This window comes from Phyllobates terribilis, unplaced genomic scaffold (assembly GCF_046119375.1).
Source record: "Phyllobates terribilis strain yellow unplaced genomic scaffold, ASM4611937v1 Scaffold_9__5_contigs__length_417890890, whole genome shotgun sequence".
Classification (NCBI taxonomy): domain Eukaryota; kingdom Metazoa; phylum Chordata; class Amphibia; order Anura; family Dendrobatidae; genus Phyllobates; species Phyllobates terribilis.
Genome location: NW_027362769.1, coordinates 112,496,321 through 112,640,499, shown reverse-complemented (window position 1 = coordinate 112,640,499; position 144,179 = coordinate 112,496,321). Strand labels below are relative to the sequence as shown.

Below are 144,179 nucleotides of genomic sequence, written 5' to 3'. Positions count from 1 at the left end.
CACCTCTAGAAGCAGGGGGTTTGTCATAGCTAAGAACAAGAGGAACAGCCCTGAAATCCAACAGCCAGATCCTTCTTTCTCCTGACAACTTAAAATTGGAAGGTTCAGCCAACAATATTCTATTGGGTATATCAGGTTTACACTTATTCTAGGCTGTAAGAACTACTGGGAATAATTGATATGAGGAAATATAACATCAGATATCCCTTGTTAAAGGGGTTTTCCAGGCAAAACTTGAATTTCTGCAGTCGATCTATCTGACTGTACAAAAGAGAAGTAAAGGAAAAGCCTCACCGTGTGTCAATTGATATGGCAGCTCCTTAGTTGGCTCCCTTGGAACCCAGTCCGTTGACCACCAGAGAAAAAACATAGAAAGAACAGGGGATCCATGTGGCATATATAAAAAATTAAATATTCCATCTTAGTAAAAAAAAAAATATAGGATATCCATGATTAAAAAAAAAATGTCCATTCTTCTGATGCGTTTCTGGCTAAAAAGCCCTTAGTCATAGAATATGTCTAAGGCTTTTTAGCCATAAAAGCGTCAGAAGAATGGACATGCTTTTTTTAATCATGGATATCCTATATTTTTTTACTAAGATGGAATAAAGATTTAGCTTTTTATATATGCCACATGGATCCCTCTGTTCTTTCAATATGACTGTAGATTGCCAAAACCTAACAGGGTGCCATATGTAGACTGTCAGGATTCCCCCTTATTACCTGCTGGGTCGGTTGTCACATGAGAACAAGAATGCAATTTCCATACTTTTCGACTAACAATTTTTCTTCCTTTTCTCAATGTTCTGAAACTGATGGGAAGGTAGTCGGCATCTAACTGTCAGTAGGCAAATCACATACTTAGGATCAAGTAATGACTGCTCCAGTAGCAATACAGGGGTTCATCAAAATATTCATGTGGCACACAGTAAGGATTCTGCAATAAACAGTCACGCTGACTGCAAAATATAAGTTTAGTGATAAAACCCCTTTAAACAGAAAATTAGAGCTGTCACAAAGATATGGCCTTAGGTACCACTAACTTTACCACCAGCCTAGCAATCTGGCTCATTCAAGTAGCTAAGCTGCTAATACTACTTACATTTTAGGAATTGAAACCCCATCAATACAACAATGGCAGGAGCCTGTTCAGCAGCTTTGTCGCTATAATTGCATATACTGTTGGGAAACCAACACTGAGCAGAAATCCCTTAACGCATGGGATAATTACAGTACATAAAATATGCTCCATTTTGAGATATCATTTGAGCGCACTTTGGCCCCCAGGCTTGTTCTGCAATCCCAGACCCTCCTCCATTACCCATTACTCCTCTCATTAGGCAATTTCTATCACAATTATTTTGGCATAGTCATAGTATGTTACTGTCTCACTGGGTACTTGCATGGTATCTCACCACGTCACTCTGTGCTATGTTCGTTGAGTGCAAGAATTAACAAAAACAGATTTAAAGTACTGTTTAAGTTTTATATTAGACCTAGTCTTTTTAATGATTGTTGATAAAGTTGTTTTTTTAAATTTTTTTAAAGATTTCAAGAGTGCTACCCCCATAGTCATACAAAGAGAATAAAAAATATACTCTGGAAAAAAAGGTTAAAAAATATATAAAAAGTGTATACTCTGATGAAAATACATTCAGTATACAGTATTATATTATAAAGGGAAATACAGATAGCATGTGCATGTAACCAGAGGGGAGGAAGGAGGAATAGATTTTAGTACCAGGGCCTTTCACAGGGCACTCGGTAGTCTGTGGCCCCAGTTCTGTTTTAATGAAGGTGGAGTTTTCCCTCTGTCGGGTTCAAATTGTTGGAGATCAGCACTGGATGTTGGGAGTATTAGGCCGGGGTCACACGTCAGTATTTTACCTCAGTATTTTACCTCAGTATTTTGCCTCAGTATTTGTAAGCCGAAACCAGGAGTGGGTGATAAATCCAGAAGTAGTGACGTGTTTCTATTATACTTTTCCTCTGATTGTTCCACTCCTGGTTTGGTCTTACAAATACTGATGTAAAATACTGACCAAATACTGAACGTGTGGCCAAGAGTACCTAGTTGGAGATCAGCACTGGATGTTGGGAGTATTAGGCCGGGGTCACACATCAGTATTTTACCTCAGTATTTGTAACATAAAACCAGGAGTGGGTGGAAAATGCAGAAGTGGTGACGTGTTTCTATTATACTTTTCCTCTGATTGTTCCACTCCTGGTTTTGGCTTACAAATACTGAGGAAAAATACTGACCGAATATGCAATATGTGCGTGAGCAGCCAGGGTCGTATTTCTATCAGGCCGCTTCACCGACGCCTCTACCCTGTGCCAGTCATTGCACTGGTTACCCATTCACCACAGAATACAATACAAACTCCTCTCTCTCACCCAGCAAGCTCTCCACAGTTCTGCACCGCCCTATATCTCATCCCTCATTTCTGTCTATTGCATCTGCAACTGATCTAAAACTAACATCCTCCTTAATCCGAACCTCGCACCTCCGTCTCCAAGACTTCTCTCGTGCCGCACCAGTTTTCTGGAATGCACTACCCTAAACAATCCGACTAATATTTAGTCCCCATGTCTTCAAATGTGCTTTAAAAACACATCTGTTTGGACAAGCCTATCACCTCAACTCACCAACCTAACTCTCCCCTGTCCCCTCCTAAATATTAATCTTAATCTGCCCCTGCGTATTAATCTGTCTCCACATGCTCCATGCACCCATTAGCACACGGTAACTGCCCTTAGACGGATACTGGCTGATGACCATGTTCTACCTATTGTGTCCCCATATCCATATAGATTGTAAGCTTGCGAGCAGGAACCTCACTCCTCCTATAACTGTTGAAATGTGATACATTGTATTATTTATATTGTTGGTATATGTCCCTACTTAATTGTAAAGTGCTGCAGAATATGTTGTCGCTATATAAATAAAAAATATTATTATTATGTGCCCTTAGTGTAATTAATGATTTGCTGATATTAATAATGCGGTTCATGCAGTGATAATTGTGCAAACCCTGTTTGCATTGGTCTGATGAATGAGCATCTGTATGTCTTGGACTTTTTTGACATGTGCCTATGTGGTGTGTAAGATGTCTGCAATGCACTTGTCTTATGCGTGCGCAGCAATTTCCTGATGTCTGTACAATATATTTTTGTTGTATGATGTGTTACATACAGGAGTAAAAGTTATGCAAGAATTGTGGATTTATTAACAATCAAGGACAGTCCGTAATAAACAGCTTAGACTGACGTTTTGGCCAATCATAGACCTTCATCAGAATGTTGCTGCAATCCTGGGAAGCAGTGTTGGACTGAGGTGCCAAGTGCCCACCAGTAACCAACTCCAGGGCCCCACTTTTCAGCTACATGCAAATGTGACATTATCTTCAATCACAAATTTATATAACAATGAACTGGGTAGATTGTTAAATGAATAAGATGCTGCCTTTGTCTGTACATAGTGATTCAATTATATTGTGCCAAGAGCTGCTCATATCAGAGGGTGGTGGCCCACCTGAGGATTCTCCTGTTCTCCTGTGGGCCAGTCCGAACCTGCTGGGATGTGTAGTGAATGTATACCATTCATGAATGTAAAGCAGACTGTGTTAGCTGGGTGGTTGTAAGCTGTCAGTACTGCAGTGTGGTGACATGGTCACTGTCAGAAAATGCACTCATGCTGCAGCAATGAAAAATGGAAAAAAAGTTTCGCTCCTTTAAGGTGTAGTGCCCACGAAGCAGAAATGCTGCTGATTTTTTCTGCATCTACCTGGCAGGAAAAATGCATACGGACTTTACATGCGTTTTTCCTGCCAGGTAGAAGAAGCGTTTGTCAAGCGTTCTTCACATGCATTTTCGCATGCGGGTTTTCAAGCGCTTTTCCAAGCGATTTTAGCATCACTTGGAAAAGTGCTTGACAACTTGGTCACGCTATATAAATCCATGCAACCGGCATGGATTTGTAAAGTGTGACCAAGTTAATAGTTAAAAAAAGAATAAAAATAAAAACAAAAAATATTATACTTACCTTCCGATGGCCCGCGGTCTTCTCAGCGATACGTCCTGGCTCCCCGGCGGTTCACGATGGTGTAAAATGACCTTCCATGACGTCATTTAGTCATGTGACAGGTCACGCGACCGCCGACGTCAGCCGTTGCGTGACCTATCACATGACTAAATGACATCATGGAAGGTCCTTTTACACCATCGCGAACCGCCGGGGAGCCAGGATGCATCGCTGAGGAGACCGGGGGCCATCAGAAGGTAAGTGTAACATTTTTTTTATTTCATTCTTTTTTAACTACAGGTACTATGGTACTCGGGGCTGGAGGAGAGTCTCCTCTTCTCCAGACCCAGGTACCATCAGCACATTGAATCTTTTAATATTCACATGTGTACATTACGTTGTGTGCGATTACGCCGCATATCCGCAAAAATAATGGACATGCTGCGGATTTTTCCGCAATGGTAATCCGCAATGGAAATTTCCGCAGCATGTGCACAGCACATGCTGATTATCATTGGGACCATGGGGCACGTATTACCAAGCGTTTTTTAAGCGTTTTCGCTGCAGAAATTCTGCGCCAAAAACGCTTGAAAAATGCATAGTGGGCACGCAGCCTAATAGTTTACTACTTGGGTAAATCATGACTTGATGATAATTTCGATGTTATATCTACGGCCATGTTCATACTACGTTTCTGCAGTGCATCTGGGGGTAACGTCTGAATCCCTTTAAAAATGGTATTTGGATGAATTGCTGATGGAGCCATAGAATACAATAAAACAAATGAAGTTCTAATGTCTCCATTTGGTTTTCTTTTCTTTGAACATGTCCAATGTGTCCATTTGTTCAGACTGGCACAGAAACGTTGCAGACCATGTTTCTATCCTCACCTGAACAAACGGACATAATCAGAGAAAAAACACAAAAGGAGAGAATTCCATTCTTATCATTATATTCTATGGCCCCATCTTCAGTTCCACCTAAAAACAGAATTAAGATGGAATTCCAGGAGGCACTGCAGAAACACGGTGTAAAAAGGGCCTAAGGAACATAGAAAGAGTAACACGTATAAGTACAAGTCCCTCATTCTAATTCATGTGTATAGAACGTTCTGTAATTTATTTACTAAGGTAAGATTAATTAGATGAAATGTGAGGGTCAGTGGTGCATGTAAGTCATTCATTCGCTTGCGTTTAATATATAAAATAGTTTGGAAGCTGATGTGGAACAGTAACAAAACTGTAAAATGTCCTTAAACAAACAGTCATGACCTTTGAAATATACAGTTAGGTCCCTATATATTTGGACAGAGACAACATTTTTCTAATTTTGGTTCTAGACATTACCACAATGAATTTTAAGCAAAACAATTCAGATGCAGTTGAAGTTCAGACTTTCAGCTTTCATTTGAGGGTATCCACATTAAAATTGGATGAAGGGTTTAGTGGTTTCAGCTCCTTAACATGTGCCACCCTGTTTTTAAAGGGACCAAAAGTAATTGGACAATTGACTCCAAGGCTATTTCATGGACAGGTGTGGGCAATCCCTTCGTTATGTCATTCTCAATTAAGCAGATAAAAGACCCGGAGTTGATTTGAGGTGTGGTGCTTGCATTTGGAAGGTTTTGCTGTGAAGTAAACATGCGGTCAAAGGAGCTCTTCATGCAGGTGAAACAAGCCATCCTTATCTGCAAAAACAGAAAAAACCCATCCGAGAAATTGCTACAATATTAGGAGTGGCAAAATCTACAGTTTGGTACATTCTGAGAAAGAAAGCACTGGTGAACTCATCAATGCAAAAAGACCTGGGAGCCCACGGAACACAACAGTGGTGGATGATCGCAGAATCATCTCCATGGTGAAGAGAAACCCCTTCACAACAGCCAACCAAGTGAACAACACTCTCCAGGAGGTAGGCGTATCAATATCCAAATCTACCATAAAGAGAAGACTGCCTGAAAGTAAATACAGAGGGTTCACTGCACGGTGCAAGCCACTCATAAGCATCAAGAATAAAAAGGCTAGACTGGACTTTGCTAAAAAACATCTAAAAAAGCCATCACAGTACTGGAAGAACATTCTTTGGACAGATGAAACCAAAATCAACCTCTATCAGAATGATGGAAAGAGAAAAGTATGGCGAAGGCGTGGTACAGCTCATGATCCAAAGCATACCACATCATCTGTAAAACACGGCGGAGGCAGTGTGATGGCTTGGGCATGCATGGCTGCCAGTGGCACTGGGTCACTAGTGTTTATTGATGATGTGACACAGGACAGAAGCAGCCGAGTGAATTCTGATGTATTCAGAGCCATACTGTGTGCTCAGATCCAGCCAAATGAAGCCAAACTGATTGGTCGTAATTTCATACTACAGATGGACAATGACCCAAAACATAAAGCCAAAGCAACCCAGGAGTTTATTAAAGCAAAGAAGTGGAATATTCTTGAATGGCCAAGTCAGTCACCTGATCTCAACCCAATTGAGCATGCATTTCACTTGTTAGAGACTAAACTTCAGACAGAAAGGCCCACAAACAAACAGCAACTGAAAACCACCACAGTGAAGGCCTGGCAGAGCATCAAAAAGGAGGAAACACAGCGTCTGGCGATGTCCATGAGTTCAAGACTTCAGGCAGTCATTGCCAACAAAGGGTTTTCAACCAAGTACTAGAAATGAACATTTTATTTACAATTATATAATCTGTCCAATTACTTTTGGTCCCTTTAAAACAGAGTGGCACATGTTAAGGAGCTGAAACTCCTAAACTCTTCATCCAATTTTAATGTGGATACCCTCAAATGAAAGCTGAAAGTCTGAACTTCAACAGCATCTGAATTGTTTTGTTTAAAATTCATTGTGGTAATATCTAGAACCAAATTAGAAAAATGTTGTCTCTGTCCAAATATATATGGCCCTAACTGTATACAGTACCGGTCAAAAATTTGTACACACCTGTTCATGTAATGGTTTTCCTTGATCTTATTGGAATGTGCACATTGTAAATTCAGACTGAAGGCAGCAAAAACCATGACATAACACATATGAAAATCAGGAGTAAAGAAGCACATGTGAAACGAACCAGACATGTTAAAACATTGATTCCTCAAAGTACTGACCCATCACCCCCTTTAACTCTGATGAGAGCTTTACATATCCTTGGCATTCTCTCAAGAAACTTCATCATTAAATTAGCTGGGATGGCTTCAAATGAACAGCTACCCCTCACCAAGATTTCATTTGTGGAATCAATGGTCTTCAGAAAATGTCTGCGACCAACAGGTGTGTTTTGCAGAGGCAGTGCTACAAAGCCCCATACAGTGCCGAGCCCTATTCCACACTGTTCAACCGTTCTGTTACATACAGCGGGCTCACGCGGTGAGGTGGTTCCTCTAATACCAAGGTCTGGGTGGGCACACGGGCAGCCACAGGCATTTGTGCAGCAGCCAGATGAAGCACACGGAACACGGACACATAGAATGTGTGGGTTAAAATCCCACCAAGGACAACATCTGAAAGGAGTTTGTACAGTGGAGTAAAGAAGTGTTAGCCCCCTTCTTGATTTCTTATTCTTTTGCATGTTTGTCAAACTTAAATGTTTAAGATCAAAAAACAAATTTAAATATGAGACAAAGATAACACAAGTAAACACAAAATGTAGTTTTTAAGTGAAGGTCTTTATTATTAAGGGAAAAAGAAATCCAAACCTACAGGGCCCTGTGTGAAAAAGTGATCCCCCCTCCATAAAACATAAATTAACTGTGGTTTATCACATCTTTGGGAAGCTGAGTTCAATTTCCCTAGCCATACACAGGCCTGATTACTGCCACACCTGTTCTCAATCAAGAAATCGCTTAAATAGGACCTGACTAACAAAGTGAAGTAGACCAAAAGATCCTCAAAAGCTAGACATCCTGCTGCAATCCAAAGAAATTCAGGAACAAATGAGAAACAAAGTAATTGAGATCTATCAGTCTGGAAAAGGTTATAAAGCCATTTCTAAAGCTTTGGTACTCTAGCAAACCCCAGTGAGAGCCATTATCCACAAATGGTGAAAACATGCAACAGTGGTGAACCTTCCCAGGAGTGTCTGGCCAACCAAAATCACCCCAAGAGTGCGGCGACGACACATCCACAAAAGACCCCACAACAACATCCAAAGTACTGCAGGCCTCACTCGCCTCAGTTAAGGTCCATGTTCATGATTCCACCATAAGAAAGAGACTGGGCAAAAATGGCATGCATGGCAGAGATCCAAGATGAAAACCACTGCTGAGTAAAAGGAACATAAAGGCTCGTCTCAGGACCATGGGGGTTTGTATTTCTTTTTCTCTTAATAATAAAGACCTTCATTTAAAAACCACATTTTGTGTTTACTTGTGTTATCTTTGTCTAATGTTTAAATTTGTTTCGTGATCTGAAACATTTAAGTGTGACAAACATGCAAAAGAATAAGAAAGTATGAAGAGGGCAAACACTTTTTCACACCACTGTATGTTCTCCACATGTTTGCGTGGGTTTCCTCCAGGTTCTCCAGTTTCCTCACACACTCCAATGACATATTGATAGGGAATCTAGATTGTGGGCCCCAATGAGAACAGAGATGATGATGTCTGTAAAGCGCTGTGGAATTAATGGCGCTATATAAGTGAGTAAAATAAAATAAATAAAAGGGTAATCAAATGGTTTCTACATATGTGGTGCCCACTGTGAAGTATGAAGGGGGAGTAGAAATGGTGTGGGAGTGCTTTGCTGGTCACACTGTTAGTGATTTCTTCCAAATTCAAAGCACAATTACCCAACATGGCTTCCACAGCATTCTACAATCACGTGACATTCCATTTGATTTGCACTTAATGGGACCATCATTTGTTTTGCAACAGGGCAATGACCCAAAACACCTCCAGGCTACGTAAGGGTTATGTGACCATGAATGATAGCAATGGAGTGCTGCATCAGATGACCTGGCCTCCACAATCACCCAACCTCAACCCAATTGAGATGTTTTGGGAGAGTTGGACGTAGAGTGAAGTAAAAGCAGACAACAAGTGCTCAGTACCTCTGGAAACAAGTTCAAGACTTTTGGAAGCCATTCCAGGTGACCACCTGATGAAGCTGCTGAGTGAATGCCAAGGAGGTATAAAACTGTCATCAGAGTTATGGGGGGGTATTTTAAGGAATCTGAGGTGTAACACTTATTCTGGTTTGTTTCAGACTTGTTTGTTTGCTACTTGTTTCCATATGTTTGCTTCTTTGTTTTGCTGCCTTCAGTCTCAATCTATAATATGCACATTCCTATAAGACCAAGGAAAACCATTGCGTGTACAGATATGTCCAAACTTTTGACCAGTACTGTATATGTATCTACCCTCTTGGATAATGACCAGTATTTAGCTGCTTGTTAAGCCTGAGATGTGAAAAAACATACATGAAAAAATGAACCAATTTTCATAAGTGTTTTGGATCAAGTTTTTATCAGCCAGTGTGTTATTTTTGCCAGTGTTTCATCAGTGATTTTCATGGACACGTGGACTTCTTTGAGTGATTTTGATTCATGACTCAGAACAAAATGGATACGTCTCCATGATATTTTTGCAGAAAATAAGCGGACATGTGAATAGCACCACAGACTATAACTGGTTAGTGTTCTATCCATGAAAAATATATCATGGATGTCTGAAAGAAGTCTTAGAATCGCTCTATTAGTGTTACAGTTAATGACCATTACCTATTGGAGTTAAAAAAACACCTTCCATCTTATTTTGATGAAGAAAGAGGCTCAGGCTACAGCTACTACTCAGTCTGTGTCCTCTATGCTTTATTCTGTAGCTCAGCTTGTTTAATTTTTTGATATGCCATACCTATGTAAATCAGAAGTGAGGAAATGTAGTCGGTTTCTTGACTGTAATTCAGGAATTGTGATGTAACTTTTCAGTATTATTGTACACACAGATAAAGGATTTCATGAAAACATTTACAAATTTGTTTACAACCATTATAATTAATGGTTCCAATTTATAGGTTACAGCGTTGGGATTGTTATCATTGTAGGCAAGGAATATATTAATAAAAATCAAATGGATTATTATTAAAAAAAAAATAGACTCTCAGGCAAGTGATTGGCCCAAAAAATAAGATAAGTGTAGCGTCGGCGTCCCTGCCCTCTGCTAGGCAGGGACGCTGTTCCCCTCACCTCTCCGCTCCGAGCCCGGCGTCCTCCTCCCGCTCTGCTGCGCTCCTTCCCGGCCACGGTGCTTAGGGCGCGCGCGCGCGCCCCCCCCTCTTAAAGGGGCCGCGCACGCCGTCCTAAGGAGTCCCCGGCCAATGGCCGGAGGACTTCACCATATATAAGGCACCTCCTCCAAAATGGAGGTGCCCGAGCAATGTTGTTGCACTGTTCACTACTCTGCTTCAGCCCTCAGGTCCTGTTTCCAGTTACCTGCCAGTTTCCTGCCAGTTTGCTGTCTGATTCCTGCCTGTTATCCGCTTACCTGCTTGCTAGCCTGAGGTCCGACGGTCTGCCTTCCGACACCTGTCAGTCTGTCTATGGACCAGCTTGCCCGCTCACCTGCTACCTGTCTGCTAGCCTACCTGGAGGCCCCGCCGTCACGTGCTGTGACCACCTGCCAGTCCAGAGACTCTTGCCCACTCACCTGGGAGCGCTCATCTGCTACCTGCCTGTTAGCCTACCTGGAGGCTCCGCCGTCACGTGCTGTGACCACCTGCCAGTCCAGAGACTCTTGCCCGCTCACCTGGGAGCGCTCATCTGCTACCTGCCTGTTAGCCTACCTGAAGGCTCTGCCGTCACATGCTGTGACCACCTGCTTATCCAGAGACTCTCGCCTGCTCACCTGGGAGCACACATCTGCCATCTGCCTGCTAGCCTACCTGGAAGCTCAGCCGTCACAGGTCGTACCTACCCTTTACCCAGAGACTGTCCCGGTCACTTGCCGTGACCTCCTGCCCGTTCACCCAGAGACTGCCCCGGTCACTTGCTGTGACCTCCTGCCCGTTTACCCAGAGACTGTCCCGGTCACTTGCCGTGACCTCCTGCCCGTTTACCCAGAGACTGTCCCGGTCACCTGCTGTGACTACCTGCCTGTCTTCCCTGGTCGCCACCCGCTTCCTTACAAGGACCGCCCCCTTGTATAAGTTGCTCAGAGGTTCCGCCTCCCAGACCCGTTACAATAAGCTACAAATGGGGTTATCTTGTGGGGATCCCATTACTTTGTCTAAGGGGTTGTCCAGGCTTTCTGTATAATTTGTGTGTGTACCTATGCTGCTTTGTGTGTGTACCTAGGCTCCAGAATGCTGACAGTTTGTAATATACTCCCTGTCAGCATTCTGCATGGGGTCCTAGATAATCACTTTTTCACGCAGGGTTCTGTAGGTTTGGATTTCTTTTTCCCTTAATAATAAAGACCATCATTTAAAATCTGCATTTTGTGTTTACCTGTGTTATCTTTGTCAAATATTTAAATTTGTTTTGAGATCTAAAACATTTAAGTGTGACAAACATGCAAGAGAATGAGAAATCAGGAAGGGGGCAAACACTTTTCACACTACTGTATGTATATACAGTGGGCAGGGTCGGACTGGGGTGCCTAGGGCCCACCAGGGGAACTGACTCTAGGGGCCCACACTACAGCCCACCATAAACGGTTTTATTACTTGTTATGCTTGTCTATAATGCACTATAGTTACATGATTGGCCATGCTGTGGAGCACTGAGCGACAGGACTTTGTTCGAACAGTCATTCCGTACTGCCAGAGTCCCTTTAATGGTAACTTGTCACCTTGAAAAACGCTATTTATCTGCAGATATAGGGGTAATCTGCAGGTAAATAGGGTTTAAAGCCTGGTTAGACGGCTTAATGGAAAAGCGTTGGCTACACGGAGAAAATTACGTTTTATTCTCCCTGCCGCCACTCGCTTCCTGTCATAGGATCGGTGCAAGGAGGGAGACATTACAGTCACTGCGAACTACAAAGTGAGGGTGCTGCAATAACGTCCGGCACCTGGATTGTGACACTTCCATGGAGCCCAACCTCAGGCTGAGCTTCATTGAACGACTAACATGGCAGCAGCACCTGGTAACTAGTGCTGAGCGAGAATGGTCAGATAAGGTGTGATTCCAGCATGCTCAGGTGTTATCCAGGTATCTTGTAGTGCTCTGCTAATATGTTCGAGTCCCCAGGGTATCATGTTTTGCGGCGGTAGGCTGACGCAACACATGCAGGAATTGCCTGTTTGTTAGGTAATCCCTGCATATGTTGCTTCTGTCTACCACCGCAAAACATGTTACCGCAGGGACTCGAGCATATTAGCAGAGCACTACAAGATACCTGGATAACACCCGAGCATGCTGAGATAACACCTTGTCCGACCACGCTCACTCAGCACTACTGGCAACCCATCAGCAACCTGCAACTGCGTCACAGGGGGCAGAAGGGAGCAGGTGACTGCATGCACCGGCCATCGTGCTAGCTAAATGCTGCTGTCAGTGATTGACAAGGGCACTTAAATACTCAAAACAGCAGCAATCAAGGCGAGCTCTGATCACTGCTGTTACAGGCAGACGCCGGCTATGTAACACAGCCGACATCTGCCTGGTATGGAGCAGGCTCAGCTCCTGAACCCGCTCCATACAAGTACAACCCTATGGTTATGACAAGGTTAGCAAATTTCACTTGTCTGTTCCTAAATGTGGAAAGACAAATGGAATTCCCTAACACATGTGAGTGAGTCCTAATAGATTTAGTAAAGGTGCCTCAAGCATATGAATGTTATTACACACCACAATGGACTCTTACATACACACATCTTACAAAATACATATTATTCCAGATACGTAGACGCGCACAAACACGCAGAAGCGCACACACACGCAGACGCGCACAAACTCATCAGTACATGAATACATCATCTGAACCACCATCATTTGTAATGTCAGGTCAGCCCCATATATCTTTGTATCACATAAACCTACAACTCCCAGTATGTAACTAACAATAGAGATACTGGGAGTTGTTATCAGTCATCATCAGACTGCGGACCATACAGGAATCACAGTACTGATGAGACGCAGGCAGGATCACAAATGAACATTTACATCCAGGTATCTTACCTGAGACGTCTTCTCTGATTAGAGTCGTTCTCTCTCTTTTCGTCTCCCTCTTGTCCAGTCTCCATGATGACTTTTCTCATCCACAGCTCGTCTCTGCAGACTTCCATCTTCTCCAGTCTTCTGCAGCACATCCCCACACGATGCCCTTAAAGATAGCAGAGTCATTATAATGCTCCTGAATAAAAATATCTACACTGAGCCCCTGAATAAACCTAACTCTTACAATGCTCCCTGCACAAAACATGACATACACTGTATCCCTCTTATGGTACCTGCTCTCCACACTGTCCTCTCCTTACCATACTGGGCCCCCTATTCACATTGTCCTCTCACACGGTGTCCCCCCTATACTGCCCAGTCTCTATACTGTGCCCCTTCATCACACTCCCCCTCCTCAGCATACTGTTCCCTCCTTGCTGTGCCCTCACACTGTTCCCACCATACTGCCGCATCTCTATACCTTCCCCCACACTACCTAGTCTCTGTGCTGTGTCACCTCACACTTTTCTCCCGCCATACTGTCTCCTCACACTATTCCCCTACTCTCCATACTGTTTCCTCATACATCCCCATTCTGTTCTCGCACCCATTCCCACCCCTCCCCTAGTTCACCATACTGTTTCTTCACACATCTCCCCATTCTGTCTCCTGAAATTTCTCTCCCATCTCTCTCCAAATATAATAAATCTTCGGAAGAGCACACAGACATGCAGAAGCGCGCTTACACACATGAAAACAAGCGCACACAGATACATACTAAGGGCTCTTTCACACGTCAGTACATGCGGTGACCGTTTCCACACGTACCAGAGACACTGACACACGTAGACCCATTCACATGAATGCGTATGTGCACATGTCAGTGTGTTTCCACTTTCTACAGACCATGTGGTGTCCGTGGCCAAAACACGCTGGCATGTCTGTTTTTTACCTGCTGTCCAGACCGCAAAAAGTCCCGCATACTGATGACAGTTAGCACCCGGTACTTGGGAAGAGCGCTGAGCGCTGCCCTCATCATAGATCCCTGCAGGCGCTGCGATCAGTACCAGCAGGGTCAATGATGAGAGTAATAGTCTATACAAGCTGTGTCCAACTGTAAAAAGAATAAAATAAAAAAAAACTTATACTAACCTCTACTAAGTGTCACCCACTGTAATCCGTGCGAGCGCTCACGCCGAGGAGAATGTCTCCTGCAGCGAGTGGGCTCCGGAGCTGCGCTCAACAAGCGGTGCCCTGTCATTCACTAAGCGCAGCTCTGGAGCAAGCTCGCTGCAGGAGTCATTCTCCTCGGTGTGAGCGCTCGCACGGATTACAGCGGGTGACACTTAGGAGAGGTGAGTATAAGGATTTTTTTATTTTATTCTTATTTTTACAGTTGGACACGGACACGGACACGGTGGGAGTAGACTACTACTCTCATCATTGACCCCGCTGCTGCTGATCACAGCGCCTGCAGGGATCTATGATGAGGGCAGCGCTCAGCACCCGGCTCTTGGGAACAGCGCTAACTGTACACTGATTCCCAAGCGCCAGTATGAGTCACTTGGATGACACACAGGTGGACACGGATATCTCCAGTCCCGTAAATATCAGGACATGTGAAAGAGCCCTAATATACACACGCAGATACACATACTCACAGAAATGGGGACAAGTACACACACAGGCAAGCACACACAGAAATGCACAGACACACTCAGACAATCACACACACAAAAATGCAGACACGCAGGGAAGCACACACACACGTATGTGTGAAGACACATAAACACACAGGCATACACAATGGACACACACAGGCATATACACACACACACATACAGGCATATATACACACACACACACACACAGGCATATACACACACAGGCATATAAACACACACACACACACAGAAATATAAACACACACACAGGAATATAAACACACACACAGGCATATAAACACACTGTACACACACACAGGTATATACACACACACACACAGGCATATACACACACTGTACACACACAGGCATATACACACACAGGCATATAAACACACACACACACAGAAATATAAACACACACACAGGAATATAAACACACACACAGGCATATATACACACTGTACACACACACAGGCATATACACACACTGTACACACACAGGCATATACACACACTGTACACACACAGGCATATACACACTGTACACACACAGGCATATACACACACTGTACACACACACACACAGGTATATACACACTGTACACACACACACAGGCATATACACACACTGTACACACACACACAGGCATATACACACACTGTACACACACACAGGCATATACACACACACTGTACACACACAGGCATATACACACACACTGTACACACACACACAGGCATATACACACACACAGGCATATACACACACTGTACACACACACAGGCATATACACACACACTGTACACACACAAGCATATACACACACACACATATACACACACACACAGGCATATACACACACGCATATACACACACACTGTACACACACACACAGGTATATACACACACACTGTACACACACAGGCATATACACACACTGTACACACACACACACAGGCATATATACACACTGTACGCACAGGCATATACACACACTGTACACACACAGGCATATACACACTGTACACACACAGGCATATACACACTGTACACACACAGGCATATACATACACTGTACACACAGGCATATACACACACTGTACACACACACACAGGCATATACACACACTGTACACACACACACAGGTATATACACACTGTACACACACACAGGCATATACACACACACTGTACACACACATGCATATACACACACTGTACACACACACATGCAGGCAGCATATACATAAAAATCCATACAAACACACAAATATTACAGTACCTTGGCTTGTCTCCAGCCCATACAGTGTACAGACACGCTCCTAATGTGGGAGACTGCAGTGCAGGGCGCGCTGTGACGTCACTTTTAGCAGACGTGCTTCCCTGTCTGCTGAGTGTGACGCTGCAGTGCAGCCCCTGCTCTCCTGCTCCCAGGCCCCTCCCGCTACTGTCCTGGGCATCGCGTCGGTGAAAGTGCGTGCGCGCGCCCTTAAAGGGCCCACGACCACTTTTTTTTTTTTTTAATTCTTCAGTTCCCTCTGCATGGGGCCCGGGGCCCACCGGGAAATTTCCCGGCGCCCCGCCAGGCCAGACCGAGCCTGACAGTGGGTACGGAAAGTTTTTAGACCCCTTTAAATGGTTCACTTTTTGCTTCATTGCAGCCATTTGATAAATTCTAAAATGTTCATTTTTTTCTCATTAAAGTACACTCTGCACCCCATCTTGACTGAAAAAAACAGAAATGTAGAGTTTTTTGCAAATTTATTAAAAAAGAAAAACTGAAATATCACATGGTCATAAGTATTCAGACCCTTTGCTCAGTATTGAGTAGAAGCACCCATTTGAGCTAGTACAGCCATGAGTCTTCTTGGGAATGATGCAAAAAGTTTTTCACACCTGGATTTGGGATCCTCTGCCATTCTTCCTTGCAGATCCTCTCCAGTTCCGGCAGGTTTGATGGTGAACGTTGGTGGACAGCCATTTTCAGGTCTCTCCAGAGATTCTCAATTGGGTTTAGGTCAGGGCTCTGGCTGGGCTAGTCAAGAATGGTCACAGAGTTGTTCTGAAGCCACTCCTTTGTTATTTTAGCTGTGTGCTTAGGGTCATTGTCTTGTTGGAAGGTGAACCTTCGGCCAAGTGTGAGGTCCAGAGCACTCTGGAAGAGGTTTTCATCCAGGATATCTCTGTACTTGGCCGCTTTCATGTTTCCTTCAATTGCAACCAGTCGTCCTGTCCCTGCAGCTGAAAAACACGCCCATAGCATGATGCTGCCACCACCATGTTTCACTGCTGGGATTGTATTGGGCAGGTGATGAGCAGTGCCTGGTTTTCTCCACACATACCGCTTAGAATTATCACCAAAAAGTTCTATCTTCGTCTCATCAGACTAGAGAATCTTATTTCTCATTGTCTGGGAGTCCTTCATGTGCTTTTGAAAAACTCTATGCAGGCTTTCATATGTCTTGCACTGAGGAGAGGCTTCCGTCGAGCCACTCTGCCATAAAAGCCTGACTGGTGGAGGGCTGCAGTGATAGTTGATTTTGTGGAACTTTCTCCCATCTCCCGACTGCATCTCTGGAGCCCAGTCACAGTGATCTTGGGGTTCTTCTTTACCTCTCTCACCAAGGCTCTTCTCCCACAATTGCTCAGTTTGGCTGGGCGGCCAGATCTAGGAAGACTTCTGGTGGTCCCAAACTTCTTCCATTTAAGGATTATGGAGGCCACTGAGCTCTTAGGAACCTTGAGTAATGCAGAAAGTCTTTTGTAACCTTGGCCAGATCTGTGCCTTGACAAAATTCTGTCTCTGAGCTTCTTGGGCAGTTCCTTTGAGCTCATGATTCTCATTTGGTCTGACATGCACTGTGAGCTGTAAGTATAGACAGGTGTGAGCCTTTACAAATCAAGTTCTATCAGTTTAATTAAACACAGCTGGACTAAAATGAAGGAGTAGAACCATCTCAAGGAGGATCACAAGGAAATGGACAGCATGTGACTTAAATATGAGTGTCTGAGCAAAGGGTCTGAATACTTATGACCATGTGATATTTCAGTTTTTCTTTTTAATAAATTTGCAAAAATTTCTACATTTCTTGTTTTTTCAGTCAAGATGGGGTGCAGAGTGTACTTTAATGGGGAAAAAATGAACTTTTTAGAATTTACCAAATGGCTGCAATGAAACAAAGAATGAAAATTTTTAAAGGGGTCTGAATACTTTCTGTACCCACTGTATGTGGAGTGCAGTGATTGTGCTGCTTTCCACAGATGAACACACTGCTCTGTTATTTCCAATACTGGAGTGAATGTGCAGTGGGCGGGAAGAGTGCTGTGCTGGACACTGAGGCCGGGTGGTGCCAGCTCTGGCTGTGAGGTTAGATAATAAAACACAGGGGGAGCTGTCAAGTTTGGTAGAGCCACCGGTAAACAAAGTGGGTGCAGGAAATGAAGTGAAATTCAGGAGGAATGAAAGGCATATACAAAAAACAAAATTTATAGGGGTGTTGTATATTACAATACAGCACAGATTAGCTTAAAAAATGTGGATTTCATGATCAGACAATTTCTTTTAAAGCTTGGACTTATTGGATTATCCTCTAGTACTCTGATGGCCTAGTCTAACCACAGTTACTTGGATATTTTGAAATGGCCAAAAAAGTTTGCATCTTTCAACACTATCTCACAAGTGCCACCTACAGAAGTTAGCGCCTTATAAGTACTGGGAAGCTACCGTTAAAATAGCTAGCACTTTAGAAATACCTTCTTTCCTCTGGTGAAAGCAAATAGGCCTATTTTTAATTCCAAGTGGAGCATTGAAAAAAAGACTTTATACTTAGCTGGTCTCTTTCAGGAGAGTCACCTCCACCAAATACTATTGTTCACTAATTGCAATGTGTATGGCGATTATGTGTCATTTGGTGAGCTGGATCCTTGAAGCGCTTGATCTGGATGAGCAGCTGTTATGCAGCCCGAACAGATGACGTTGGTGCAGCAGTTAGGTCCAGATGGAACATCAGAAGCTGTACAGGCAGAACAGGAGTAGAAGAAAACAAAAAAAAATGGTCTTGCATTCTATCATAGAGTCTGATACAGAATTGGCAGCAGAACAGCAATAGCAGAGCTCAGTTTGTTAATGAGCCCAAATGCAAAACCGTTAGCAGCATGGCAGTCTGTGATAGCAGTGCTGAGTTTGTCTCAGAGTCTGATGCAGTGCTGGCTTGACTTGACTCAGCGACACAGCTGAGTTTGTCTTTGAGTGTGATGCAAAACTGGCAGCAGTACGTCAAAGTTGACTCAGGGTTATCAGTGCTATGTTTGTTACAGAGACCAATGCAGAACTCACAGTTTGTCTATGAGGCTAAATTTGGGAAGCAGTTCACAGTAGCAATAAAGATTATCTATCTGAATTCTTAGGTGGTGTCTTGCTGCTTGAATAGGGCTGATTGGTCCAGGAGATAGATGTCACAGGAGGACCAAGATCTTTACTAAGCGTCTAACATCCATAAACATGGTTGTTTCACACCGTTCTGACAAATTAGCAAATAAATCTTCATGTTTATGACGCGCCCCTGGGCCTGCTGTGTCGCGCAGCGTCTCGCGCACGGGGGCTTACCCGGAACCGGATCAGATGAGGGTTGTAGTCTCCGAGTGGAGGGGACCCGGTCCGTGCCCAGGGAGTCAAACTCAGTGTGTGGCAGTCTTGATAGGTGTTATTTGAGTGTCGACTACGCCACCCGTTGATTTGCAGCTATGGAGCTGCCGCTGCAGGGCAGACCGCTGAGGCCGGTGTAGAATTGTGCAGCGTGATAGTATAACCCCCAACGGGAGGGGTATGGCCTCAGGGCAGCCGACGTGGAAGGTGGGGGTAGCAGGAACCACTCAGAGACGGTGCGGTGTAATTCAGGGTCTTTACTGGTAACAACGATAGACCCTCCCGGAGTACTTGCTAGCGAACGGGGCCTGGTCAGTCCTTGAGCAGATGGGATCTCCCCTGGCCAGGCGGAGTTGTAGGCCTCCCAAACTGACTGTACTCTTCTGGCTACCTTGCTAGAAGCGGATATAAGTAGCCCACGTCCCTGAGTGTGCCGTGTGGTGCTCACCCGTATGGCCGGTGACTCGGGGCCTTCTAATGGCTTCCGCTCCACGATGGCGGTGCTGGTCCCACGCGTGTGACCTTGCCTTCAGGTTTCTGGGCCTGAGGACCTGAAATCCCCTGCCGGTCGGCTTCTGCTGCTGGGTAAGAGTTAGTCCCCACAGCCTCGGACGCCGGGTCCGGTAAGAAAGCTTCTCAGTCAGGGCGAGCTCTGCAGCTGCCAGCCCCTGACTCGTAGTAGTATTGCTCCCACTGAGCTTCTGCTGTTTCTTCCTATGACTGTTTCTCGTCTCTACTCTCCTTGACTCCTAACCCTGCCTCAGCCCCGGGTTTATATAGGGGAAGTTCTTCCCCTCCCAAGACTGGGCAGGAGGTGTGGCATGCACAGGATCCCTGACCAAAGGACCTCCCACCTGCTCTCAGACATAACATTACATTACTGTGGAAACCAGACCCCTGGGGTGCCACATTCCCCCCTAGTGAAATTTAGTACTCCAGGACTAAACATATTTTAGAAAAACATAACAAGATATAACAACAATAATAGTACAATAAGAAGAAACACATAAAGGTGGTCACGGCATGTCCGTAACCGGGTGCAGTCTTTGAAGAAAAGCAAGGTGTCCATTTCACCAAAACAGGGAGACGTAACCAGGTAGGGGTTTGTCCTGCCCCGAGTCCTTAACAGTCTTTAGTCCGTCCTGGGTTACGCTCCAACTATGTACAAAGGATTCCCGGTAAATCCACCAAGGACTCCTACAAATAACTAGAAACACAAAATTATACACAAGCAACAATACACAGGTAAACATAAATAAAACAATTTATACACTTCAAATCCTCCAACGTGCGGGTAACTGGCCTCTAGTGGCCCTAGTGGACCTACGGAGCTGACTGTCTAGCCCTGAAGTACAGGGTGTAGGAGCTGTCAAGGGTAAACTGGGCAGCTGTCTACCGGCTCTTTGGCTCACTAGGGATATGGCAGGCTCACTGCAAGCAGAGGGTTGATCCTCCTGGTCTGCGGGTGTGGGGTCTTCTGCCTCCTGGACCGGCTGTTCTTCCAGCTCTACCTGTTGCTCCGTAGGTGCTTGGGATGCTGGTTGGAGGAAGGTGAGTACGGGTACCACAACTGCACCATTGACTTGAGTCCAAGACCGAGGGAAGTCCCCGAGCACAGTACTAACCATATCTTCCCTTTCCTCTACGGGTCGATGGTCTTCTTGTTCCTCTTCAGGGTTCCTCAGTTGTTCGGGACACTTCTTCAGGTGGTCCCGGGATACAATGGCTGTGGTTTCCCCTCCGTCTTTACTGATGGTACAAACCTTCGGGTTCTCGTGGCTTGAGGGCAGTACGGTGTACGGGTCCTTCTCCCACTGGTCGTCCAACTTGTGGAGCCGTCTCTTCCTCTTCAAGACCTGCTCTCCGGGTACCAGGGGAACAGCGGGAGCATACTGGTTGTAAGTTTTCTCTTGTCTTTCCCTAGCCTGACAGAGACTTCGCTCCACGCTCTCCTGTACTCTGCGGTACTGCTGCTGCCTCTCTGTGTCCCAGTCTGCTTCTGGTGAAGTGTCCTCGGGTGTCAGGACTCCCATTTCCAGGTCAACAGGTAACTTACCAGGTCTTGCCCTCATTAGGTAAGCCGGGGTACAGTTGGTGGAACCTACCGGGATGTGGTTGTATAGGTCCACCAGATCGGGCAACTTCTCAGGCCACAGACTGCGTTCTTCCAGGGGCAACGTTTTTAGAAGATCCATTACCACCTGGTTCATTTTCTCACAAAGCCCATTAGTTTGCGGATGGTAGGGTGTCGTCCTTATCTTCCGGCAGCCATACAGATTGCAGAATTCCTGGAAGACCTCCGCTTCGAAGGCAGGTCCCTGGTCCGTCAGCACTTGGTCCGGGTACCCGTGTGGACGGCAGAAGTGCTGCTGGAAGGTTCTAGCTGCTGTTTGAGCCGTTAAGTCCTTGACGGGGACGACAACCAAGAACCGGGAGTAATGATCCACGATGGTTAACGCGTAGACGTAGCCACGTCTGCTTGGGGTCAGTTTTACATGATCCAAGGCTACCAGTTCCAACGGTTGCCGGGTGACGATGGACTGCAGGGGAGTCTTCTGGCTGGCACGGTCCTTCCTTCTCAGGTTGCACGGGCCACAGTCTCTGCACCACTTCTCAATGGTTCCCCTCATGCCTACCCAGTGGAATCGCTCGCGCAGCAGGAACTCCAGCTTCTTCCACCCGAAGTGTCCAGCTCCGTCGTGGTATGCCTCCATCACCATGGCTGCGTCTCTTCGTGGCACCACTACTTGCCAGAGTAGTTCATGCGTCCGGGAGTTAACCATTCTGCGGCACAACTTCCCCTTGTAAAGGAACAGTCGACTCTTCTCTGCCCATAGTTGTTTGGCTTCCTCCGGAGCGTCTGGTTCAAGGCAAGCCTCCGGGCGAGTCAGCATCTCCTTCACCAGTCGGACGGCAGGGTCGCTGTCTTGCGTTTCCGCCCAGTTGTAGTGAGGTAAGGGGTTCAACATAGCAGCCTGCTTACTCCTTACCCGGTGGGAATACTGGATAGTCCCATGACGGTGGAACGCAGGGAGTTCAACTTCTTCCAGTCCCTCCGGATCTTCTCCTTCGTCCGGCAGGTTGGGCATCCTGGACAGGGCGTCCGCGTTGGTATTGGAGCGTCCAGCCCGGTATTTGATTGTGAACTCGTAGTTGGACAGACGGGCCATCCACCTCTGTTCCAGGGCACCGAGTCTTGCCGTGTCCAGGTGTGTCAACGGGTTGTTATCCGTGTACACGGTGAACCGGGAAGAAGCGAGGTAATGCTTAAAGCGCTCGGTGACTGCCCATACTACGGCCAGGAACTCTAGCTTAAATGAGCTGTAATTCTCGGGGTTCCTTTCGGTGGGTCGCAGCTTTCGGCTGGCGTAGGCGATTACTCGTTCCTTCCCCTGCTGGATCTGGGACAGTACGGCTCCTAGCCCGATGTTACTGGCGTCGGTGTAGAGGATAAAGGGCTGGCTATAATCCGGGTACGCCAGGATTTCGTCCCCCGTGAGGGCCATCTTCAGCTGGCGGAAGGACTCTTCTTCCAGCTCCTCCCATTTGAAGGGCGGCTTCTGGTTCTTGGCCTTCCGGGACTGGCCTATCAGGAGGTCCTGCATAGGTGCTGCCTTTTTGGTGAAACCGGGAATAAACCTTCGGTAGTAGCCTACCAACCCGAGGAACTGCCGCACTTCTTTTACGCTGGAGGGGCTTGGCCATTCCTTAATTGCGGTGATCTTATCAGGGTCGGGAGCCACTCCGTCAGCGCTCACCACGTGTCCCAGGTACTGCACCTTTGGTTTCAGGAGGTGACACTTGGAGGGTTTCACCTTTAGGCCGTAACTCGCCAGAGCTTCGAACACTTCCGCCAGGTGTTTCAGGTGGTCCTCATACGTCTTGGAATATACGATGACATCGTCCAGGTACAACAGGACCGTCTCGAAGTTTCTGTGGCCCAGACAACACTCCATTAGTCGTTGGAAGGTTCCTGGTGCGTTGCAGAGTCCGAACGGCATGCAGGTGAACTTGCTAAGTCCCATCGGGGTGGTGAATGCGGTCTTCTCCCGGTCCGCCTCTGCTACAGGAACCTGCCAGTACCCGCTAGTGAGATCCAAGGTAGAGAAGAAGTTAGCAGATCTTAAAGCAGCCAATGACTCCTCTATCCTTGGTAAGGGGTACGCATCCTTGTGTGTGATACGGTTGATTTTCCGGTAATCTACACACATCCTCATGGTGTTGTCTTTTTTTCTGACTAAGACTAGTGGAGCTGCCCAGGGGCTACAGCTATCCCTGATCACCCCAGCCTCCTTCATGTCTCTAAGCATCCCCTTGGCGTGTTGGTAGTGTGCAGGGGGTACGGGTCGATACCTCTCTTTTATGGGAGGATGGTGTCCCGTAGGGATGTGGTGTTCTACCCCCTTGACTCGCCCGAAGTCTAACGGGTGTTTACTAAACACTCTCTCGTACTCTTGAACCACCCGATAGACTCCCTGTTTCTGATGTGAGGGAGTGGAGTCAGTACCCAAATGTAGTTGCTGACACCAGTCCTCCATTGTTTTCTTAGAGCCGTTACCTTCCTCCGGGTGAGATGGAGGCAAGGGTTCCACAGATTGTATAGCATTTTGGTTAATGGTATATAATTTGGCTAGCGTGGCATACCGGGGCAGGTACACTTCCCTCTTCCCGATATTGATTATGCGAACGGGCACCCTCCCATGGCGTACATTAACCACCCCCCGTGCTGTCAAGATGGTGGGCCTACTGTCTGAGTAAACTGGTTCTACCATTGCCTGGTAATCTCTACCTCTCAGACCAATAGCTGCCCGGCACCAAATCATCATTTCACTTTTTGGGGGCATGGCAATAGGAAAAGGGTCACACATTCTCATGCTACCAATCTCACCGCCGGCGAGTTCCACCTGTTGCCGTCGCATCAGTGCCCGGATCTCTTATTGGAGCACTCGCTGCTCGCCGGAGCTGGCGTTCTTGGCAACCTGCTGTAAAAGGAAAATCACCTCTGCAAGACAATTTTCAATTACATTAGTTCCTAGAGTTATTTTTGGGTGACTCTCGTGTTTGTCAATGTCTACAATGATCAGTCCCTGTGCTACCAGTTCAACTCTACCAATTTTAATGGTCACCTCTTTAAATCCGATCTGTGGCACGGGCTGACCATTGCTGGCGATGATACTCAAGTCGTCGTCAGGGTAGCGGGTAATATCCGAGTCATTCCAGTACTGCTTGAAGAGCACGTACGGGATGGTGGTGACCTGTGACCCGGTGTCCAGTAGGGCACTCATAGGAATGCCATCCAGTACCACAGGCAAGACTGGACGTCCTCCCACATATTTGTCGCGCCAGTTCGATGGGCCTGATGATCTTTTTCCTAGGGGTTGGCCCTCTACCCTAGGTTGTGCCAGTTTAAAGGACAGTACCTTGCCATATGTCCGGGTTGATTACAGCGGCGGCAGATGGGTCGTCCGTCCTCGTTGTATCGGTCGCTGGGTCTTCCTCTGGCCGGTGGGGTCCTCCTTGGTCGACGCCACGGGATGTCCTCCGGTCTGGATGCCAGCTGGATCTTCCTTGGAGTGGAAACCTGTAAAGACTGCACAGTTCGGGTTAGCGCAGCAACGCTTTTAGCTAGCTCTTGGACCTGATGGTGCAGGTCTGGAGCCGAGTCATTATTCAAAGCCTGCGCATCAGCTCCCACAGGCCCTGCCGACAAGGGCGCTGCCTCCTGGTGGTAGGTGGTAGTGGGGCGTCTGTGGGTCACAACGCCACCTGGTGCCGGTTCTCGGAGCACCCGGATGGCTCTGTCCTTGAACTGTGCAAATCCCAGATGAGGGTCCTGTAAGGCCATTGCCCGCAACTGGGTTCGGTGGGCATTGCAATATAAACCCTCTATAAATTGTTCAGTTAACAGCCTGTCCTCGTCTCCCACGCCGTCAGGGTCGGTCTGCTTAATGGCTCTCAGGGCCTCTTGTAGGTTCAGGGCATAGTCCCTTATACTCTCATGTGCCCGCTGTTTGCACCCGTAGAATCTAAGCTTGATCTCGGCTGAGGTGCGGGTATCAAAGGTGTCCCTCAGCCGGGTTAGTATCCCTGCGACAGTCCTCCCCCCAGGTGGCCAGGACTTTACCTCCCTTTGGGCTGCCCCGGTTAATTGGGCCACCAGGATGCTTACTTTTTGCTCTTCTGTGAGGGGGTACACCTGGAAGAGGCTATCCAGTTTTTCTCTAAAGTCCTGCAGGGTATGTGACTCCCCTGAGTACTGGGGTAGCCAGGCTGCCCCCGGGATATAGGGCATGGTGAAAGGCATGACCGCAACAGCGGTGGCGCTGGCGGGGGTTGGAGCGGTGAAGCTCTCCTCCGTATCCGACATCCTTCTCCCCCCTAGTGGACTGTGGCCTACCTTGCGATGATCCTCTTCCGTAGGCCGCGGCTCCGCAGTGGATCGTCAGGGTTGAGGACCTTCCGTCGCGCTCCTGTGACGTCGGCGTCTGCTGGGCTCCTTCCAGGACCTTACGCAACGTCCGGACGTGAGGCGGGGCTTCAGTTCTCGCGCGTTTTCGGATTTCACGCCCCTCTTCTTCCCGCGCGGCGTCCCCAAGATGGCGTCCAACGGCGGGAAAACTCCACGGATGGCGGGAAGAAGGCTGAAGATGGCGCCGGATGGCGGGAAAACTTCACGGATGGCGGGAAGAAGGCTGAAGATGGCGCCGGATGGCGGGAAACCTCACCACTGGTAAGTTTGAACAGTCTTTGCTTTTCAGGCACGTAGTACCCGGTGGTTGCGGGCACGAAATCCTGCCGACTACGCCAAAGTTGACGCGCCCCTGGGCCTGCTGTGTCGCGCAGCGTCTCGCGCACGGGGGCTTACCCGGAACCGGATCAGATGAGGGTTGTAGTCTCCGAGTGGCGGGGACCCGGTCCATGCCCAGGGAGTCAAACTCAGTGTGTGGCAGTCTTGATAGGTGTTATTTGAGTGTCGACTACGCCACCCGTTGATTTGCAGCTATGGAGCTGCCGCTGCAGGGCAGACCGCTGAGGCCGGTGTAGAATTGTGCAGCGTGATAGTATAACCCCCAACGGGAGGGGTATGGCCTCAGGGCAGCCGACGTGGAAGGTGGGGGTAGCAGGAACCACTCAGAGACGGTGCGGTGTAATTCAGGGTCTTTACTGGTAACAACGATAGACCCTCCCGGAGTACTTGCTAGCGAACGGGGCCTGGTCAGTCCTTGAGCAGATGGGATCTCCCCTGGCCAGGCGGAGTTGTAGGCCTCCCAAACTGACTGTACTCTTCTGGCTACCTTGCTAGAAGCGGATATAAGTAGCCCACGTCCCTGAGTGTGCCGTGTGGTGCTCACCCGTATGGCCGGTGACTCGGGGCCTTCTAATGGCTTCCGCTCCACGATGGCGGTGCTAGTCCCACGCGTGTGACCTTGCCTTCGGGTTTCTGGGCCTGAGGACCTGAAATCCCCTGCCGGTCGGCTTCTGCTGCTGGGTAAGAGTTAGTCCCCACAGCCTCGGACGCCGGGTCCGGTAAGAAAGCTTCTCAGTCAGGGCGAGCTCTGCAGCTGCCAGCCCCTGACTCGTAGTAGTATTGCTCCCACTGAGCTTCTGCTGTTTCTTCCTATGACTGTTTCTCGTCTCTACTCTCCTTGACTCCTAACCCTGCCTCAGCCCCGGGTTTATATAGGGGAAGTTCTTCCCCTCCCAAGACTGGGCAGGAGGTGTGGCATGCACAGGATCCCTGACCAAAGGACCTCCCACCTGCTCTCAGACATAACATTACATTACTGTGGAAACCAGACCCCTGGGGTGCCACATTTATCTATAAGAAAAACTACATTTCGTGTTGGCAAGTTTAGGGTTTCAAGCACTTGGAAAAGAAACCTAGAAGCTAAATGAAAAACTGTCGGCCAAACAGTTCACTTCCCATGTCGTATCACATGAATGTGTTATTCACAGCTCACATTCATGCAACTAACATTTACAAAATAAGTCTTCATCAAAGGTAAACTTTGTTTTAGGCAGGAGCGCTAAGCTTCCTTTAACATTACACAAGTATCAGTGTTGAAAGCAGCGTATATATATATCCACCTCTTAATATAATTGCTCTATTCTTAATACATGGTTGACCTCATAGGAGCAATGTCATTCCTGAATAATTAGCAGCATTCAGAGGCTGGCTGTCGTCTTTATGACTTAACAGTTAAATTAATGTTTTCTCTTTTGCTCGTATGTTATTGAGGGGTCATCCAAATGGAAAGAGGCAAATTAACAAGAAATGCATCTTAAAGCTTTAAAGGAGAACTGTCGGGCATAGCAAAATAATGGAGCTAATAGGGCACAGGTAGAGATGAGTAAACAGATTTGCAGGACCTTGGTCCGACATCCACATCGGTGCTCCATGGTAGCTGTGTAAGGAGGTGGACTACTGCAGTAGCATTCCTTTCCCTGAAGACACCAATCGAGTAACTGTGATGTAATGTAAATTCTGATGTACGTTGGTAATGTTGGTAATATGTGCAGTTTGTCTGTAGGAACAGTCAGAGTTAATAGTTGGGACTAACCCACAGTGGGAGGGGCTAGATGGGAAGTTAGATAGGGCCTGGAGTGAATAATGAGTGGACCACAAGGTTTAAGGTGTACAGTGCTGAATTCGAGGGTGACCCTAAATGAGTGGAAACCGAAAAGAGGGGATAGCAAGATTCTGAGTATAAGTGACAGAGAGACAGAGTGGCCTTCCGGAGATGGGTCATGGGAGAGGACGCCTAGCCACGAGACCCCGAGCTTACCACACTGAAGTCAATGGGCCTAAACAGGATTGAGTACGTGGGACTATTGAAAGGTCCCAAGTGGAAGTTCCAGGGCACCAGTAGTGAAAAGAGGATGTGGAACCGCAGAACAAGTAAAGGACGCTTGTTGATCAGGACTGTAGTATTAGAGTTGGGTTGTGGCGAAGTAGGGAGAAACAGTGGACATAGAAAACCCTGTAGCATACTACTAAGGAAGGAGACTTCGTGGAAAATGCTTCAAGTTGCAAAGGAAACGTGCAAAAGACTTTGTATCTGCTATCCCTTGTATATATCCCTTATCAAATTTCCGTTCAGTAAAAAGATTATTTTTGAATGGTGATCTCCCTCATTGAACTGTGAAACATCTGGTCCTGACAAACCCGCAACAACGGTTACATGCGGCCTGCACGGCCATAATGCCCTCACAGGACAAGTCCGCACACCCAGCTATGATCTCCACTTTTATGTAATGTGCCGGGGCACCACAGACGAGTGCCTTGCCCACAGCTACCGCCTCGTACCACGTTACAGCTGGACTAGGGCAGTGCAAACTTCCTTGGCTGGCAGTTGAATACCAGCATCCTGAGTAACTTTTTTGTTTACTAGACACCCATGACATTGCGGAGGTCTAGTATTCACAAAAAGTTCTGAGGATGCTGGAAGTTGAGTGCCGGCCAATGAAGTTCACACTGCCCTAGCCCAGCTACCATGGAGCACCAATGTTGATGTCGTACCAAGGTCCTGCGAATCCGTTTACTCTATGCCTCATTTCACATCGGTAAGTTATTTGTAAGTAGATGTACGCCAGATGAGCACATGAGCTGATATGACAGGCTCCGGAGCTGAACCCGCTCCATGCAAGTTGAGTACCAAACAGCTGCCTTTGCTAAAATGTCAATACACTGCAGTCAATTCCACTTGCTTTTAACTCATCTCATGTTCAAGTCCCGTAGTGAGGCTTATATAAAAATCTAAATCACCCCTTTTTTATATTCCTCAGGAAAATGTAAACCATATAAAAAACATCGGGGAACCAGGCTCTCCAGTCTGGAATGGAGATGCAGTGCACAAACTCAGCTCTATTTATTATCTACGGGACTGCCGGAGAAAACAGAGTACAATGCTCCACTAGTCCCAGAACTCCATTCTTGGGGTTCCACAACCCTATCCTTGGGATAGCTGGAAGTCCTAATGGTCAGACCCCCAGTGATCAGCAATTTATTCCTTAATCCCATGGACAGAAAATAACAATATTTGGGAATAACCATTTAAAGAACTAAATAAAGCATTATATATTGTTATTTTTTTATTATTTTTTAATTGTTATAAGTGTAAAAACACAACCTAAAGAAAAATGGAAAAAATGTCATCCAATACACAAGCAAAGGCAAGCCCGGTCTAGACAAGTGTTTTTTAGGTTCAGCTGGTGACAAATCAACAATAGAGCAATAGAACCCACCAGCACTATACTGCTCTTCACTGGGTATCAAGTGTGTATGAACTGCACATCATATTATATACATATACTGTATATATATATATATATATATATATATATATATATACTGTATGTACAGTGGGTACGGAAAGTATTCAGACACCTTTAAATTTTTCACTCTTTGTTTCATTGCAGCCATTTGGTAAATTCTAAAAAGTTATTTTTTTTCTCATTAAAGTACACTCTGCACCCCATCTTGACTGAAAAAACGCAGAAATGTAGAAATTTTTGCAAATTTATTAAAAAAGAAAAACTGAAATATCACATGGTCATAAGTATTCAGACCCTTTGCTCAGTATTGAGTAGAAGCACCCTTTTGAGTTAGTACAGCCATGAGTCTTCTTGGGAATGATGCAACAAGTTTTTCACACCTGGGTTTGGGGATCCTCTGCCATTCTTCCTTGCAGATCCTCTCCAGTTCCGTCAGGTTTGATGGTGAACATTGGTGGACAGCCATTTTCAGATCTCTCCAGAGATTTTCAATTGGGTTTAGGTCAGGGCTCTGGCTGGGCCAGTCAAGAATGGTTGTTCTGAAGCCACTCCTTTGTTATTTTAGCTGTGTGCTTAGGGTCATTATCTTGTTGGAAGGTGAGCCTTCGGTCAAGTCTGAGGTCCAGAGAACTCTGGAAGAGGTTTTCACCCAGGATATCTCTGTACTTGGCCACATTCATGTTTCCTTCAATTGCAACCAGTCGTCCTGTCCCTGCAGCTGAAAAACACCCCCATAGCATGATGCTGCCACCACGTTTCACTGTTGGAATTGTATTGGACAGGTGATGAGCAGTGCCTGGTTTTCTCCACACATACCACTTAGAATTATCACCAAAAAGTTCTATCTTCATCTCATCAGACCAGAGAATATTATTTCTCATAGTCTGGGAGTCCTTCATGTGTTTTTGAGCAAACTCTATGCGGGCTTTCATGTGTCTTGCACTGAGGAGAGGCTTCCGTCGGGCCATGCCGCCATAAAGGCCCAACTGGTGGAGGGCTGCAGTGATAGTTGACTTTGTGGAGCTTTCTCCCATCTCCCTACAGCGACAGTAATCATGGGGTTCTTCTTTACCTCTCTCACCAAGGCTCTTCTTCCACGATTGCTCAGTTTGGCTGGATGGCCAGGTCTAGGAAGACTTCTGGTGGTCCCAAACTTCTCCATTTAAGGATTATGGAGGCCACTGTGCTCTTAGGAACCTTGAGTAATGCAGAAATTCTTTTGGAACCTTGGCCAGATCTGTGCCTTGTCACAATTCTGTCTCTGAGCTCCTTGGGCAGTTCCTTTGAGCTCATGATTCTCATTTGGTCTGACATGCACTGTGAGCTGTGAGGTCTTATATAGACAGGTGTGTGCCTTTCCAAATCAAGTGCTATCAGTTTAATTAAACACAGCTGGACTCCAATGAAGGAGTAGAACCATCTCAAGGAGGATCAAAAGGAAATGGACAGCATGTGACTTAAATATGATTGATTGAGCAAAGGGTCTGAATACTTATGACCATGTGATATTTCAGTTTTTCTTTTTTAATAAATTTGGAAAAATTTCTACATTTCTGTTTTTTTTCAGTCAAGATGGGGTGCAGAGTGTACTTTAACGGGAAAAAAAAATTTACTTTTTAGAATTTACCAAATGACTGCAATGAAACAAAGCGTGAAAAATTTAAAGGGGTCTGAATACTTTCCGTACCCACTGTATATATACACGGTATATATCTATATATATATACAGGATGGTCCAAAAGTAGGTGGCCAGAAAATAATAACATTTATTTTGATTTATATATAAAATTATATTTACTAACACAAGCATAACATTGACAATTAAATTTTATTCTGAACAATAATACAAAACCCCTTAAATTTTATCAACGCAGGTGCTCAAACTGTTTTCCATTACAATTTCCACAGCTTTGAAGTCGGCCTCTTACGCTTCGACAAACTTTTTTGCACAAGTCTCTTTGGGTATTAATTTCTTGAAATGCATCTCTTGTAATTTTTCATATCACTGACACTTTTTAGTTTTCGACTATAAACTTTGTCCTTGAGTACTACCCAAAAGAAAAAATCCATTGGGGTCAAGTCTGGTGAACGTGCCGGCCAATCAAGTGGGCTTCTTCGACAAATCCATTTATTAGGAAATTTTTCATCAAGATACTCGGGGACTACTCTTGAATAATGTGGAGGGGCCCCATCTTGTTGGAAATAAAGGTTATTTGAATTAGGCTGTTGCTGTAACTGGGGAACAACTTGATTCATTAGAATTTAGAGATACTTATCTCCTGTGACTGTTCCATAACCTTCATAACCTTATTACACTTTCTGTCCACCTACTTTTGGACCACCCGGTATATATATATATAAAGACTAATAAAGATACATATAAAAAGACTAACAACAGGTTCACTCCAATAACATAGACACATTCTTATAAGTTTCTGGAAGAAGAACATGCAGAAGGTAGAGATGTTGGAGCCTTTACAGCAGCATATAGAAGCCATACGTCTCATTCTAAGGAGCTGTATGGCCTCTATCCACCACCATAAAGACTTGGTGCACACACTGAGTACAAGTGCAACTCATTCAGTCATGGCCAAAAATATTGGCACCCTTGAAATTTTGGTTATTAAGTGCTCAGACAGTATTCTTCTCCTCTTTCTGTTCTCCATGCTTAGAGTGGCACACACAGACACACAATGTGAAGATTGAGTCAACTTCTCTTTTTATCTGGTTTCAGGTGTGATTTTTCTATTGCCCACACCTGTTACTTGCCACAGATAAGTTTGAACGAACATTACATGCTTCAAACAAAGTTGTTTACCCACAATTTTTGGAAAGTGGCAACAATTTTGTCTGGACCATTTTTGGGGTTTGTGTGAAATGATGTCCAATTAGTCTTTTTTTTGTGTTGTTCCAATACACACAAAGAAAATAAACATGTGTATAACAAAAATGTGTAATTGCAATTATTTTCTAGGAGAAATACTTCATTTTCTGGAACAATTTCAAAGGTGCCAACACTTTCAGCCATGACTGTATGTTAGCTTTTCCACTCCTGCTTTTAGTTTGTATTTTCTGAAATGATCTTGTCTAAGGCTGAGCTATCTGATTTACAGTATGTTACTATACGGATTGTATACAGCGAGACAGGATCAGATTTGTATAAACCTGACTGCAGTACGGCATGTTTACTGACTCTGATATCTCCTTATTATGTATGTGCACGAAGTATAAAAGCCTCTAAAAATGGGTATTTGTGGTCAGATACGTGGCTACCCTCCAGCAGGCGTACACTGTCCCTTTCACAGCTGTAGGTCATGAGTACAGCAATCGAGTCTCTGTGTGAAAGGGCCCGGTCTGGAGCAGACCTGCTATCTGAAGGATCGCACCACACAGTAAGTTTTCTTCTGCACGCAGACTCCTAACATCTTATACACAGCAATGTCGTCCTTGTCTTTGAGGCAAATAATAAAAATGCATTGATTAGTCACTGTGTTACAGCCATCAGCTCCTGTGGAATACATGTAATAGGTATCTCTCCAGTGTAGCATGAATATGGCTCACCTGACCCAGCAATAAAAGGCATGGGGGGCTTTAGGAAGTGGTAAACTGGGCAGCTGCTGTTTTCTCCAGGTGCCACACAACAAGTAAAATAATCTATACTTTCCTCCTCGGACTGGTGCCGCTACTTTGCTCTGGACCCCGTGTACCCTGCTGGTCACCGGTCAAATGACTACTACAGTCAGTCAGTGGCTTCTGATCAGCTGCAGCCTTCCCCATTCTGTCAAAGTGGAAGAATCAACAAAGCAAAACATTAATTTGGCAGGAAGTGAAAGATAATCTAGAAGATAAAATAAAAATATACAATAAGCCATATGAAAGGGCATAAAATCCGAGGAACAAAACCCTGTAATTAAAGAACAAGACTCTGAGTGTATAACAAAGGTCTACGGAGTCATACATGTGCAAAAGATGGCAATCCCAGGATAGACACAGACTATGTAAGCAAGACAAAACACACAAAGAAAAACACAAAAAGGATTGTGGGAGGTAAGTGCCGACTAAAAGGAGACAAGCAAGATCTGTTATACCACGCAAAGTTTGTGTAGACATATCATCTGGATCTAGACAATGCATATATACAACATACATGTACAGTGTATACACATACAGTCCTCAACAATGAAACTGCAATGCCAAGAAGAAAAAGTTCTAGAATTTTGGAAATCACAGGTTCGATAGATATGTTACTGATGTGCAAATGATGAAAATTAAAAAATGGAAACAAAATTTTCAAAACAACTTCATTTATTCAGTATCGAATATGACACACAGAAAACCCCGCACTTACAGCCTTGGCTATCGGGGAGATTATCAATGGTTATCTGAGGAATATTCTGCCACACTGAGCGCTCTTGAGCTGGTCTTCAAGAAGATAACAAAAAGAGTGGCATTCACCATCCCATAAAATCAATCCTTTATTTTGGACACATTAAAAACTGGTTGCAGAACGGTGCGGGTAACATTGTGGACATATCTGCTGCTGGCAGCTCCCTTTGCAATTGTCAACCAATGATGTCCCAGATGTGGTTGGTGGGAGACAAGTCCGGAAATGCTGCAGGACATGGTAAGAGCACATTTAGATCATGTAGGCTGCTAACAGTAGCACCAGCAACATGCGGCCGAGAGTTGTCGTGTTGAAAAATGTCTCCACTGGCTCCACTAACAAATCAATATGTCGCTGCTAGGACACCTGGAATGAGGAATAGAGGGGTCCAGCTACAATACACTATGCCATCCAACACCATTCGCTCATGAAGGCCTCTTCATAGCATTGACGACATAGTCTCCAGATGGAGAACAGAGGCTGGATTTGGGTAATGAGGGCATAAATTGAGGTCTATCCTCTTCAGTGAGTCACGCTTTTGTCCTTGTCGCAATGATAGTCGGAGATTGGTCTGGAAACAAAGTGGACAATGCCATGAAAAGGCCTTCATAAGGGAACATCACATTGGTCCTACTCCCGGGATTATAAGGTGTAGTGGCATAATGTACAGTAGCCAGATCTCTCTAGTCTTCAGTCCAGGCACACGAACAGCTCGTCGTAACGTTAATTCGTTGGTGGCCATTTCTCCAAAGTGTCTCAGGAGCTATTTTTCAACATGATAATACCAGTTTTATTAAATATTCATGTCTATACATAATAAAAGTATGAAAACTATTGAAAATGTCAAGTGAGAGGGCAAATACTATTGTTTAATGTATGGTGTCCACTATGGAGCTCCTTAATGATGAAGTCATTATGAAGACCGTGTTAACATGTCACCTCATTTTTCTACCTATTCTGAAAACACAGTTCATACCCCATCTCATATTCCGTATTTTGCCCTTTCTGCTTGGAAGCATCTTAGCTTCACTGCTGCCGTCTGTGGGTCCCAAGTCCACCTGTGTATGAATCTAATATACAGAAAAATCACAGCACGCTCTAGCATTTACTATAGAGTGTAAATATTTTCTCCTTATAACATTGTATCTAGGGTCAGTGTAAATATTTATGGAATACAATGTTATTTGAAGACATCTTATGGCGGCAGGTGTTCATGAGGTCTTAAGGATGGAGGAATAGCTTTGTACTATGCCATTAAATGCAAAACACAATTATTTTCTGTTTATATTAAATCCAAGATAAACAAAAAAAAGCCCTGTAAGGAGACGAGCAATAATGGAGGAAAGGCATATTGTATGTTATAAACTCGATGTAAACTTTTCCTTAGAAATGCTTCTTATAAACACAAGGGGAAATCCTTTGCCTGGTGAATAAAAGAGACTTGATATACTCTATATTCAGATGAAAGTGAAATATGTAACTATATAATGTGAATAGTCATGGAAGTGTGTAATACTTACGAGATTATTGTTATACAGGATGTGACTAATGCCGAGTGATTATCAGAAGGGTTGTTCCTGCAGCAGGAGCGTACAGATATATCCTGGAGGTGACTAGAAGCCTGACATCAAAATTAGGACAAATACAACATGGAGAAAGTTTAAGGTCATCACTTGAAGGATTTTCTCTGCTATGATGGAGATTTCTTCAATGTTTCATTTTCTTTCCTTTTTTTATCACTGTACATCATACCTTTTTTTTATCATAAGGAATCAGAACCCTTTATGTATACCACTGAGGAGAAGTATATATAGTTTTTACTTATGTACAGTATATACATGTATTTTGGGCTAAAAATAATTTTTGCTATAGAGTTTCATTAAAAAAATTGCACTATTTGCATACTAGAGCCTCGGTGTTGCACTCTCTATCGCTGCCTGCAAAATGGCATAGCTGAGAATCTGTCAGTGAGCTCGTTATGCAGAGTTAATAACCTTTATCTCCCTACTTCTAAGCTCTTCTTACATCATTTATGGCAACACGAACTATCGACTCAACTTTGTGGTTTAAAATCATCTGAGAGGAGTACAGAGGACGAAAGATAAGAGTTATAAACTCTGCCATCAAAGAGTTCCTTGCACTGTCTATCGCAGGCTGCAGAATGAGTTAACTGAGAGTCCATCAGTGAGCTTGTTCAAGAGAGTCTGTAACTCTGATCTTCCTTCTTCTAAGCTCCTCTCATATAATTTATGACTACAAAGTTCAGCTTAACTTTTATGTGGTTGTAAACTCTCAGAATGAGATCACTGAGGGATTCTCAGTTAATTCATTCTGGAGACAGCAATAAATAGTACAACAAAGAGACTATGAATGGTAAAAGGTGAAGCATTTTTAATGAAACACAATTACAAAAATACATGCATTTAAGTAAAAAAACAATGTCCCAAAGGTGTCTATATTCTGTAAAAGACAGTTTTGAAGGACAGATGCCAGCACAAGTATCAGTAATCTGTGAATAAGAAAATAATGGTTCTCAACTAATACACTTTTTTGCCTTTTTTTCCAAGGTATATTAACATACTTCTGATGGAGATATCAGATCCTAATAATCCTTTTATTTTAATGGATCTTCATTCTGACACCTTCATATGATGGTTCCAGGTTAATTAATACTGACCAGGAAATGGAAATCTTAGCTATCGACGCTTGTATGAATTCCTTTTAGATGCAATTGGATGCAGAGGTCTGATGGTGTAAATGGTGTTAGTGAATTGGTACATTATACTTCTCTGAGATGCATCAGTAGTTCCTTAGCACTAGATCGGTACTTCTGTTAACCCCTGACATGAAGCTTTTAACAAATTATATTGCAGCTAATCATACAGCAGAATAAATCAACACATAATTGAGCAGCCAAGTCGCTATATTAATTTGTCATGGGCTTTCAGATGCTCCTAACCTTGGAATATCACAGAAAAGTGAGAAGGACACTGAATGTTGATATGTCTCGCACTAGGTAAATTCACTATACAGACAAAACCACTGGGACATTTGCAGATTACACCTACTGTACATGAGCTTCCATCGCCTCTCGTTCTGAATCCGAGTTAGTTCCCCCTGTGCAGCTATAACAGGTTTCACTTTCTGGGAAGGCTTTTGACAACATTTTGGAGATTTTTGCCCATTCATCCACAAAATCATTTGTGAGGTCAGATGCAGATGTTGGAGGAGATGCCGGGCTCACAATCTCTCTTCTAGTTCATTACAAAGGTGGGGTTGAGGTCTGGGCTCTGTGCAGCCCGTCACGTTCACCACACCAAACCCCCCAACCTTGCTTTGCGCACTGTCTTCTTTGTGCTACTCCATCTGACAATTAGCATTGTGCTTGGTGATGTAAGGCTTGCACACAGCTGCATGGCCACTTCATGACTAAGTGACTGTGGCTCCTATACGTTTCCTCTTTTCAATAACGCCACTCGCAGGGAATGGTCAAACTTTTTGAAGGTAAGAAATTTCATGAACTGACTTGCTACACTATTGGCTCCTATTAAAGGACCAGTTAGCTCTGCAGCTCTTTCACAAATGTTAGTAAAGGCAGACAGCAGATGAGGGGCTGTATATTATAGACCTGTTGCAATGGGACTGAGTGAAACACTTGAATTGAATTATTAAGAGGTGTACCCCAATACTTTTGTCCATATAATATACACTGCTCAAAAAAATAAAGGGAACACTTAAACAATAGAATATAACTCCAAGTACATCAAACTTCTGTGAAATCAAACTGTCCACTTAGGAAGCAACACTGATTGACAATCAATTTCACATGCTGTTGTGCAAATGGAATAGACAATAGATGGAAATTATTGGCAATTATCAAGACACCCTCAATAAAGGAGTGGTTCTGCAGGTGGGGACCACAGACCACATCTCAGTACCAATGCTTTCTGGCTGATGTTTTGGTCACTTTTGAATGTTGGTTGTGCTTTCACACTTGTGGTAGCATGAGAAGGACTCTACAACCCACAGAAGTTGCTCAGGTAGTGCAGCTCATCCAGGATGGCACATCAATGCGAGCTGTGGCAAGAAGGTTTGCTGTGTCTGTTAGCGTAGTGTCCAGAGGCTGGAGGCACTACCAGGAGACAGGCCAGTGCACCAGGAGACGTGGAGGGGGCGGCAGGAGGGCAACAACCAAGCAGCAGGACCGCTATCTCCTCCTTTGTGCAAGGAGGAACAGGAGGAGCATTGCCAGAGCCCTGCAAAATGACCTCCAGCAGGCCACAAATGGGTATAAACTGACTCCATGAGGATGGTATGAGGGCCCGACGTCCACAGATGGGGGTTGTGCTCACAGCCCAACACCGTGCAGGACGCTTGGCATTTGCCACAGAACACCAGGATCGGCAAAGTCGCCACTGGCGCCCTGTGCTCTTCACAGATGAAAGCAGGTTCACACTGAGCACATGTGACAGACGTGACAGAGTCTGGAGACGCCGTGGAGAGCGATCTGCTGCCTGCAACGTCCTTCAGCATGACCGGTTTGGCAGTGGGTCAGTAACGGTGTGGGGTGGCATTTATTTGGAGGGCCACACAGCCCTCCATGTGCTCGCCAGAGGTAGCCTGACTGCCATTAGGTACCGAGATGAGATCCTCAGACCCCTTGTGAGACCATATGCTGGTGCGGTTGGTCCTGGGTTCCTCCTAATGGAGGACAATGCCAGACCTCATGTGGCTGGAGTGTGTCAGTAGTTCCTGCAAGATGAAGGCATTGAAGCTATGGACTGGCCCGCCCATTCCCCAGACCTGAATCCGATTGAGCACATCTGGGACATCATGTCTCTCTCCATCCACCAACGTCACGTTACACTACAGACTGTCCAGGAGTTGGCGGATGCTTTAGTCCAAGTCTGGGAGGAGATCCCACAGGAGACCATCCGCAAGCTCATCAGGAGCATGCCCAGGCGTTGTAGGGAGGTCATACAGGCACGTGGAGGCCACACACAATACTGAGTCTCATTTTGACTTGTTTTAAGGACATTACATCAAAGTTGGATCAGCCTGTAGTGTGTTTTTCCAATTTAATTTTGTGGGTGACTCCAAATCCAGGCCTCCATTGGTTAATAAATTTGATTTCCATTGATGATTTTTGTGTGATTTTGTTGTCAGCACATTCAACTTTGTACAGAACAAAATATTCAATGAGAATATTTCATTCATTCAGATCTAGGATGTGTTATTTGAGTGTTCCCTTTATTTTTTTGAGCAGTGTATATCTTGAAGAGGGAGAACTTGAAGCTCCTGGTTCCTAGTGCAAAATCTGTAATAGAGAACTCTGTATATTATGTGCCATTTATAATATTGGTCCCTTATCTAGCAGGGAAGCCTTTGGGTTTCCTTAGTCATCTGGGACTGAGTGTGACCACTTTTTTCACACCCCCTATAGCAGGTGTCCTCGAACTTTTTAAACAGGGGGCCAGTTCACGGTCCCTCAGACCATTGGAGGGCCGGAATATAGTTTTTAAAAAAAACTATGAACAAATTCCTATGCACACTGCACATATCTTATTTTGTAGTAAAAAAACAATACAGGAACAAATACAATATTTAAAATGAAGAACAAGTAAAGTTAAATCAACCGGTATTTCAATAGGTAGGTAACTGTACCCAAAGGCAGCATAGGTCCTCATTAGGCAGGTAAATGTCCCCAATAGGCAGCATAGGTCTTCAATAGGCAGATAAATATCCCCAATAGGCAGGTAAATGTCCCCAATAGGCAGGTAAATATCCCCAATAGGCAGGTAAATATCCCCAATAGGCAGCATAGGTCCCCAATAGGCAGCATAGGTCCTCAATGGGCAGGTAAATGTTCCCAATAGGCAGCATAGGTCCCCAATAGGCAGCATAGGTCCTCAATGGGCAGGTAAATGTTCCCAATAGGCAGGCTGCTTCCCCCTTATAATGCCATATGTAGGCTGTTCCACCCCTTATAATGCCCCATGCAGGCTGTTCCCCCCTTATAATGCCCCATGCTGGATGTCACCCCCCATATAATGCCCCATGCAGGATGTCACCCCCCATATAATGCCCCATGCAGGATGTCACCCCCCATATAATGCCCAATGCAGGATGTCACCCCCCCATATAATGCCCCATGCAGGATATCACTCCCCTGTCTTTATAATGCCCCATGCAGCATGTCACCCCCCCATATTATGCCCCATGCAGCATGTCACCCCCCCATATAATGCCCCATGCAGGAGGTCACCCCCCCATATAATGCCCCATGCAGCATGTCACCCCCCCCATATAATGCCCCATGCAGCATGTCACCCCCCCCATATAATGCCACATGCAGCATGTCACCCCCCCATATAATGCCACATGCAGCATGTCACCCCCCCCATATAATGCCCCATGCAGGATGTCACCCCCCATATCATGCCCCATGCAGGATGTCACCCCCCCATATAATGACCTATGCCTCCATACATTAAAAAAAAAAAAATCCAATACTCACCTCACTTTTCACTTGCTGCCGCTGCTCTACTCTGGTCTGGACTCCAGCGTCGCAGCGTCGTCGTCCCGCTCTGCGCTGCCTGTGACAGCACTCGGGAGGGCGCGGTGTAAAGACGTCACCGCACCCTCTGACCTGAGATGTCACAGGAAGTGCAGAGCAGGAAGACAGCGGATCTGCGGAGGCACGAGGAGAGGTAAGTATCCGCCTGCCGGGGCCCTGAGCAAGCGGGGGGAAGGGCGGGCTATGGCACCACTCTCCTCTCCTCCGCCCATAGCCCGGCGGGCCAGATGAAAGTCCTCCGCGGGCCGCATGTGGCCCGCGGGACGTAGCTTGAGGACTCCTGCCCTATAGCTTTAACCCTAAAATCCTGGGTTCAAATCCCACCAAGGACAACATCTGCAAGGAGTTTGTGTGGGTTTCCTCCGGGTTCTCTGGTTTCCTCCCACACTCCAAAGACATACTGATAGGGAATGTAGATTGTAACCCCCAATGGAGACAGTCATGATAATGTCTGTAAAACGCTGCAGAATATGTTGGCGCTATATAAAAATAAAGATTAATATTATTATTAATCTGGTAATAGCAATTGTAAAACACCAGAGTGAGCAAAGACTAATGAATGAGAGTGCAGTGTATAGATCTAGTACTTGCCCTCAAATAGAGCTGGATCTTTCATTTACTCCTAAATCTCTTGGCCAAATACCAGCTTTTTCAATACCCCCCCTCGCTGTCTCTCCTTAGATTGGTCACAATACCTCTATGGTTGCATCCTCTGCCCCCTGATGTTTTCATAAGTGTAAACTAGGAGCAGTCACATTATTTGTTCCTGTAGGTTTTTTCTTCTAATTTGCATCTTCTCAAAAGAAGGTTTTGTTCACTTTTATTTTGTTGTCTGCATTGATGAATTTTCTATTAACCTGTTGGAAAAGATTAATGGTGACCTAAGTGATTCAGCATTCCTACGGTGGCTGGTGGACATTATCTTTCTGAACTATCCCAATGACAGGCATTATACGAGTTAACTGTCAAATCAGATATTTATTGCCCCTTTTTGTGAAACTCTAAAGTGAAGACATAATGACTCCAAAACCAACTCACTTTTTCTTCACAGTCCTATATTTCTACACAAGTTTAACTTGTCACCCACCTTAAAGACTTATTTCCAAAATATGAAGTTACACCATATCCACAGGATAAGGGATACATAACTTACTGATCACTGGGAGTTCAATCAAAGTGGGCATAGTTGAAGAGGGTGCAGTCTGCAGCAAAATTCTAGCAAAGAAAATAAGATTGGTGCAAAGATTTATTCAGAGATTTTCACGAACGAGTGCTACTTATGTTTTTCACGGATAGCACTCGTGAATGTGATAGCTTTGAGGCCATTCACATGTCTGTGAAAGTCCACGAAAAATTGTGGAGACATGTCCGATTTTGATCAAGTCTATGCGTCAGTCAAAAAATTGTATCACACTTGGATGACATCTGAGTGCAGTCCGATTTTTACAGACTGTCAGAATTGAGAAGGTGGAGAAACTTTATTTTTTAATTTCTTCAAGTACGAAAAAAACTGATGACACTAGAAGAAAAACTCAGATCAAAGTCTGATCAGAAAAATAATTCCTTTTTCCCATATATGGATAAATTAGATGTGTGAATGAGGCCTAAAAAGGAGCCAACCTAGAAGTGCTGTGAAATTAGATAACAGTTTCTCTAGAAGAGCCAAATGTATCATTCACCAGGAGCCACTGGCAAAAATTGGCATTTTAATAAGCTGTCTATTCTAAGGGGGATATTTATCAAAAGTGGATTTTTTAAGTCAGTTTTCCTTGAGGCTTTGTTGCCTTTATTTGCGCCAAGTTTGTCAATGTGCCACCTAATGTTTGCTAAAATTGGTGCCTCTTTAGATACAACACTTCCGCCTAAAGATGTTTTTCCACTTTTTAAGATGAGACAAATGTATCAACATCTTGATAAAACCCTCAGGAGCTGAGACTGCTCCATACAGGGCAGAAGCTAGCTGTGTTATACAGCCGGCATCTGCTTCTAACATAAGCGACAAGAGCCAGCTCTGATCGCTGGGGTGAGTCACTGACAGAGACATTTATGTTGCACAATTCTGATCAGACCCATTGGCCCCGCTGCAACATGACTGCCAGGTGCCGCCGGGCTAATATGGCAGTCGGTGGCCGGCTGAAGACCCCCATTACTGCCATCTTGGTGCTACTGTGAAGCCCTGCCACAGTCAGGGCTTCATAGGAAACCGTGATTTGTCCAAAAATATGCAATACCGAAGTACAATACCACTCAAAAGTTTGGACACACCTGTTCATGCAGTGGTTTGTTTTTTCTTTTTGGAATGTGCACATTGTAGATTCAGACAGAAGGCAGCAAAACCACTAAGAAACACATGGAAACAAGGAGTTAAGAAACAAATATGAAACAAATCAGAATGTGTGTTACACCTTAGGTCCCTCAAAGTACCCCCTTTTTACTCCCCCTTGGCATTTTACAACCTCTTGGCATTTTACAGCTTTACAACCTCCTGGCACTTTCTCAAGCATCTTCATCAGAAAACAAGTCCTATACAGCTCCATTGAGAGGGGAAATCAAAAAGTTATAGGACACAAAACACATTATTCTTTTTACAAAGTTCAGAATTTTTTAATCCAATAGCATAGTACAAAAAACACCTATAAAAGTTTGGTACCGTTATTATATTGACCTATATAATCCTCCTACCAGGTCATTTTTACTGCATAATGAACACCCTAAAAACAAACAAAAAAAAAATAACAATGGCAGAATTGTGGGTTTTTTTCACCCTTTCCCCACGTTGAAATGTTTTCCTGTTTTTCAGTACATGATATGATAAAATGAATTTTGTCATTCAAATCTACGACTTGTCCCACAAAAAAAAACAAGCCCTTGTATGGCTATCTTGGTGAAGAAATAAAAAAGTGAGACTTCTTGGAATAAGAGGAGGAAAAAAGAAAAGGTAAAAATGAAAACTGTCTGCGCCCTTAAAGGGGTTGTCTCTTTTTCAGAAAACTATTCCTTATACATTTAGTATGTTATAAAAAACAAACTCTGCTTACTCTCCCTCCCCGGGTCCAGCTTTGAGTCTCCACTGCTGCTCATGTCAACGTCGCTGCAGCCAATCACTGAGCACAGTGGCCCTGAGCAGTTTGTGCTCTTTACACTGGCAGAGCCGCAGCGTTCAGTGATTGGTTGCAGTGATGTCAGCGCTGCAGACGATAACAGACACTAGGAGACTCACCGCTGTACAAAGCAGGGGAAGTAAAACACAGTTTGGTTTTTAGCAACAAACTGTACATATCAGGAAAAGTTTTATTGAAGTTGTAAATCTCTTTAAAGGGGTTGTTACTTCTCAACAAATTGATAACCAAACCATGAGATAGGTCATCATTGTTAGATCAGTGGAGGTCCGTAGCATCCCCACCGATTATCTTGTCATTTGCACCAGCAGCCACTGGATGTAAACAAATGGGACGGAGCTGCAAAGTGCAGCAACTTTAAAGAGGTTGTCCACTACCTCAACACTGATGGCAGATCCTTAGCATAGGTCATCAATGTCTGATCGGTGGGAGTGCGACACCCAGCACCCCCGCTGATCAGCTGTTCTCTGTGTCGGCGGTGGCCGGAACTTACCAGTTATGGAGATGCACAGCTCCATTTACAGAATAATGGCTGTAGTCTGGCACTGCAATCAAATCAATAGGGGGCAGAAGGGCAGTACCCGGCCACAGTCACTATACAGCTGACGGAGCTGTGCTGTGCAGCTCCGCAACTGAGCATGCGCGGCGGCCACCGATACCGATAACAGCTGATTGGCGGGGGTGCCGGACCACGGCCGATCAGACATTGATGACCTATCCTAAGGATATGCTATCAATGTTAAACTAGTGGACAATGTCTTTAAGGCCAGGGTCACATGGCTGTAGATTCTCTCATGTGAGAGAATTGGACCAATTATGCTAATGTCACTGGGATCAAACTCTGTCAGAATTTGAGCTGAGTCTCACCTTACTGTGATCTGAATCGCAGCACAGGCGCGGAGAAGACGGAGAACTTAATTTCTCCATCTTCTCCACTGTCTCTGTGAGCGTACATTGGACTGCACTCAGAGAACGTCCGATTGCAGTCCGATGTTTCACACGCACCCATAAACTTGTATGTGTGCACATTATCTGATTATCGGATGCACTCAATTGTTTTCTAATACTGAATCGGCATGAGAAAATAACTGCAGATCTGCACTGTCCCATAATATAACACTAGGCCGAGTGCTATTCGATAAATGTGTAGCTGCACAACAGTTTCTATTCTTTAGCTAGACCCGGTAGCTATACATTGAACGGAGCGGCAAAGGATATTAAAAGTGTTGACATCTTGGAGCTGCCAGAGCAAATAACAGCTGATCAGCTCGGGTGCCAGACTCCCACCGATCTGGTATTGTTGTCTAGTGCAGAGTGCCCATAGATGAGAGAATGCCTAGTGCAGAGTGCCCATAGATGAGAGAATGCCTAGTGCAGAGTGCCCATAGATAAGTGAATGCCTAGTGCAGAGTGCCCATAGATGAATGAATGACTAGTGCAGAGTGTTTATAGATGAGTGAATGCCTAGTGCAGAGTGCCCATAGATGAGAGAATGCCTAGTGCAGAGTGCCCATAGATGAGTGAATGCCTAGTGCAGAGTGCCCATAGATGAGAGAATGCCTAGTGCAGAGTGCCCATAGATGAGAGAATGCCTAGTGCAGAGTGCCCATAGATAAGTGACTGCCCATAGATACGTGAATGCCCATAGGGCAGATGGTCCATAGTGCAGAGTGCCCACCTGAGCACATGGGCATGCCTAGAGTTGCTGGCTGCCTGCCACATCTGGCTGTGCCGGTGCATTGTGTCTGCCCCTCCCTAGCACTGTACACACTATCAGGCAGAGCTCCCAGTGAAAGCACCTGCTGTAAAGCCCGGAAACTGGGGCGAGTCTGCGAGAAGTGGGCAGGGCAGGGGAGCCCTGGAGAAGAAGAGACCTTACCCCCGGGCTGCAGACAGGACGGGCGGGGTCTGCACTCATATAAGAGCCCATCTCTCCGGAGAACAACGACAGCATTGAGCCGCAGAGTGGGACGGGGAAAGGGCGCAGGGAGGGGGGCAGGAATAAAAAGTCGCAGGGTGAGACATACCACAGGACACTGGGCACACATGGCGGCACCGAGGAGGATGGCATGGCTGTACCTGCTCTGCTCTGGGCTTCTGCTTCCCACTGTGATCAAAGCTTTCAACCTGGATACTGACAATGCCATGGTGAAGCAAGGAGAGCAAGGGAGTTTATTCGGCTTCTCATTGGCCATGCACCGGCAGCTGCAACCTGAGGACAAGAGGCTGTAAGTGCAACATTGTATCAGATCGCATCGGGCGACAGAATCTGGCAAACTTTTTTTTTCTACTTTCTTTGTAATACCAGGAATGGATGATATTATAGAGACATGATCACTGGTTCTGCTGCAATAGTCACAAGAATCAGTTTTACTTGCATTTGGTTGCTGTTGAATGCAGTCTATTATTTTCTGTTGTCAGCCATACGAGACACTGATTGTAGGGATATTTTATAGGATTGCTGAATTGAAGCCCCCCCATGATCACAGACTTCTGAGAACATGTCTGATATCATTGGTGCATTTAGCCCCTGTTCACACCTGTTGGATTTGTCACAGATTTCAGTGTGGATTTTGCCCCCAAATCAGTGTTAATCCGCACCTCATACATGTGAATGGGGTTTCCACCAAATCATTTACAAGCTACAGAAAACTTTAGAAAAGATTTTTCTCCTCCTCATGGAGATAATTACTTATTCCCTTTGGATTTTGCAAACTGAGAATTAGTGAAGTGACAAAGGGGCTAATCCTCATTCACATCTGCTGCAGAAATGTGAGCGTCTGCTGTAGATCTCTGACGAAGGAATACACGTCAGATGTAATCAATGAGCGATCTTATAATATGTGGTTGTCCACCAAACCTAGAGTCACTCTCTGTTTTGGCTACTAAACAGGGTCCTAATTGAGCATATGGAAGCCTAGAGTGAACAACCCCTTTAAGAGTTCTCCTTAGCTTCCGGAATGAATGTAATGTATTCAGAGCTGAATCTTGGTTGCATCTTGTATGATCAGAGGTTCAGTCCAGTTTATACAGCGACCCCCAGCAGATACGAGTACCTGCATTGTGTTTAGTGCATGGGGCAGAGACACCGATCACTGATTTATTGTACTTTTTGCTCAGTGTATTGGTGTTTGAAAGGTTATTAGTCAATTGTCGCCTTCGTCTTTGAACATCTGCCCAGGTTAGTGGACTTTGTAACTGCAGAGTAAATGATTAAACCGGTGAATAATATATGTAACATTGCCCTTTATAACTTTTTCACTTCCCTCTTCATGTTCTTTCAGAAGACTGGAAAAATGTGGTAGAAGCAAACTGTACAGAGCTAAATGACTCCACAGTATGCGATGAATGGGGGCTGTCAGGCAGGACCGTTGGTGTTAAATTGTGCCACTAGATGGTATTTCTGAGGACTACAAGCCTCATCATCTTGTTACAGCTCACAGTTGCATGATAACAAATATTATTTTTCTTAAACTGTAGCTCCCTAAGTTGTCCACTTCTGCTATGTTGTTAAAAAAAAAGATTATGTTTTTGGTTCTATTTCTTTGTGGGTGGCTGGTGAGAACCATTGTGGCCACCTTTTCAGCTCCCACAGGAATTGTCACCCAGCTTCCTCCCACTTCCATACAGTAAACCTTCCTAGTTATGTGGTAATGCAGGAATGTATCACTGAATAAGTAGATATTCATCAGTCACCCAGTGAGAACTGTAATAGCAATTATATTGATTATCAACCAGTTCCCCAAGAAGTTGTTTAACTGTGATACAAATGTGATATTACATTTCGTGGGGGAAAGGTGGGGTTTAAACACTTTTAAAATTTTTAGGAAATAGAGAAAAAATACTTGTCTGAAACTTCTGAATTCAGCCGACTACTGGGTAAGAGGACTTTTCAATTCCCCAATGGTAAATTTTGGGGGACAGAAGGTTCAAACATATTGAATTTCAACATGCCCGATCATTTGTTTCTGTAAGGCATAAGCTACTGAGGTTTCTGGCAGCATCTTATTCCCACTCTCCCCATTGAAATAAACATGCATGCTAGACCAAATCAAGCAGGGAATTCGGGAGAAATAACTAGGCAGTAACTATTCAACCAAGAGTCATTTCATTTGTATGATGGCTTTCTTAAGCCGCTGTGTTTTTTTTAATACTCAATAATAGATATCTACTATTAATGAATGTAATGCTTTTTTTTCGGCTGTTTTTTTGTTGTTGCATTGAAGACAGTGCACTAAAGTATTCTATATTTTCATAACTTGATGTTGCATTTTTCATATATGGATGGAAGATTCACCCCCACAAAAAAAGCCCAAAACACCTAGTGTGAGTCAGTTGCAATGGTGATTTTGTTTTTAGCTTAAAAAAGGGAACAGCTTTGTAAGAAAGGGTGACAGTGACAAGGTGAGTCACTGAAAATACCATCGAATCCTGATCTTGCACCAGCTTGTTGCCTGAGCCTGAAATCTGACTTATAATTACAATTTTTAATATTAGTTGGACAAGTAGATTCTCTTCCCGATCAGTAATTATAATGTCATATGAAGGGTTAATTGCTCCCGATAAACCCTACCCCCACTTTGTACTTTGTCCCCGTGGGAATTCTTAAGAGTCTCTCTCCCCCATCCACTAATGTTTGCATTGTCCAATGTGCTTGCATTGGCTTTTCACACCTCAATGCCTCCTCTCTGTGTGCGGACTGTCAGCTCTCTAATAAAACATCACTGGAAGACTAGAATGGAAATCTGAGGATGGACCAGAAACCACAGAACATTACTTTCAATGAATGTCTGCTGTGGCTTCAATATACATTGTATCGGCTTTATTTTATTAGTAGTATTTTGGTAAATATTTATTTTCAACAATAATATGTTTAACATTGGGCACAATAAGCCATCAATGTGTCATCAGTGAGGATCTGACTCACACTGTCTTCAGTGATGTGAGGCTGTGGTGCTTGCTGGTACTCTGTGGACCCTTCATCTCTCGGTAGGTGTCTGGTGTTTAAATGTCCACTGATCACATATTCATGGCCTCTACAATGTTATAAAATATAGCACAGTGGAATACCCTTACTGCTGTATTATTTCCACCCAAATACTGCATCAGATTTGTACCATGTAAACTTAGTAGTGATGATAACTCCTTATATAGACACCGACCATGGGCCTCTTGGCTGCTCCTCTAATTAGTTATCTCCTTGCTTGCTAGGTGGACGGCCATGTCTTGGTAGGTTTCCAGTTGTGCCATACTCCTTCCATTTTTGGATGATGGATTGAACAGTGTTCCGTGAGATGTTCAGAGCTTGGGCTATTTTTTTTTATAACTTAACCCTGCTTTACTCTTTTCCACAACTTTATCCCTGACCTGTCTGGTGGGCTCCTTGGTTTTCATGATGCTGTTTGATCCCTAATGTTCTCGAACAAACCTCTGAGGTCTTCACAGAACTGTAGTTATACTGAGAATAAATGACACACAGGTGGACTCAGTTTACTATGTGACTGTTATGTGACTTCTGGAGGCAATTGGTTCCTCAGCATTTTATTTAGTTATTTGTTTATTGAAAGATTTGAACCCAGGACATCTCTCCTGCGAGAGCTCTGTTCACGTAATGTTTAGCCCTCTGTTTGCTGTATATGCCATGACATGTCCCAGTGTATATGCTAAAAATATTCATAGGGCTCCATTCACCTGATGGAGGCGAAAACACTGTAATTTTTGGCATCCATTGGATGTTTTTTATGGTATAGCTTTTTTTGTGGTAGTAGACTAAGCTATTCTAAGCTATAAAAAGGTGTACAGTAAAAACATATACTTTTTTTAATAATGGGACCCTATTGGCGATGAATCCCACTATACATGTATACACTAGGATCCATTACAGCCTTCTTCTGGAAGTGTATGTCAGATTATCCTATTGATAAAGCTCAAAGTTAACATTTTACTTGATTATTGTTTATAAAGGGAACAGTTTTACCGTAACTGCAGCCCCAAGCACAATGACACTTCTGTACATGTAATCGTACCTGGTGCTGCAGCTCTTTGTTCTTAATACTGCAGATAAGTGGGAGCTCCAGGGGTTGGAACGTCACCGATCAGACATTAATGGCTTAAAAACATCCAGAGGATAGGCCATCAATAAATACATTTCTGGGAAAACTACTTTAAAAACTAGTCACGGGATGACAGTGTTTATTTACTTACTCATCTGTATTAAAGGGGTTGTTGTAAGTATAGAAGTTATCGTCTATCAGTAAGTTAGGGGTAAACGTAATGATTACTGGGGGCCCAATTGATGGAACGCCAATCAATCCCGAGAATGGGTCTTTGTAGGGCCCTGTATGAATGGAGCGAAGTCCATTCATTGTCCATGGGACTGCCAGAGATAGATCAGCTCTGTATTTGGCTATCTCTGGAAATTCCATAAACAATGAATTGGGCAGAGGTACAGATGCTCTACCTCCTCGCCATTCAGGCCTCTGCAGGGCTCCAGTTTTGGAATCAGTGGAGTTCCCAATGGTCGGATTCCCAGTGATCAATAAATTATCCCCTAATTATCTCCTTCAGTATGTTTTTGTAACTTCCATTCTTGCTTGACTTTCCTCTCCTCATTATGGTAATTTATAGGAGGGGGTGGGCTTCAATCCTCTATTCTTTCAGTTTTTTGGTGCCCCAGCAGTTGGGTATTTGCAGGTCCATCGGATTTGCCAGGCAGTATAGCACAGCGTGCAGGACTATCCCTTCAGCTAAAGCACCACTCTAGTCTATTTTTTGGAGTGGTGCCACTACCGTAAAGTGCCTGAGCCAAGGATTATACTCACCAGCCGCCGTCTTCAGCTCTTCCCGGTGCCGCTCCGGTCCCGACTTGTGACCGCAACTTCTGACTGATTGGAAGTCAGAGGTAACGGTCACAAGCTCTCAGTGTAAATCCATGAGGACCCAGTTCTGGCTCTAATAGACTTACATTGAGTAATGAACTCCGGCTCGCCCAGCAAACACTGGAGCGATTCCGGAAGGTCACAAACTGCGGAAGATGACCGGAGTGGGGCCAAGAACATAAAAAGACGGTGGCTGGTAAATATGAGACCAGGGGCAGGGACCTTAGATTTGTGGCACCAATCCGGCGCTGAAATATAAAAACTCAGCTGGAGTGGTGCTTTAAAGAGATAAACCCATTGTGGTAAATCGACTTGCTCGGCTTTCCCAGAGGCAGACACAGGACACACGTCTCGGATTAACTTCCTGCTGGTTTATTTAGACGGCATAAGCTCCTACAGGGTTCCACAAAAATAAACAGGCCCTCTCCGGGGTAACGGAAAGACAAAAGATAAAGTATAACAGAGTCCATTAGCGAGTGGGGCTTCGCCCGCTCCAGGTAGCACAATGAAACACCAAACACCAGTCCTTCGGTGTTGCTCTCTGGCTTCACCAAACACAGCCTGGAGACTTCCTTCTCCAGACCACACATTGCAGAAACAAAACAGTGACTGAGCATTTAAACTTGCTCAGCCACACCCTGAGGGGAGGTAGTGTGAATGGCTTCCCCCCCCCCTCTTTGCCATTCACAAAAAACACACCCTTTAAGTGAGTTAACCCCCAGCATATAACATGCTGGCAGAAAGTTTGTAGGTTTTAGTTCACACAGGCTAGCAGCCGGAGTGACACATACCTACCCGCGTATATAACACCAGTGACTCTGTCACACCTTTGACAGAACTCTGACAGATCCCATTATTATTAATTGTTATGTATGTGGTATCATGACAGATTCAGCACTGCGTTGCTTTATAACATAAACCATGACGATATAATAAAGACAGCCTAGGGCATATTAATGAATGGAGTAATCTCTACATATGTATCCACGTAACTTTCACGAACACTAAATGCCTACATTGCAATCTGTGTTTTCATATTGTGTATGGTGCATTTGCAGAGTACTGAGACTCGCCGCACGGCGTCACTCCTACCGACGTGTACATACAACGAGCTGCATTGGCTGGTAGAGAATTCCAGGACAACAAAAGGTCAGCGCTGTGAATGCTTTGGCCTAGTGTTCGGGCTGGCAGCCTTTTGTCATTCAACAGGCTTAAGTTGGTGGAGAAAATGCAGACTACTGGGCTGAAAAGTTTACTACTCCCCCCATGAAAACACACAATAGACATGATTTTTTCATAAGAGGGTTTTGGTCTTTAGGAACCACGCCGGCATCTTGCTTTAATAATCAGAAGAAGATCATATAGAAACTATATCTGGAACAATATGCACACAAAAAAGCAAGATGTCCTGTTAATTGGTCCGACAAGCTGACCATATACAGTGTGATTTCATGGGTTGGATTGTAAGTATGATAGTGAGTTGTCAAGAAATAAATACTCAGTCTCTTGCAATGAGAAGGTCCGATGTGTTGGAAAATGCATTCAAATTGTTCAATCCATTCAATTTTTGGAAGCGAGGATAGGGTATGCATTGCCATGGCAGCACAGCGGGGCAATGATGGTCAGAAAAGAAAGTTTAGCTTTACTGAAGAGTTTATGCGTAAAACTTTTTCCATATTGCTACACATCTTACTATTCATTCATTCATTATCTATCTATATAATTGTCTTATCCCGTCTGTCTGTCTTTCTGTCTGTCTGTCTGTCTTTCTGTCTGTCCTGGAAATCCCGGGTCGCTGATTGGTCCGGCCGCGGCCAATCAGCGACGCGGCATTTCAGAAAAACATGGCGGCCGTTAGCGGCTCATATGCGGCACGGAGGTCAGCAGCGATGCAGCCGGGAGATGCAGCCGGCTGCTCGCAGCATAAGTCCCCCGACCGCAGGCGCCGCTGACCTACATGCGGCTATCGTCAGGAGATCAGCGGCTACAGCCGCTTATCTCCCGAGGACAAATGTGACGCCCCTCCCCTCCTTTCCCCTCCTCTCCCCTCCTCTCTTCTCCCCTCTCTTCTCCCCGGCGTTATACTTATATACTTACCCCTCCCCTCCTCTCCCCTCCTCTCCCCTCCCCTCTCCTCTCCTCCCGTCCCTCCCCCCGCTCGATCAGGACCCCAGCACCCAGCGTCATACTTACCCCACCTCTCCCCTCCCCTCCTTTCCCCTCCCCTCCTTTCCCCTCCCCTCTCCTCTCCTCCCGTCCCTCCCCTCTCCTCCCCCCGCTCGATCAGGACCCCGGCACCCGCCATCATACTTACCCCTCCCCGTGCCTCCGCAGCAGCTCCTGTGTCTTCCGCTGATGCTCTGTGACGTATCAGGTCAGAGGGCGCGGTGACGTCTTTACACCGCGCTCTCTCCTGACCGGTCACAGCGCACAGCGGGAAGATGCCGGCTGCGCTCGAGTCCAGAGAAGCAGTGAGGTGAGTATTGGATTTTTTTTTTTTTGTATGGGGCCATAGGGGACCTGCATGGGGCACTATGGGGGGATGGGACATCCTGCATGGGGTATTATATAGGGGGGATGTGACAGCCTGCATGGGGCATTATATGGGGGGAGAGGTGACATCCTGCATGGGCCATTATATGGGGGGAGAGGTCACATCCTGCATGGGCCATTATATGGGGGGAGAGGTGACATCCTACATGGGGCATTATATGGGGGAGAGGTGACATCCTGCATGGGGTATTATATAGGGGGATGTGACAGCCCGCATGGGGCATTATATGGGGGGGAGAGGTCACATCCTGCATGGGCCATTATATGGGGGGAGAGGTGACATCCTACATGGGGCATTATATGGGGGAACAAGTGACATCCTGCATGGGGTATTATATAGGGGGGATGTGACTTCCTGCTGGGGGCATTATAAAGGAGGGTCGGGAGACATATGCTAGAATACCCGATGCGTTAGAATCGGGCCACCATCTAGTTTTATTATATTCATCAGTATATTATGAGATAATTAGTGACCTTCAGAAATATGATAATCAATATATGATTCTTGGGGTTCACTGATTCTGAAATAACTGAAATATCTGCTGACACATGAGAGAAGTGTGCAATTAGTGATAGTAATTAGGAATAAATATAAGATGATATCTCTATAGCAAGATCTCTAAAAAAGACAATCTGGAGAACACTTATCCAACAAAGACTCAAACGAGAGAAGAATTATATTGGACCTATCAGCAGGTTTCCCCTGATGTTCTGCTGCTACTACTTATATGCATGCTGTGCACATCCCCACCACCCCTTTAGATCCCCACAGTCGGGCGTCATACCTTTGAAAAATAGTTATACAGAGATCTCACGTTGTATGCAAATCTTTGTCGAGCGGTCCGATGGGTGTCTCCAGACCCTGCTTGATTCCACCTCTCTGCCCACAATCGCCACCCCTCTGCCTTTGATTGACTTCTCCTACAGATGGTATGGAGCAATCATCTATGCCACTGAAAGGGGGAGTGGCAGCAATTGCGAGTAAAGAGGTGATGCCAAGTGCGGTCTGTAGACACCTATCGGACTGTTCGGCACAGATTTGTATTCAGTGTGGGACCCTTATTAAACTATTTTTCAACTGTCTGCAGCGTGACTATGGGAATACAAAGGTGTTGTAGGAACATGCATTATGATGCATAAAAGGTGGTGGTAGCAGTATTTAAAGGGAAAACCTGATGTCTGGTTCTATTTAAAGGGGCAGCAAATTGGGAGGTTACCTGTATTTCCATGGGGTCTTCAAAGATAGAAATCCAAGGATCAACTTGAGAGTGGAGCAGAAAAACATTCCCATGCACTTGCAAAAAATTTAAGTGTATGGTGCTGCTGTTATATTACAACTGTTATATAATGGAGAGTGGAGGAGGAGAGGCTTTGTTTTTGCTGAAGACCCCATTCTTTTTATAAAGGCGTCACTAAGGCCAAATGAAGAGAAACGGCATTGATTAAATTGTAAAGTGCTGCAGGATATGTTGGCGCTATAAAAATAAAAAATATTATTATTATTACAAGATATACTATCATAGATGTATATGTTGTATCTACAATATGTTAAGAACCTAAAGTTATTTTAACAAGTATTGATTGAGTCTTGCAGAAAAAATGCTGTGGTGAATCTTTCCCGAGGCAGTGACAGGAACCACTCCCTGCTCAGAATTAACCTGTCGGAAATTTTCATGAATTTCAATCTCACATTCCATCTGACACAGCTGAGTGACTTCTATTGGCTCTGAAGCTATGACGGCTGGGGAAATATTTCTGCATCGTGCAGGTTTTAGTGATTTACTATCCACCCAGGCAAAGCAGCCTTTATGTGGCCTGATTTATGCTGTATTGATCCAATATATCCGTTACGATTGGGTCATTGTATTAGGTGTAGCCGGAAGGCGGATACTTTGGCTCATCGTCTATGAAAAATGTCCAAGGTTTTGCCCATCATAAACTTATATTATTTAAGTCAAGGGCATTTTTGAAATTTACTAGATAAGATCATGTGATGTTTGTATAAGACCGGTTTCACATCAAGTTTTTACCACACATCACTGGCCCTGAAAAATGGGATTCGGGTGGTGTATGCGCTTAAACAGGCATTGACTTTGAAGCAGACTGAGTCACTTTAAATTCTGTCTGACCCCCTTTTCAGCAGTGTCTGCCTTTTTTAGGCAGGCACAAAAAACGTACCCGACTGCGTTTTTGTGCCCACCTCAAAAAGTGAATAAGTAAATAATGCTTTTTATTTTTTTAAGAACTGTTTTCTATCCATTTTTGAAAAATTCGTGCAACCCTTTAATAGTTTTGTTTTTGTCTATAGGGGTTCATAGACATTAGTTTTATGTCGACTAAACAAGTGGGGTCTTTTAACAGATCCCACTAGAGCAGTGGTCCCCAACCTTTTTTGCACCAGGGACCGGCTTGAAGCAAGATCATTTTTCCATGGCCCAGCAAGGAGGGGGTGGGGTGGGCGGGGCTTTGGTCATATGGGGGCGGGGTAATGGAGGGATTTGGAGTTTAGTGCATACTTATCATATAGTGTAGACCAGGTCCCCGCCAGGAGCTATGCCAGGAGCCCCACATAATGTGCTGTGCCAGGAGCCGCATCACTGAGGCCCCATCACGCCCTGCAGCAGGACAGGGCAGCTGTCCTGACAGCTGCTGTTCAGCTGCATTTACTTCATCCCAGGGGCGGACACAGACTGTAGTGGGCCCCTGTGCAAGAAATTTTTGGGGGCCCCCCCCGCCCTTCATAAGGCAACAAAGTTATGTAAACATAACCCCCCCCCATGTGCATCTCTCACCCCCCCATGTGCAGCTCACCCCCCGTGCATCTCTCATCCCCCTCCGTGCATCTCTCATCCCCCTCCGTGCATCTCTCATCCCCCTCCGTGCATCTCTCATCCACCCCCCGTGCATCTCTCATCCACCACCCGTGCATCTCTCATCCCCTCCGTGCATCTCTCACCCCCCCCGTGCATCTCTCATCCCCCCCGTGCATCTCTCATCCCCCCGTGCATCTCTCATCCACCCCCCGTGCATCTCTCATCCCCCCGTGCATCTCTCATCCCCCCCGTGCATCTCTCATCCCCTCCGTGCATCTCTCATCCCCTCCGTGCATCTCTCATCCCCCCCGTGCATCTCTCATCCCCCCCGTGCATCTCTCATCCCCCCCGTGCATCTCTCATCCCCCCCGTGCATCTCTCATCCCCTCCGTGCATCTCTCATCCCCCCCGTGCATCTCTCATCCCCCCCGTGCATCTCTCATCCCCCCCGTGCATCTCTCATCCCCCCGTGCATCTCTCATCCCCCCCGTGCATCTCTCATCCCCCCCGTGCATCTCTCATCCCCCCGTGCATCTCTCATCTCTCCCCTCCCCCCCATGTGCATCTCTCATCTCTCCCCTCCCCCCATGTGCATCTCTCATCTCTCCCCTCCCCCCATGTGCATCTCTCATCTCTCCCCTCCCCCCCATGTGCATCTCTCATCTCTCCCCTCCCCCCATGTGCATCTCTCATATCTCCCCTCCCTCCCATGTGCATCTCTCATCTCTCCCCTCCCCCCCATGTGCATCTCTCATCTCTCCCCTCCCCCCATGTGCATCTCTCATTTCTCCCCTCCCCCCCATGTGCATCTCTCATTTCTCCCCTCCCCCATGTGCATCTCTCATCTCTCCCCTCCCCCATGTGCATCTCTCATCTCTCCTCTCCCCCCATGTGCATCTCTCATCTCTCCTCTCCCCCCATGTGCATCTCTCATCTCTCCCCTCCCCCCATGTGCATCTCTCATCTCTCCCCTCCCCCCCATGTGGATCTCTCATCTCTCCCCTCCCCCCCATGTGGATCTCTCATCTCTCCCCTCCCCCATGTGCATCTCTCATCTCTCCCCTCCCCCCATGTGCATCTCCCATTCCCCCCACTCCTAGTTAATTGTATTTAAAAAAAAATAAAACTTGTTATACTTACCCCCATGCGATCCCTGCAGAATCCTGGCGCTCGTCCAAATCGCTGACACCAGGTTCTCCTGCCTTCCGGTCATGTGACGGCGCCGTCACATGACCGGAAGTCAGAGGAATTATGAGATGTCCTGGACCCGGCGCTTTGCATGGGGCCGGGGGCCCCATGAGGAGAGAGACGCACAAGAGGGGGGCTCCGAGGGGGCTCCTACCGGCCGGGCCCCATACTGGAGTCAGGGCAGTCATGCCCTGATGGCGGCCCTGCTGGAGGCTGGAGGGGCCCCCTCTCCCTCGGGGCCCCCGTTCAATGAACCGGCTGCACGGGCGGTAGTTCCGCCCCTGCTTCATCCTTCTTCAGGACCTGTGGTGACATCACAGTTATGTACCTTGATGTCATCACAGGTCCTCTACAGGTCTACCCTGCGGGAGTCTAGAACAGCGGGCAGCATCCACCCCACACAGTGTGCTGTGAGCCACCGCAGACCAGAGCACACTGTCAATGTTTAGTGATTGTCTGTGGTGGTGCCGCGGACCGGCTGAAAAACCCCAACGGCCCAGTCCTGGTCCGCGGACCGGCGGTTGGGGACCTCTGCACTAGAGGATCGGAGGATCTTTAATGATTCATTAGTTTTAGTTATGTTTTTCCTCCTTTGTTTCTCTAAAGTTCTGATGATGTCTCATAGCCCCTACCCTGGATTTAACACGGGCCTACAAATTGCAGACAGACAACTTTTACCTCTCTAATGTCTACGGTCAGATTAATGCTGTACTGCTTATATACATGGTGTATATTGCATGTATGTAGGCACATATTATGTATGGCTGGTAACAGTCTATTGCTGAATAATGGGAAGTGACTATTTTTGTAGCTGTCATACTGAATCTGGTAGGAAGTTTCATAACTTTGTTATCTTGTTTTGTGCCATTACGTCACTTTCATCAGCCTGTTTTGATGGTAAATGGCAATTTTTCTAACAAATCACTGGCACATTAAGGCTGACAAGGCTTCTCCTATCTGTGGTTAAAAAAATACAAAAGCAAGATGAATATTGTCCGGCCAGGACATAAATGGAGTTCGGCTTATCTAGTCTGCACATGTCTGACACATTCCGCTGATAGTAATGTGCAGAAAAGTTTGCTCAGTTGTCTACATGGCAACTGAGAAGATATATATATATATATATATATATATATATATATATATACATATATATATATATATATATATATATATATATATATATGTCACGGGTTTACCGGGACAGAGAGGGACCAGAAGACCGCAGTATCTGATTTCAAATACTCCTGCACTGATTAGAAGCACTTCAACATCATGTTAAACAGTGCAGGTTTCTGCTAGCAGGGCAGGGGTTAATTTGTTCAGTTGAGAGCTTCTGAAGTGTTGGTCGTAGCTGTTCAGTGTTGGCCACTCTCCTCTGCTATATATACTGGCCTTTGGCAATCTGAGATTGCCAGTGTTCGTTTCATACTGCCTGGTTCTGAAGTTGAAGGAGCTGGTTGTTTGATGAGGCATTTGGTGTGTTATTCTAAAGACTGTTGCTTGGTGATTTGTCTGTGTGCACATCCTCATCCTCTCTTATTTGTTTTTCCCTTCCTTTACTTCCAAATGTGCCACTCTGTTGTCTCTGAGTGCATATTTTTATGATTGGTATTTTCATTTATCCCCTTGTTAGTCTGGTTTGTGTATTCTTATATTTTATTACTCCCCACTTCCCTGGGTGGGGGAGGGGACAGATAAGGGCTGATTCAGGAGCTCAGCAAGGCACATGGCCCCAGCATCTTCTCCATTAGAAGTAATTCGGGGAGCGGGGATAGCTAGGGCGCCTCTAGCTTTAGGGATAGGGAAGGAGTCCCTGGCCTCGGGATATCCGACATCAGTGTGGTGACTATATATATATATATATATATATATATATATATATATATATATATATATTAGTCACCACACTGACTATATAATATCATTTCTACTGTGATCTTTTGGGAAAATTATGGCAGCGCCAGGGAGTAAACATTACAGTATATATTTGAACATGTGATATTAAGCTCTCTCTATACATTTGTGTCCTTCATGATGGCAAGACGTGATGGCAATGCCAGGTCCACCATATGACGGACACCATCGGCAACTGATGCTCCCTATTGACTATGGTGTCCTCCATTTCACCAGACAAAATAATGCAGCATGCTGCGCTATGTTGTCCTCTATTTTTGCATGATCTGTGAATGAGTCTCCACCACCACATTTACACAGTGATTATTGCTACAATGTAACAAACAGTACGGGATTGTAACAATTTTCATTATCTGGTCTGAAAAGAACTGTTCTCAAAGAAGATAACAGTAGGTGCGTGAAGACTCCCCATACACAAAGGTTGAAGGATGAATGGTCATTTACTGTCTGTAAAAGAGGCATCTGAGACCACATTGGTCATGGTTTTTTGAGCTGATGAGGCAAAGAGTGCTTATGATCTGCTGAAAAACTCCCAACATGCCCGATCGGTGTTTTAAACAATGTCAGTTGTCCATTGGTTGAAACAATATTTTCGCCAAAGTAGCCGACAATTGTTTGGTACGGTTTTAAACTGGCCATTTTTCTCGACTTTTCTTTGAACCTTAAAGCGATTCTCTGGTGAAAAACTTTATCAGCCATTTTCTACTTAAAGAAGTTGTCCGCTAATTTTACATTGATGGCCTATCCTTAGGATGGGTCTTCAATGTCTGATCGGCCGTGGTCTGGCACCCTGCACTCCCGCCAATCAGCTGTTATCAGTGGCGGCTGTCGCTGGCTGGAAATACTTGCCAAGGTGCTCCGTCTACTGATAGTGGCTGGGGCTTGTTACTGCACATCCGCCTCCTATTGATTTGAATAGGGGTCGGATGTGCAGTAACAAGCCCTGGCCACTACAAGTAGACGGAGCAGCTTGGCAAGTGAGTATTTCTGGCCTGCTGCCACCGATAACAGCTGATCGGTGGGAGTGCCAGGTGTCCGACCCCGGCCGATCAGACATTGAAGACCCATCCTAAGGATAGGCCATCAATGTAAAAGTAGCGGACAACCTCTTTAAGGAGGATGTGGCAACTACCATACATTAGATGCTATGAGAAATAATCCTGATTCTACAGAAAAAAGGTAAAACAGGACGTGCATAGTAGTGGTTAGTGTGTCCATACAGTCAGACAGCATATTTTGTCTAAAAGTAGTACATGGACAGGTAAGTGGTGAAATTACCTGCCATGGGGGATTCAGTGCGGGATCACTCATAGCCAAGATTAAAGGTAGTGTTTACCAGATACTCCCTTTGCCATGGGCTATGTCTGGTATATGACAGTCACATAACAGACAGAGGTCCCATACAAAGATCTTTGATTTGAACCTTCTTTCCTTGAACTTGCAGTGTGAGATCACCTGAGCTTGCAGCATTATTCAGGTGGCAATGAGGCGGCTCGGGTTCTGGCTTATTATAGGATAAGCAATAGCTATCAGATGACATAATGACTTGGATCTTTTTCAATTTCAGACATGAGAACTTTTGACCTGCCCCATCAGGCACATTCAAGTAATCTTTATTGGCACCTCAAAGTTTGTTTATGATGCTGTTGTATTTACTCTAATCTTAATGTTAAAAGGGGATTTCCTTCCCCACATTTGTACCATATATGTCTCGTATAAGGGAATGTCGCCACTTTCTGTAAACCCATAGAATTAACGTGGAACTTTCAACCCTCCTGGGATGTCTTTTGTAGTATATACATATATTCGCAAAAAAAATAACAATTCTGTATTTTATTTTATTGTAACTCTTGTGTTCTTCTTTTGTTACTTGTACTAGAAATGTATGAGTAAATTGACAACTGGGAGTTACTATTTCACTTGTGAAAGAAGTATCTCTGCATAGTCAGCACTGATTGGATAGTGTGAGGAGTGCGTTTGGACACACTTCCAACTAGTAACACCTAGTTGTCATTTTATTTGGAATGGCACAGTGTAGGGATCTAAGAAAAGAATATCCAGCGTTGTTCTTTCATGCAGATTACAGTTACTAAAAAAGACAATAGTAACGATTCTACCCCTCAGTGTGTCTTAGGATGCAGTGATTGACAGCTCAGTTGTCCAGTCTGGTGCAGTGGCGTGCTGAGCTGTCTGTGCAGTGATTGACAGCTCAGTCATCCAGTCTGGCGCAGGGGCGTGCTGAGCTGTCTGTGCAGAGATTAACAGCTCAGTTGCACAATATGGTGCAGGGGCATGCTGAGCTGTTTGCCATCCAGTCTGAGACAGGGAGGTGCTGAGCTCTCTCCACATGCACCGTTTCCTTGATTGCTCAGCTATTTAACTGAGCTGGCAGTCCCAGATAGCTGTCAGCCATAGCTTCAGCTCTGTGTGGATTGTTTTCCCTGTGCTTACTGCCTTGCTCATTGATCTATAACTGACTGTCCTTGGACCTCGTTCTGACAATCCGTTTGTCTCATCCTTTTGCTCTGATCTGCTATCCTCCTGGTATTTTGACCTCGGACCGTTACTTGACTATTCCTATGACTCTTCCCTCTATTTATGACATACCCTCCTAGCTATTGACCTCAGACCCATTGACTATCCCAACTCATTGCTTGTCCGTGAGTAGTGACTCAGCGTCACAAGTCAGTAAAGGTGACAGGTCCACTTTAAATTCAGAGAGCCACAAGGCCACCTCACCAGGCAGAGCTGAAACTAGGCTACCCCATTAACTATGTATCCTTTGGGTCGGCATACAGCCCATGAATTCAGCTGGAGAAATCCATGGGGATATTATTCCAGAAACATAATTGATTCTTTCTATGTTACGGCTTTTAGAAGTCTGTGCTTTAACCATCCAGAGTGATTAACGCTTCTGATTTATTTCTTGCAAATATTGCCTGGTATTGTAAATGCCATATATTTCTCATAGGAAGCTATGCATAATACAGTTCCAGTAACTGGGGCTAGTAAATGTCAATGACGTCCTCCTACATAAATGTATTTAATTATTTAAAGCATGTTGTGGATTGTCCCTTATTATTGATAACATCGGCCATTGTGATCCCCCATTAAGGCACGAGTGATCAATTTGTCATTCTTTCAGTAGAGACTGTAAGCTGAGGAAACCCCAGACATACAAAGGTTGATGTACTTACATTCACTTATTGCTCATTCCAAGGCATTGGCACATGGCAATTAATATAATTGATAGTGGTATAATGAAAATGAGTGTCTCTATCATTCCATTATTTTGGTGGTTTGGCCTCAACTTTCTACTTGATAAAGTGGATTTAATAGAAAGAACAATTCTAAGAATGTTATAATTAAACAAGTCTTTAATTGAAACATTCCTAAGATTCCCCCTCCCCCTATACATGGTCGGATTAATGACCAACCATTACATTTGACCATCTATTTTTGCCACAATCAAAGAAAATGACAAGTATCATCATCACTGGTTGTATTTTGCTTCTGTCATAGAGGCCATGATCAAAGTCCATAAAGGACCGAAACTAGAAATTAGCAAATCCAAACCTAAAAGGGGTTTGTACTGGACAGTTAGTATCTGATGCTAATCACCGAACATGGACATCTCCCTGAAGTCCGGTGCAAAGTTTCGGAGTTCCGGGGTAGTCCATTGCAGAGAGAGAGAAATTTTTTTCCAGCTCCAAAGTTTTGGTCCCCTTACATTTCAATGGGGTTCAGATTCAGGTTCGGGTAAAGTTCTGGTACCCGAACCAAACTTTGGATTAAAGTTGGGGTTGGGTACCAGAGTCTGACCTTCCACAGGTCCGCTCATCCCTAACCGAAACATAATTTCTTAGCCATTCTGCAATGTATGGAACAAGTTATGCTAACACCTCAATAAATCTTTATTTTCACTTTTTTATTGCATCCTCGAATGCCATTTTTTTTCTTGGAATATAGATGGAACTTCTCTGTCTGTTTTAGCACTGTATTATTACCTCTACCTAAACAACAGTGCCAACCATATCTACATTAGGTGAACGTTGGCTGAACCTGCTGATTGTGGCTCAACCATTGACCATCTAATGTAATGGAGGTGTACTGACAGCACCCAAAACGCAGATGCCGGGGAAAAGAAGAACTGTTCATGTTATCAATAATATAACCCCTTTGTGCTCGTTTTGCAGGCTAGCATGAGAGTAGCATCATAACTCAGGTAAAATTAGCTGATTTAGGAGGGAAATCTCAGATTCAGATGAACATTCAAGAAAATCAATACAAAGTAAAGAAAAATAAAAAATGAATCTGATGGATACCTCCGAATACAAGGTAATACCCAAAAGCCAAAGACTTAAGTAGTCATGACAGATACAGCTTCCTCTGACTCCCCAGATGAAGCAGTTGCGAAACGCTTATTGGCTCTTTTCTGTATTGATAAGCCTAGTCTGTTTGTTTGTCATGACTACTTAGTCTTTGAACTTTCGGTAATACCTTTTATTCCGAGGTATGCAACAGATTATTTTAAGATTGTACTGTACTTTGTATCGACTTTCTTTATTACAAAATATAGAACTTTTAATTACATTTTAAAACCTAATTGCAGCTCTCTCACTTGTTTCTCTTTTGTGTCTAATGTGCCTCTGGATTTATTTGGTGTTTTTTAATTTGCATTGGAATAAAGTTTGGTTTTATATTTTGATAAATAATGGTCTTGCATCTTTATATATCAGGTATAATTATATTGATAATGCATTGGGACTTGTTACATTGTAGGATATACACTTTATTTAGAAAAGAAGCAGAAAAAAGTCTTTTTTTAAGATTTCATACATTTTCCAACCCTTGAATTGTCTGGAATCCTATAATGTCAATGTCGCCTAATCTACTGTAAAACTAGGATAATTGCTCTAATAGAGACTGCTGACTTAAATCACTGTAAATTGACATTTGCGTTGTTTGCTGGCCGTATGCTAAAAATACCAAAGACAATGTGTGTGCTGGAAAATGCTGCAAATCTGTTTATATAGAAGGAAAATTGTGTTTTATCTATGAAGACAAGGCTTGGAATGTTTTCACAAGAGATAGCATTATAGCATTATCTCCTATGTCAGGTTCAGTTCTTTTGTGTTGGTGGCTTTGTCTTTAGTGCATTCCCTCCGCAGTGAATTCCCTTTTTCCATTTCTGTAATTGTTTTTAGTACAAAACCACCATATATGGAATCCTATGTAAAAAATGCAAACAACTCGTGTTACTGCATACTTTGCTATTGTTTAAGTATAGCTATAAATATTGCTGTTAATTCATAAAACTGCACACAATACGTAGAGCTTGCAGTGTGCACAGATTCACAGTGACTCGCTATATGACTTGACAGTGGCGTTATTACAAACCATGGCAGCATTTCTGCATATTACCCTTGTGGTTTACTCCAGTTCTCTAGTACAATATCTAAAAGTTTCTTCCCATGGGGAATTCTTGTCTCTATTGTCCTAAAGAGCCCATCTTAGGAGTTTCCATTTTTAATTGAAGAACATAGATAAATACAGTAATAAGAAATACACTATTCAGTATTAGAGGTGAGCGAATCGTGGCCCCTTTCTTGTAATAATGTCGCCCTTCCTGAGCTCCTTCCGGTAATAATGTTTGTTGATCTGTTGTTGCCTGACCTTGGACCTCGTTTTGACCATCCGTTTGCCTAGCTCCTTTGCTCTGATCCGCTATCTTCCTGTTATTCTGAACTTGGACCATTACCTGACAATTTTCTGCAAAACAAAAGTACTTGAGAGCTTCAAAGTGCCTTGAAAAGACATGTATGACACTCTGAGGTCTCCTACGACTGTATCCAAACCCTTTCCATCTCTTTAACACAAACACAGGCTTGTCCAAGTGACCTCAACATATATGGCTATGGGTAAAGAGATGGTAACCGTACTTCACTCTTGTGCCATCACACATACTATCTGTACAGGTTTTTCAATGTTTTATGGCTTTCTCTCCCTATCACTATGGCTGAGCTGTGACATCTACTCACTATCCAAATGAACATTTCACATTGGCTATACAAGACTAGTGTTGAGCGATACCTTCCGATATCAGGAAATATCGGATCGGATTGGATCGGGCCGATACCCAAAAAGTATCGGATATCGCCGATTCCGATAACGGAAACCAATGCAAGTCAATGGGACACAAATATCGGAATGAAAATAAACCCTTTCTTTCCTTGTAGGTTAATTCTACATGAAGGAAAACAACTAACAATAATGTAGAATGTATTGGGGGAGGTGGTTGCCCAAATCGATGGGAACAGTGCTCACAGTGAAACATGAAAAGCCGGCAATTCAGCAGCGGCATACACCGGTACCCGACAATTTATAACAGAAAGAATAGAGCTTCACACATAGATTAGATAGATAGAAACATGTCAGTCACATATATATGAAGTGCAGTGACAGTGTTGCTTACTGTACTTGTCATTTAGTGTAAAGGATTTATTTAAAAAAATATTAGTGTTTTCATGCACTGTCTCTTTAAAAAAGCCGGCCGGCAATTCAGCATCTGTACCCGACAATTTAGAATAGAAAGAATAGAGAATCACACATAGATTAGATAGATAGAAACATGTCAGTCACATATATAAGAAGTACAGTGATAGTGTTGATTACTGTACTTGTCATTTAGTGTTAAAATAAAGGATTTATTAAAAAAAAAATTGGCATGGGTTTCCCCCTAATTTTAGTCTCTAGCGGAGGTTAAGCAGACGGCTGGGGCAGATGTTTGAAGCCTGGGAAGGGGGTAATACCCACGGAGCTTCCCAGGCTACTAATATCAGCCCCCAGCTGAATACCTAGCCTTTACTAGCCATTAAAATGGGGGACCCCCCCAAAAAAATGACGTGGGGTCCCCCCTATTTTAATAGCTAGCAAAGGCTAGGCAGACAGCTGGGGGCTGATATTAATAGCCCAGGAAGGGTGCCATGAATATTGGCCCCCTCCCAGGCTAGAAACACCAGCCGTCAGCCGCCCCAGAAATGGCGCATCCATAGGATGCGCCAATTCTGGCACTTAGCCTCGCTCTTCCCACTGCCCTGTAGCGGTGGCAGTGGGGTAATGGGGTTGGGGTTGATGTCAGCTTATAATGCCAGCTGACATCAAGCCCAGGTTAGTAATGGAGAGGCGTCTATAAGACACCCCCATTACTAACCCCATAGTCAAAGTTAAAAAAAACACAAACACCCAGAATAAAATCCTTTAATTGAAATAAACACACAATTCTTTATTGTTCTAAATTAAACCATACTTACCGTCACACCCATTCCACCTGAAGCCAACGATCTCCTGCAATAAAAGTAAAATAATAAAGCAACATCATCCTTACCTCTCCATGGTTCCCAGGACAGCTTCAGCTCTGCTACATCGAGATGACAGGCTGGACCTGCAGAAAGCTGCCATCCAGCCTGTCATCCCGCAGACACTGAGAAGCGCAGGCATGCTTGCACTCCTCAGTGTCTGGCTACTTTGTGTCCAGCCAGGTACAACTAGGCAGCTGGGGGATGGAATCTGCAGCGCAGGGAGGCCCAAGCTTTCTGGGCCCCCCCCCCCCCAGCTGCAAATTGCAGTCCGCAGCCACCCCGGAAAATGGCGCGTTCATAGAAGCTGGATGCTGTACCTGGCTGGCATACAAAAATATGGCAAAGCCCACGTCAAAATTTTTGGGAAAAATTAATTAAAAAATAAATAATAATTTAGGGACTGCATCTTTATTAACTCCTCAAATGTCATTTAGTGTTAAAATAAAGGATTTATTTAAAAAAAAAATGGCGTGGGATCCCCCATAATTTTAGTCTCTAGCGGAGGTTAAGCCGACGGCTGGGGCAGATGTTTGAAGCCTGGGAAGGGGGTAATACCCACGGAGCTTCCCAGACTACTAATATCAGCCCCCAGCTGAATATTGGCCCCTCCCAGGCTAGAAACACCAGCCGTCAGCCGCCCCAGAAATGGCGCATCCATAGGATGCGCCAATTCTGGCACTTAGCCTCGCTCTTCCACGCTGCCCTGGTGCGGTGGCAGGGGGTAATAGTGGTGGGGTTTATGTCAGCGCCAGCTGCCATGAAGCCCAGGTTAGTAATGATGGGCGTCTATAAGACAACCCCATTACTAATCTACAAAGTGTTAAAAAGAAAAAAAACACACTACACACAGAAAAAAATAATTTATTTGAAATAAAACACACCATTTTATTTAATTCTTAGTTTACTAAAAAAAAAAATAGTTACCTGTCCACGTTCCTGCGCTGATCTCCCATGCACAGCTGTCACATCTGGAGATGGTGACAGCTGTGCATGGCTGCTGTAAGCTCACGCTGCCGGGAACACGTCCGCTCCCGGCAGCGGGAGCCCCTGACTGAGGTCACCGGAGTGCATTCAGGCAGCGCAGCTCCGGAGACCTCCTTTACGGCACTGCTGTACCGTGGGAATTTCTCACGGTACAGCAGGGCCGTAAAGGAGCTAACCGGAGCAGCGCTGCCTGAACTCCGGCGAACCCGCTTATGCAGTGACGGGGCTGCTTTACGGCCCCGTCATTCTAGCGGCGGCAGCGGTTCAGAGCGGTCACATTCTATGTGGCTGCTCTAAACTGGAGATCTTCGTGGGACACTCGGGGACTACTACGGAGGGGTAAGGATAAGGTTGTGGTTTATTATTTTATGTTTTATTACAGGAGATCGATGGCTTCGGGGAATTAGGTGTCTAGGTGAGTATAGGTGTAGTTTTTTATTTTTTACTTTATTTTAGGTGGCGATCGGCGGGGACAGGTAATGTATGAACTAATTTATTGTAGGTAACCACTGGCCACCAATAAAATGTATTTAACATTTATTGGGGACACAGTAGGGCAATTTAAATAGCAGGATCAGGCTGATGGGAACTACTGCTCCCATCGAGCTGATCCTGCTGGCACGAGTGGACGGGGGACAGACATAGGCCGATGGGAGTAGTAGTGTCACATCGGCCTATGTCTGCCTGCACGCACACACCCCCCAGACATCGCACAGACACCGCGCACACCCGCACACACTCGCAGACATCGCACAGACACCGGCAGACATCGCATAGACACCGCACACACTCGCAGACATCGCACAGACACCGCGCACACCCGCACACACTCGCAGACATCGCACACACTCGCACACACCCGCAGACATCGCACAGACACAGCACACACTCGCAGACATCGTGCACACACTAATCATGACGGGTCTGATGGTTTGGGAGGTGAGGCTGACCTGTGCGGCCGTGGGAAAGTTCATGTGAGTTCATGCAATGCAGTCAAGCATGAACTCACATGAACCCTCTGAGGGCACCGCAGCTACTTCAAATGAACAGCTGATCAGCAGCACCTGATACCTCAGCTGTTCATTTGAAATAACCGGCGGGAAAGCGCAGCACAGAACGGGAAAGCCGGCGGTGAAGTCTTTTCACTGCCGGCTTCCCCGCCCGGGTCCTTCGCTCCCCGCTCCTTGGTGCTGTGCTCCCCACCCGGTCCTAACTTACGATCGGGATGGGAGGTGGCGAGGGGAGCGGAGGATCGGGGTGGGAGGCTGCGGGGAAACAGTATGGGGCTGTGTGATTGTTTAAAAGCTGGCGGCTTTTTACCGCCCGCCGGCTTTTAAACAATCAGGAGAATTCTCCCACGCTGGGATGGCATTCTGATGACAGGCTGGATCGCAGCTGAGCGCTGCCATCCAGCTTGTCATCCTTCAGAGACACTGCAGAGCGCAGGCATTGTGTGAACTTCCGATTCCGGTATTCGATATTGTAAAAGTATCGGAACTCAGTATCGGAATTCCGATACCGCGAATATCGGCCGATACCCGATATTTCAGTATCGGAATGCTCAACACTATACAAGACCTATTTATACAAACTCCCATCGGTAATATAGCTAATGGATTGACACTTTTATTTTCATTTACATGATTCTATGACTGGGCTATAATCTTGAATTCACACATGACACTTGCATACATCCGGGTTGTTTAGATAAATGCGGCTGTCTGCCCATGTCAATTTACCTTTATAATTAGGGGTCAAAATGGAAAAGACAGAAATATTGTTAATAGTTATCATTATGTACCTGGTGTATGTGCTTCAGGCTGTGTGCCAACGATGCGTTTTTCAAGCGTTTCCGCAGCAGCAAAAGCGCTGCAGAAACGCTTAGAAAACGCATGGTAGAAGGTCTGCAATGTTCCCCAATGATAATCCGCATGTGCTGTGCACATGCTGCGGAAATTTCCGCTGCGGATTATCATTGCGGAAAAAAACGCAGCACTACCAATTATTTTGCGGAAGTGCTGCGTTTTCGCCGCCATTGACTTGCATTAGAACGCGCCAATTCCGCAAGACTGCATCTGTACTTGCATAATTGGCTCGTTCTAATGTGCGGATGGTACCCAGGTGTGGAGGACAGGAGACTCTCCTCCAGACCCGGGTACCCTAAAAGCTGTAAAAAAAGAATAAAATAAAAAATAAAGATTATATTCACCTTCCGACGGCCCCCGGACTCCTTCCCTGTGCTGGCTGCCGGCAATCGCGCAGGACTGAAGGACCTGCGGTGACGTCAGAGTCATGTGACGGCAGGTCTTTCAGTATAGCGTACCGCGATCTGCCGGCAGCCAGCACAGGAGCGCAGCAAGTCTCGGGGGCCATCAGAGGGTAAGTATAGGTTTATTTTTTATTTTTTTACATTCTCTCGGGTCACACTATATAAATCCATGCTGTTTGCGAAAAGCGCTTGTCAACCCGCATGCGGAAATGCATGTGAAGAACACTTCACATCCACATGTCCCTGGCAGGAAAAACGCATGTACAATCCGCATGTACAATCCGCATGTACAATCCACATGTACAATCCGCATGTACAATCCGCATGCATTTTTTTCTGCCAGGGAGATGCAGAAACGCTCAGGAAAAAATCCTGAGCATTTCTGCATCGTGGGCACATAGCCTCACTGCTGTTGTGGAACTGTTGGGAAACTTCTTTATAAAGCAGATTTTCTGCTTGCAGCAATTAATATACCTGTGTAGCATTATAGAAAAATCTCTCTTATGAGTTATAAAACTTAAACTGTGTTAGAAAACTTTCCTCCAACTTTTCTGCCAGGGTATAAAAGATAGGCATGTTGAAATCCAGCCTGTCGAATTTACATTCCACATGTTGGAATGTCCCAATGCAAAAAAGATTTTCATTTGATCCACAATTTTTGATCGACACTTTTTTTTTAACGGCCTTCTGCTCGATCTCCAGCCGTGGAGACTTGATGGATGAACGATCTGTAAGAAGATTGGTCTTGTCCAAGTCTAGATAGGTCCCCCAGGGTCTTCTCCATCGTTATTTTGATAGTATCAAGCCATTGAGTTGCTGATCTTCCTCTTCGCTTTGTTCTTTCTATTCTTCCGAACATGATGTTCTTCTCCAGTGATTGCTTTCTTCATATGATGTCTCCAAAGTAGGCAAGTTTTAGCTTGGTGATTCTTGCTTTGAGTGACATGTCTGGCTTGAACCTTCTCAAAATTGATTTTTGTTCTTCTTGCCATCCATGGTATTGATAACATCCTTCTCCAGCACTACATTTCGAAGTTGACGATTCTTCTGTCTTGTTTCTTTATAATCCACGTTTCGCATCTGTATGTTACCACGGAAAAGACCAAACTGTACGAACTGTGTCTTCATCGCCAGTGAAACGTTCTTTGATTTGAAGACCTTGTCCAGTGACTTCATTTCTGAGTTGCCCATAGCTATTCTCCTATTGACTTGCGATGTCGTTGCTGTATCTTGAGTGATCATCTATTGTAAATGCCCAGTTTGAATATACCCAAAGCTGGTCAGATATCTTACCACTTTTGTACTGTGGTTAACAATATAGGCTCTGATCCTTTCCTTCTTTTCAAGAAGGGAAATGTTCTGTAATTGCAATTGTTTTAGTGCCTTTTAGTACATCTGATCAATGCTTGTTACCTACATGATCTTAATATCTTGTTAGATTGGACCTAAACAGTCAAGCCATCTTCATGGTAAAGGGTCTGTTAAAACAATTCATTCACAGAAGCATGAGTTTCCAGTGTTATATTTCCAGCAGATCAGCTTGTGGTTGTATTTAGTTACATTGGTAGAGCCTATTTCTTCTATTTAAATTGTCACTTGACTGTGGGTCTTGGCATGTCAGCTAGTGAGAACTATTTAGAAAACCCATTTAAAAATTGCTGGTTGTCATAAAGACCTTGTTCTTCAAAGCTGCGATAGGACTGTTACACGAGCCATCTGTTTTTTCCTTCTGGAAGACAGAGACTTTTGCTTTTCAGATTAGAAGTGTTTGTAATCTGAGCTGATCTTGGTTGGTCTTTTGTATGACAACAGCTGTTGTATGGGAAAAAAAAACACCACAATGTTTATAGTTATACACTTATTTTTTAAAAAAAAAAATAGATTATAATGTATGTTTCCAACATTAATTTGAGTTCACATCTGTGATATCATTTCTAACTTTCTGTTCTGTTATACAATTATAAAATTACAAAGTGTGAGATAATTCACATGACGGACACGAACTGCGCTGGGTTACATCATGGTGTCTTCATTTTACTCAAAAAAACTTTACGCTATAGGCAGAATGCAGGCTGCTATGATTGAGTTTGCCTGATAGATTTGTGAGACAATGGCAGCAAAATTTATTTCTGAAAGTCCTCTAATGCTTTTTATAAAATTTTCCAAAAGTGGTTTATCTAAAAATAATAGACATTATCAATGCAGTCCTGTAGTAACTATCAAGCGTCTTCCGTATCAGAGACTGTTGTGGGCAACTTCACTATAGATTATATAACGTTATCTTCTTATAGGAAATCTGTCACCAAGTTTTTGGTACCCCATATGAGAGCAATGTGTCACTTACTGGGCTGCTTTTTGCAGTTTTGATAAAATTACAGTTTTATCTGCTGCAGATCTAGCAGTTCTCTGAATGATGAGCTCTGTATAACTCCGCCCATACCACTGATTGGCTGCTTTCTGTGTACTCTGTGCCGAAAGTAGCCAATCAGTGGTGGGGGCGGGGTTGAACTACATGGCAGCCGGATTACTAGTCCTCTAGTGATTATTTCCTTCTGATAAAACAACGATTTTACCAAAACTATAGCAAGCAGCCCAGTAAGTGACACATTACAGGAATGGGGGAATCTGCCTCTACGTCATGCTGCTCTCAAATTAGATGTCAAAAACCTGGTGACAGATTCCCTTTAAGTCTTTGATAAACAGTAGACTATTCGGCTGGCAGTCTTACGTGTATGGGGGTCTCCCAACTCTCTACTAACAAATGATGTCGGGTGAAAGAAGGATTGAGCAAATAGGATTTGGTCGCTATAAGCCAAGGGTGAGCTCCTGTGTATGGGGGAGTCAGGGGAATATCTATCTCCCGAACGATTGTTTGGCCAACAGCTATCTAGTGTGTATGGGGTCTTTAGTCCCATTCAGAGTTATGTCTCGATGTGTAGAGTTGAAGCTGAACTGATTTTTACTATGTGAATCCATTATGATGTAACTAATATGGAAGTCGGAATCTAGATCAGACAGTTATAATAAATACATTGGATGGCTATGCAGTTATCTGGGCTTATCTTGTGCCAGGGATGTACACATAACAATGATTGGGCGCAGTCACTTTTAGTCAGGTTCCTCTCACCCTTGTTTGCTTATGTTGTGGTACATGTGGTGAGAGACATTAGGGTTTCTGCATCTCTTGCTGGAAGAAAGATACTTTGTAACAGACAGAGGATATGGAAGGAAGTAGAAAATTAGATCATGAAGGTCAAAAGCCAGACAAACTTTATAAGTGAAAATTTAGTATATTGTTCAACTGCATTTCTCTAGATGCTCAAGGCCAGTTATTGAAGATGTGATAGTTTTGCTTTTTGATGTCTTACATTAAAGTGGGGGTCAGCATGACAACAACCACTTTTAGACCATGTAGAGTAAATGCTACATTTTTACGCACCGTTCAATCAAAGTAAATGTGATTTCATGAAACTCGTGCCCACTGTGCACTAAACATGCTGTTGACCTGTTCATTTTGTGGTGCATTTTTTTCCCGATAGACTTTTATGGGATGTAGGAGCCTGAAAAAAAACACATGCAAAAACACAGTTTCTTTTTTAAGGGCACAATTCTTTTTGGTAATAAAAACGCATAAAAAAAGGGAAAACCCATAAAAAAGTGCATAAAAAAGCCCCAAAAATCAGAGCAAATTGGTATTGCGTATTTTGAGTGCTGTGTCTTAGGTCATATCGATATTATATACTAAAAAAAAAAAGTTCTCTTCTTATGACCCTCTCTATTTGATAGCATTGTGAGGAATTACAAAACTACAAATAACAGCTTTCATTACGAATGGCTCAGTATGACTATAAATTACAGTTAAACCTATTCAGAATACTATTTTATTTAAAGGAAACCACTCCCTTATCTAGATGATCTATTCGGTGATTTTTATTTCCATTGTACTATGATTGGACCACCCTCTAGCAGAACGTTTTGAATGATAATCTCAAAGAATTTTCACTGTACATGGTATACATTTCATTTTCAACTCTTTTTGTAGTGGCAGAATCGGCCATACCATGCCTACAGGACGTGCCCTCAGTGTGTCATTTGGCACAGTTAAAATAATCCAACTCTCATTTGTAAAATGGAGTACAATGATGCATGTTGCTTGTTTCTGCATGGACTGCGTATCCATGTGAATTGGGTCATTAACTACTGTGGGTTCATAATTTGTGTGTCTGTAATCCAGTATGGACTGAGACAGTTCACGGAAATGCAGTGTTGTGATAAAGGCCTTAGGGAGGGAGACACAAATTAGGCTGTTTAAACAACTGCATTAGAGTATTTGTCACTTTTTTGTCAGTACTGTTCTTGCCTCCAAAATGCCAAGAACCATGATTGAATCCTGATGGACTCAATTATGAGGTATGAGGTATTGGGGACCCTCAGGTGGCGTTGGGATCTGTTGTCTAAGAAATCTGGCATTATGAATGCAAGCCATGCTACCAATGTGAAAGTAGTCAGAGAGGAACTTGATACTTACGTTGTTTATGTAAATATAGAAGTGAGATTGTTACAATGACTTTGTGATGGGTTATTTTGAAATACCCTTTGAAGCAGAGACAATCCTTATTGTTGCAGCATAGATCTTGGGGTGCGTATAGTAGTCATTATGTCCTACTTTTGGTGGTTTACTAGGAATTTTAGCACCATTTAGCATTCTCAGAAAAGGGCTAAGTGTTCAGGAGATTTTCTAGATGATCAGGGCTTCCTGTGTCTTAACCAAGACATTTGGAGTGGTCAGTCCATGGCTATTAGGCTGCATGCCAATCTATGCGTTTTTCAAGCGTTTTTGCCGCGGAATTTCCGCAGCAAAAACGCTTAAAAACCGCTTGGTAATACGTGCCCCATGGTCCCCAATGATAATTCGCATGTGCTGTGCACATGCTGCGGAAATTTCCACTGCAGATTATCATTGCGGAAAAATACGCAGCATGTCCATTAATTTTGCGGACACGCAGCGTAATCGCCGCCATTGACTTGCATTGGACCTCGTGACATCCGCATCACTGCATTTGCACATACGGATATCACACGGTTCAATGTTCGGATGGTACCCGGGTTTGGAGAAGAGGAAACTCTCCTCCAGACCCAGGTACCATGGAACCTGTTAAAAAAAGAATTTGAAATAAAAAATAAAGATTATACTTACCTTCCGATGGCCACCGGCCTCCTCAGCGATGCGTCCGGTCTGTTGTATGGGTCGCGATGGTGTGAAGGACCTGCCATGACGTTATTTAGTCATGTGACAGGTCACGCGACCGCTGACGTCGGCGGTCGCGTGACCTGTCACATGACTCAATGACGTCACCGCAGGTCCTTAAACACCACCGCGACCCATACAACACACCGGACGGAGCGGAGAAAATACCGGGGGCCATCAGGTAAGTATAATCTTTATTTTTTATTTTTTACCATTGTTATTCTTTTTTTTTAACTATTACTTGTTCACACTTTATAAATCCATGCCGGTTGCATGGATTTATATAGTGTGACCAAGTTGTCAAGCACTTTTCCAAGTGATGCTAAAATCGCTTGGAAAAGCGCTTGATAACCCGCATGCAGAAATGCATGCAAAAACGCTTGACAAACGCTTCTACCAGGCGGGAAAAACGCATGCAAAATCCGCATGCATTTTTCCTGCCAGGGAGAAGCGGAAAAAATATGCAGCATTTCTGCATCATGGGCGCTTATCCTCAAAGGAAACCTGTCATGGTTAGGCACCTGCAGGAAGCATGTTCAACATGACAGGTCCTCTTTAACAGTCATAGTTTGATCACTCTTAGTTTCTTGGTTAAACATGGGAAGTCCTGATAAATTTATAATCTATTCATTGAAATTCCCCTGCATCTTGAGTTTAGAAGTCCAATGGGTGGTCTTATTATTTATTTACTGCCTTTCCTGATTAACGGTGCATACATATAGGGGACCAATCATTGGGAAAAACCACCCACTGTAAACAAAGTCTAAAATTAAGAATTTAATTATATGGTTATACCTCCAACTGAATCTTTCCCCTCAAAACTATGTATCAATGTGATCAGCAAATCCAGCTCTATAATACAATGCTGTGAGATCTGGCCACACGATCAGTGGGACAGGATTCCTACAAAGTTTTGCCTATACAGGATACAGATGTAGCCACATTTATCTTGATACAAATAACACAGCACTGGGACATCAGGCACAAAAGACTGTACTTTGACATCTAACTAGACATCAGTCAATCACTTGTGCAATATTAAGTTACAGTATCATCACTGTTTGGCAAGTTAAACTTGGCTACATCTGTACTTCAACAGGGCGGCAGAACACACTGAATATTATTTTTGTGGTTCTAAATTAGGTTTGCACCAATTTAAAGCAAAAGTTATTCTGCTTAAACTTCTGTTTTTCCCGTCCACTCCTTGACTGGTGCTTGTGTAAGGAGATGGAAATACTGCTCACCTTCCCCCTTTAAGAAACAAGTTCAGTGTTATGTGGTGTAATGTGAATTGTGATGTGCATTAAAGGTGTTAGAAATATTGATAATGTGTGAAGTTTGACGATAGGGATAGTGAGGATTAATGTTTGGGACTAGCCCAGAGTGGAATGAGCTGAGTTGAAGGGAAAGTGAAAATTTCTTGTTAGGAAGTCAGTCAGATAGAGCTTGGAGTGCATAGAAAGAGGACCTAAGGTCCATTGCGAGCTGAGACGCATTCTGGGGTGTCCCTAAAGTGAGAGGAGACCGAAGGTAAGGGATAGTGAGATCTGGAGCATAAGTGACTAAGAGACAGAGTGATCGATTGGAGACTGGTCCTGGGAGAGGACGCCTAGCAGTCTGGCCCAGAATTTATATCTCTTGAAGGTAACGGCCCTAGACAGGACTGAGTACCTGAGACTAATAGTTTGTTCTGGGTGGGAGTTTCAGAGCTTCAGCACAAGAGAAGATAAGTACTGGTCATACTGGCTCCCTAAGGGGAGATAAGACGTGGAACCGTGGGTAGAGTAAAGGGCTCTTGCCAGGGCCGTAACTACAGCCGGGGCACTGCCCCGGGACCCCAACCACCCAAGGGGCCCCAACCACCCAAGGGGCCCCAAACTGATGGTAAAAAATTGTATTTTAATACTTTAATTTCTCATAAAATACCCAGTTCCTATATTCCTGTCAGACAATGTCACCCAGAGGACAAGAGAGACTATCATTTCAATAATTTCCAGGAACTCTGCCAGCTGTCAGTGAATGGAAACCTGCACTGGCCTGGAGAGTCTCATAGCACAAGATTTGTAACAATATGTTAGTCTGGAGATCACAGAGAGTTGGCAAGGCACAGTGCACACTGACTGTAACAAACTCTCAGCATCATTGAGAGGAGACAGTCTCAGCAGACACAAATATCTCTGTGACAAACTGTGAGAAGCCCTGCTATTTAATAAACATATACAGTTATTTGAAAATTGTGCAATATTTGGAATTATTCACCTTATTAATTCTCCAAACATATTCACTGAATATTTAACTTCTAAAACTTGCATCATAAACAACAAAATCTATTAAGGCTATGTGCCCATGATGCAGAAATGAAGCAGAAAATTTCTGCAGCATTTCTGCATCTCCCTGGCAGAAAAAACGCATGCAGATTGTGCATGCGTTTTTCCTGCAGAATACATGCGGATTCACATGCGTTTCCGCATGCAGATTGACAAGCGCTTTCCAGGCGATAGCATCACTTGGAAAGTGCTTGACAACTAGGTCACACTGTATAAATCCATGCAAACAGCATGGATTTATACAGTGTGACCCTAAAAATAAAAAAAATAAAGCTATACTCACCCCCGATGCCCCGGCGTGTGCTGCAGCGCTCCTTCCTGTCTGGTTCCCGGCTGCCGGCATATCGTGAGACACAGCGGTGAAGGGCCTGCGGTCACATGACTGTGACGTCACCGAAGGTCCTTCAGCGCTGCCGGCATGCAGAGAGAAGATGTCGGAAAGGTGAATATAAACTTTATTTTTTATTTTATTCTTTTTTTTACAGGTACAATGGTACCCAGGTCTGGATGAGAGTCTTCTCTCCTCCAGAACTGGGTACCATCCGCACATTGAGACGCATATAGAATCCACTTGTAGAAATGTACAGACGCGCATTCTATGCGTCTCAATGCAAGTCAATGGCGGCGCTTCCGCTGCGCTTCCGCAAAATTAATGAACATGCTGTGGATTTATGAGCGCTGCAGAAACGCTGCGGAAAAATCCGCAGCATGTGCATTGACATTGCGGAATGCCATTGGGGACCATGGGGGGCGGATTACCATGCGTTTTTGATGCGTTTCCGCTGCAAAATGCATCGTGTGCACGCAGCCTAAAGGTCTTGCGGAACGTGGTGAAGCCTGTGTGTTGTATACAACAATGTGTAGCAGGCTTCACCATGTTCCGCACAACCTCTAGTGATTGAAATGTTGAGGGGCCCCACTATGAAGTTTTGCCCCGGGGCCCTGAAGTTTATAGTTACGGCACTGGCTCTTGCTAAACAGGACTGTAGTACTGAGCTGGGTTGTGGTGAAGTAGAGAGAAACAGTGATTATAGAGGACAAACAAAGAGTAAAGAGGAGAGGTGAATATAGAGAAAAGAAAGACGGAAACTTTGTGGAAAATGCTTCAGGTTGTAAAGGAAACCTTCATAAGACTGTGTACTCACTATCTCTTGTATATATTCCCTACTAAGTTCCCATTCAGTAAAAAGTTTATTTTTGACTGGCGGTCTCCCTTATTGAACTGTGAAACATCTGGTCCTGGAAAACCAGCAACATTACAGGCGGCTTGCATCGGCATAGCGCCCTCACAGCGCCCAGTCAGGACCCCCACTTTCCTATAGCGTGCCAAGGTGTAAAAGACAAGCACCTCGCCTATGGCTACTGCCTGCGCCACTTTACAGTAGTTATTTTTCCGCACTGGGACCCGAGCTTAGGGTTCAACCATCGCTGTTCTTAACCTGCAGCATTGCTAAGTTTGACACTGCATGATCTGTGCCCACTTATACTGTGGATTCCTCAATGCAAAAATTTAGCTTCAATAGAAATTTCTGCGTCAGTATATTAGTGCCTGATAATTGCCAGATAACTGTAATTGGCACACCCTCGATCACTAGAGATTGCGTTTTAATTGTGATCTCAGTATTCAGGCGCTTGGCCCTCCAGTCCTATGCAAGTAAATGAAAGTTTTATTCCAAATTCTTTTCTACCGTTGGCAAGTCTGGACTTTCCATCACTTATCTGTTACTTTCCCTAGGTTTGTAAATCACTCCTAGCAGTGAATGTGCAGTCAATACCTTGTTTTGATGTAACCGGACACCTCTAATGCCAAGACGCCAACTGTGGTTTGTGTTCTTTGTAGAGTCTGTGCTCCTCAAATATGAGGCTTAATGAAATCTTACCTTCTCGCTCCACTGGTGACAGAAAATACAGCATTGTGTCTCACTGTTTTTCAGGTTTTCATTTCTCATATGAGTTCTGTTCTTTTTGAACATCACACTTGTATCAGACAAGCACATCATAGACGATGATTGGTTTATGGAATCCAATTGTGCTACAATATTGTATCGGTGTAAACAAGATTTACAAAAACTATCACAATAGCTTAGATACTAGTTAACTATATATGTGTTAATGGCTATATAGTGCCTAAATACCAGACAGCGGTATAAAGAGATTGCACTCAAATTCTAATTTGCTCTACTTCAAGCGGCACATGTAAAGGCCCTTATACATATTGGCTGTCCACCGAACTATGAGTTGGGCAATCATTCAGCAGGCAGTAATGTTATCCATCTCGCCCATATACAAGAGCACTTTCTCGGGTGAGAGAGCTGCTGCCAGACAACTCTGGCATCAACTTATCGCAGGGAGAACAAAAGGATTGGCAGTCCGAAATTGAACATGTTGGATCGTTAAAAAGGTTGTCCACTTCTTTTACATTTATGCCATATCCTTAGGATAGGGCATCAATGTCTGATCGGCCGAGGTCCGACACCTGGCACCCCCGCCGATCAGCCGTTATCGGTGTCGGTGGCCGGAAGTACTTACTTGTGGAGCTGGTGGTCTACTTGTAGTGGCCGCCGCGGGGTACTACACATCTGCCTCCTATTGATTAGAATAGGAGGTGAATGTGCAGTACCAAGCCCCGGCCACTACAAGTAGACAGCCAGCTCCACAAGTGAGTGCTTTTGGCCGCCTCCGACACCCATAACAGCTGATTGGTGGGGGTGCCGGGTGTTGGACCCCGGCCGATCAGACATTGATGCCCTATCCAAAGCATAGGTCATTAATGTAAAAGTAGTGGACAACCTCTTTAACTCCATCAACAATTAATTGTCCAGGGCTGCCATACACATTAGTCATCCTCCTCTTCAACTGCTGACCCAACTGCTCTCTCCGCCCCCTTGCCAGGGAATTTGCAGTGATGACTCATGCAGGGAAAAGAGACTTCCTGTTTCTACAAAGAGCAGAGAAAAGAAAATAATTAGCTGGATAGAAAGGCAAAATGAGAAATTGTAAGTACACAGTGCTGTATAATATGGTGACTGCAATATATTAAGAGAATAAACATTTTGGTGGGAGTGTTTCATTAATCGGTCACTGATGCGAATGTATAAAAATTTGTTTTTAGTCCATAAACTTTTGGGTTGTTTTCTTATGATATCTGGAAAAAGATATGATTCCTGAAAACTGGGACCCCACCCATAACATTACTGAGGTTCTTAAAGTCCCCAATGTGGATGTGGGTCGATGATAAATGTTGTTTAGGGAATAAGCCCTTTAAAATACATTAATATTTTTCCTACATACGACAAAACTACACAAACACTGAAAAGTTAATGAACAGTAAGTAAAATAGGAACTGCATACTAATATGCAAAAATCTGAGGTTTGGTAACAGAGCTCTTATCTGTTGTACTAAACTCCCACGTTCTTACAACCATAGTAAGTATATTAAGGGTGTTGCACACTAATAACAGATGCTTATTCCCTTTTCTCACTGGTATATCACCAGTGTTTAATTAGCTTGTCCTGTAAGGAGAACAGAGATCCGGTGGCCCCATAGAAGTGAATTAAGCAGTGGTGACGCATGCTCTCTTCCACTCCATTCAAATGGAGGCCTGTTCTCCGGCACGGTGGGGTTTCCAGCAGTTGGATCCCCAACGTTCTTACATTTATCACATATCCTATGCATCTTGTGTTTTGTGGTCACACGAGCATAAAAAATTAGAGTTTCATCCAGAAACGTGGGGAAAAAAATTTCTCACCTGTCATCCGTGTACAATCCGTTTTTTTTACAGCAACAGCAATTAATAATTTACAAGACCATTTACAGTTTCCTACGCTACAGAATTGCAATGTATCCATTAAAAAACAGATGTTGTACTGTGGCTCCATGTTGCATCCAATTGTTTTTCACACACCCATAGAAGAAACTAGTGCATGCTGCAATTTTTTTTTTTCTTCACACGCAGATTTGGTCAGTGAAAAAAAGGACTCATCTGCATTGCGCAATTGAATAACATTGGTCCAAATGCGGTCCATTTATTTCACAGATAGCACTCAGACCGAAAATACGGTTGTGTGAACGAGCCCTGACTGTCCGTATTGTAGTGCATAGTTGTCACTAATACTATGTTCACTCACCAGACATATTTTATACTTCTATTTTATAGATGAGCAATTTGATTTGCACTGTCCTGGTCCAGTGTCCATTCCGGTGTTACAGCTAATCTTCAATTTTGCCCTCATATCCTCAGCCCGGCATCCTGGTGTCGTCTAGTGCTTACTAAACCCTGCGATGTCACAATGAGCATAAAGTCACAACTCCCGACAGGGACAATGTAGGGCAGACGCGTTTCAGACCATCCAGTCCTTAATCATAATTATGCACTTACGCATAATTTCATTTTTGAATCATATCACCTGGTCTGCAGCTCGAACAAATCTGTTTCCAGATTCCACAAGATATACTGCATAAATTATTTAATAAATCTCATAGCCCTGATGAGGCTGGTGTACTTAGTTTGAAAAAAAAAATCATGGCAGAATGGTTGCACAATCCCTTTTCAAGCTTTTCTTGCCTAATATTATTATGATCATTTTATGAGTCCGGTTTTTAAAATGCTTATTTAAATATATCAGAATTATGAAGAATTATAATGCCAAAGAAAGTACACCAGCCTCATCAAGTATAAGATACTGTATCTATTTATTATTGTATGCAGTTTGTATTTTACAAGTTAGTAATAAAACCATGTTCAACTTTCCTGATTATGGGAAAGGGCAGATATTATATCTGTGTATTCACAGTTATCTAATAGATTTGGGATCTCCTTTGCCATGATGATTTGGGGCCTATAAAGAACTTTCAGTTGAGACTGTAGGTAACGTCAGTATAACACTTTCATGCCAGGACGCGACTTAAAGTTCCCAGGCCTAGATGCGAATCTGGGACAGATTGCCCCCAACAATCAGATGGGAACTCATATTAGAGTGCCAGGATTGTGGATGAGATTTTACAACACAATGCAGAGAATATCTGCAGTGCAAATTTATGCTACTTATTTTCTCTGCAGATTTCACACTTAGCAATACAAAGAGGGAATAGAAACCCTGGTAAATCCATAGTGGAAAGGTGTGAAGTTTGCTACTTCAGTTCCTCTGTGGATGTTCCATCATTGAAAATCCCCATTAAATATGTCCTGGGTGGATGTACCCTTAGGCTATGTTCACACGTTGTGTTTTGCTGCATTATTTAATGCAAATGTATGCAAATTAAAAGCTGCGTTTTACAGTGCCAGCAAAAGCTATGAGATTTCAGAAATCTCATGCACACACATTGTTTTTTTTACCCTGACTGAATTGGAAAACTGGTGCCTTTTTAAAAACTGGAGCATGTCACGTATTTTTCCAGCGTTTTTTCACCCATAGAAAGCAATGAGTAAGTTCAAAAATGCAGGTATCAGGTAGTGCTGCTTTTTTAAGGAAAAAGCAGGTACATCAGTATGTGAAACATTTATTTTTATGATTTTCCCAAGTTTAAACCACAATGTCTTTGTGTCCTCACCTGAGATGGCAGTTAAGATTAGTACAGTTTAACTAAAGGGGTTGTCCACTACTTTTACATTGATGCCCTATCTGTAAGATAGGGCATCAATGTATGATCGGCCGGGGTCCCACACGCGACACCCCCGCCGATCAGCTGTTATCGGTACCGCCATCAAGTGGTAGTGGCCGCCGCGGTGTACTGCAGATCCGCCTCCCATTCAATTGAATAAGAGGTGGATGTGCAGTACACCGCGGCGGCCACTACCACTTGACGGCGGAGCACTGCAGGTGAGCACTTCTGGCCGGCGGCTGCCACCGGCACCGATGACAGCTGATCGGCAGGGGTGCCGCTTGCAGGACCCCGGCCGATCATACATTGATGCCCTAGGGCATCAATGTAAAAGTAGTGGACAACTTCTTTAAATTAGTGATGCGTGCAAAGTAAACATTGGCCAACTAAGATGTGAAATTGAACAGTATCCCACAAACTCAATGCACTGCCAATGTCTTAGGTAAACTACTCCTGACCAATTCACCCCCCCCCCCCCCGCTGTTACATTTATAATTGTGTATTTTTTTATGAACTCATATGAACTTTTTTGTTCTGAATAGTCACTATTTTTTCAGACATAAAAATCTTTTTCCACTAAATAATTTGATCAAATTGCCCTTTTTCCCCAAAATGGTTTAATGGTTTCACATATGTCTTGCATTGGTGACCTGTGTTCATGTTTCTGTGGTGGAAGCAAAGCTGAACTTTGGGATCCAAAAACGCAGCAAAAACTGCTTTTTGTAATCAGCTTCTTTACTGTTCGCCTGCAGAAAAAAAATCCAGCAAAAACGCAACATGTGAACATAGCCTTAAGATCTTGCTTTGAAATACTGTATGAATAGTGGAGTTGTGGGCAAATGCCAATATTTTGGAAAAGCTGTGCTCCATTTCATCAGACCTATGACAGAATTGAAGTCTTTGTTCTTCATGTGTTTGTTAATTCCTTGTAGTTAATTGCATTTGCACGGACAAAAGCATTTATGTGTGAAGGGCAGATTACCAGAGCAGATTGCAATTATTATTATTATTATTTCAGTAAAAGATGTGATCTGTTGTGGGCTGCCGCTTAACAATTCTATGTCATGAATTGATGAATGTTTTATTTCAGTTTCAGGATTATTTGATTATGGCTATACTGCAAGTTCGGGCAGAGCAACAGCAGCTCAGCCAAAAAATGTGCTGAAATATGGTTTCACTACGAATAGGCATGGATTTAAAAATAGGTACTGAATAGGGATGAGTGGACCCGTGGATGTTCGAGTTCGTCTAGTTCAACCGAACTTTAGTTCAAAGTTCGGTTCAGGTACCAGAACAATTCCCAAACTTGAACCCGAACCCCATAGAAGTCAATGAGGACCTGGACTTTGGTGCTATAAAATCTCCCTCTCCATTCGAACTCTGAACACTAAAACAGACTTCCATGTTCGGAATTCAACACCGTCCGGTACGAACCCCGAACTTTACAGTTTGGGTTCGCTCATCTCTAGTAATGAATGCATGATTGTACAGCTAAACAGCAGTTTGTTGGTAGTCTCTTAGTTTTACAGATAAAAGTAATATTAACTGCAAAATCCTGCAGCACAAAATCATGAACTAAACCCTGCTGTACAGAAACCTTCATATTGTTGTTGTCAAGTGCTTAGAAGTGGAGACGGGTAAAATGGCAGGTGACTGGTTTGCTGCACTTATGACGAAGCTTGAGTAGGGGACAAGTAGGGACACTGGGTGCAGGTGAGGCTAAGTTTGATGCTGCCCACCATTCCCCATATGCTTCCTACCCATGTAGTAGTACCTTGATAGACATCATCTAATATCATGTAAATTGAAAATGTGTAGTTACTGAAGGTTAGAGCGTGTAATGGTTTGTTCAGACCCAGCAGAATCTTTTCTTCACTGCTTTTGCTAATTTGCAGCAAATACAAGGCAACATATATATATATATTTTGTAGTGTATTTGTAAATCAGCACCGATTTATTTTTTTTCGACCTTCAAGAGAGAATGTTCATTGATTGCTAATAAATAAATGCTTCAACCTGAGGGACCAAGTCCAAATTGTATTATTCAGTACCATCTGCCCTATGCAATAGTTATTCCAATATCACAAGGGTAGAAGGAACAGATAGGACTTTAATAACGTTAGTCAACAGTAGACAATATCTAACCACGTCACCCCCTGTTGGTCAACTAGAGTACTGCAATATGGGTGTATAGAGGAGTGAATCTCTTACATCTCTTTTATTTAATAGAGCATTAGTGCAAGGGGAGGACATACCATTGGTGCAGCCTCACAGGGGCCCAAGAGGTACTGTATGCTGGACCAACTCCAACCTCCAAAGCAGGTGGAATTGTGCATTATTATGAGCTATTGGACTACAAAGGGCCATATATTATTCTTGCACGGGGGCCTCTTTTGTCTGTATCCGACCCTGTGTAAGCAAGTCACTGGATGCAACACTGAGTCAAAGGACAAGGCGGAATGAACCAACTTAGATATTTATTTCCTGAACATAAGTATAGGAAGGGGATGATTTGCACAGAAAGAAAATCGTGTGGGGACAGGATATGTACAGAGTACAATATTCAATATACAATTGTAGCAAAGTTGTTATCAACGCACTATAACACTTGCTGTAGAACTTCTCTATCTTGTATAACTAATTACTAACCAGGACAATGTTCATAGCCAGGGGTGGATTAAGAGTAGCAAGGGCCCCGGGCAGTTTAGAAGGCGCGGGTCCCCCACCCCCCACACACCTGATGTATCACATGTTACATGATCCCCTGTGATAGATCATGTGATAGTTCACATGAAATTAATTTGGCACAATATTAATTATGATAATTTTTTTTAGGCTGTGTGCCCACGATGCGTTTTTTAAACGTTTCCGCAGCAGCAATTTACGCTGCAGAAACACTTAAAAAACGCTTGGTAGAAGGCCTGCCATGTTCCCCACTGATAATCCGCATGTGCTGTGCACATGCTGCGGAAATTTCCGCTGCGGATTATCATTGCGGAAAAATCCGCAGCATTACCAATTATTTTGCGGAAGCGCGGCGTTTTCACCGCCATTGACTTGCCCTGGAACGAATGGAATCCGCATCACTGCATCTGCACATGCAGAATCCATGCGTTTCAATGTGCGGATGGTACCTGGGTTTGAAGAAGAGGAGACTCTCCTCCGGACCCGGGTACCATAGAACCTGTAAAAAAAGAATAAAATAAAAAATATACATTATACTTACCTTCTGATGGCCCCCAGTGTCTTTATCCGATGCGTCCTGGCTTGACGGCAGCTCGCGATGGTCTGAAAAGGACCTGCCGTGACGTCATTTAGTCATATGACGGGTCACGCGACCGCTGACGTCGGCAGGCCATCAGAAGGTAAGTATATATTTTTTACCATTCTTTTACGGTCACACTATATAAATCCATGCTGGTTGCATGGATTTATATAGTGTGACCAAGTTGTCAAGCACTTTCCAAGTGATGCTAAAATCGCTTGGAAAGCGCTTGTCAACCCGCATGCCGAAATGCATGTGAAGAACGCTTCACATCCGCATGTCCCTGGCAGGAAAAACGCGTTTTTTCTGCCAGGGAGATGCAGAAACGCTCAAATCTGGAGCATTTCTGCATCGTGGGCACATAGCCTTACATTAATTGTATGACTCAATATGGAGCACACGTAGCCATCTATACACAGCGGGAGGCAGCACGGTGCCATCTATACACAGCAGGAGGCCGCACGGTGCCATCTATACACAGCGGGAGGCCGCACGGTGCCATCTATACACAGCGGGAGGCCGCACGGTGCCACCTCTACACAGCGGGAGGCCGCACGGCGCCATCTATACACAGCAGGGGGCCGCACAGCGTCATCTATACACAGCGGGAGGCCGCACGGCGCCATCTATACACAGCAGGGGGCCGCACGGCGCCATCTATACACAGCAGGGGGCCGCACGGCGCCATCTATACACAGCAGGGGGCCTCACGGTGCCATCTATACACAGCAGGGGGCCGCACGGCGCCATCTATACACAGCAGGGGGCCGCACGGCGCCATCTATACACAGCAAGGGGCACACTGCGCCATCTATACCTTCAGGGGGCCACACGGCGCCATCTATACACAGCGGGAGGCCGCACATAGCCATCTATACACAGCGGGAGGCCGCACATAGCCATCTATACACAGTGGGAGGCCGCACGGCGCCATCTATACACAGCGGGAGGCTGCACGGCGCCCCCCCAGACACAGCAGGAGGCCGCACGGCGCCATGTATACTCAGCAGGAGGCTGCACGCAGTCACGCACACGCACAAACATATACAGACATACACATACATACACGCATAAACACATTTGAAACACAAAAATACATATAAACAGACATCACACAATTATGTCTGCCTGCACACACACACACACACACACACACACTCACTCAATCACACACACACTTACTCTCACTCACTTTCACACACACTCACCATCCCCCGGCTCGGCTCCAGTCCTCCTGCTCCTCTCCGCTCCAGTCCTCCTGCTCCTCTCCGATGCAGGCTGCAGCAGTGCAGGCCGGGCGCGCTCAGCTTGACGTCACAGCTAGGAGACACGGCCGCGCACAGGGCCGTGTCTCCTAGCTGTGACGCGGCCGGGCCAGCACAGGGAAATTAACTGGTGCAGCGCTGGCCCGGCCGAAGAAGAAGTAGCGGCCGTGCGCCGCTGCTGGGGGAGCGGTCCGGGGGCCCCCCCACCACTGTCTGCCTGTATGCCGCGCCCCTGTGTATGCTGGGCCCTGCCTGACGTCATGTGGCAGGGCGGTCTCAGCATCATTCAAACTGCCCGTCCCAGGGCGGTCCCAAAGTTCAAAGCAGCCACTCACAGACATGCTGGCTGCATCACGCAGCCCTGTATATGCACTAGCGCCGGTGGGAAATTTAAATGATGTTGGGACCGCCCTGCCACATGACGTCAGGCAGGGTGGTACCAACAGCATTTAAACTGCACACCCGTGCTAGTAAATATACAGCTGCGGCGGCCAGATGGGAGCGTCATGTGGCACTGGCAGGGCGGGGCGACGCAGTATGATTCAAACCGCCTACAGCTGCGGTGATCATCTAAACCTTCGGCCAGCACGGCGGTGACCAAAAAAGTGCGCATTATAATGGGAGCAATTCATGGGCCCCCTGGAGCCTCAGGGCCCCGGGCAGTAGCCCATATTGCCCTCATTATAATCCGCCTATGTTCATAGCAATAAAGGTATCACTACAATGATCCCTTTGATCCTCCAGGCCCTAGCGGGGGTCTCTGGTTCTTCCCACTAGGTTGCAAGTCCTTTTAACAAAGTCAATCAGTGCTCTCTGGGCCTCCCACTCACTGGTTGGTCCCAACCCCGCCTGCTACACCATCCCAGACTGATCCCTGTACCGTACTTTAATGTCAGAAGTAATGGCCCAGTTCATTCGCATCTCCTGGCCACTGCCGTAGACCTTCACTTCCGAATTGGGGTCTTCACCGGATCATTGGTGCTTGATCTGCGACAGTCATCTGTCAGGCCCGGATGGACGAGGGCTGGGCCTTGGGGTTTGCATGGCATGGTCTGGTCTCCGGATCTTGACCGGCACAGGGCTAGTCCTCAGGTTTTGACCGGCATGGTCTGCTCCACAGATCTGGACTGGCGCACTCACGTTCACACAGAAGTCCGCTGATTTGGGTTCTCGAGTGCGTCCCGTTGTCTCGGCCACGGCGTCACTCTGAGCACATGTCCTGCTGCTCTTATTGGCACCAAATCTTCTCCCACCTTACAATCCAGCCTTTAATATTGTGTGCTGGATGTCACTTGACCTGGTGCTCCATCTAGACTTTCCCTTCTCGAAACAATTCCCCTTCTTCTTGGTTCTGTTTGGGCAGTAGGTGGCAGTCTCTGTTCACAAATGTCACACAGCGCTGGGGAATCTCATCTTCCATGGCACACCCTGTTACACCTGCATCAGAGTATTATTTCTTATAATACCCTAGCCATGATAGTTTTAGTTGTGGAAGGAGAGTACTCCTTCTTATGCATGCATACCCCAATAAATGTTTATTTGCTGCAGTAAAGTGAAATCTTTCAGCACCAAAAGATGAACATTTATTGTACTTTGAATTTAAGGAATCACAATCTTAGTAAAACTCATGACACATTACCTACATATACATAAATGAGTAGACACACATCCTAACATGCAGACATATTCGTCTGTCTGTTCATTAGCAAAACAAGTCCTGACAAAATTTACAAATGAAAACCTTCAGGAATGTATCATATTTCTATAATGAGACACGCAATGATGAGTCCCCGATTTGACTCAATACGATCAGTTTTTACATGGGTTTATAATTCTCTGCTCATATCTGTGTTTTGCAATTCAGCGCTTCTGTTCTGGAAATGTAAATGGAATTCATGCAGAAATCAGATTTGTTACGTAATAGATTTAAATAACCTTAGAAGGATCCAATGGACTATAATGGGGTCAATGGGGTTTCCATTGTGGTGCCTATTATTTTACAAAAAAAAATAATCCAGATGCCAGAAACCTCTGGTGACAGCCAATTTTTTTGTTCCAAGGGAAGATAAACTATGTAAAAATCCAGCAACTCGATTCATCTTTCCCCCACACATCTGCTCTTGGGAGAAAGTTGGGTCACCTTAATATAGTAGACACTTAGGTGAAAAAGACCAAAAAATACAGGTTTGCCACAGTCTATGGCAGCACTATATCCCTATATCCAATATACTTATAGATCTTCCTAAGGAGTGGTTGTGATTTTAATGTAAGCCAACAGGTTCTCTTTAAAAGGTTATTCTCCTTTTCACAGGTGGATATTGTTTGATATTGTAAAAAAAACAAGCAATTTTTCAATTTACTGTTTATTTAAAATTGCAGCCGTCCATGTGATATTAACACTTTTATTTTGTTTACAGTTTGTTGCCTAGGAGACCGACCACTGCTGAGGTCTAGTTTGTAAGCACTGCGCTAAAGCTGGCCAGGATTATGAGCAAACAGCGCTGTCTGGTGATCCTGGTCAGCTTCAAGGCAAGCGCTTACAAGCTGAATAGAAAAGAGCTTGGAAACACTGAACATATTTTGCCCCCGCTGCTACACAGCAGTGGTGGTCGGTTCCCCTAGGAAATAAAGTGTAAAAACAAGATAAGTGTTAATATCTCAGGAATGACTGCACATTTTAATAAATAGTAAATTGCAAAAAAAGCTTGTTCTTCAAAACACTATCTGAAAATACCCATTTATGTGTGTCTGTGTGTAGTTTTGTGTGTGCTAATACTTTAAATTAACATAGCTTAATGATTGCGTTGCCACTTAGATCTATACGTTTCAGCCCTTTCCTACTGTAAATAAACCCTCATGTCATCATAGGTGTCATTGCCAAGTCTGAGCTACCGAGAGACTTATTGTATGATTCTTAGATTCAATTACTCCAGATCCGCTGCACTGACCTTCTCATCAATAAACTTTGTATAGCCATAACTTAATGAGAATGAATATCTGTTGAAATCTCTCCGCGTTGTGACAACATTCCAGTTATTGTCCAAAAAGAAAAGAAAACAAGTTCTTTTCTCATATTAATTATATGTATATAAAAGGTCACGGAAGCCACAAATTTATTTAAAGGGGTTGTCCTGACTCAGAAGATATGTCTATAGTCAATCTATGTGACTGCAGATAGCACGCGATACGCACAATGTCACGATTTTCCTGTATTCCTCTTGCAGGTCTCCAGCACTTGACTGCATGTATGCGATTTGTCTTATCCAGCTTCCCTCAATTCTCTTCCATTAGGAGAAGCAAGATGAGACTAGTTAGTATATATAGTTAGTATATAGTTAGTATATAGACTCTAGTTACAACTAACCTTCAACTGTATCGGCATCCTGGATGCCGATACAGTTGAACGTGCGATGACGGGTGGGAATATGGAGGCCTGGTGCTAGCGCTCATGGGCCCCATAGCAGCAGCGTGGCCTTCCGTCATTGGCAGTACGTGGCTGGCCAGTGGATTGAAGGAAGTAGCAGTGGCACTGGGAAAGATATGCTTCATCATAGTTCAGCCTATTATATACAATCGTTGTCTACGTAGCCCCTGGAAAAACTCACCAGGGATGAAGTAACAGTTCCTAGTGCCAGTTTTGAGTATGTGTATTCTGCTAGATCATTTAAATACCAATTGATAGTGATTTACAGGGGTGTAATTATTGAATTTGCACATGGACCCTGGAGCCTCTGTGAGCCTATAAGGTCCTTTGTTCTACAGTATATGAGAAGACCGGTGATAGTTATGGGCCCCATTGGAGATTTTGCATTGGGACCCACAAGTTTCGACACTGATGATTTACAATAGTCCAGGCAAGAAATTTTTAGTGTCTAGTTGACTGTTTTACCTATGTAAGTAAGATGAATACAAATGCATGATATAGTCTGTATGCCAGTAATTCCCATCTTAACATAGAGAAACGCCTAAAAAAATTTATCAACCCCCACTACCTTTTCTCCATTAATGAAACTTAGTTTAGTTTTATATTCTGGACAGGATTTGTTGTCTGCCTTCCCTATGTCCGTGCTGAGCCTTCCCAATACCCATTCCCTATGAGCTCGCTAAGTTTGCTATCTATACTATAAAAGTGACAATTCTTGTTGCTACGGGGGTTGTGTAGATCCTTCGACTAGATTCCAAATACCCCCATAATTCCAAAGAACCACAACTGGGAATAACTGCTTGAATGGGTTGTCAACCTTCCTTCGGGTACAGTTACTTATTTTTATTACTTGCATGCATGTAATTGAGGCTGAAAATTAATTTTTTTTACCAATTAGGTTTCATTAATAATTTTGCACCCTTTGCCTTCTACAGCCTCTGTGCTACAATGCTCTATTGCTTTATGCAGAATGACTTAACTGAGAATTCTTTTTAACTCTTTTATTTCTCTTTATCTCCTGTCTGTTGGTTTATAAAGGTCTGCTGGTTTATATACAGACCACATCAAAGTTGAATGTGTAGTTAAACAAAGAGCATGTAATAGCCAAATTACACAAAATGTATAATGAAACCCAATTGCAAAAAATATTTGAATCCCTAAATACAAGCATTTAGGGGAAAAAAATTGTCTCTAAAAGTAGACAATCCCTTTAAGGTGAATGGATTTAGCAAGTGCGTATGTGAAGGGCGTGCAGAATAGCCTGAATCCGATTAGTATGCGCTCTGTTGGAAAGGGTTCAGGTTTGTGTCTATCAGTTATGTAACGTTGTACCTAACTGCAAGGTATCCTGAGAACACAATGTTTATTATGGTTACCAGGTTTTCACATTTAGACTATACATGTAAATATTTTTAGGCGCTCATCTGTGTATAGCTACTTATATTTCAGGGTTATGGAGTCTTGAAACTAACTAGGATTTTCTTTTATTTGATAGATTGCTGGTTGGTGCTCCTAGAACAAAGGCCTTCCCTGCACAGAAAGCTAATGTATCTGGTGGATTGTTTGCCTGTGATCTTACATCTACTGCTGCATGCAAAAGGGTTGAATTTGACGATGCAGGTAAATTAATGACAACCACTTCCATTCAATGGTATGTTAAAGTGTAGAAGTCATTGGGTCTATAGTTGTAAATTAAAATTAGAGTATTTCAAATCTCAAACTGGTATTGACCTTGTAAATGGACCAGGCCAGTGGTGTACCTAGAGTCAGATGGGCCCCAGTGCAAGATTTGGACTGGGCCCCCTCCCTCCTGGTATATATATATCCCTCATTCTAGTATATGTACAGTATATGCTCTCCATCCTGGTATATATGTCCCTCATCCTGGCGCCATCCTGGTATATATATGTCCTCTGTACTGGTATATATTTTCCCCTTCCTGGCCCCCTCCTGGTATATATATCTCCAATCCTGGTATATATATCTTTCATCCTGGGATCCAACCTGGTATATATGACCCTTATCCTGGGCAGCATCCTAGTATATATGTCCCTCATCCTGTGCCCCATCCTGGTATATAGGACCCTTATCCTGGGCCCCATCCTGATATATATGTCCCCCATTCTGGTCTATATGTCCCTTATCCTGAGCCCCATCCTAGTATATACGCCCCTTATCCTGGGCAGCATCCTGGTATATATGTCCCCCATTCTGGTCTATATGTCCCTTATCCTGGGCCCCATCCTAGTATATACGTCCCTTATCCTCATATATATGTCCCTTATCCTGGCATATATATTCCCCATTCTGGTATGTATGTTCCCCATTTTGGTATATATATCCCCCATCTTGGTATATGTCCCCCATCCTGTTATTTATGTCCCTTATCCTGGGCCCCATCTTAGTATATACGAGGGGCGATCCAAAAGTAATAATAATCAATACTAAACACAATGAATATAGTAAAAAAATATATATATTTTTCTACATAGTCTCCTAACAAGTCTATACATTTAGTCCATCTCTTTTCTAAACTTAGAATTCCCTTTGAAAAAAATTCTTGATCTTGACCCTCAAAAAAATCCCCAGCAGCGGTTATCACGTCACTATTGTCGTCAAATTTCTTGCCCCGGAGGTGTTCCTTGAGCCGAGGAAAGAGAAAGAAGTCACTGGGGGCTAGATCTGGCGAATATGGGGGGTGTTCCACCAGTTCAAAGCCCGCTTCTTGAATGGTAGCCATGGCAACTGTAGCTATGTGAGCCGGCGCGTTATCTTGGTGAAACAGCACTCCAGCCCGCAGTTTGCTGCGCCTTTTCTCCTTGATAGTCTCCCGCAATCTTCTGATTTGTTCTGCATAGTAGGAGCCCGTAATAGTGGCTCCCTTCTCCAAATAGTCCACCATAATAATTCCTTCAGCGTCCCAAAAAACGGACGCCATAACCTTCCCTGCTGAGCTTGACACTTTGAATTTCTTCGGCGTCTGTTCGTTGGCTCGTTTCCATGTCATCGATTGTTGTTTCGTTTCGGGATCAAAGTGGTTGATCCAGGTCTCGTCCATGGTCAAAAAACGTGACAAAAAATTCTCCTTGTCTGTTTGGAACTTTTCGAGATTGGCTATTGAAATGTCAACTCGTTTCTTCTTTTGCTCGTCGGTTAACATTTTTGGCACACAACGCGCCGAGACCTTTCTCATATGCAATTCTTTTGCAAGGATTCTTTGAATACTGCCATATGAGATCCCTGTGACCTCAGCTACATGCCTGATAGTCACTCTTCGATCGGCCAATACAACTTCTTCAACTTTTTTCACGTTTTCTTCATTGAGGGACGTGGATGGGCGTCCTTCACGATGTTCATCTTCCGTCGATGTTCTTCCCAGCTTAAATTCCTTGGCCCAGCGTGCAACTGTGGATTATGGAGGAGAAGAGTCCCCCAATGTTTCCACCAAGTCGCTGTGTATGTCTTTGGTAGTCATTTTTTTCAAGCAGAGGTATTTGATGACAGCTCTGAGCTCGTTTTTTTCCATTTTGATGTTCACTCCTCGGCAGTTCCTATTCAAATGAATGTAGCTCCCGGGAATCGTGGCCTATTTAAGTGATTTTTTTTCCTGGACTAGTGGCTAACTAAGAGAGAAGAAAACATTTTATTTTAATTTCTGTGTGCAATAGAAATAACTGATTATCATTACTTTTGGATCGCCCCTCGTATATACCCCATCCTGGTATATATATCCCCCATTCTGGTATATATGTCCCTTATCCTGGACCCCATTCTGCCACTGTTCTTTAATGATTAGAAAAAATAAATCAATTCTACTCACCTTCCCTCCTCTCCCCCGCAGCGCAGTGTCCTCTTCTGAAACTGTGGTCGTTACACCTCTGGACCAGGCTAATACTTTGAGGGAACAGATAACAGGCCATATAAAAAGATCTTGCAACTGCTTCAGGCTCTTTACAGTTAGTGGGCCCTATTCTGGTTGGTCCCATCCACTTTGCTACTGTACAAGATTCCTCTGTCCAAAGGAAATGCAAAGGAGGGGATGGGAAATTTGCTGAACATAAGAGCTTGGAGCAATAAAGAAGCCTCATAGCCTATTGTTCTGAGTAACAAAAGTTGGCACCATAATGGGATCATATTTTGGCTTTTGCTATGGAGCACGTTCCATTGCCGTATTTAAAAGATTATTCCCAAGCTAGTACGTTTTTCCCTATCCTATGGATAGGGGATAAATTAATGATCATCGGGGCTCCGACTTCTAGGACTCCCTGTAATCCCAAGAATGGGGCTCTTGAACACGGGAACCAGACTCTGCAGAGTTGAATCTTGAATAGAGCGGAGGTTCACATGCTCCTCCTCTGCTCCATTCATTGTCTAAGGGGTTGCTGGAAATATCTGCGTGCTGTGCTTGGATACCATTTTGGTCTTGGCTATGGGGCACTCTCTCTTCATCTATTTATGACACTGGAATACTTAAAGGGTTATTTCCAAAATAGTAAGTTATCCACTATTTATAGTATAGGGGATAAGTTACTGATCACTGGGGGTCAAACCACTGAGACCACCAGCTATCCTAACAGGGTTCTAGAACCTAGGGAAGGGCCTCTGAAGAGCCCCATCTTGAATAGAGCGTAGATGCACACGCTCAACCCATAGCACAAATTAACATAAATAATACAAAATAATACAGATTTTATCAGAAATCCATTGAGGAATTTTGAGAGAAATTAATACTTTATTGATTAAAAAATTAATAATTATCTCTACAGTGGACCTGTCATCTGAGAGTAAAGAAAACCAATGGATGGGTGTTAGTGTCCAAAGTCAAGGACCAGGAGGCAAAGTTGTGGTAAGTACCATCAAAATATTTCAAATTTAATAAAGCTTTATATAAGTTGCTCCAATTTAGGAATATCCCATCATTATGGTTTAGTAATATCATTAGGATCTCTGATTATTTTGATGCCATAACACATACCTAGTAATGTATTTATCCACAAGATATAAGAATGTGTGTCCATTGAAAGGGCGTAGTGAGGGGCGAGGTGGTGGTGGGGTCCTGTGCAGAAAACTTATAGAGTATTGTTCAATTTGTAATATGTCGTATCTCAACCCATAGACTTGTGCTCACCGATATGAAAGAAGGAGATTCGTGAATACGCCCCAAGAAACTCGTGATATCACTGGAAGGTGTTATATGCTGAGCCAAGACCTCACTATCTCAGATGAAATGGATGGAGGAGACTGGAATTTTTGTGATGGACGACTCAGGGGTCATGAGAAATTTGGATCTTGTCAGCAAGGTGTTGCTGCAACATTTACAAAGGATTATCACTATGTTGTGTTTGGCGCACCTGGGACCTACAACTGGAAAGGTATGCAGTCCCATCACTTGTTAAGCTCCTTTACTTGTGCAAGCTTGTGCACTTTAAGAAGCTTCAGAAGAACATATTTTCTACTCCTGTCTATTCTACCATCACATGGTGACATGTTGCAGTCTTCGAGCAGTAGATCCATTGAGTTCTTACAGAATGATGATTCATTTGAACTCAGAATTTTCTGATGTAATTATATTTAGATAGATAGATATAATTATAATGACGGCAATATAGCAATAAGTTTAGATCCCAACAGATCCAAAAATATTAAAGGGGTTGGCCGGCTTCAGCAAAAAGTTTACCGGCAGTATGGATGTCTTAAAAAAACAAAAGCAAATCAGATATATTCACCTGCTGTCACTCCCATGGATCCAGCACAGGTTGCTCTGGTGGTCTGCGCTTGGACCTGAACCCATGACTTCCTGTCCTTTGTCACCTGACCACTACAGCGTGTCATCGGATGTGCCTCTGAGGTGCTGTTTTGGGTCATCTGTCCATCACAGCTAGATGAGGTGATTGAAGAAGGTGCCTTTATGGCTTCTGGTCCCACAGCAAACCACCTACACTGTATCCATGAGCTTGACAGCCGGTGCGTAAACCTGATTTTGTTATATTCGTAAGCCACCAATGCCACCTGTAAAGTTTTTGATGATGTTGGACAACCCCTTTAAGGTTATAGTGCAGTGTGTGGTCCTCAAGTAGCTCTATATCCCCCAGTACTGTCGTTTTATATAACGCTAAGTGTGATATACACTGTCTTTGCGTATGCATAAACTGTACAGGGCTGTTTGTTATAAACATCTGTTTAGCATTATTATTTTATGGTGTTTTAACCTTGGCATCCTTCTTTATTGTGGTCTCCGAACTCAATTGAGGTTAAACTGATGCCGTCTCCACAATCGTGTTTTTTAATTCATTAGTGTTATTTTGTTTTTACATTTATCTAATTAAAAGTTATGTATTAAGTGTCTATTATACCCTTGCTGCCTTTATCTATAGACTGGCTATCATTAATAAGTGAACTAAGTTCACTATTGCTGCAAATATATGTTTTAACCTTGACCATTTAAAGGCTTATTTGTTTTTTTGTGAGTTGTATTTTTATTGGATTATTTAATGTACCATATAAGATATTGTAAAGTTTTCAATCATTTTTTTGACTTTTTATTCCATTTTTGAGGTAGGTGAGCAAAATTCATCCACTCTTTTTTCATTTTATACAGTTCTCATTCTCCTGGAGAATTAATGTGATATTTTAACAGTTTAGACCGTTATGGAAGTGGTCACATTAATTATGTTTATTTTTTTATGTAATAAATATGAAAGTGTTATATATATCTTCCCTATTAGTTACATATCTTTTGATGTTTGATATTTTTTAGAATGTTTAGCCTTTTTTTTCCAGTGACACTTTGAGACTTTAAACGCTTCATTCTTTGTTTTCCTATAGAGCCTTGTCATTACCAGGTAGGATACTAAGATGTTAGACTTAACAATCCATCAGTACCTCTCTATCTTGTTTCAGGGTGACAGAGGGAGACCTCTTCCTCTGTATAACTGCTTAGATGCCAGGAGCACCTTCCGTTACAGCAGGAGCCTGTTTATTACAGCTGCCAACTCCCTTTGCGTATGGAGCAAGCTTGGCTCCCGAGCCCAGTCGATGCACTCCGTGGCACCTTTCAACATTAATGTAAACAGCAAGCTGATGGTGCCAACGGGTTAATTGCCATGAATAAAGTAAAGTGCACTTGAAAAATATCATGGGCATGTTGTCAGATATAGGAAAACTACAATATCCAGTGCTCATTATATCCACATTACATTATCTTCAGTTTATTTATTCCATTACAAAAGCATTAAAGGGGTTTTCCCTTACTACAATAGCAGATTGGTGATGGGCTGACTCTAAGCTGAGTGAAGGAGCTGCAGCACTCCAGCGAGAACCATATCACCCATGCACAGCGCCGTACTCTTGGTAGTGGCTCTGCCTGGTATTACAGCTCAGTACCATTCAAGTCAGCTGAAAGTGCTACAAAGTGGCCCCCCAGCTGATCTGATATTGTAATCCCGAAAAAGAACCCTATAAGAATTTTGCTTGTATGTTTGAAACATATATTCCACTTGTTTTGTTATAGTCTTTACCATATTTCTAGTCTATTTTAATTTGTCATTCACTCATTCATCCATTCATTCATTCATTCATTTAGGTTTTGTTCGAGCTGAACACAAAAATAGTACATTTGATGACAACTTCGATTTTGATGATGGTCCTTATGAGACTGGTGGTGAAACAAAACGAAATTCCGATTTAGTGCCTGTTCCAGCTAACAGTTACTTAGGTAACTATCCATCCGCTGCTGATTGTATTGAGGGTGCATACACATATACGGAGGAATTCATTAGGAAAAGGACACGTCATTTTCTTCTCTTGCCTTAGTAAACTGTTGGGTTGCGTGATGAAATACTTCTTTCCTGTATGTCACACTGATTGTTCTACCTCTTCTGTCTTCTTGCTCTTATACATACACAGGTCTCCTTTTTATGACTACAATGTCCAATACTGATCCAGATCAATTTCTCTATAAATCTGAACCCCCAAATTCAAGGGGTCACATATCGATTGATGTGGCAACTAATAGCTACTTAGGTTTGTGGTTCATTGTGGAATGTGCTATGTTCTTGTGAAATCACCCACCGTACATTGCCTGTGGACAGCATGAAGACATCACTATGTAGTATATATATGTCAGCACCATGATGAGTTCACCATCATGTGCATGAAATGGAACTTTCTCATTCCCATTCTTGGCTTTCAATATAAGTTTCATTTTATGATTTTATGAAACTTTGGAAGAACCATGCAGAACCATATTAAAGGGAATCTGTCAAGAGGTTTTTGCAACCTAATCTGAGAGCAGCCTGATGTAGGGACAGAGACCTTGATTCCAGCAATGTAACACTGGACCTGTGGCCTGGTAGTCCAGCCATGCCCCCAACACTGATTGGCAGCTTTTTTAATTATACACACTTTACACAGAAACCTGCCAATCAGTGGTGTGGGCGGGGTTATACAGAGCTCAGCATTCAGAGCTCTGCTAGATCTGCATCAGATAAAACAGAGATTTTATCAAAACTACAGCAAGCAGCCCAGTAAGTGACACATTGCTGAATTCAGGGTCTCTGTCTCTACATCAAGCTGTTCTCAGCTGGCGTAGCAAAAACCTGGTGGCAGAGTCCATTGTGTGCAAGTGTAAAAGGAGAACCTGTAATACTTTTTTATTAGAAAGTGCAACAAAATCATGCCCCCAACACATTTATTAAAATTAAAATAAAGTGTTCAACCCCTTTAAAAATGCATTACCGGTGCAAATGTACCAATAGAGATATATAGACGCTCAAACACACAAGTATTTTGCACCTGCTCCAGATTGGAGTGAATATTCAGCAAATACTATATATGCAGGTGTGAATGAGGTCTTACAGCAATGGAGTTGCAGTGGCTATGTAATAATACTGAATATTACCACAGTCCCAAGGTTCAGAGATGTGAGTAATATTTGCACCGACCCCTCTTATTCTGTTACTTTTTTTATATTTGAGCTTGAAGATTAGTACAAATATATTGTAGAAAATGGCTAAGAACTGTGGTTTTGCTCTCTCTGGCCGTCCCACGGGCAGTGAATGTAGCGGAGGTCAAGCATTCGCACCTCCGCTCCATTCAATATGCTGAACAGTGTCAGACTGAAGAACATTGGGCCCACCAGAATATTTGCTTCTGAGGACCCACCTTTCTCCCCCACTAAAGAGCCCCATAGCAGCTGCACGGTTTGCAATAAAAACTCTCCTGAAGCTGAAGCCAGGGCCCATCGGAGGATTCTCCGGTTCTCTGGAGGGCCAGTCCCAGCCTGATACCAAACAATGGCTAAATTGCAAAGTATATGCTTAATAATTTCAATGAAATTATAGTTAACGTGGAGCCTGATAATGCATCACAGAATCAAGTAGAGCCGGTTCCTGTACTCCAAAGCCTGGTTCTGAGGACCGATGTAGATCCCAGTGGTTAGGGCCCCAGAAATCAGTAGCTATCCTCTATCTATTGGATAGAGAATGACTTGCTACATTGATAATCCATTAAATAAAATGGTTGTGAATAACATATGGTCCCATATGAGAAGACCAATACGTGTAAAGATCCGTGATAGTTGGGGCCCTGTTGGAGATTTTGCATTGGGGCCCACGTGCTTCAAGCTATGCCACTTTCCGCTTATATACCTGATTAAGGAATTTTGATGTTACGAGGAGCGGCCCGCTTGATTCCCCTTATATTGACTATAGCAGAGAGCCACTGCAAACAGCAAATCTCACTTTTCCCCTGCATGTACAGTACATAGCCACAGCTACTCCCATCACTTAGCTCATTGCAATATGGTGAAACTCCCTTTAAGTTTTTGCTCATATTATGACCAATTTTTGGCCATATATCCACAATAAATTATCTGGAGTCCTGTAAATAGAGAGATCATTTATAGGTTTCATTCATTCAAGGTCATCTATTCTGTCCAATATAGATGTTAATTATGTGAATCGTGAAGGTAACTGAGAAGGTATTTCTAACCCTTCTGCATGTCATAATGCCCTTTTACATTTTACCCACATTACATACAGTATGCACTATCACAGTCATATTACCCTACTTAATGATTATTTTTGCTCCTATATGCAGGTTTTTCTTTGGATTCTAGTAAAGGAATTACATCAGAGCAAGAAATGACATTTGTATCAGGTGCCCCCAGAGCCAATCACAGTGGAGCCGTGGTTCTTCTAAGGAAGTACCCACCCAATGAGAGAATGCTGTCTCCTGAGTTTATCTTTGAAGGAGAGGGACTGGCCTCTTCATTTGGTTACGATGTAGCGGTAGCAGATCTCAATGGTGACAAGTAAGATCATTTGTCAATGGGTTTCTGAAATAAGTCTCATAAAAGCACAACGTGTCCTATTGTTTTTGCTGTATTGTTGGCTATCAAAGGCTGAATGGATCATAGATACATCCTTCACCTCTATCAAACCTTAGATCTCTAATATTTTCCTTGAAATTAATCTGAAGTGAAAGAAGCTTGTCTTCCTAGTTTTGTATAAAAGATCAAGGATAGTTTGCAACCTATAGATTAAAATCTCTGCTTATTCGGGACTTGGGAGTCCAGTGGGTGGTGTGACTCAATGATTGGCATATTTCCCTTCTATGCATAGAAAGCGGTAGTCATTGATGGAGGCCACCCATTGAACTCCCACAAAAGATATGCTCAATATTCCCCCTCCACTCCCAAAAAATAATATTGCAATAATACAAAATATATTAATCTATTCAGTTTCTCCTGCACTAACATGACAAGTTCCCTTTAAATGTCTTCTTCAGTCGTCGAGAGCACCATTAAAGGGGTTCTCCAAGAATGTAATAAAATGACTTCCGTCACATAATTCAAATGGCAGCCCATTCTAGTCACGTGTCAGGAACGGGCTGAGTTCTGAAGAAACACAGCTTCTAAGACCAGTGTCTCAACTGACAGAAGATTAGTATCATAAGCACATGTACCTCTGTGAGACAAGGAGAATTAATGTGACATAAGAGAAATGAAATCTTCTCAGCTGACTGAGCACAGATTTTTTTCTCTACCCTCAGTCCTCTGTGTTAAGTCATCTGAATACCAGATTTATTTCTTCTCCTGTCACACACTTTTCTGGCAGCTCCAATATATGTGCTTATGATAGTCATTTATGAAACATGAGTAGGATGGGCTACCATTTGAATTATGTGGTTCGGACCATTATATTACATTCTTGGAGAACCCCTTTAATGTTTTTAGATCCTTATGTGTCACGGGGATATCGCGATAGAGAATGCTGTCCTCTGTTTCAGGAGTCAGAAGATCCCAGCGTTTAGCTACACGCACACCTGCACGTGTCCGATCTACTTTGCTTTCCAGTTAGCTGTGCAGATTTTCCTTGTTCTTTTGCTGAAAGAGTTAAGCAGTTCTGTTTGTCTCCTAAAGTTTTCCGTCCTGGGTTATCTCAGTTGTTCTGATTTCTCCACTCCACTCTGGCATAAGTACCCCGTAGTGATGAGCGAACGTGCTCGTTTAACCCTTTTGGCGAGCACGCTTGGGTGCTTTCCCAGTATCTTCGGTGTGCTCGTATATTAAGTTCGAGTCCCTGCTTCTGCATGATTTATGGCTGTTAGTAAGCCTCAACACATGCTGAGATTGCCTGTTTGTTAGGGAATCCTCATATGTATTATGGCTGACTAACAGTCATAAATCATGCAGACGCAGGGACTCAAACTTAATATAAGAAGATACTCGGAAAGCACCCGAGCGTGCTCGGCGAAAGGGTTAAACACGCAGGTTCACTCATCACTAGTACTCACCTCTTAGCTTGGGTAGTGGCCAGTGATAATGTTACGCTGGCGGGTGTAGACAGACCATGCTTTTGCTGGAGCGGCGGGAATTAGTGCCAATGGGAATTCACCAGCCTGCTGATGGCGGGGTAGGACTTGTCTGCCGGTAGACACCAAGCACCACACTGGGGCAGTCCATCGATGCCATGCTCCACCAAGAAGCCAGATGGCACATGGTGAGACGGATGGGAAGGGGAGCACTGCAACTAGGGAAGGATAAGGGGGGCAACCCCTGAAACTTGCCCTGCGCAACCCTAAGCTCTCTGAAGTCCCTAGACGGGTTCTTTCACCTTGTGCAGCGATCGCATTCCTATCCCTGTCTTACCCTAAGCTCGGCCCTGGCATGTGCGAGGGGCAGCAGGAACACTAGTCCTGCGCTATAATCTAGACAAAAAGGGAAACTGACAAGGGTAAAAGAAACAGCAATCACACAATGCGCACCCAGACTACAGAAAGGTATAAAGGGAAAGGAAGGATGAGGCAAACCAAAAGAAAGATAAAGAAAAGGAATACAACAAACGTCCAAACAGCAATCTCCGGAGACAACTAGTAGACAAATTTTCTTTCCACAGCTCCCACCTCCAAACCGATTCCAAGATATAGCAAGCTATCACTGGCAACTACCCAAGCTAAGAGGTGAGTACCAGAGGGGAGTAGAGAAATCAGAACAGCTGAGATACCTCAGGACGGAAAGCTTTAGGAGATAAACAAAACTGCTTAACCCTTGTAACAAAAGAGCAAGAGAAATCTGCACAGCTAACTGGAAAGTAAAGTAGATCTGACCAGTGCAGGCGTGCGTGCAGCCAAACGCTGCTATCTTCTGACCCCTGAAATAGAGGAAACCATTCTCTGGTGCGGTATCCCCATGACATAGGTTTGTGTACCCCCATGCATTATAATTTTCGTTGTCCTGTTTCTGTTCATTGGGGATTCTTCTCATGTCTGCTTTTGTGTGTTCTCCTACATTTCCTCAGCATGTTTATCTTTTAATAAATAGAGAACCACATATCTTCTACCATAACCTTCCTCTTGTTTTTCACTTTCAGTTTCTCTCCTTGAGATCCAAATTTCTTTTCTTTACCAGAATACATCTATTTTCTACTCTCTTTTCATGACTCTTAGTCCAGCCCTCATTCCTCTCCTAATGTAAAGCCTCCCATTCTCCCTAGCTAATCTAGACTCTTATTGTCTCCTTCTTATGTTACAAGCCTATTTTCTCATCAACCCTCCCCCAACAAAAAAAACTTGTATACACTGGCCTCTCCTATACCTTTCGTTTGGATCTCAGCTTTTTTGTGCATTTTTATTTTTTCCCATTGCCTACTTGATTGCTGTGTCCAATTTATCTGTCGTCAGCAGCTTCTTTTCTTCCTTTTCCTAGTTCCTGTTTTACTTACAATAGTTCCATTAAAATTTCCGATAGCATCAAGCTGCTGAGAGTTTGTACTAAAAATATTCAGGTAGACATGTCTATGTTATTGTAAAAATCTTCCAAGCGCATCAAATGCTGCAGTAATTACTTATATGGTGTCAACCCTTATGACTGATATTGTCACTGACAAAAACTTGAAGAAAAATGATCACTACATTGAAAGGTAAAATGATAAAAAGACAACTAAGGTAAGTCTTCCTGGGTCCAACGCTGCCTCTCCGCTGCTGCAGCGGTGACTACAGTGCATATCACCACTGCAGCCAATCACTGAGCTCAGTGGCTTTACCACTCTAGATAGCACGAGCTGCCAAACTCAATGACTGGCTGCAGTGGTGATGTGCATTGTAGTCGTGGCTTAATCACTGCAGCCTGTAAACAATTACCGGAGCAGTGAGAGTGAGACAGCGGCGTACCCAAGAAAAGGCTTGTAACAGCTCTTTTTTTAACAAAGTGCTGGCTGATGGGGTGAAAAATGCTATTTAGGGAAAATCCCTTTAATTCTAAGACAAAGGAATTTCCACTGGTGGATTTGTTTTCTATTTTTAAAGGAGGTGATTTAAACCTTGCCATTAATATTATTAAGCTTTGTCTGTAGCTAGCCTGTACTAATGGGAACCCACCACACAGCGATGACAGCAGCTGATAAGAACCTTGGCAGCCGATAACAGAGACCCTCTGTCTAACACAATGCTGGAGATATATTCATATTAAAAGCTGCAGACATCACATCCTTCCTATTAGTCACAATCTAATTACTCCGCTGCGTAAATGAGCTAAACTGCATGTAAAGTAGAAGTTTATACTAGCTGGAAGCAGCTTTTTCTATACTGAACCAAAAACAAACCAGAAAAATTATTTTAACACATTTTAAGGAAATAGAATAATCAACAGTCCACCTGACTGTATAACTTTTCTGCCTAAAAGCATTGACTTTGTGCTTTCTGGATTCGTTTCTCAGTTTTAAAGAGTTTTGTGCATATACACTCAAAACAGCAACCAGATTTTCCAATAATTTTTGATGATGCAGTGATGGTCATGAACATTTTTTTAATGGGTCATAGTAAGATTTAATAGTCCCGATGGTCATCTGTGGTGCCTTATGTTATATTCTATGGCGCCGATTCATCAAGACCAGCCTTGTGTACATTAATCTTCATTAAGAATGTGCTGGAGTAAGATGTGCCTCTTAATGATTTTTGCACAACTTTCAGATGCTGTGTATTACCACAAAACTTTCAAAAAGTTGGTGTAGCTCGCCAGGACTGATGTAAAAATGCTGAAAGTTTTTCAAAAAGTTTGCGACGTTTCAGACAGTTTTATGCCAGAATTCTGGCAAAAACTGTTTTATAACTCAGGGACCTTAATGTTAATTCAAAGAACAATCACTACAATGGAAATGAACTTGTGATATCAGACACAAAACTATTGCATTGTATTTGGAAGAAATCAGCCATGTTTTTAAAGGGATGACTCAATTAATATAAACTAAAAAAAACATCTACACAGACAAATTTTAACAAAAAATAATCTTAGATAAAAAAAAAATAACATGACAACGCATTGCCTGTTACTGATAACTCAGATTTGTCTTCTCCAGGTGGCAGGATATAGTTGTTGGCGCACCTCAATATTTTGATAGGGATAACAAAGACATAGGAGGAGCTATGTATGTGTACATAAATCAAAAAGGAAAATGGGAGAACGTTAAGCCAATCCGAATTACGGGCCCCAAGGATTCTATGTTTGGAATTTCTGTGAAGAACGTGGGAGATGTAAATCAAGATGGATACCCTGGTAAGAAAAGGAGTAATTTATAGTGTAAAATTTGTGAGTGTATCTCAAAGCTGAATCATGATATTGGCTCGACAGTGGTGGGGGTGTCTAAAGGCAGGGATAACACACCATTGGTGCAACCGCACTGGGACCCGAGAGGTGAGAGTGGCCCATTTCCACCTCCAAAGCAGTACATAAAAGGATGTATTATGATGAACTATTGGTCCTACATACTGTTATTGCATAGGGGCCCTCTTCTACTTCTGTCCGTCTTTGTCTTAAGTGTAATCTACTTCCTAAAAGGAAGAAAAGTGCTTCTAATTTATACCTTTCTTGGCTGCCTACCCTGTACCTTGATGTCCGGTATTTGAAGGAGAGCATCAAGAATAGATTGTAATAAGCAGACAACTTGAACAGAGATGCAAAAATTATTATTAGTGTGCAAATACTGTAAAAGTAGTCAAAGCTTTATCCTGCTCTTTTAGATTATAAGGAAATATATTCGGAGTATGTGTGTATATATATATATATATATATATATATATATATATATATATATATATAATAAAAATATGGAGGCAGCACACAAATAGAGTAAAGTGATGTAGTTTAATAGCCCATGTGGCAACCTTTCTCAAGCCCAACATTGGATAGAAACATTCTCAAGCTCAACATTGGACCGAAACGTTGCCACATGGGCTATAAAACTACATCACTTTACTCTATTTGTGTGCTGCCTCCATATTTTTATTGGATACTTAAAGGACTGATATGTACCTGGGGGGGCTTTTTGCACCTAAGCATCCTTTTTGTGTTTCCTGTTTTTTGTTTATATATATATATATATATATATATATATACACTACCGTTCAAAAGTTTGGGGTCACCCAGACAATTTTGTGTTTTCCATGAAAACTCATACTTTTATTTATCAAATGAGTTGCAAAATGTTTAGAAAATGTAGTCCAGACATTGACAAGGTTAGCAATAATGATTTTTATTAGAAAAAATAATTTTCTCCTTCAAACTTTGCTTTCGTCAAAGAATGCTCCCATTGCAGCAATTCCAGCATTGCAGACCTTTGGCATTCTAGCTGTTAATTTGCTGAGGTAATCTTGAGAACTTTCACCCCATGCTTCCTGAAGCCCCTCACACAAGTTGGATTGGTTGATGGGCACTTTTTGCGTACCATACGGTCAAGCTGCTCCCACCACAGCTCAATGGGGTTGAGATCTGGTGACTGCGCTGGCCACTCCATTACAGATAGAATACCAGCTGCCTGCTTCTTCCCTAAATTGTTCATGCGTAATTTGGAGATGTTTTTGGATCATTGTCCTGTTGTAGGATGAAATTGGCTCCAATCAAGCGCTGTCCACAGGGTATGGCATGGCATTACAAAATGGAGAGATAGCCTTCCTTATTCAAAATCCCATTTACCTTGCACAAATCTCCCACTTTACCAGCAACAAAGCAACCCCAGACCATCACATTACCTCCACCATGCTTGACAGATGGCGTCAGGCACTCTTCCAACATCTTTTCCGTTGTTCTGCGTCTCACAAATGTTCTTCTGTGTGATCCAAACACCTCAAACTTTGATTCGTCTGTCCATAAAACTTTTTTCTAATCTTCCTCTGTCCAATGTCTGTGTTCTTTTGCTCATATTAATCTTTTCCTTTTATTAGCCAGTCTCAGATATGGCTTTTTCTTTGCCACTTTGCCCTGAAGGCCTGCATCCCGGAGTCGCCTCTTCACTGTAGACTTTGACACTGGCGTTTTGCGTGTACTATTTAATGAAGCTGCCAGTTGAGGAGCTGTGAGGCGTCGAATTCTCAAACTAGAGACTCTAATGTACTTGTCTTGTTGCTCAGTTGTGCAGCGGGGCCTCCCACTTCTCTTTTTACTCTGGTTAGAGCCTGTTTGTGCTCTCCTCTGAAGGGAGTAGTACTCACCGTTGTAGGAAATCTTCAGTTTCTTGGCAATTTCTCGCATGGAATAGCCTTCATTTCTAAGAACAAGAATAGACTGTCGAGTTTCACATGAAAGTTCTCTTCTTCTGGCTATTTTGAGAGTTTCATAGAACAAACAAATCTAATGCTCCAGACTCTCAACTAGCTCAAAGGAAGGTCAATTTTATAGCTTCTCAAATCAGCCAAACCTTTTTCAGCTGGGCTAACATACTTGTGCAAGGGTTTTCTAGGATTTTCTAAACATCCATTAGCCTTCTTACACAGTTAGCAAACACAATGTACCATTAAAACACTGGAGCAGTGGTTGTTGGAAATGGGCCTCTATACACCTATGTAGATATTGCAATAAAAACAAGACGTTTGCAGCTAGAATAGTCATTTACCACATTAACAATGTATAGAGTGTATTTCTGATTCATTTAACGTTAGCTTCATTGAAAATAAATGTGCTTTTCTTTCAAAAATAATGAAATTTCTAAATGACCCCAAACTTTTGAACGGTAGTGTGTATATATATATATATATATATATATATATGTATATATATATATATATATATATATATATATGTATTTTTATAATATTGTTGACTTTTAAAATAGTGCAATCATACAAAAATATGCATACACGGTTGCCCTGATTTTCCTTGTATAGGTTAGACAAATATTTGTGTTACGCCGGCCACTCACATGCCTTCTCAGCGCCGCCCTATTCACCACGTGTTTCGCTGGGCTCCACCCTGTACCTGACTAGCTCTCTGAGCTTCTCTTACAGCTCTGCTGTTTGTGAGTCAAAGGGGGGCACGGCCGAACTCTGCTGCAATTTCTATCCATTCTATCCTGCAGAGATCTGCTCCCCGGCCTTTCACCTGCCAGCAGGTGATATATCAGGGAACTCCACCCTCCATTCTTCACCTGAACTTAGGTTCTAGTAGCTCAGTCTCTAGCTTCCTGTATTGGTGTATTCCTGTTGTGTCTCACCTGTTATCGATCGGCTTTCCTTCTCGTTTATCCTGATCTCTTCGATCCTGACCTCGGCTACGAATTCTGAACCTGTGCTGCCTGCCCCGACCACGGACCGTCTGATTACGCTTTTGTCTCACCCTCCTGTAACCCGTACCCGGGTCTCTGACCCTCCGGTCAGCTGCTGCAGTCCCGGGGACTGCCCTGGAGTGGTACCTGGTGTCTACCGGTGGGCCAGCCTGTCCTCACCATGAGAGGCTCTAGTGAATACCTGGTAAAACCTTAGTCACGCCCCTCCAGGGTAAGCCCGGCCCGTGGTGCAGTGGGCCCACACCCACCAGCGTTACAATCTGTATTTTTTATTAGTTTCCATTGAATACTTAGTAATTATAATGAATTACAGAAACTAATTTATTTTGGGATCTGATAGATTGTATTTTGTTTGCATTAGACATTGCCGTTGGAGCACCGTACGCTGATGGTTTTGGTAAAGTTTATATATATCATGGCTCCAAGGACGGCATCAGTCGTGAACCAGCACAGGTAAATGAATCTTAGTGTTACATCAATTGCGTCATGATTCTAGTGCAGATTTATTCAGTCTTCGTTATGGAGATCGCTCATGCCTATTGAGACAAATATGATATTTGATTGTTTTGAATCAGTGGTTTGCACATTTACTGTAACAGTTAAAGCAGTGTTTCCCAAACCCCAGTCCTCATGGCCTCCAATAGGTCATGGTGTCAGGATTTTCTTAGTATTGCACAGGTGAGAGAACCTGTGGCTATTTCTGATGTCTTCATGATAATTCCATCATCTGTGCAATACTAAGGAAAATATGAACTGTTGGGGGGCTGAGAGGACTAGAGTTTGGGAAACATTGGGTTAAAGGATTACTCCCATCTTCATGAAGGGGTATTTTCGGATAGTGCTTGTAAATACGAGCAGCTTTTTCCATTATTTGTTGTTAAAAATGTTTTAGCCGTTTTTGAGATATTAACATTTTACTTTTCTCTACCACTTGTTGCCTTGGAGACTGACCACAGCTGCGACCCAGCAGCGCAGTGCTGACAATCTGTTTTATATTGAGTTTGTAAGCACTGTTTTGATCGCTGGAGTGCACATTTACCTCCTAATCTCGGCCAGCTTCAGCACAGTGCTTACAATCTACACAGCAGCGGTGGTCGGTCTCCTAGGTAATGAGCTGTAAACAAAAGAAAAGTGTTAATATCTCAAGAACGGCTGTAAGTTTTACGAAGTAGTATATTACAAAAGTGCTTGCTTTTACAAGCACTATCTAACATTATCCATATGTGAAGGTGGGAATAAGCCTTTAAAGCAGTTATCCGCTTTCGTAAAATGTCTTTAAAAGGAGGAATAACTTGAGGTTCCTGGGCGCCAAAGCAAAATCTGTACAGGACTATGAACCACCTCATAAAGCAGAGGGCCCTTTGGTCCTTTCAGGTACCAGGACCCAGCACCACCATAGCTACATCCCTTCTCTAAGCTGGCAGTATTGAGCCTCCAGGTTGCTTCAATCAGCTGATCGTTGTTACATGCCACTCCATGTCCCTGCTAGGAAAACTGATCTTCACTATGAATGGACTATTGTGAAATATAAGGCCTGGGCTAGATGATGACTTTGCCTGTATAGTTTTATTTGGAAGTTGAAAACGATCAACTTGTCCATTTTCTTGCATTTCTTTACACAATGGACAATATTTATTAAAACTGATCTAAAACTTTCTTACATGTAGATCATTGATGGTCGGAGCACAAGCACCAAATCCTTTGGTTACTCAGTAGCCGGAAATATGGATATAGATCAGAATTCATATCCAGATATTGCAGTGGGATCTTTGTCAGATTCTATAAGCGTTTTCAGGTAAGGTAAATCTATCTTCCTGATGTGTACGGGTGCATCTCGCAGAATTCTGAATTGATCATTTCATGTACCTTTTTCCTTCTTAGGTCGCGTCCAGTGGTCAGTATCCAGAAGACAATTGAAGTGACACCAAACAAGATAGATTATAATAAGAAAAATTGTGCAGTGCCCAGTGGAATCTGGTAGGATATATAACAATGGCTTTGTAATAGGATTTTAGAAGGAAGTTATACAAGGCCTTATCTCAGACACATTTCTATTTTCTAGTTTGACGGTAAAAGTCTGCTTATCATATACAGCAGTACCTAAAGACTACAATCCAAGATTAAGTAAGTACTTTTCAAAGATTTCATATTTACATAATTCTTCAGAGCTGCTAATAAAGTTCTCATATCTTGTCCAACTTTCCTTCTTAGCTCTTGCTTACACTCTTGAAGCTGAAAGTGTAAGACAAAGCCTGGGTCTGTCCTCCAGAATTGCCAATTTACCAGGACCGTTGACAAACACAATGGATCTTAGAGTACAAAACCAAGTCAAATGTTCTGACACCATTCTTCATGTACAGGTAAGTTGGCCCAGCCAACTATCTAATATGAATGGGGGGGGGCCTCTGACTCATATGACACGTAATGTCGGGAAAGAATATCCACCATATTAAATCTTGTCAACTGGTATCTGGAGTGTATGGTGCTGGGGGTTCTAGAATGTGAGATTACATTAAAATACATTTCACACTTCATTGTTCCCATATAGCAGTCTGAGCCTGTGTGAGGTCAGTGTCAGCACTTTGTCATTATTTTCTGTAATATTATTAAAGAGCTTGTCTGATATTTTTTTCAAGCATTGATGCGCTTACAATAAAAGACAATGGTATATTCACCTTCCAGCTTACTATGGATCCAGCATAGGCCACTCTGGAAGTTTGTGTCGGTTCCGGAAGCGATGGCTGCTCTATTCGGAAGTCAGAGGACCGCTGCAACATCTGATAAAGTGCTATTCTTGTCACATGACCGCCGTAGTGGTCCTCTGAATTCCGAATTGGGCAGGTATTGCTTCTAAAACTGTCGGAGACCTCTGTATTGGCCTGTGCTGGATCTTTGGGGCAGCTGGAAGGTGAGTATGAAACTGTTTTTATTTTAATACCTGATTAATGCTTGAATTGGATGTGAAACCTGGACAATAAGGAAACAAGGCAGAAGAACAATCAATGCCTTCAAAAAGTGGTGCTGGAGAAGGATGTTATCAATACCATGGAGGGCAAGAAGAACAAACAAATCAATTTTGGAGCAAATCAAGCCAGACATGTCACTGGAAGAAAGGATCACCAAGCTACGACTTGCCTACTTTGGAGACATCATATGAAGAAAGCAATCACTGGAGAAGGACATCATGATTGGAAGACTAGAAGGAACAAGTCGCAGAGGAAGACCAGCAACCCGATGGCTTGATACAATCAAGATAACAGCGAAGAAGACTGTGATGGACCTATCTAGACTTGCACAAGATCGATCTTCCTACAGAGCGTTCATCCATCAAGTTGCCTTCGCTCAAGATTGAGCTGAAGGCCGTTATTATTATTATTATTAATAATAATAATAATAATAACAAAGAAAAAAAGTGTTCAGGCATTATCGGACAACCCCTTTAACTGCAGGAGAGTCTCAGAACAGTGCGTACAAGGTGAATTGGGAGGAACGTTAGGAGAGAGAAACTGTGAGTCGCAAATTTATCCATCATGATATATTATAGAAGTCTCAGGATGGTGCTTTGTTGGTGGAATGGAGGGCACTGATGGTGGGAGTGTGTGAGTTGTGGGGTCAAAGCCAGAGTGCACCGCATCCAGGGAGAAGAGAGAGGCACAGAAGGAAAGCTGGCAGGAAGTTGAGAGTGTAATCGTGAAAGACCACAAGAATGGCTTCAGGGGGCAGAAGGGTAGCTAAAACAAAAATAAAATAAAGTTAACATGGAGTTTTTGGACTAATTTATAGGGATAGCAAAATTGTTGTTTTTTTTTGCCCGAAAAAACAATTTAAATGCAAGACTATGTGTGTTATTGATATCGTTGCCCAAGGTAAAGGAAAACCTTGCTAAGACTTTAGAATCCTTATGTCAATATCTCCTCTTGCACAAAACTACATGATTTCTCCAGGGCAGTAATATTTCAAAGTGTAAATAATAATAATAATAATGGCAATTGTAATTGTAATGTATTATTATCCCTAATAGATTTTCAGATTAATTTAACATTTAATTTAAATATCTATTTAATTTCATATTGAATGGGATTTTCTAAATATTATATTTCTTTTTTGCTATGCCCATAGAACTGACTGTATCTTAATTTCCCTCTAACAGGAAACTATTAAGGACAGATTGCGACAGATTCCTGTGTCTCTTTCTGTAGAAATTAAAAATGTTCGACGGAAGAAGAGGCAGGTCGGCTCACTGCCAGAACTTATGCCAATCCAGAATGCAAATGAGCCAAAAAAAGTGACTGCAGAGGTATAGTAGTTATCTGTTATGTGAAAGCTGAATAAGGAAAATTGTTCGTGTGGCCATTAGATTACCTGACAAGTGTAGAGACTTTTTCTTTTCAATCTTTTTCAAAAATGTAATGTCTTTAAACAATCTGTAGTTTATATTACTTTTAGGGATTTTTATTCCGCTTTTATTTACTGATTGAAACACATGACATGCCCTGCCCGATGTCCTAGTTATTTGTATAAATTAAAGGCTGTGCCCCAGAAATATATTATACTGGATTCCTATAGCAATACTTCATATAGAATTATTTAGATTTAGCATTTAAAGGGATACCCACTTATAGTATCGTCTGTATTCTGTGGGGATATCAGGCGTTGGTTTCTTTTGCACCACAGCACAGGGTTAATATAATGGAGCTGTCTGATTTAGGAAAATATTTTCAAATACCCCTTTAGGGAATTCTGTGTAGAGGAAGGGGGTTCCCATTGAAGACCCACATCTTAAATGGGAACTTATAGTGTCCTGGCGACCTGTCAAAGATATGTCTGTAAAGTGCTGTGGAATTAATGGCGCTATATAAGTGAGTAAGTGATATTTAAATTTGGCGCCCAAATCGGTGATTGGTCGCGGGAAGTGCCAGCGACCAATCAGCGACTTTTAACACAAATGTCCGGACCTTTGTAACACCATGCGGATACTGTGGGGACATCAGCGGCTAGGGTGTGAAGGGAGGACCGGGGAGCGGCGCTGCGGGTCGGGATACTTCTGCTCCCAGCGCCCGCTCATGTCCCGGGTTCTCGCAGCGGAAGTATCCGCACAGGCAGCGGCGCTCCCCGGTCCTCACTAATACGATTCCGCTCCCCGCTCCTCACCAATACGATTCTCTGATTGGTCGCGCTCTCCGCACGCGACCAATCAGTGATCTTGGCGCTAAAGTTAAACACCGCTCTGCTGATTGGTCGCGGCCGCTGCCCGCGACCAATCACCGATCTTGCCGCCACATTTAAACACTGCTATGCTAATTGGTCGCGGACGCCAGCCGCAACCAATCAGCGAGCTTGGCGCCAAATTTAAACAACGCTCTGCTGATTGGTCGCGGATGCCGGACGCGTCCAATCAGCGAGATTGGCGCCACATTTAAACAACTCTCTGCTGATTGTTCGCGGACTCCAGCCGCGACCAATCAACGAGATTGGCGCCAAATTTAAGCAACGCTCTGCTGATTGATCGCGGTCGCTGGCCGAGATCAATCAGCAGTATTGTTGCCAAATTTAAACACCTCTTTGCTGATTGGTCGCGGTCGCGACTAATCAGCGATTTTGGTGCCAAATTTAAACACGCTCTCCAGTCCTCACTAACACGGTTCGCTGATTGGTCGCGGCCGCTGCCCGCGACCAATCAGCTATTTTGACGCAAAATTTAAACACTGCTTTGCTGATTGGTTGCGGCCGCCAGCCGCGACCAATCAGCGAGATTGGTGCCAAATTTAAACACCGCTCTGCTGATTGGTCGCGGCCGCCATCCACGACCAATCAGCGATTTTGGCGCCAACTTTAAACAACGCTCTGCATCGCTCTGCTGATTGGTCGCGGTCGGCGGTCGCGACCAATCAGCAGTATTGGCGCCAAATTTAAAAACCGCTCTGCTGATTTGTCGCGACTAATCAGCGATTTTGGTGCCAAATTTAAACACGCTCTCCAGTTCTCACTAACACGGTTCACTGATTGGTCGCGGCCGCCGCCCGCGACCAATCTCCGATATTGCCGCCAAATTTAAACACCGCTTTGCTGATTGGTCGCGGTTGCCGAACGCGACCAATCAGCGATTTTGGCGCCCAATTTAAACACCGCTCTGCTAATTGCGCCCGGTCGGCCGCATACCTATTCTAGAATACCCGATGCGTTAGAATCGGGCCACCATCTAGTAAATAAATAAACAGCATCCAATCATTACATTGATATAAATAAAAAAATGGGTAAAGCTTCATTATTTCTGCGTTGGCCATGAAGGAGAATTGGACAGGATTCCTCCGCTTGTCCAGTAACATGATATTAGTAGCGTTAAAAAAAAAAAGCTGGTATTGATCGCAGATTAATATGAGTCATATAAAAATGTATTTCCCAAGAGTTGGTACACAAAAATAATGTTTATATGTACATCTGGCTTTATAGAAGCAACTTGCCTATAAATCTCCATAGCGTTCTGTAGAGACCAAGAATATAGATGAGTCACATGTACAGTGGTGGCCAAAAGTATTGGCACCCCTGCAATTCTGTCAGATAATACTCAGTTTCTTCCTGAAAATGATTGCAATCACAAATTCTTTGGTAATATTATCTTCATTTAATTTGTCTTCAATGAAAAAACACAAAAAGAATTGTCCTAAAGCCAAATTGGATATAATTCCACACCAAACCTAAAAAAGGGGGTGGACAAAAGTATTGGCACTGTTTGAAAAATCATGTGATGCTTCTCTAATTCGTGTAATTAACAGCACCTGTAACTTACCTGTGGCACCTAACAGGTGTTGGCAATAACTAAATCACACTTGGAGCCAGTTAACATGGATTAAAGTTGACTCAACCTCTGTCCTGTGTCCTTGTGTGTACCACATTGAGCATGGAGAAAAGAAAGAAGACCAAAGAACTGTCTGAGGACTTGAGAAACCAAATTGTGAGGAAGCATGAGCAATCTCAAGGCTACAAGTCCATCTCCAAAGACCTGAATGTTGCTGTGTCTTCCGTGCGCAGTGTCATCAAGAAGTTTAAAGCCCATGGCACTGTGGCTAACCTCCCTAGATGTGGACGGAAAAGAAAAATTGAGAGATTTCAACGCAAGATTGTGCGGATGGTGGATAAAGAACCTCGACTAACATCCAAACAAGTTCTAGCTGCCCTGCAGTCCGAGGGTACAACAGTGTCAACCCGTACTATCCGTCGGCGTCTGAATGAAAAGGGACTGTATGGTAAGATACCCAGGAAGACCCCACTTCTTACCCCGAGACATAAAAAAGCCAGGTTGGAGTTTGCCAAAACTTACCTGAGAAAGCCTAAAACGTTTTGGAAGAATGTTCTCTGGTCAGATGAGACAAAAGTAGAGCTTTTTGGGAAAAAAGCATCAACATAGAGTGTACAGGAAAAAAAAAAGAGGCATTCAAAGAAAAGAACACTGTCCCTACAGTCAAACATGGCGGAGGTTCCCTGATGTTTTGGGGTTGCTTTGCTGCCTCTGGCACTGGACTGCTTGACCGTGTGCATGGCATTATAAAGTCTGAAGACTACCAACAAATTTTGCAGCATAATGTAGGGCCCAGTGTGAGAAAGCTGGGTCTCCCTCAGAGGTCATGGGTCTTCCAGCAGGACAATGACCCAAAACACACTTCCAAAAGCACTATAAAATGGTTTGAGAGAAAGCACTGGAGACTTCTAATGTGGCCAGCAATGAGTCCAGACCTGAATCACATAGAACACCTGTGGAGAGATCTCAAAATGGCAGTTTGGAGAAGGCACCCTTCAAATATCAGGGACCTGGAGCAGTTTGCCAAAGAAGAATGGTCTACAATTCCAGCAGAGCATTGTAAGAAACTCATTGATGGTTACCGGAAGCGGTTGTTTGCAGTTATTTTGGCTAAAGGTTGTGCAACCAAGTATTAGGCTGAGGGTGCCAATACTTTTGTCTGGCCCATTTTTGGAGTTTTGCGTGAAATGATCAATGATTTGATTTTTGCTTCATTCTCTTTTGTGTTTTTTCCTTGCAAGCAAATTAAATGAAGATAATAAGACCAAAGAATTTGTGATTGCAATCATTTTCAGGAAGAAGCTGAGTATTATCTGACAGAATTGCAGGGGTGCCAATACTTTTGGCCACCACTGTAAGTGAGCATCCCCTGAATGCTAACATAGTTGTTATTAGTAAGCGGAAACATATTGTAAAAAAGTATATGTTGTTAATTTCACACGGGGAAGCCTCCCTGAAGCCAAAAGACATAATTGTCCACGGAATCCTTTCCAGCGCTGCCACTTCAAAACTCTCCACTTGACCAGAAGCAATGACATCCCAACCACCCATCCGCTGACTCTACAACCAATCGGTGGCCTCAGAAGTCAGATCACTGGTGGTTGTGATGTCATTGCTTTCGGGCTGCTGGAGACTTTTGGATCGGCAGATTCGGGCAATAAGTTTGGCTTCTGATTTTCTTTTTTTCCCATAAAGTTGATCATGTGAAGATTAAAAATATAGCGGAGAACCCCTTGAAGTAAACTGTTCTTTATAATTTTCTATAGACCTAGCAATGACCGCCTGCCATACTAACCTATGAACCTTTGTGATAGGTTTATGTGCATTAATGACAATCTGTAATTTTTAACTTTTTCAGGTTCAGTTTTTGAAAGAAGGATGTGGAGAAGACAACGTCTGTGCTAGTAATATGAAAATCTCGTACAAGTTTTTATCCAAGGAAGGACCAGACTCCTATAATGAACTGAAAAGGTATAATTTACTTTAAATTTAAAGTGGCTTTTCATGTTATTTTTACTTTTTTTATACATCATTTTAGTAATAAAAAAAACAAAATGATTAATTGCCACATACCATACCAGCATACCTTTTTCGCCAATGCTCCCGGTCTTTGTTGACACGACTGTAGCCGTGAGTGTGACCTCACGGCTACTGCACATGACCGCTGGAGCCAATCACTGTGCTCAGTCATCATGCTGCAACTGAAAAAATGAATCACTATCAATGCACGCAAATATATCACAAAGGTTCCAGAGTTAGTATATTGTATCAGTCAAAGCAAAATACCTAATCTATATTTTAATGTAGTGTTTCCACTTACTAATGTGAACTACATTAATATTCAGGGGGTGCATTCATCCCAAAATTTGATCTCTATACAAAGCCATGAAGAATTATAGACACGCTGCCTCTATAAAGCCGCCTGTACCAATGCCTATTTTATAAAATTGCCTGTAAAACCGATTTAATATAATCTTAACTACTGGAAGAGGTTCTACATTTTAATAAAATTGGTGAATAAAATAAGTTATTAAGACAGGATCCCATTGTAACCTATTCCCATTGATAAAGTACCATGACTACAGCAGCTTGGGCACTGAGTCAAGTAATATGTTAGTGTACCAACAGAGGAGGGGTGAAAGTGTCATAATGTGAGCTAATGTGACCCTGAGTCACTACTCACAGACAAGCCATGAGAAGGGTAGTCAGGAGGTCCAAGGTCAGATACTAGGGCTCGTAGTACAGAGGGGCAAGACAAAGGCGTGGTCAGGTAATAGTCCAGGGTCAAATGCCAGGAGGGTACGTCAAGATAAGGAAGTAAGAAAAACGGATAGTCAGAGGCCAAATCCGGGGTCAGATACCTGAAGTCAGAGAGCATCAAGAGCAGAAGGGATAATCCACACGAATAGTTACAACAAATCCTATGTCTGACAACAACATCAGAGAAATGAGACACAGAGCTAAATACACACATTTAACAAAGCTAAGCTACAACTGACACTGGACTGCTCACAGCTAGCCAGCTAAATAGCTTGCAAATCATTAAGGACGAGAGGCACCTGTGGAAACGCCCATAGGCTAGACTAGATTGATTATCTGGACTGTCAATCAAAATGCTGACAGTTCAGCATGCTCCAGGATCAGATTGGATGATCGGACTGTCATTCACAAAACTGACAGTCCAGCACAGTCGAGATGCCGTAGGGCGGCTGAGCTGTCATTCACAGCATCCCTAGGTCACAGTCAATGATGGAACTGTGACAGCTAACTTATTTGTAGAAAGAGTGATCAGACTGGAGCTCCTTTGTTAGGAAACAGTAGAGATCTGCTGCACAAAAAGCTGAACTTTGAAGTGAAAGGCTTTACAGAAATAATAATCACCAGGAACTAAGATTGGGAATTGATATTTTTTCACTAAAGTAACCATTTAAGAGTCAGTGAAATATACAAAACACATACAGTATATGCAGCTTTTCAGCTACACATCCCCAATGTTACCAACTTCCAGGTAACTCCTGAATATTTGCTCAGAGTATACAATAATGTGATTGTGATTATTATTATTCTATTTCACAACCCAGCGAGAACGATGTTCCAGTTCTGTCACTTCAAAATCAGAAAGCCATCGCCCTCGAAGTTACAGTGACAAATAAACCCTCTGATCCAAACAATCCCAAAAAAGATGGTGACGATGCCCATGAAGCGAGACTTATTGCAGATCTACCAAACACCCTATCATTCTCGTCATTTAAGGATCAAACAAAAAGTCCTGTAAGTAATAAAACCATTAATAAACAGATTGTAAATTGAAGCCTTTGGGTTTGGAGTAATAATTTAATTTCTTATGAAAACACAGGAGCGAAATTTCTTCTGTTCATCCAACCAAAATGGATCCAAAGTGGAGTGTGAGCTTGGAAATCCTTTCAAGAGAGATTCCAATGTAAGTAATACATCTTTTCTTAACATCTTTACTGGGATCACTGGTTCTCACATTGCACATGGCCCTCTTGAATTAGAAGCAGCCGTATAGTAGATATCCCATGTGTATGCACATCTCCGTGTTAACAGCTCCCAGCGATGTCACTGGAGAATTCTCTTTGTTTTGCACTTTAAATGGACTTTTGACTTATGGACTTGCTAATTTTGTCTTTTTTTGGACTAATGTGAATATTTACGCGATGGTTGTCAATTAAACATTTTGTATTAAATATACCGCAGTTTCAGATGTGCTACAAGGTAGTTTAGACATTTGCTGTTTTTAACCCCCTTTAAGATCACCTTTTAAGATCTCCATAATGTGAAAGGTTGAGGTCAAAAGTCATAAATTGTAGAATACTATGAGTATTCAGGTGTGTACATGTGTAACAATGCGTTACTTTCCACCAGGTGACATTCTTGCTGATTTTGAGTACGAGTGAAATAACAGTTGACACCAAGGAGCTGCAGATTCCTCTCATTTTGGAAACGTATGTCATCTCAAAAACTTGTTGTTTTTTTTCCTAAGACTATCATTGATATGTTACGAAACAAATTAGCCTTTACTAACGTGTTGTAAGGTGGCTGTAGGACAGCTAGTGGATGGGAGATAAACCTGGAGAAATGATCTAGCACATATAGGACTAATAGGGGTTAATTGGCCATGACAGTTTGATTATGAGCAGCGGGAAGAGTTGGGAGAGACGGTTGTTCACCATATTTCCACCCCTGGGTGTGGTTCACTTTGTAAATTGAGACCTGTTTGTCTCACACATGGCTGTGCATATGGAGGTGTGCAGATCTCCTGGACTGAGTGCCTGTGCTAAAGGACTCAGAAGCTGGACTCTAAGCCAAGCAGGCTAACCAGCACTATTGTATGGACTTTCTGCTTTATGTTTTACTTTGTGTCGGACAAGGGCTGTATTTAAGTTTTCCTGTGATGTGGTTTATGAGGATTGAAATAAACCAGTCGGACTTTAAATAGTAACGGTTCCTGTGATACCTCGGATCGCTCCCAAGGGAGTAGCATTGTTACAGTGTTTTGGTCTGAAATAAATCCATGTTGATCAGCGACTGATAAAATAAGGTTGAGATACATAATGAGCTCTAGTTTGACCAAATCACAGTTCTTTATTAGGTAAGTTTTAGGCAATTTTTGACCTGTTGTCTAGCTTGGTATCCACAATTATGAAAAATGTTGCCCATTTGATTATAATAAAAATTATTAATGGACTAATAAACTATTAGAGAAAATGATATGTGTCTCTATTAACCTTATAGAACCAGTTCTCAAGCGGATCTGAGTCCTGTAGTTGCTAAGGCTCGAGTTGTGGTTGAACTTCTGCTTTCTTTATCTGGGTAAGTTTATGTGTCACCACTTAAAAATCCAGTTTGAGAAATAGTAAGTGTCACCTGAAAAGACACAAAGATCCTGAAAAAAAAAATAGGTAATGCAAAAGGGAACTGGAACCAGACTTTTCCTTGAACTGTAAAACTGGAACCAGACATTTCTGATTTGTATGGTTAGTAATAAAGCAAATAGTCTAAGAATGGACTACCTCAATGCAGAAGTATTGGTTCTAAAAGGCAATCTGTTTTTAAAGGGAACTCGTCACATTGAACAGCATCATAGTAAAGAAAGAGGAGTTAAGTGAATTTTTATATCGTGTTCAGGAAAATATATAATATAACTTGTATTTTATTCATTTCAATCTTTTCTTGTTTTGAGTCCAGTGGGCGTTTCCTAACCAGTGACTCAGATGCATGCTGAAACAGTGAAGTCACTCCGCCACTGGACTCCTAAGTCCTGATTGAGCATTGTTTTCAGTCAATAAGTCACAAGTTATACTGAATCATTTCCCACAGCACTATATATTAATGAGCTTCTTGTGGTCTGCTGGTAGATTGGACCACATTTTCATGATGACAGATTCCTTTGAAAGTCCTTATAGAGTTCTGGGATATTGGTTTAACAGTTTTCAAATCTTCCCTAAACATGAGGAACCTCAAGTCTAAATAAATAACTAAAAAAGAGAATGAGAGCGCATATATAAAAACGTGATCAAAAAGCGAGAAATCAAATCTTGTCATTTGTGTCATATTTTAACTAAGTGACCAAGGTGGATTTACTACCTATTATAGTTTGCTGTATAGAATGTGGCAGATGCCTCTGACAAATCCAGAATAAATCAAAATCTGCATTAATCTCAAGGTAAGGGCTCACTCACACCAGCGTAAAAATCGGACGTGTGCTATCCAATTTTTTTAAACTGAAACTGAATGCCACTCATCCATTCAAGTCTCTGGGTGCGTGGAAAATCTCAGACTGCACTCGGGTGACATCCGAGTTCAGTTTGATTTTTGCTGACTCACAGAATGGAAACATTTTATTTTCCATCTGCTCCTCACAGTCATCTGAGAGAACCTGACCACACGATACTGACACTTGGAGTGTCATTTGCAGAATCGGCTCAATTCTCTAAGATGAGAGAATCTACGGCTGTCTGACCGTAGTCTAATATTGAGGATAATTATGTCATTTTTAGACAGATGTACTATTTTGTTTTTGCTAATTAGCAGGGTTATCCAACCTCTGCAAATATCTAACAAACTTCAGGGATGGTTTCTCATTTCGTAAAATGAGGCGTATTCACTTGCTCTAATCACTATAGATCCAGGGTTATTTGTTCCAGTGATCTGTGCAGGGACATAAAATAACATCCCTTCTTCAGGCCTGCTGAGTCCTTTGATTGGCTGCAGTGGACAGATGACTGGAAGGGAGGAGATTCCAGGCACATCTGACAATGGACAATCCAGTCACCTGATCGCTGCAGCCAATCTCAGGCTTTGGCAGTCAGGTGACCAAAGAATGAAACTTTATCTCGTCCTGTCCCGGCAAAGATCACTGGAGCAGCGAGCACTGGATCCACAGTGGTTACAGCAGATAAATATGATGCTTTATTTTATATTTTAAAACCATCCCTAAAATTTTTGTAGAGGTTGAAGAACCCTCTTAAGCTTTTCAATATTGTTAAAAACTAAACGTCTAATAGGTCAGATGGTTTCACAGAACTCCACTGCTTGTACAATGTACATTTTATTTTATAGGATTGCAGATCCTTCTCAGGTGTACTTTGGAGGCAAAGTCATTGGCGAAAGTGCAATGAAAACAGAAGATGAAGTTGGAAGTTTGGTTAATTTTGACTTTAGAGTGAGTATTTAGCTTGGTGTTAGATGTCTGCCTTCATTCTGTGAAGTTAGAACGCCCCCTGCAGCCTTAATAGGATAAAGCATGCAGTTTATGTCATAATTTACTTTGCGATAAAACAATCACTGTTTAAATATAAAATAAAATAAAAAACACAAAGGACTTTACTATTTTTTTTATTTTGACATCTTTTTATTTTTATTTTTTTACTAAAAATCCCAGGAATAAATGTATCAATTGTTAGAGAAATGGAAAGATACATTTTTTTGTCTAAATCTCATGCCGCATTTACGTACATAAACATATATATAATATACAGTACAGACCAAAAGTTTGGACACACCTTCTCATTTAAAGATTTTTCTGTATTTTCATTACTATGAAAATTGTACATTCACACTGAAGGCATCAAAACTATGAATTAACACATGTGGAATTATATACTTAACAAAAAAGTGTGAAACAACTGAAAATATGTCTTATATTCTAGGTTCTTCAAAGTAGCCACCTTTTGCTTTGATGACTGCTTTGCACACTCTTGGCATTCTCTTGATGAGCTTCAAGAGGTAGTCACCGGAAATGGTTTTTACTTCACAGGTGTGCCCTGTCAGGTTTAATACGTGGGATTTCTTGCCTTATAAATGGGGTTGGGACCATCAGTTGTGTTGTGCAGAAGTCTGGTGGATACACAGCTGATAGTCCTACTGAATAGACTGTTAGAATTTGTATTATGGCAAGAAAAAAGCAGCTAAGTAAAGAAAAACGAGTGGCCATCATTACTTTAAGAGATGAAGGTCAGTCAGTCCGAAAAATTGGGAAAACTGTTAAAGTGTCCCCAAGTGCAGTTGCAAAAACCATCAAGCGCTACAAAGAAACTGGCTCACATGAGGACCGCCCCAGGAAGGGAAGACCAAGAGTCACCTCTGCTTCTGAGGATAAGTTTATCAGCCTCAGAAATCGCAGGTTAACAGCAGCTCAGATTAGAGACCAGGTCAATGCCACACAGAGTTCTAGCAGCAGACACATCTCTACAACAACTGTTAAGAGGAGACTTTGTGCAAACCACTGCTAAGGACAGGCAACAAGCAGAAGAGACTTGTTTGGGCTAAAGAACACAAGGAATGGACATTAGACCAGTGGAAATCTGTGCTTTGGTCTGATAAGTCCAAATTTGAGATCTTTGGTTCCAACCATCGTGTCTTTGTGCGACGCAGAAAAGGTGAACGGATGAACTCTATATGCTTGGTTCCCACCGTGAAGCATGGAGGAGGAGGTGTGATGGTGTGGGGGTGCTTTGCTGGTGACACTGTTGGGGATTTATTCAAAATTGAAGGCATACTGAACCAGCATGGCTACCACAGCATCTTGCAGCGGCATGCTATTCCATCCGGTTTGCGTTTAGTTGGACCATCATTTATTTTTCAACAGGACAATGACCCCAAACACACCTCCAGGCTGTGTAAGGGCTATTTGACCAAGATGGAGAGTGATGGGGTGCTACGCTAGATGACCTGGCCTCCACAGTCACCAGACCTGAACCCAATCAAGATGGTTTGGGGTGAGCTGGACCGCAGAGTGAAGGCAAAAGGGCCAACAAGTGCTAAGCATCTCTGGGAACTCCTAGACAACCAACAGAAGATTAGACCCCTAAAATATAACTTTTATTCGAATATGCTAAAAAGGACTCAGTAGTCACCATAACAACAAACACAAAAACAAGACAAAATGCCAGGGAACAGGGATAAGTCACACATCAGTCAGGAAGGATTACGGGCTCTATCTGTCCCTATTTTGTCCCTAAATTCTCTCCCTTCCTGACAGCGGAGGTTGGCACCCTAATTTTTGCTCCGTGGCGCCCCCGCTCAACGTCGGTGTCCCTAATATCCCTGGTAAATCTCTATCTTTATATTTAAAAAACCACAATCATGAATAAAAAATAGAAAAAAGTGAACGTACAGATTAAGAAGCCGACAATTCATCATAGATATGCATTTAAGGAGACCCAAGTCTATATATTGCGACAATAATAATAGCCCTGGGAATTTTTTAGAAGGTAAAATTTGTCTCAAGATAGCTGGTTTATTACATTCATACACAAGCCAGCATATACTAAATAACCAAAGCTAATAAAGCAGGTTCTGTTATATATGAGACTAATCCCCAGAAGTAATGCCCACAGACTGGTATCACATATGCATCCTGCTCTATGTCGTTCTAAATTGTCAGAGCCAGAATGTGATAGAGACTGTAACACATACAAGCAAAACAAATGACCAATTCTAACTGCATTATAACAATCTCAATATCATTTAGTAAGGAATAGCATTTATCATTGGTAATGCATTATGTCACATCTCATAGATATCAAAGAAATAACACAAATCATTAGTGATTCCTAATATCCTATGTCAGAAAATACAGGGACTTAGCACTTATCATAGATAGTCCCTTATATCATGTCCCAAATGCAGACAGTCTGATATCATATAAATAGACAGGGAGCAACACTTATCATTGATGATCCCTCATATCTCGTCCCAACGCGTTTCTCCCTGGTACTCTCCAGGGTTCATCAGGGGAACTGGAGAGGCAATCAATCCTTCTCTCCAGACGGTCAGTCAGTGCTGCATATCATACTGAACCAGCATGGCTACCACAGCATCTTGCAGCGGCATGCTATTCCATCTGGTTTGCGTTTAGTTGGACCATCATTTATTTTTCAACAGGACAATGACCCCAAACACACCTCCAGGCTGTGTAAGGGCTATTTGACCAAGAAGGAGAGTGATGGGGTGCTACGCCAGATGACCTGGCCTCCACAGTCACCAGACCTGAACCCAATTGAAATGGTTTGGGGTGAGCTGGACCGCAGAGTGAAGGCAAAAGTGCCAACAAGTGCTAAGCATCTCTGGGAACTCCTTCAAGATTGTTGGAAGACCATTTCCGGTGACTACCTCTTGAAGCTCATCAAGAGAATGCCAAGAGTGTGCAAAGCAGTCATCAAAGCAAAAGGTGGTTACTTTGAAGAACCTAGAATATAAGACATATTTTCAGTTGTTTCACACTTTTTTGTTAAGTATATAATTCTACATGTGTTAATTCATAGTTTTGATGCCTTCAGTGTGAATGTACAATTTTCATAGTCATGAAAATACAGAAAAATCTTTAAATGAGGTGTGTCCAAACTTTTGGTCTGTACTGTATATATATCTGCATATGTCTATCGGTATATATATAATAGCTAATTCTGCCCCTTTTGCGATCGCTGCGGGTCTCAGAACTCAGACCTTAAGGCTACATTCCCATGATGAGCTTTTGGTGAGGTTTAGATGTTGCAGATTTTCGCACCATTTCTGCTCCCATTAAGTAAAATAAGTTACTTGCAATTTTTCAAAAATACTTAGAATAAAAAACTCATTGTGTGAACATAGGCTTGCAGTTCAAAACTTCTGACTCGTGATTATGGAATGTAAAAGTTTGGTGAAAAGAAAGTTACACTTTAATGTATATAGAATTTCAAATTATCTATTAAAATGACTGGCTCCTGCAGTGCCTCCTTTCTGACTACTAATGCAATGTGTCCAATTATGGATTTAGATTTGTCTCTATGTCCAACAACAGAAAAGTATAACATTAATTGATATCATGCAAAGTAAAAAATACAGACAACATATCGATCCACATTTATCAAAAATAGCGTAACTTGCACCAAATCTTTAGTGCACTCACTTCAACTCTACCATATTGCACCTTAGTAATGAATTTAGAGCAACTTTTTAAGCATGTTTCATACACTTCCTAATGTTAGAAAAGAGCAGGAAACCATTGTGTCTAATGGCGCACATTACTATTACATTTTGACTTTTTATTCCTGTTAAAACTGAAGGTCTCAATGTAAATGTGTTTGCTCCATGCCTTTTTGAGACTGCTTTCTCCTGTCTAAAATATGAAACTTTTTGGAACTTTCATATAGAAATACTAATTTAGATATGTCACACAGCAAAAGGTTAACATCCCCCTTCTCATTATTTTTAAGTTTTGACATAATAACTAATAAATAGTGTAAAACATTGATACATTTAGCACAAACATTTATGACGAGGAAATGATGCAAATTGTGTTAAAAATTGTGTGATAATTCTTCCCACATAAACACCTGCACAATATATTTTTATTTTTACTTGCTATTTTAACCCTTTTTCATATGAATATTACATTTCAGGTGACTAATTTTGGACGGCCTCTTACTTCACTGGGTATGGCATTTTTAGAAATTCAGTGGCCAAAAGAAATCAACAATGGAAAATGGCTTCTCTACATTGTAAAAATAGACTCCAAGGGGCTGGACAAAGTCGCATGTTCACCAGTTCGTGAAATTAACAAACTGAAATTGCAGGTATGTTACCGCTGACCTGTCAGTTATCGCACACAATTCATTTATTAATGCTCTGTTCACACTAGTGCTAATGGGGTTCGTTAGTGTTTCCATTCTAAGTAGAAGTCAGGGCACTAGAGTACATGCACTATTGTCTAACACAGTATATATACTCTCCATCCATGGTCAGGCAGCGTGAACAGGTCGGTTATTTTTTTCTGCCAAGTCTCTTTATTGGCAGTAGTCTATCAAAATAGTTTTGGTCTATATGGTAACTTTTTCCCTGTGCTACTTTGCACCCCAGGTATATAGAACGTTCAGTATTACAGAAACTTTAAACTCTTTCCTTTTGTTCCTGTGACGTTGTGGAAGTTTACGCAATTTCTCATTGACAGGAGTCTGGTAAAAGTCGAAACAGACGAGAAATAGAGGAAAAGCAAACTGATCCGGATGGCAAATCCTATTCATTTTTCTCAGATAGGAAGTACATGACACTGGTAAGATTTACTCTTCTGGTCTCTTATGTCTGGACTTTTGTACGTATACTTTTGTAAAAAAAAATATATGTTTTTTCCTGCCTTTAGTTTAGTCTGTATATGTGACATATCTTCAGTGTTAGGGGTTGCCCAGACGAGCGTATTTTACATCTGTGTACTGTCTGAATAGGACTAGCATACAGACAGCACATGGACCATTGCAAGTGGTTGATGTAGTTCACATAAATATGTACGGACTGATGCTCTGCCAGTACAAAATTGCAGCATATACTACTCTGATCTGTTTTTTGGATCAGATTCAACGGATGTCCCATGAACACGATCCATTGTTTTTACAGATCCATTATAATTATCAACATAAGAAAACTGGATATGGTTTTTAATTATTTTTTAAGTGTTGATATATAAAAAGGATGACATACAATTAACATTCGGATGTAAAAATCGGACATGCGGATGATATACAGAACACTAGAGGGATGATTTCACATACGCTTGTCTGAACTTAGCCTTATATTGGTAGGTTTCTAACTGCTGTGACTCCAAGGCTGCGTTCACTTCTTTTCTCTTGGGCTGCATTCACTTGTGGCTGCAGTGTGGGTTTTTTTTTTTGCCGTGATCATGGTAAAAACAGCAGCGTTTTTCTTTTTTGAATCATTGTTGAGGCCAAACAAACGTTCCGCAGGCGCAGGGTGTGAACACTGGCAAAGAGTCACCCTATTGATCTAGTATTCATGCATTTGTATCAGCTACAAAAACTCAGTGAACCTATCCATTTAAAATCTGTCTAAATAATTTTTAAATTAAGGAGTTGGAGTAGTGGGTAAGAGCACCTCCTTTGTCTCTCTGCAACCCATAGATGGCTCATAGACCTTGTAATTTGCTGAGAAGGTATTTTTTCCCACTGTTTCACCTACTTGACCATAGACATAAGGAGGAACCAGTCTGCAGATCAGTTCCTACAGATTCTTACGGCTTCCTTCACAGACTTTTTTTGCAGTATTTTTTCCTCCTTGGAAAAAATTTCCTATTTTACATTTGTTGTTTTTTTTTCATACACGTCTATTTTTTTGCATGCAATTTTTTATATCTTATGAAAAAGCCTATGGGAAAATGCGTGAAGAAATCACCACACCTAGAGCATGCCGCGTTTTGCAAGAAGCTCTAACCAAATGAGTGAAAAAAAAAGTCATAAATACACCGTGGTGTGTTTCATATTTTGTTATTGACTCACAGCCGACTTCTTGCACAATAATTTTTTGCTGGGAAAAAAAACCCCTTCAAATATATTTTATACAGATGAACGATTGTTAATACTTCTCTCATTTATTTCAGGATTGTAACAGTCATGCAAACTGTGTGAAAATTAGTTGCCCCCTTCAAGGTCTGGACAGTAATGCTGTCATTAGCATTCGCTCCAGGTTGTGGAACAGCACATTTATTGAGGTATTATTGCTGTTATGTACTTATGTCATCTATGTCTCTAGACTTATTGAATTTGATTCTTACATTTTTTCTTTTATTTTACTTTTACTAACAGGAATATTCAAAAATGAGTTATCTGGACATCATTGTGAAAGCCTCGCTCAGTCTTAATACAACTGCCGACAACATTAAATGGACAAATGAAGATTATCAGGTAAAGACAGATTTTATCCTATAGCAAGGTATATATAGCCCTATATACACACACACTTACGTATACAGCATGTATATATACAAATATATGTAGCAGCATTTTGTACATATGCCCTTAGACTCTATAATCCATCAAAACATTATATGATACTTTTATTTTTCCCACAGGGGTAGCGAGCTAGCAATCACTCTTTAAAGCTGATTTGTCACCAGATTTCAGAAACTGTATAAAATTATTATATGAACCAAATGAGGCTGGTGTACTTTCTATTAAAAAAAATCAATTTCAAAATGACGCTATAGTCCTTATATTAAGATAAGCATTTTATGAGTGCTTGCTTTAATACATGCAGTAAAACTTTAAAAAAAAAATAATTATTCAGCCATTTTGACATGGATTTTCAAAGTAAGAACACCTGCCTCATAAGGTCTACGAGATCTCTTTGATCATGTGTGCAGTTTGTAATGGGAAATTTAATGAGACATTTAGGTTAAGTGCCCACGTAGCGTTTTTGTAGCGTTTTTGCGGCGTTTTTACGGCTTCGAAAACGCTTGTAAAACAGTCTGCAATGTAAAGCAATGTGAATTCGGATGTGCTGTGCACATGATGCGCTAATTTGCGCGACGAATTTGCATTGCGTTGCAAAACGCAGCATGACCATTTCTACCGCGATTACGCTGCAAATTCGCGGCCATTGAGGAACATTGAAATGCAGCAAACCCGCAGGTATATGTGGATTTGCTGCGTTTCAATTAAATTCAATGGCCGCGAATTTGCAGCGTAATCGCGGTGCGTGTGGTACCCAGGATGAAGAGGAGACTACAACTCCTCTTCATCCCGGCTACCACGCGGTGAAAAAAAGAAATAAAAAAGTTAAAAATAAACAAAACCTGTATATTCACCTCTCCGTCGGCCCCCGGTCTGCTCCCGGCCACGTCCTCTCTCCTTGGCATCCCGCGGTGTACTGTCAGGACCTGCGGTGACGTCATTTAGTCACCTGATGGTCACGCGACTGCTGACGTCGGCTGTCAGGTGATGGTCGCGTGACCATCAGCTGACTAAATGACTTCACCGCAGGTCCTGACAGTACACTGCGGGACACCGAGGAGAGAGGACGCCGCCGGGAGCAGACTGGAGGAGACCGGAGAGGTGACTATACAGGTTTTTTTTTTATTTTTAACGTTTTAATTCTCTTTTTTACTATAGATGCTGCATTTAAAGCATCAGTTGTTCACACATTATAAATGCTTGCCGGTTGCATGGATTTATATTGTGTGACCAACTTGTCAAGCACTTTTCCAAGTGATGCTCAAAATCGCTTGGAAAACTGCTTGAAAAAACACCTGCGAAAACGCATGTAAAAACGTTGAAAAAACGCTTCTCTCTGGCAGAAAAAACGCATGTAGATCTGCATGCGTTTTTTTTCTGCCAGAGAGAGGCAAAAACGCTCTGCATCAAATCTGCTACGTGGGCACATAGCCTTAAGAGGTCAGGCATTGATTCACAAGGAGGAAAGCTACAAGTGCTTCTCACTAAATTAGAATATTATCAAAAGTTAATTTATTTCAGTTCTTCAATACAAAAAGTGAACCTCATATTATATTGAGTCATTACAAACAGAGTGATCTATTTCAAGTGTTTATTTCTGTTAATGTTGATGACTATGGCTTACAGCCAATGACAACACAAAACTCATTATCTCAGTAAATTAGAATAATTAACAAAAAACACCTGGAAAGGCTTCCTAAGTGTCCCTTAGTCTGTTTCAGTAGGCTCCACAATAATGGGGAAGACTGCTGACTTGACAGATGTCCAGAAGGCAGTCATTGACACACTCCACAAGGAGGGTAAGCCACAAAAGGTCATTTCTAAAGAAGCTGGCTGTTCACAGAGTGCTGTATCCCAGCATATTCATGGAAAGTTGAGTGAGAGGAAAAAGTGTGGTAGAAAAAGGTGCACAAGCAACCGGGATAACGGCAGCCTTGAAAGGATTGCTAAGAAAAGGCCATTCAAAATTTTGGGGGAGATTCACAAGGTGTGGACTGCTGCTGGAGTCATTGCTTCAAGAGCCACCACACATAGAAGTATCCAGGACATGGGCTACAAGTGTCGCATTCCTGGTGTCAAGCCACTCATGACCAATAGACAACGCCAGAAGCATCTTACCTGGGCCAAGGAGAAAAAGACCTGGACTGTTGCTAAGTGGGTCAAGGTGTTGTTTTCAGATGAAAGTAAATTATGCATTTCATTTGGAAATCAAGGTCCCAGAGTCTGGAGGAAGAGTGGAGAGGCCACAATCCAAGCTGCTTGAGGTCTAGTGTGAAGTTTCTACAATCAGTAATGGTTTGAGGAGCCATGTCATCTGCTGGTGGAGGTCCACTGTGTTTTATCAAGACCAAAGTCAGCGCAGCCGTCTACCAGGAAATTTTAGAGCTCTTCATGCTTCCCTCTGCCGACAAGCTTTTTGGAGATGGAAATGTCATTCTCCAGCAGGACTTGGCATCTGTCCACACTGCCAAAAGTACCAATACCTGGCTTACAAACACCCGCATCACTGTGCTTGATTGGCCAGCAAAGTCACCTGACCTTAACCCCATAGAGAATCTATGGGGTATTCTCAAGAGGAAGATGAGAGACACCAGACCCAACAATGCAGACGAGCTGAAGGCTGCTATCAAAGCAACCTGGGCTTCCATAACACCTCAGCAGTGCCAAAGGCTGATGGCCTCCATGCCACATTGCCGCATTGATGCAGTAACTGATGCAAAAGGAGCCCGGACCAAGTATTGAGTGCATTTACTGAACATACATTTCAGTAGGCCAACATTTCGGATTTTAAAAGCCTTTTTCAAGCTGTTGTTATAAAGTATTCTAATTTACTGAGGTAGTGACTTTTGTGTTTTCATTGGCTGTAAGCCATAATCATCAACATTAGCAGAAATAAACACTTGAAATAGATCACTCTGTTTCTAATGACTCTATATAATATAGGAGGTTCACTTTTTGTATTGAAGAACTGAAATAAATTAACTTTTTGATGATATTCTAATTTTGTGAGAAGAACTTGTATTTTGAAGGATCAGCCATGTAAGGTGAATGTTTTACTATAATATTTGTCTGATATATGGGATATCCACTGATCATTAAAAAAGGTGGTCTTGAGCCTCCCGTTCCTGCATCATGCAGTATGAAGGGGGGGACTTAAATGGAGTTGCGATCGTGCATGCCCCCTGACGCTGTATTCATTGTCTATGGGGCTTATGGAAACTTGAATGAGGTGGCACAAGTGAGGAATGAATGAGCAGCTGACAGACTCACCGTATTGGTAGAGGACAGAATGAGAATGAATGTATAACTTTTAGACACCCTAGTGCTATGAGTGTTTCTTTACACATTGGTTGGTCAATGAATCATATTAAAAGGGCAGGTTTGTTTGACAGTAAGGCGGTGCTGTGTATCTGGAGATGTTTGATATGAATGACAAAACATTTATTATGAGAATACTGGTAAAACTTAAAATGGTTATTATAAATGCAATATCACTAAACACTTACCATATTTATCTACATAAGGTGCGTGTTACAGTTTTCCCAGAGAAGACGCCGTTGCAATATTCTGGAGTACCATGGTGGATTGTGCTGGTTGCTATACTAGCAGGGATCTTAATGCTTGCGCTCTTAGTGTTTATATTATGGAAGGTGAGTATGTTTGAGTATTCATACATAAGTGGTTGCTTCACTACATCAGGGTCACTGGCACCTTAGAAATAAGTTGATAACACACACAGCCAAACAGTTAAAAAGTAGGTTGGCGGGGCTACTGTCTCAAATAGCAGGTCAATAGGTATGGCTACCTAACGTACATCATAGTTGCTAAAAGCCATTATAAACTCATTTACAATTTTATAATCCTAGATATTTTATATTAGTCCCTGCTATTTGATCATGTTTCATCAAGCTGAGCAGTTTGGGGCTGTTTAAAAGGTACAGAATTTTTCGGACTATAAGACGCACCAGATCATAAGACGCACCCCAAATTTAGAGGAGGTAAATAGGAAAAAAAAATAATTTTTAATGTGAAAATGGTGGTCCATCTTAAAGTCTGAATTTAGCTTGCTGGTGGTGGGGGGGTAGGGGCGAGGCGGCGGTTGAGTGGGGTCACAGGAAGCGGGGTCACCGCTGCAGGAAGCCGGCGGCGGCAGGAGTGGGGCAACGCTGCGGGCCCTGGCCTGGGAGGACAGGTGTCCCGGCTTTGCGAGGCAGGAGCCATTGATCGCCTGGCATGGGCTTCAGGAAAGTGTTGACTGTGCGAGGCAGGAGCGAAGTCCCCGCTGCGCACATTGATCTCCCGTTGGTGGGCTTCAGGAAAATGGCGCCCAAGGTGGCAAATGCTCAGGTGGACAACTCGGTAAACTATACATGGACTATGAGACGTACCCCCATTTTCCTCCAAAATTTGAGGGAAAAAAAGGTGCATTTTATAGTCAAAAAAATATGGTAATTTCCAAGATAGTAAATTATTCCCTATCCATTGCTTAGGGTAAAAACGTACTGATTGCTTACGGTCCGACCAATGATCCTGGAAAACAGTGCTCTGCAACACAGAAATAAGGCTCTGCAAAGTCTCATCTTGAATGGAGTAGAAGAGCGTATGCTCGACTTCTGCTCCATTTATTGTCTATGGGAGTGCCGGAAATAGCCGAATACTGAGTGTTCCGGATCCTCATTACCCCTTTCCCAGAGATCCCCAGCAATCAATAAGTTATCCCAACTCTTATTCATAGGTGATAATTTACTAATATAATCTTTTAAGTGCCAATAATGACAACTAGCTGTTGTATTTGACATGCCCATATTAAAGGAGACCTACCAGACCAAAATTAGAAAGGCTAACAAGTTATATTTATGCTGAGATTGAATCTTGCTCGGCCAATTTCATAACTTTCCTAGAAGTCAATGGAGAGAGCTGTGCATTCACAGCAATCTTTTAATTACCAGCAAGTGAAAACAGTGAACTAGGAAATCCCATTCTTCAATTAGCTGTGAGATATATACTTCCATCTATCAGGCATTTTTGGTTCATCCTGTGAATATTGTCTGAAATGAGAATACCTCTTTAACAAATTGCACTAAATACTGAGTAATTATACCCTTCTTATTTGTATTGCAACTGGATATAGACATACAGATAATTTGGCCACTATGGCTCTTAACAGTAATTTATGCCTTACTTTGAAAAATGTATTAGTAGGTCACATTGGTAGGGTTGAGAAGGTAAGGTCCTTTCTAAAACCCTAGAGTACCTTGACCCTGCAAAATTCAGAGATTGAGCGATTCAGGAATAAGGAATCTTATCTTCTCCACCAGGAGAAGCTGATATGAGACGTCGTCGCAGCAGACCGTCACAACTGTGACCATTGCTTCTCCATGACATGCCTTACTGATTTTTTGATTTGCCTTCCAATTGCTTTTTGCAATCATCACAAATCATCCCATGTGTAACCTTCATTCTTTGTAGTGTGGCTTTTTCAAGAGAAGTAAACAAGATGAATTTGATGCCACTTATCACAAGGCTGAAATCCATACTCAGCCATCTGATAAAGAGAGGCTGACATCTGACGCATAGTATTGATCAGCGCTCTGTGATTGGTAAATTCACTATTTAAATCACTGCTTTTTGGGTGTTGGATTGGCTGCAGGATTTCCTTAAAGCATAACACATCGCTTTTGCTGCAGATAACTTTCACTAATCATTGAATTGACTATTCTTCTTGCTTTGTCTGCTGTGGCAACATAATTCTTAAAGCACATATATGTAACGTATATGCATGGAAAAAGTACTAAAAAAATGACTATTCTATACCTGTCCAGTCATTGTTGAGTAGTTTTCATGATTTTTTTTCCTAGAAAGATGGATGGATACTTTATAACAATTTAAAGGGGGTGTCCATTTTATCTTTATTTTAGCAAATGTGATAAGGAGATGATTGTCTGGTTCTTACTAATACAAAACGATAACATTTTCTCCTCCTGTACCTGTTAGCTCAGCCTTATTCACAGACTGCACAGCTCTCTAGGTGACCAGGCCGCCCATCAACCTACTCCAATCAAAAACAACTTTCTCATGTGCAGTGTTTTTCAATTGGAGGAGGCAGATGGGCGGTCTGGTCACATGGTTCTCCATCAGCAGCCATTCTGAGAACAGGAGAGCTGTGACATCTGTGAGGAAGAAGGAGAAGAAATGTAAAAGTTATATATTAGCAAGTGGCACAAAACTTGTCCCCAACAGTTCTGTTAAAAAAGCGAAGTAGACAATCCCTTTAAAGTTAAAGAGCAATGAATAATTTCTAATACTATATTTAGCTGTTTTTTGGCCTCTTAAAGGGATTTTCCCACTAACAAAGTTCATTTTAATCAATAGATCTTGGATTAATAATAAATTCCACAATTGGATCTCTTTAAATAAAATGTTCCTGTGCTGAGATAATCTTATAAATGTGCCCCTGCTGTGTACTGTGTAATGACTGTGTCTGACAGTGCAGGAACATGGTCTGATCATACCACAGCTCCTGGGCAGGGAAGGCGGGGAGCAAAAAAGTATACAGACATTTCAGCAGGGGATCACAAATAATTCTTTCTTTGAGGTAAAACATTTTTTAAGAACAGGCAGGGAGATAATTTATCTCACAAAAAGAATCAGCTGTGATCCCGTGCTGTAATGTCTGTATACTCTTTTTCTTCCTTCCCTGCCCAGGAGCTGTGGTATGATCAGACCATGTTCCTGCACGGTCAGACACAGCCATTACACTGTACACAGCAGGGGCACATTTATAAGATTATCTCAGCACAGGAACATTTTTTTTTAAATACATCCAATTGTGGAAATTATTATTATTCCAAGATGTATTGATTAAAATCAACTTTAAAATTAACTTTATTCATGGGAAATTAAGTAAGAAATGCTTAGTGAAAGTCCCTAACGGCAATATTTATAGATCCCAGTGGAGCCATCAGCTAGATTTTTGGATACTTAGAACGTCATATAAAGCTACATTACGTTATGTTCACTCTCTTATTTGCAGGAGCACATGAGATGCTATGCCAACATATTCCACAATTACATACATCTGTCATTGGCTCCCATTGAAAAAAATGTATACAATGTGTATACAGGTGTATTGAAAAGCCTAGTTTACTGTGCCTTTCAGTACACAAAGATACCACTGACGCGCCCCCTGGGCCGTGGGGTACTCGGTAGCCGGGCCGGTCGTTGCTAGGGGAGATGTCACAGTGGACTCCCTTTTTTATACCACTGCTGAAGTCCTCCCCTGTTCCTCTTCCTCCACCCACACCCACTACATGGTTCCACCCTCCAGCCAGGGACCAGGGACTGTGCTCTCCCTTAGGAGCAATCTTGCCCTTCCCTCCTGAAGTGTAATGGATGCAAGTGTGTGGGTCCCAGGCAGTATTCCATCCTTACCTGAGGGTGAGATATCACACCTCTGGGTGAGATGTAGTACCTCTGTGGCGACTGAACCCTCAGGGGCGCCACACCACCAAAAGGACACTTTTTTGGCATGCATTTGGCTAGTGATCGTCTACGGCTACATTAGATCTATTCATTGAAAAAAATCTACCAGCATTTATGTGGATCATAGAGCGTAAGCCTGGTATAGACCCATCCTTATCAAGCTGAGTGTAATCCTTCCAAACTTGTCTCTCCTTTTGCTCTGCCTTTTTTTCATGTCAGTCTTAACTTCATTCTGAAATTCTATATATGAACTAGGAATCTTTGCCTCAACAATAGTATAGATCCCAATCAGATAGAAGAGTGCTTTAAATTGAGGGAAGACAGAGAGATTAGAGTGATAGAATTATGGAATTAAGGTACTTGGTGCACAAATTAGCCAATTACTTGTGCCCATCTGCCAGGACAAAGCACATGGGCACACGAAGAATAATCAATTTTTTCGCAAAGTACCTTGATTCTTAATTCTATAAGTATAGTCTATATAGCAGTAATGCAGTTCAAAATTCATATATTCATTGTTCTCATGTGCCTTATGCCCTCAGTGTGCTTCTGCACTTGTTTGGGTTGACTAATTTTGCCAAGAGTCTTGTTTGTTTTGTTTTTTTTTTAGAAAGCCATTTGGGACATTTGAGGGCTTGTGTAAAAAAAAAACACCCTAGAAGTAGAAAATATGGAAATTTATAAGTGTCAATATTATTTTTACTATTGACACTTTATCATGGAGGACCCAGTTTTTGTTTTTAAACGTTTTCTACCATAAACATGTATCCAAAAACTTTTTCTCATTTCGCCTCATTGCTGACTTTTTCTAATAGCTATTTGGGCTTATTAAACTATCTTCTTGTTTTTGTCCAAATTGTCCACAGTAAAGTTGAACAAACCATTCTTAATTTTCTGATAATGACCCAAATCTTGTCTCTCTTTCCAGTTTGGATTTTTTAAACGTTCCAGGTACGATGATAGTGTCCCGCGATACCACGCTATACGAATCCCTAAAGAAGAACGCCAGTTCAAAGAAGGAAAATTAAAACAAAGCAGTGAGAAAAAGCAATGGGTCACCAATTGGAATGAAAATGAAAGCTATTCCTAGAAATGTTATTTCATGTTTTGTATATTAAAAAAAAAAAAAAAAAAAAAAAAAGGGATTACTTTAGTAGGCTGATGGCACCACATTGATTGGATTGGGTATGTGCCAAATGATAGACTTTGTTGCTGTCTGGATATTATTTCCAAGACAAATAGGACTTGCTCTGTGAAATATATGATTTTATGAATTGTAAGCTGCAAGTGAAATATAGAATTAAAGAGGTGTCATCCCATTAGAATAACCCCACTTTTATAAACAAAAGTTGAGAGCTCTTTTGGTGGACCAGACTCTTTCACATATTACATTATTTGAGTGGGCACCATGCAATACTACATTTCACCTGCATTGGCCATTGCAGGGAAAATCTGACTGCCAGGCATGTTCATTACGAAAAAGGGAGTTGTCTTGGTAAGTCATCTTATTTGACAAGATAGTCATTACCTGGTAGATTCCATTTCTACATGTACAAAGTATTGGAAAGAAGGGGTGCTATGTTTTATTTAATACTGATCTGATGTTATTATGCAATAATGAGGAGTCAGCCACTGAATTACTTGTCCACCTTTGGAGGGCAATATTTTTTTTTAATTGCATGTATTTAGGGCTAAAAAATCATTTTTGCATTTAGGTTTTATTAATAACTTTGCATTGCTTGCATTCAATAGTCTCTCAATTTATTGCTGACTGAAAAAATGAGTTAACTGAGAATCTGTCAGTCAGCCTTCTATGACTATCTGACGGGGAGTCTGTAACTCTTTTATGTCTTTTTCTGAGCTCCTCTCAGCTGACTTCTGACTACACACCACACCACGGTTGAATCTAAAGAAAAACCTGTAGAGCAAATTTCAAATAAAACCCAATTACAAAATAGCTTTTTAGTCCCAAATACATGCATTTAAGTAAAAAAAAAATGTCCCCAAAGGTGGACAACGCGTTAAGTGCATTAATAATGTAAAGAAGATTTTATAGCTGTTATAAGACCTTCTTACACACTCTGATGAGATCTGTGATCTGTTTGCCTTAAACCCCATGCATCTGTGCCATATACCATATACTTCTATTACCTATGCAAAACTATACAGCCATTTTAATGGCACATAGCTTTGAAGGCATTTGAGTGCCTAACAAGATTGGTACAGCGTGCCTTTAAACCTTTAATTGCAAGAAAAACCTAATAGATAATTGCTGCTTAATGCTGAATGGCTTAGTTCACATCACATCTACGTCATAAAAATCCACTGATGACAATATATTTAATGTGCCCATAGACTTTTATTATCCAGACATATCACAAAAAAATGATTGCCTGTATATCATTGCATCAGCTGTACTGAAAAATGCAGTTGAACACAAGGTATATGTTTCTTTTAGATGTAAACCTAGTGACCACACCGTATACGTTTTTTTTTTCAATGTGAACCTAGCCATAGTGAAACAATGTATCGCAGTTTTGCTTCTGCTTTTAATACACATTCCTGATGGCTTATACACGACCTGTCACTTGCTCTAAATGTCATTTTTTTTCTCCTGAATCTGAAGTTGTTTTTCTTTCTTCTCCATCCCCGAGCTATGGCCTTCTTTTTCCTATCTAGCATTTAGCCAAGTGGGCGTGATCATCAGATTTCCTTGCAATGAGTGTTCTTGAGCACCACGCCCTGTTGGATAACAATACTAGGTTCATATACAGGGAAGTGAGCACCATATCTCCGAAACGAAGAAGTGCAGGAGCAAAAAAAAAAACACAAATTCAGGAGACCACCAAGCAGCAGATTAAAACATTATACGTATTTATAGCAAATGACTGGTCCTCTTTAAAGGCTGCAACATTATAAAATGTAAAAACTAAAAATGTGCAATATTGTTCTCTGTCCACACGGTAACATTTGTAATTCAGATTCCAAACCTAGCGGCAACACTTTGACGTCATTTTTGTATATAGTAACCTGTGAGGTATTTATTGCTTCTTTTTGCCTTTAAATGTAGAGTAAGCATATCATGTGTGTACAATGAAGGCAGCCATTTTGTATCAGAGATATTCCATATGCCCATAAAAATGGCCGACTCCACTGCGTTCAGGTCATAAATACACTTTAAGGCCAAAGATTTATTTTCTGCATTTTTTTTCTTATTTTGGGTGTAACTAATGGTCAACACTATACTAATGCATTTTTTGTTGCGCTATATTTTCTGTTATAATGCAGTACTACATTTTATGTTGTGTTTAGTTTTGTGATCTTTCCTTATCATGCCTCATGCCAAAGGCATCTCATTTCTTTTTGGCAGCCTGACAATACAATGTATGCCCAGTATGTAAATAATGAAATGTGTAAATATTAAAAAAAATGGTATTTCTAAAGGGGAACACATTGCCGACATTTTGCTATATCTTTTGTAGGCTAGGTCTATAATTCATAGAGGTTCTCTAGTGCTGTTCTTTATTATATACGGTTTAGTTTTCTGTGAGAAACACTAGGCCTCATTTATCAAAATCATCTAAAAGAAAGACTGTTGTTGATGCCCATAGCAACCAATCAGAGAGCAGCTTTCATTTTTAAAACCGCTTTGGTAAAATGAAAGCTGCTCTGTGATTGGTTGCTATGGGAAACACAGTCTTTCTTTTAAACTATTTTGATAAATCTGCCCCCAAAATGTCTTATACATATTTCTCTCTCCTGAGAATGTAGTTAGTTACTGTGAACATGGTTGTATTAGCTCCATACCACGTCTATGATATATCACCCATAGACTTCCATGGAGCCATACTGTTATGTTTTCCAGTTTTTCATCACATATTGTATGAATCTGTGTGAAACTGTGTTATGCTCCATCGGATGAGATATTAAAGCTTTAGCTTTGTATCCATGTTATGAAACCTAGTATACAAAGCAAGTAAAGTAGAGTAGTCCCAGTATACTTATATTTTAAAATATGCAGCGCACCAAAATTATAGCTACAGAAACGCGGATGATGTAAGGCAGCGGAAGTAAAGATTAAAAAAATAAACACTATTTCATCCTATAATAAAAAAAAATGCATTTCCTATGACGAAATAAAATAAAGTCAGTTTTTTTGCTCTCTACTTTTTGGTGCCTTGGATCATCCTGGTGACGACTGAAAGGTTGCACCAAGCAGAACGTCACCAGTGATGCATGAGACTCCTATGTAAACCGCTTTAATAAAAGATTGTGCTACTCGCACATCGTAACCAGAGTCCCATTTTTCCATTTTAGTTTTTAAAACTGCACAGGAAAACTATCTTATATTTATACCTATACCAACAAGGCCACTTACTTTTCTGAAATTTGGGTTTACAGAACTCATTATCTGTGCCTGTATCCTGATTGATTTATTGAGTAGCAATGTCCTAGATTATACTCTATATAGTACCAGGAGAAAAATCTTTATTTCTTATTTTGACCAAGAAAAAAAAATGTATACGACAGAGAATTTTATAAAAAATCTCCTTGTATACAGCTATAACATATCTATATGACTGCAAAGTGGAAAATAAAAGTGAAAACCTTATAATGTTGATAAGCAGTTTTCAAGTATATTGTGCGCTTATTGGGAGGTCTGAAATATACAGACGTAGCAGATCTGAAAATGTATCGAATTAGTTCTGTAACAAAGTCAAGGCACTATGTTACTAAAACAGAGGACCTTTTTTTTTTTTTTTATAGAAAGCTCTTTTTTTTTTTTTTACAAATATCCAGTGACCTTGTGTCCCTAAACAAGTATATATATTTCTCTAAAATTAATTTATATAAATTATAAATATATATAATTTATAAATTAATTATATATATATATATATATATATATATATATATACATACATATATATATATGTGTGTTTTCATTTATTATTATGTTTAAAAATATATACATTTTTTAAACATAATAATAAATGAAAAAAAATATATATAAAATTAATTTTAGATGGCCTATTACGCAGCTGTTCTCGCCTAGATATATTGCTTCATAATATGGTGCCATACGGATACACCATAAAGAATAAAGCAGCCAAGGGACTTGCCACAAGGCACATCTCAGACTTAAGAGGCTTGGCCCACAGCTCTTGAACTTTACCATCAGGCCAAGTTCACATGAGCATATTTCATGGTCCATACATGAACCGCACTGCCTGGACTGACCGTGGGTCTGGGTCTCTCGACCTAAACTTACAAGCCTCATAGACACATAAGAGGCTGAAAGTTTGGGTTGAGAGACCCGCCACCAGTCCAAGTATTGCGGTCCATACACAGGCATGTGAACCCAAGCCTAAGGCCTTCACATACAGAAAATACTGCAAGACTGCAGCTATTATCTTGCATTAATTTACTGTCTGTACTGACTAGGAGTACACTAGAGAAGAAGCTGTGCTGGCCAGATATTCCTGATGTATTTAAAAAAAAAAAAGGTAGCACACACTGTAGATTTGCGATAGGCACTGAAAATACTTTCGTTAATATTATTTAAAGAAAAATCTAAAAATGAAAAGGGCAACTACTAAATCGGTGAGGTTTAGAGGTCAAACTTGTTGCACCCATCTGAGTGGAGCGGTGGTAACACATGCACACTACAGCTCCACTTAAAGCGCTCATGCAGTACCACATCCATTCAAAAGAAAAATAAAAGTCCCATTTTCTGATGACCAGTGATTAGACCCCATCACTCTAGTATTTATCACCTATCCCTATTAATATAGGGCTGACAGGTTCTAATACAAGCTGATGCTTTGCAACAAAAGACAAACAAAATTAGTGCCAGACAAGTTATCCAGGACCTGAAATAAATGTAATTCACATTGATACAGTTTTAGCAATTTACCGCTTTAGTTACAAAAGAATTGTAAGGACATAAGACCCGGTTCACACAGTGCAGATTGGTTCAGCCTTTTTTTTTTAAAAGCCAAAGTCAGCAGTGCATATTAAAAAGGTGGAAAGTATAAAAGAGATTTACACTGTTAGTTTTTATTTTTTGCATCCACTCTGAATATGTATCTTAGCAGAGATTTCTAGTCTTGCACCGTAGAAGTAGACGTTATGTAGTATGTGACTGGTGTAGAATCAACTTGCAGAATGAGTATATTTTAAATGTTGGTTGTTTTGCCTAATTATACTGTATATTACTTAAAAAGTAAAAAAAAAAACTTTAATACTGTACTATAGTATAAGAAAAACAAGTGCAAAGTCTTGCTATGAGCAGATTTTTTTTCTGCTTTGAGTAAACACTGGATAAAGGAATTATTTTTAACTTTCTCGACGTGTATATAGGAATTTGGAAACTATATGAGATTTATTTCAGTTTCCTGCTTTTCAGACAGGCGAATTACTTGTGCTATATATGCCAGATTTCTGTGACAAACGGTGGGATGTGATGATAAATCAATGAAACAATTAGGAAATATGTAGTTCCAGATATTTTGAATTAATAGGGTTAAACTAGGGGGGGGGGCAAGTTACCCATCTCTCCCTTCCATCATGGCTGCAGTGGGAATGATATACTTTGTATAACTTTTTGCAACTATTTTGCAAGGTTTTTGCTGATTGCTTTTACCCCAGTTCCTCTATTCTTGCGATTAGTAGCGATCCTAATGGTTGGATGATAAATGTTAACAGCTAAGTGCTACACAAATTCTGGGACCATCGAATTTACTACTTTTTAGGTTGTTTCCAATTGATGACTATGGAAGTTTCTATCGTGGGGACAATAAAGCAGTCAATTGGCCCCAGGAATGGCCTAAAATGTCTAAATTGTACAGTATTGTTTATATCACTACTGTAAGGAAGCTTGTTTTTATTATGATACTTATGCTTTATTATTTATGTGTTGTTGTTTTTTATTTTAGTCAATGTGGTGAACAGACAAAAACTTGTAAATTATTTTTTTTACATATTTTTACAGCTGTATTCATAGTATATTACAATAGAAAGACAGTAATAGATCTAAGATCCCCACCACTAATTATACTTAGAGAGTTATAACACCTTCCAAACTCTGGAGAAAAAGTTAGTTGGCTACAGGTACCGCTTTTACCCCTGCATAAAATTTTTACAAAGCTTTCAATAATTTAATTTAAAAAAAATTTAAAGCACCCACTATGTATTGATTGGAAAATAAAATG

General features: G+C 42.7%; 1 protein-coding gene across 2 annotated transcripts; it reads left to right on the top strand.

Moving 5' to 3' along the window:
• The first annotated feature begins 45,609 nt into the window (after positions 1–45,609).
• Positions 45,610–143,916, top strand: ITGA6 (integrin subunit alpha 6). 2 transcript variants are annotated; one of them, XM_073646942.1, is made up of 26 exons: positions 45,611–46,026; positions 92,388–92,512; positions 95,659–95,738; positions 96,009–96,264; positions 98,475–98,606; positions 100,991–101,204; positions 105,748–105,944; positions 109,307–109,398; positions 110,613–110,740; positions 110,827–110,922; positions 111,008–111,069; positions 111,157–111,305; positions 113,096–113,242; positions 117,600–117,712; positions 119,323–119,512; positions 119,598–119,681; positions 120,128–120,207; positions 120,998–121,075; positions 122,825–122,927; positions 127,147–127,320; positions 127,695–127,796; positions 129,132–129,242; positions 129,337–129,435; positions 133,008–133,133; positions 134,953–135,083; positions 137,894–138,031. In XM_073646942.1, exons 1-25 carry the CDS (start codon positions 45,845–45,847, stop codon positions 135,058–135,060), a joined length of 3,228 nt encoding a protein of 1,075 aa, XP_073503043.1. In that variant the 5' UTR covers positions 45,611–45,844; the 3' UTR covers positions 135,061–135,083; positions 137,894–138,031. The 2 variants fall into 2 exon arrangements, with proteins under 2 accessions (XP_073503042.1, XP_073503043.1); XM_073646941.1 differs by lacking the exon at positions 134,953–135,083 and having other exon boundaries at positions 45,610–46,026; positions 137,894–143,916.
• Positions 143,917–144,179: the final 263 nt, after the last annotated feature.

What these genes read in the sequence shown, in the direction of transcription:
- ITGA6 (XM_073646941.1), top strand. Translation starts at nt 45,845, where the DNA reads ATGGCGGCACCGAGGAGGATGGCATGGCTGTACCTGCTCTGCTCTGGG. An exon ending in GCAGTGCCCAGTGGAATCTG is followed by an intron (nt 110,923 to 111,007) that starts GTAGGATATATA and finishes TCTATTTTCTAG; the next exon opens with TTTGACGGTAAAAGTCTGCT. An exon ending in TCCTATAATGAACTGAAAAG is followed by an intron (nt 117,713 to 119,322) that starts GTATAATTTACT and finishes TTCACAACCCAG; the next exon opens with CGAGAACGATGTTCCAGTTC.